This window comes from Prunus avium, chromosome 2 (assembly GCF_965620075.1).
Source record: "Prunus avium chromosome 2, drPruAviu1.hap1.1, whole genome shotgun sequence".
NCBI classification, from domain to species: domain Eukaryota; kingdom Viridiplantae; phylum Streptophyta; class Magnoliopsida; order Rosales; family Rosaceae; genus Prunus; species Prunus avium.
Window position 1 is genome coordinate 24,927,295 of NC_142285.1, and position 126,023 is coordinate 25,053,317.

At 38.6% G+C, this 126,023-nt stretch overlaps 5 protein-coding genes and 2 pseudogenes across 6 annotated transcripts; 1 reads left to right on the forward strand and 6 right to left on the reverse strand.

Annotated features, from left to right (window-relative positions):
- Window positions 1-59,420: 59,420 nt before the first annotated feature.
- On the reverse strand, window positions 59,421-64,555 carry LOC110774218 (beta-glucosidase 12-like; annotated as a pseudogene).
- Window positions 64,556-72,867: 8,312 nt separating this feature from the next.
- LOC110771164 (beta-glucosidase 12-like) lies at window positions 72,868-76,006 on the reverse strand. 2 transcript variants are annotated; one of them, XM_088247994.1, is made up of 13 exons: window positions 75,704-76,006; window positions 75,513-75,582; window positions 75,357-75,415; window positions 75,171-75,246; window positions 74,812-74,889; window positions 74,599-74,686; window positions 74,252-74,507; window positions 74,048-74,163; window positions 73,724-73,941; window positions 73,610-73,641; window positions 73,400-73,502; window positions 73,167-73,275; window positions 72,868-73,039 (listed from the first exon to the last, which is right to left on the reverse strand). In XM_088247994.1, exons 1-13 carry the CDS (start codon window positions 76,004-76,006, stop codon window positions 72,868-72,870), a joined length of 1,680 nt encoding a protein of 559 aa, XP_088104120.1. The 2 variants fall into 2 exon arrangements, with proteins under 2 accessions (XP_088104120.1, XP_088104121.1); XM_088247995.1 differs by lacking the exon at window positions 75,513-75,582 and having other exon boundaries at window positions 75,700-75,905.
- Window positions 76,007-83,300: 7,294 nt separating this feature from the next.
- Window positions 83,301-86,575, reverse strand: LOC148296709 (beta-glucosidase 12-like). Its single transcript, XM_088247979.1, has 13 exons — window positions 86,273-86,575; window positions 86,082-86,151; window positions 85,926-85,984; window positions 85,740-85,815; window positions 85,381-85,458; window positions 85,167-85,254; window positions 84,820-85,075; window positions 84,616-84,731; window positions 84,292-84,509; window positions 84,178-84,209; window positions 83,968-84,070; window positions 83,735-83,843; window positions 83,301-83,607 (listed from the first exon to the last, which is right to left on the reverse strand). Exons 1-13 carry the CDS (start codon window positions 86,573-86,575, stop codon window positions 83,436-83,438), a joined length of 1,680 nt encoding a protein of 559 aa, XP_088104105.1. The 3' UTR covers window positions 83,301-83,435.
- Window positions 86,576-93,869: 7,294 nt separating this feature from the next.
- On the reverse strand, window positions 93,870-95,916 carry LOC110760267 (beta-glucosidase 12-like; annotated as a pseudogene).
- A 9,204-nt stretch (window positions 95,917-105,120) lies between these two features.
- On the forward strand, window positions 105,121-105,834 carry LOC110760274 (uncharacterized). Its single transcript, XM_021962513.1, has one exon. The coding sequence runs from the start codon at window positions 105,121-105,123 to the stop codon at window positions 105,832-105,834; it is 714 nt and encodes a 237-aa protein (XP_021818205.1).
- Window positions 105,835-112,279: 6,445 nt separating this feature from the next.
- Window positions 112,280-113,521, reverse strand: LOC110760273 (protein FAR-RED IMPAIRED RESPONSE 1-like). Its single transcript, XM_021962512.2, has one exon. It carries the CDS (start codon window positions 113,519-113,521, stop codon window positions 112,280-112,282), a length of 1,242 nt encoding a protein of 413 aa, XP_021818204.2.
- A 101-nt stretch (window positions 113,522-113,622) lies between these two features.
- Window positions 113,623-114,402, reverse strand: LOC110760272 (protein FAR1-RELATED SEQUENCE 5-like). Its single transcript, XM_021962511.2, has one exon. It carries the CDS (start codon window positions 114,400-114,402, stop codon window positions 113,623-113,625), a length of 780 nt encoding a protein of 259 aa, XP_021818203.2.
- Window positions 114,403-126,023: the final 11,621 nt, after the last annotated feature.

Below are 126,023 nucleotides of genomic sequence, written 5' to 3' on the forward strand. Positions count from 1 at the left end.
CCTGTGACAGTAACTGACTCAATACTCCTGGACAACGATGTTGCCATTGGAGTGGCTAGAAATCTGGTGACTCCTAAAGATATACGTGTTCTGGGGACAAGGGATGACAACCGGGTCGTGAGCGATGCCCTGGCACTGAGCGTGCAGAGTACGGCAACAGTCGCAAGTTTGGGTCATCGCCTACTTGCGAAGTCCCATGAGGTAGAGGTGCTGAAAGGTCAGTTGGCGGCAGAGCGAAGTATGGTTGAGGAGTGTCAGACTGCTATAAAAAGCTTGAAAAGGGAGAGGTCAAGGATAGTGGAGGTGAATCGACACCAGCTAGAAGTATTGCGGGACGAGAATAAAAACCTATCAAAAATGGTAGAGTTGTACTCTCGCGACATGCGAAAACAGCTGGAAGACCTAGACCGACCGGGTAAACGCAAACAAGCAGATCGCGAGAGTAGTTACGCTCAAGCTAAGATTGCGATCTTTGGGAGCTCAAGTGATGAGCCCCAAGAAGCTGTGCGTGAAGCCCCGGAAGAGGACAGCCAGAGGGCCAAACTCAAAGCTCCAATGGTCGAGACACCAAGCACTGAGAAGAAATGATTTCCTACTGCATTATTGTTGTTTTTATTTTATTTTGTTGTTTTTGTATTTTCGTTATTTTGTTTCGGAAATAAAAGAGTAAGGTTGCAGAAAGAAAAAGAAAAAGAAAAAGAAAACAAAGACGACAAACGGAAAAGAAAACACATTTCCCAAACTAAAATAAGATAAAGATGATAGCCGAAAGGGAAAAGCAAAAACACAAAGCTCTAGAAAATGAAAGTAACGGGCAAAAACATTAAACACCAGAAAACACGGAAAAAAGAAAAGTAAAGTAAAAGTAAAGGTGCTCCCCCTTGAAGCGATTAGGTCGAGCATGCCCGGGAAATCCGAAATAGTGTTGGCTCTCTCTCATCAGCATATGTCTATTTAAACCACACTTCTGCAAGCGGATGATACCCAGCATTTCTTCCTGCAACTCAAGGAAAAACATCAAAAAATCCAGAAACAGAAAAAAAAAAATGGCATCCTCATGCACTCACCTTGATGATCTCAACCTTGAGCTCTCACTTGCACCACCGAAGGCTCCTCCAACTCCTGTCTTCCCAAACTCCACATATCATCACGGCACGGCCTCAAACTTTGCTGAGGCAATACCGAACTTTTCTGAGGCACTGTCGAACAGAGCAGTGCTGCTAGGAGGCATGATTAGCAGCAAGCTCACCCCGACAGATCATCTGCATGTGGCACAGAGGTCTGATAAGGCAGCGGTAGAGGAGTCCCACAATTTAACTGTGCTCCACGCGGTCTCCGCTACCAATTTGGGCATGCGATTACTGGCGAGGACAAGGGAGTGTGCCGCGATGAGCGAGGAAATAGCTTCCTTGAAGGCTATGGTGGCGGACTTGCAGAAGCGGCTCTACTGTGCCAATCAGCACGTGGAAGCACTGCAAAGAAAAAATGAGGACCATGTGGAGCTGCTGCAGATTCTACAAGTGCGAGAAAATAGAGGCAAGCCATGATGATGAAGAAGATGAAGAATATTTCTTTTTTTTGTTTTTTTGTTTTTTTGTTTTTATTGTTTTTGTTTTTATTTTGTTTTTGTTGTTTTGTTGTTTTTTTTTTGTTGTTTTTTTTTAATGCAATGTTTGAAATAAAAATGTGTTTTAACACTCAGAAATAAACTAACCAACCAAACCACGTAAATAAAAACATAAACTAACTTAACGAAACAAAAACAAAAACAAATCAAAAACAAAGACTCAACAGAAAAGAAAACAAAGAAAATAAAAATAAACTTAATTTAAAAACACACGAATATACAAGCAACTCACGGATGACCAGTTAAGGGCCTCAGAAAACACAGCCAGGGGATCCGGGAAGGTTGGAGGGGTCACAATGGTCCCGCTTAAAACCCAAACTTCTTAGACACCGAAGGTGTCGCCTATAGAACTCCTAGACACTGTATTGACGGAAGTGCTCACTGGAGTTACCATAAGTCAGCTCATATGAAAAATCTTTTTAAAATTTTTAAGATAAGAAACAAAAACAAATTAAGATAAAATGGAACAACAAACCATAAACGAAAATGAACTAAGTACTCTAAACAAATTCAAACAAACAACATAAATTGTTGTACTAAAAGAAACAAACCAATAAACCAAATAAAAACACAAACAGCACTTTCTATCACCCGTTTATCACCATTTGGACAGATTCGTTTCTCTGTTTTTCAGCTTCGACCTGTGTTCAGTTTTTAGGCTATAACTTTCCAACCGTAAGTCCAAATTTCACGTTCTTTATATGGTTGGATTCAGCACAGAAAAACAAAGAACTCACCGCGGACCAAAAGGTAAAAACAATGACGTAAATAAACATAATTCAAAGAAGAGAAAGGATTGAAATGCTCCCCCTTGAAGCGATTAGGTCGAATGTGATGCACTTGGAGGTCGCGACTTCTCCCATTGCTCCACACTTCCCATTCTTATGATTGAGGTTGCCATCTCTCTCCATTTTTATTAAGCTATCATAAATTGCTAAAACAAACACACAAACTTGAAATGGAATTAAAAGGATTAGGAAATAAAAACTAAAATGAAAAGGAAAATCAACACACATCCAATTCCATGCTTCAAAGCAACAAGCACCAATGGTTTGTGTAAGCTGGGACTTAAACCCAGTTCTCTTGCTTGTTGGGCAATTGTCCTTTTCTGTTGGACTACAAACACAACTTGTCCATTAACGTCATTAACTTTAAAACTTGAAATTATCTAGAAAAACATGAAAATGAAAAATAAAAATAAAACAAGTAGGGAAAAGAAATAGAACCAAACTATGTTGCCAATCCCCGGCAACGGCGCCAAAAACTTGTTGCGTCGATACAGCTGCACCAAAATGGATTCAGTTGCATCCTCAACTTGTGATACTCGCAAGTGCACGAACCGTTGGTAGTTTAGCGTATGTAAGTGCGAGGTCGATTCCACAGGGATTGGTGATTGAATGATCCAATTTAGTTTCCCTACACAAAATAGAAACAAAAACAAAGAACATGAAAGAAGGAAGAAAATAAGAAAGTAACTCAAGCAAATAAATTCCCAAGTTCAATTAGATTAATGGATTGGTTCTAGCTAAAGTATGATTAAGCCATGGTGTGTGGTCATAACCTTGTGTTCCTAATTCCCTAATTTGATCATTTGTTGTCTAACCTAAAATTAAGCATTAGGAACCCATTAAGCATAGAAGAACAATTTAAACAACCAAGCATGTATCTAATCCCTGTTGTCGAATGTCCATACATACTCTTCCTATTCATAGTTCAATTCGAATTAAAGCATGGTGTCTACTCTTAATTCAAACCAAGATAGCTAACATGCAAGCCTAAATGGTGATCAATCATTCAAACTAGCATATCAACTTATAAGCATAATGAATAAGAACAAAAACCATAATTGAAACTTGGAAACTAATTCAACTTGAAAACTTAAGAAAGAATGTACATTACAAGAAAAATAAATTACAACTAAGAAAACATTAAAGAAAGCTAGAATTGAGAACTAGAAAGGAAAACTAAGAGAATTTGAGGGAGAGAAGGGAAGGGAGCTCTAGAGAAGTGTTTGAGAGCTCCCCCCCTTGGGGTGTGTTTACAAGCTTGGGAAACCTCACTATATATAGGCCTAAGGAAGCTGAAAATCTGAATTAAGTATGGCTAATGCATACAACACTTGTTTTATAAAATCTGAAATGGTTGATGCACTTCACTAATAAATCCCACCAGCAGCCCTAGCTCATCTTCATGTCACCATGACCAAGCTTCCAACCAGAAATAATAGCTCATCCTGAGGTCAGCATGACCAGCAACTTCAAGGGCTTACGAATTGGGCTTCCCTTAAGCAAATTAAGACTTTAAGCACTCAAACTTGAAGTTCAGAATGTCTTCTTTCCAGCCATATATCATTTGGGCCAATCCAAGGTCGGAGGAGGAAGTTAAGGCCAAAACAAATTGCTAACTCATTTTGCGCGCTGATAAAATCCATCCTGAGCATGGCTCTGTGTTTGCTAGGTAACAGACTCCATATTTATCCAATGGGGCTGAATTTTGGATATGTTATATTACACACCCATTGGAACAACTTTCATGAAGAATGTGGCCTCATCTGAGCTATGTAGGTTGCTGAAACAAAGCTTGCAATATGACCTACGAAACTGGGCTGGCAGGGGACTGTAGCCAAAATTGAGTTTGTCTTTAAGCTCTTCATCCATTCATCCAAATTAGGCCCTAACATGCATGGATTGCATCATTTACTATCCAAAGCCCTCATTATTACCTAAAGCTCAATGAACTGAAAGATAAACACAAAAAGGATTAAAAGCACAAGTTTAACTCAAAAACATAACCAAATCATAAGCTAGAAGGGTACAAAATGATATGTAAATATGCACCGATCACTTGCCACCTTCTAATATCTCAGAATTGATCAGAAATATCCTTACAAGTCGATAGAAAGTGATAGCACACAAAGGAAGACTTGAAAACGCGTAGAAAACTGAAACAGCAAAGTCGGGGCGACCGGTCGCCAGGACTAGGCGACCGGTTGCTTTTTCACAGAGTCTCCAGACTTCGATTTTTCTCTGAACCGACCGGTCGCTCATAACCTGCTACCGGTCGCTTTGGTACAGAGTCGAAATTCAATTCAGACTTTGCAATCTGCCTGAAACCGACCGGTCGCTCATAACCTGTGACCGGTCGCTAGTCTTTAATTTTTGTATCTTTTTAATTGAGCCATTTTTTTCTTCAACAATCTCCACCATGGCGAGATTAAAAACTCCTTGTGGACATCATTGGTTTTCCAGGACATCTTTACTTTCTTGAGAATCGTCCGGATAACTCTCAAGAACTCTACCTCAATCTTTAGCATGGAACAAGATTGAGCAAGCCCAAACAATGCTTGAACTTTGATGTTGTGACTGGCTTTGTTAGACAATCTGAAGGGTTCTCTATTGTATGAACCTTCTCTATCATGACGTCTCCATCTTTCACCCAATCCCTTATCCGGTGGTATCGGACATCGATGTGCTTAGATCTTCCATGAAATACTTGATTCTTCACTAGGTAGATTGCACTTTGACTATCACTTTGTATCACCACCAAGTTTTGGGCTATCCCGAATTCCTTAGCCAATCTTTTCAGCCACACCGCTTCCTTCGAAGCTTCCGTGAGCGCCATATACTCCGCCTCTGTAGTAGACAAGGCACTAACCGATTGCAACACCGCTCTCCAACTAATCGGTCCTCCACCACAAATGAAGACATATCCCGTGGTGGATCTCCTCTTGTCTAAATCCCCTGCATAGTCAGAATCTACATACCCTGAAACACATGCATTACCTTGTTGTTTTTCAAACAATATCCCAAGCCTCCTTGAGCCCTTCAAGTACCTGAGAATCCACTTCGTTGCTGTCCAATTAAGTCTACCCAGATTCGCCATGTATCTTGACACCACACTTACGGCTTGAGCTAAGTCGGGGCGGTTGCAAACCATTGCATACATGAGACACCCTACCAAGCTTGCATATGGAACTTTGCTCATTTCTTCCTTCTCATCATCCGTAGAAGGACATTCCTGAGCACTTAATTTGAAATGCTCCGCCAAAGGAGTAGACACAGGCTTGCAATCCATCATATTGAATTTTTCAAGTACTTTGGAAATGTACTTACTTTGTGATAGCCATAGCTTGCCTGCGTTTCTGTCTCTCCTTATCTCCATTCCTAGGATCTTTTGTGCAGAGCCTAGATCCTTCATGTCAAACTCCTTTCCAAGCAATATCTTCAATTCCTGGATTTTTGACATATCTCTACATGCAATTAGCATGTCATCAACATAAAGAAGTAAAAGGATGAAGTTACCATCCTTAAATGCATGACTATATACACAGCAATCTGATTCACATCTTCTATATCCAATCTTCATCATGAAAGAATCGAAGCACTTATTCCACTGCCTTGGAGATTGCTTCAGCCCGTATAAAGACTTCTTCAACCTGCAAACCAGATTTTCCTTGTTTGCTTCAATGAACCCTTGAGGTTGGCTCATGTAGATGTCTTCCTCCAAGTCTCCATGGAGGAAAGCAGTCTTCACATCCATTTGCTCCACCTCTATGTTCTCTTGAGCTACTATGGAGAGTAGCAGCCGTATAGAAGTATGTTTCACCACCGGTGAGAAGATTTCATCATAATCAACTCCCTCCTTTTGCAAGTATCCTTTGGCCACCAATCTAGCTTTGAACATGGTGGCTACCTTCTCATGCTTTTCTTCTTTCTTCCTAAACACCCATTTGCAGCCAATAACCTTGCGATTTTTGGGTTTAGGAACTAACTCCCAAACTGAGTTTCGGTGTAGAGATTCCATCTCTTGCATCATAGCTTCCATCCAACCTTCCCGCTCATCATTCTCAACAGCTTCTTGGAACGTGGTTGGTTCTTCTTCACTTGCATTTAGGGCATAGTGAACTGAGTCCGTGTCCCATCCAAACCTTTGAGGTGGTTTGATGGTTCTCTTGGGCCTGGACCGAGCTATAGATGACGGCTCCACCTGATCTTGAGCCTCTTCTTCTTCTTGAGTTTGTTGTTGATATTGCCCAGCTTCTTCCTCCTCTATGTCAGACTCCTCCTCCTCCTGAACGTCTTCAGTTGGCTGTTTTTGTGAAGTCTTCCTTGACATCTTTTTGAGTGGAACTTCAATGATTGTTTCTCTCCCAACAACATCCTCCTTTGCTTCTGAATTCTTGACTTTGTTCATAGGCATGGTCTTTTCATCAAACACAACATCTCTGCTGAGTATCTTCTTGTGGTTCACCGGATCCCATAGCTTGTAGCCCTTCACACCGCTCTTGAAGCCGATGAAAATACATTCAAGTGACTTAGGCTTCAACTTGGATCTTTCATCACTAGGAATAAGTGCAAATGCACTGCATCCAAACACTTTAAGATTAGTTAAATCTATTGACTTATTTGACCATACCTCCTCTGCACATTTGAACTCAAGATTTCTTGAAGGTGATCGGTTAACCAAATAGGCAGCGTGGTTAACTGACTCCGCCCAAAATGATTCGGGCAATCCTGCATGAATCCTCATACATCTCTCACGCTCCATGAGAGTTCTATTCATCCTTTCCACAGCTTCATTTTGTTGGGGCGTCTTCTTCACGGTAAAGTGCCTCTTTATGCCTTCGTTTCTGCAAAACTCAAGGAATTCATTGCCATTATATTCACCACCATTGTCACTCCTTAGGATCTTGATCTTTCTTCCAGTTAGATTCTCTACTTCCGCCTTCCACACTTTGAATTTGGTGAAGACCTCAGATTTCTCCTTCATGAAGTAGACCCAAACCTTCCTGGAAAAATCATCCAAGAAAGTCACGAAATAGCGAGCTCCACCCTTTGATTTAACAGGTGATGGCCCCCATACATCCGAGTGAATATAATCTAGCACCCCTGTGCTTCCTTCTTCTTTGTCTTGCAGCTTGAAAGCTATCTTTGATTGCTTTCCCATGCTACAAAATTTGTAGAACTCCAGCTTGCAGCTTTGAACACCTTTCAACAACTTTCTGTTGTGTAGTTCCTGCATGCCCCTCTCACTCATGTGCCCTAGCCTCAAATGCCAAAGCTGAGTTTCATCCTCCGAGTCCTTGCTTGTGGACACAGCTGCTCCACCTGTTATTGTTGTACCACACAATCTATATAGACAATTAGGTTGAACTTCTCCCTTCATAATCACAAGTGAACCTTTTGAGATTATGATTTTCCCTCCATTAGCCTTAACAGAATAACCATTCTTATCAAGAGTTCCAAGGGAAATAAGATTTTTACGCAACTTTGGAATATGCCTTACCATTCCAAGCGTCCTAACCGTCCCATCATGCATCTTTATTTTGATTGTACCGGTGCCTATGACTCTACAAACCGAGCCATTCCCCATCACAACTTCGCCACCTTCTTCTTTCTCATATGTGTCAAACCACTCCTTGTTTGAGCACATATGGTATGAGCACCCGGAATCCAAAATCCAATCGGAAGAGAAACACCTTGAAGAATTAGCATATGTATTAGTTTTAACATGGCCATTAACACATAAAAGCTCACCATCACTTTCCGTGACTTCTTCAGCTGTGTTTGCTGCATTCTTCCCTTTGTTCTTCTTCTCCTTCCATATGGGGCAATTCCTTTTCCAGTGCTCCTTTGACCCACACTCGAAACAACCTTCTTTCGCCTTGGATTTTGATCTTCCTTTCTTGCCTTTCTTGCCTTCACGCCTCTTTGAACGACCCCTCTCATCGATCTTAGCAAATAGACCTTCACATTGAGAGTTTTCTCCAGAACGTTGAGCCATCCTATGGTGTGTCATGATGTCTTGCAGCACCGGCTCAAAATCCAGAGTGACCTTCCCGAACAGAAGAGTGGTTCGGAAGTGTTTATAGGACGGAGGTAAGGATGTTAGCAACATAAGAGCCTTATCCTCCGTACTATAAATAACTTCCATTCTTTGCAAATCAGCAACACATCTATTGAAACTACTTAAATGTTCCATTAGATTACCTCTTTCTTCCATCTTCAGATTTAGGAGTTCTTCCTTTAGGAAGAGCTTGTTGGACAGCGACTTCCCTGCAAACATCTCTTCGAGCTTCTCCCATGTTTGCTTCGCTGTATCCTTCAACACGTTGATGAGCACATCATCGGAGAGGTAGTTTTCGATGGCTCCTCTGGCTAACTCGTCAAGTACACTCCACTCCTCATCTTTCATGTCTGCTAGCTTCTTTTCCTTGCCAACTAACACAACATGGAGATGTTGTTGTGTAAGAGCAGACCTCATCCTTCGTTGCCAAAAGGTGAAGTTCTCCTTGCCTGTGAAAGGCTTTAGCTCCACCTTCATGCTTGCTGCCTGTGGATGCTTCACATGCTGTGAACTACTACCACTCTCAGCTTCTTGTTCACTTGTCATCTTCAACACACTAGCACTCCAAAAAGAACTAGCCCAGCTGCCAAAACACAGCTCTGATACCACTTGTTGTGAATTAAGACTAACTCACTTCCCCTTAGGACCTTGTTGTTGATGAACTTTGTGACAAACTCTATGATGGATGAGTCTTACACACACACAGAAATTTAACCAAATAGAAATGACACAAGTGTTTATAGAGGTTCAGCCAAATGCCTACTTCCTCTTTGGTGATCTCCTTGAGAACTTTCACTAATGAAGATAGGTTACAACTTTGGTTTACAAAGAAGGAAACCCCCTTAGAAATCTACCCTCACAATCTGTTTCTCTCTCACCCTTGCTCAACAACTTGATACACTTAGAGAACTCTCTTGCTCTCCCCTTGGTATTTTCTGAACTTACAAGTTTCCAGCTTCTATACAATTTTCTATACTTTGCACAGACTTTTGCACTTAACAACTTAATGTTCTCTTGCTTCCTCTTCCCTCTTATATAGGCCATTGGACTCCAAGATAAGGTATCATTAAGTTCTGCATGTTCTTGCTTTAGTTACACAACTTTAGACACCTGTTCTTGGCAGCTCACAAAGCAAGGGAACAATGAATGATAGATGCCATATATCTCTTGAACCAAGAGAGTATTCACTCATTGAAGCAAGTCATCAATTTGCCAAAGAGTTCTCCCCATCTTTCCAGCTGCTTGCCACCTTCTAATATCTCAGAATTGATCAGAAATATCCTTACAAGTCGATAGAAAGTGATAGCACACAAAGGAAGACTTGAAAACGCGTAGAAAACTGAAACAGCAAAGTCGGGGCGACCGGTCGCCAGGACTAGGCGACCGGTCGCTTTTTCACAGAGTCTCCAGACTTCGATTTTTCTCTGAACCGACCGGTCGCTCATAACCTGCGACCGGTCGCTTTGGTACAGAGTCGAAATTCAATTCAGACTTTGCAATCTGCTTGAAACCGACCGGTCGCTCATAACCTGCGACCGGTCGCTAGTCTTTAATTTTTGTATCTTTTTAATTGAGCCATTTTTTTCTTCAACAAGCTTGGCATGAGAAGCTTGTGGCATGGGAGCATAGTTGCCATGAGTTTAGTACTAAAGAGAAAATTAAGTGTTCCCGGGGAAATAGGGGTATCAAGAAAAGGGATTTTGAAGAGAGGTTTGGTTGGGAATGAGGGAAGGAAAGGAAAAGATGGCTTGGGCGCTATTTCCGACAGCTCGATAGTGACTCTGTCAAATGTCAGAATAGCATGACAAAGGGGAAAGCTGAGGGAGGAGATGAACTCAGCATGAAAATTGTTGGGTTTTGAAGTAAGAGAGGAAGCTTGCTCTCTGGTTGTGGATGATTTTCGTTGGGTAGAAGAGGCCCTATTTATAGCCACTAGAAGCCATTTGTTTCCCAGAAACCCTACTGACTTCCATCCTATTTTTCCAAGTTTTTGCTTCCCTTTCTTTCCTCATCCTTTCAATCATCTTCTTTTGGTAAAGTCCACTCTGCTCCTTTGCATAAAATCAGGGATTTTGGGTGCTCAAGGCCCTTTTCCCGCGGCTGCCTCTGTGAAGCATTCATATTTCCAGATATCCTTCTTCCTCTCTTTCCCTAATTCTTTCAAGGCCAGATCTGAAGAGGGAAAGAGATGGGCATACCTGCTGGTTCAAAGGGTAGCTCCTTGCGCACCAATATCTTTTGGTCCCTTGGATGCTTTGCTTGAAAACTTGTTCCTTCCTCCCTAGCAGCTCTTCACGTGTGGATCCCTTGGCTTCTTTGTGGCTCTCTTCTTCAGCCAAGCGTTGAGAGCTTTGGATCCCCTTTATTCAAATTGTATGGGCTTTTTAATATGGAAAGCCAATCCAATAAGTGGGCTAAGTGCATCAACATTTGGGCTTCGTGGGCTATCCAAGGTAATGGGCTATTTTGGTTAATTTTAGTGGGCCATTTTGGTTGGGATATTTTCTCTCTTGTACTTACCCATGTTTTTGGGCCTAAGAAATGGGCCTGAATTCCGAGGCTCCCAATCGACCCGGAACTTCCATTTCTCGGTCCATCAATGGGCCTCATGACAACTTATTACCATCCATACCACAACCCACTCAAGCAAGCCCCGGGTATTTGAGTGGCTTGGGGCCCACTTAAGCTTGTGGCGTGACTGGGACTGGGTGCGGAATAATAATTCCTTGCTTGGCGTGGCATGTCGCTTGGCGTGCTTCAATTTTATCGTCCTTGAAGAAGGACACGATGCTTGACAGGATAATTAGCATGGGCTCGTAGAGCTAGCGTATTTTATAGGCTTATTTCGATTCTTAGCATGACGGATTACACATTTATTTGGCATGGCACGCGGATCGTGGCTCGTGCAAGCGTGCATGAAGAATTTCGCATGCTCCGAATCGGGTTTCTTCTTAATAAGGTGTCGCACTGGGCCGGGAATTTATTTGGGCTCAACCCTTGATTTTTTGGGCCTCAACATTAGCCCCCTTAATTATTAGGGCCATTGATAGGTGCTGGAATGGGCCGAATAATTAAACTCGACCCAAATATCAGGTCACAGTGGTGATGCAACCCTTCTCTTCCCGCATGCATCATGATGGGCTTCCAGCAATTACTTGCAATGTCCCAGATAATAACTTCCTCCTTCTTCCTTTTCATTTATTATTATGTTCTTCTTTTCCTTCCTCTTTATGTGCATCAGAGTAAATCCCTCTCTCTACCATTTTCTTCTTCTTTTCTTTTCCTTTCTCCAGCGAACTTAGAGCGAGAGGGAGAGTGAGATCGAGGAGAGCCGCCTTCTACAACCATTGGAAGGGAGCTCAAGCCAAACTCGACTCCGTCATTCCCCGCGCGAAGAAACCCACTTGCCGTTGTTGGAAGAGATCGTCTATGTGCAGACTCGTCTTCCAAAATTCCCAATTCCTTCTTTCTTGGTGCATCTGAGGCCGTCATTTGAGGGGGATTCCTTCGTGAAACAAGGTATGCCTTTTTCTCTTGCGATTTCTTGAATCTATTGAGGGGTTTATTGGGTTCTTCATCCTCATGGGGTTTTTCTTTTCTTGTTTTGGCAGCCAAGTGCGAGACCTCTCGATCTATCTATTCTTTGTTGTCGTCGCGACGAAAGTACCAACGGCATAGTTGCTAGCAAGGAAGGGCTCTCATCAGTTTTGGGGGTTCTCTTCTTTTCGATTTCTTCCTTTCGCGAGCTTGCTGGAAGAGTGCCAAAATTTGCGAGAAGAAATCACTGGTATGGATTGGATCTCTTCCTTTTCTCCATTTTCCTTCCCCTTTTTATCATGTGTTGGCTCTCTTTGTGCTGGTGAAAAGGCTAAACTTTGCACGATGTGCTTTTTTCTATGTAGGTGTATACGTCTCTGGCACAGGCAGGGGAAGGTGCCAGAAGCTTGTGTCTCGTTCCTCGCTGCTGGAAACTTTAAGCGCACCGGTTTCGTAACTTGAGCATTTAGACTTTCTTCTTAATCTCTTGGTAAGTAGCTCGGCTCGTTTGCTGGAATCTCAGGTCCTTCTTTGGCTTTGTAGGAATAGACATAGACTGGTGTTTAGCCTAGGCTCATCCTTCTTGTGAACACATGCTTGATTAACCTTGGACCTTCGTTTATGTTGTGGGAAATAGAAATTGACGAACTGCATGTTTTGCAATGCTTGAATTTTTGCATTTTTTAGAGAGAATTTTGCTTGCCATGGGAATTGATTGTCGATCATGGAACGAGAATTTTGCTGGCCATGGGATTGCTTGAGAATTTTGCTTGCCAACGGCTTGAGTAATAAATTGCATGCTGCTTGGACATTTACTTAACCGTTCCCTTTGGCATGAGCTTGGCTCGTCGTGCTTGGCGCATATTTTGCGTGTGCTTCTGTTCTTGGCCCCTTTTTTATTGTTGCATCACAAGTGTATGCTTGTAACCGCATGATTAATACATAAGATCAGAGGCTGTTGAAAGCTTGAGGAAAACACCATTGGTTTCTTTTTTATGAGCTTAGAGCTTGGTCATGGATAACTGTTTATTTTTTTGGCTTTATAGGGATAGACACAAACATGTGTATGATGGGTATGCAAGGATGTTGTGTAACTCATAGGGATTTTGTTTTTGCGAAAAAGGTTACTAGGAGGTAAATAGTGTTCAGTTTGTAACACTTGCTTTGTGAAAAAGGGTCTGCTGGAATGATTGATTGAGCATGGAATGAGAAATTTTCTTGTCATGAGCTCGAGTAATAGATTGCATGATGCTTCGAAAATATATATTTTTTGTTTATGCATTTCGCTTGGCATGAGACAGCTTGCTTTGCTTGGCCTGTAAAGTTCATATGGCTTGCATGCTAGTGTGGGGATTGCTTGGCTTTAACACAGAGAACTAGCTTTATGCTTTGCCCTTTTTCAGCATTTTCTTTGTTGGCAATTCTTACAGGGATTCACGTAATAAGTCATAATGACCTCCGTGATGAGTGATGGCCTATTTCCCCTTGCACGATGGGTTGAAGAAGAGACTTCATCGCTTAGAAACGCTTGCCAAGACTTGATCATAGGCACTGGGTAAGCTTTGGAGGCTACTCTTATTTCCAGGTTCTGTATAGAAGAAATGCATGTTTCCGGCGGCCTCTTGATTTCTTTTTCAATACCCTTGCAGGATCACTAAGGGCTAGCCAGAGTGGTTCGATCGTAAGTGGGCAGACCCAACTACCGAATATGTTTTGCGAATGATTGAAGGTTGCAAAGGAAACATCATTTTCGACCTTACAGTAGTGCGCTGAAGGGGTTTGAGCGTGTGTCTTATTAGGACCTCTCGTGGAGTTCTCGCTTGATACTTAGAAGAAGTTATAGCACACACTGTTTTTAGAGCACAAGTTGCTTGTAGCATGAAGATGTATGCCCAATCCCCTGAAGCAAGAGTTGTTGTTAATGCGTTGAGCCTTAAGGAACATGAATTGGAGAACCAGTGCCGTAAGCTACGAGACCCTCTCCTTGACAAATGAGCTACTGATAATGGTGCTTGGTGCGTGGTGTAAACATCAAAAGGATCATTGTTGTTAATATTATGTTAACTCGCAATTGTACGGGGCAATTAGTAGTATAGCAAGACAAGTACGAGGTCGTACCCACGAAGACTGAGAAGTTAAAACTAGTTATGTACTTAGATTACCAAATTCAAGAAAGTAGGAGGTTATGTCTAAAACAGAATTTAAAACAAGAGTGGTTGTGATTGTTGAACAAAAGAAGCAAAATGAAATTGCAAACAAAAACAAGTAAACAAATGTAACAAAGAGTGGTTTTAAGAGTTGGAAAACAGATTTTGAGACTAGGGCATTCGAATCACCATAACAATTCAATTCTGGGTTATAAAGATTCAAGTAACAAGTCTAATTCAGATTCAAAGATTGATTCTAGCTAAAGTATGATTAGGCCATGGTGTTTGGTCCTAACCTTGTGTTCCTAATTCCCTAATTTGATCATTTGTTGTCTAACCTAAAATTAAGCATTAGGAACCCATTAAGCATAGAAGAACATTTTAAACAACCAAGTTTGTATCTAATCCCTGTTGTCGAATGTCCATACATACTCTTCCTATTCATAGTTCAATTCGAATTAAAGCATGGTGTATACTCTTAATTCAAACCAAGATAGTTAACAAACAAGTTCTAATGGTGATCAATCATTCAAACAAGCATGTTAACTTATAAGCATAATGAATAAGAACATGAATCATGAATCAAACTTGAAACTCCAAACTTATAAACCCAGAATATTCATGTTAGGTTACATCGAAGCCCTAGTTATGGATTTAGCTACTCATAATGGAAAAGAGACTTGAACAGAAATGAGAAAACATAATGAATGCAATAAGAGTAGAAAAACCCTTTTTCTGAAGTTCTTGTGGTGTCCAAGGCTTCTCCAAGTGCTTCTCCACTTCTAATGCTTCTCCAAGAGCTTCCCCACTTCTAGAAAGATGTATGAAGGATATGGAGGTGATTTGGGATGAGTTTGAGTGAGTGGTGATGGCTAAGGAAGATGAAATTCGTAGGGAAATGGAAGAGAGGTTTGCTGGAGTTGTTTTGGTGATTGTTGGAGTGTTTGGGATTTTGAGAGTGTTTGAGGATGGCTGGAGTGAATTGTGGGGTTGTGAATCCCAGGATTTGTTGTGTCTTGAATGTGGAATGGATGTGGTATTTATAGGGAGAGGGGAGTGATAAATCTGAATTCAATATGGCTAATGCATACAACACTTGCATTATAAAAGATGAATTGGTTGATGCACTTCACTAATGCATACAACACTTGCATTATAAAATCTGAATTGGTTGATGCACTTCACCAATAAATCTCACCAGCAGCCCTAGCTCATCTTCATGTCACCATGACCAAGCTTCCAACCAGCTACAATAGCTCATGCCTAGCTCACCATGACCAAGCTTCCAACCAGCTCATCCTCATGTCAGCATGACCAGCAACTTCTTGGGCTTACGAATTGGGCTAGGCTGAATCAAATGATGACTTTAAGATGTCTATTGTGAAGTTCAGAATGTGTTTGATCCAACCACACAAGTATTGGCCCAATCCAAGCTCGGATGAAGAAGTTAAGGCCAAAACAAATTGCTAACTCGTTTTGCTCGCTGACAAAATCCATCCTGAGCATGGTTCTGTGTTTGCTAGGTAGCGGACTCCAGATTTATCCAATGGGGATGAATTTTGGATATGTTATAGTACACACCCATTGGAACAACCTTCATGAAGAATGCTGCCTCATCCGAGCTGTGTAGGTTGCTGAAACAAAGCTTGCAATATGACCTACGGAACTGGACTGGCAGGGGGCTGTAGCCAAAATGAGTTTGTCTTTAAGCTCTTCTTCCATTCATCCAAATCAGGCCTAAACATGCTTGAATTGCATGAATTATGCTCTCTTACTCTATTGGCCTACAAAACACACAAATAGAGGCAAATAACTCAGAATTATAGGAAACTAAGCGAAAGAAGTAAGTAAATTGGGCATGTATATGTATGAAATTATGAGCTTAACAATCATCTCTCCGCGCTTCTTCTATTCTGCTTTAGTAATGCACTGTGATCTAGTTGAGGTACCCAATTCTCTTTCTTTGCACCGTGATATGCATAATTTTTTATTTTTTTTAGCAAGGCTATATCTTCCAGCACCATCCTTCTCTAACACCTGTCTTTATTTCGCCTTGCAGGTCGCATTTCTTTGTTGTGGAGGGGTTGGCTAGCTCGGCGCGTAGTAGCTTTTCCTTTTGAAACTGCATGGTGTATCGATCTTTAGCACAGTTGACTGCACTTGGGCTTGAGTTGTAACCCCCCCCCCCCCCCCCCCCCCCTCCCCCCCTTTTTTTTTTCTTTTTTTTTTGGGGAGCTTCCGGAAGAGAAACGTGAGAGAGAGCTGTGGTAAGCGTCGCTCCCTCTTTCTCTTTCATTTGTAGGGAGCTTCATGGTTCCTTGCATGGTAGCCTTGCTTAAGTGTTCTGACTACAATGATTTGGCATGGGTTTAGGCATATGTCCAAATGGCTTGAAACATTTTATTATGGCTTGATCTTGATAATTCTTGGATTGCTTTCCCAATATATTGTAATTTGCTTGGCATATGGCTTGGATTAGCGAGTATGCTTGGCATGATGCAATAGCTCGTAAGTTTTCCTACTGCACAAGATGGGCTTAAATAAGGAAGGTTGGATAGGAAGTTTGAACAAAAGTGTTTTGTGTTTTTCGGCCGTTGAAGTTTGATTCTTGGCTTAATTTCAAGTTTGCTGGTTTAGCAAAGGACATAGGGAATTTGGTTTTTAGTGGTTTGTACGTTGGAAATAAAGAAGACCCACAACAAGATGATGAAAATATCACGTTGTTAGTGCTTGAAGCATGGTTTGTTTGATTTGTCAAGTCTCTTTTATGCAGGGCATGATACTTGTCTTTTTGTGGCTACATGAAGTACTTGTATTGATGCAGAGAGTTAAGTAGATAGGCTTCATAATGAGCTCGTGGCATGTTAGCTTGTCACTTGTTGCTTGGTTTTCTTTCTTTTCTTAAATTTTGCTTCACTTTGCATGAAGTAACTTGGCTAGCATGTCTATTGTAGCTTGATGCTTGAGGCTTTACGATGCTTGGATGAAGTTAGCATGAAATTTGCAGAGGCCCAAAGTAAACCGAAAAAATCTTCAGCAACCTTCAGCGGCATGGTATGAAGTTGTATCCTCCTTTCATGTCTTGAGAGCTATTGAAATTGCTCCTTACTTTTCCATAACTTGGGCTCAATGTCATGTGGCATGCTATACTGGTATGACACGTTCTTGATATGGCAGTGACAAACATGGGCATCTTTTGGTTGTTAAATGAGTGTCTATGGCGCTGGAAGAAGTTATGCACGCTACTGCTTGCTCAACAACTCTAATTCGTGCAAGGGCTTGGATACTTGTTTTCTTCATAATTGCGTAGTTGGATACCTTCACAATTGAAGCTTCAATTTCCTCTTTATTACGTGAGCCCCAATGGGTGGATATTGCTAGTGTACAGAGTCCCCCCACAAGAACTTTAATGCAGAACCTCCTTAAGCTCTTTTGTAGTGAAAGCATGCCAACTTGGATTGTAATGCTTTGATGATGAGGCTTAGCAAGTGATGGAGGCATTAAAGCCAGATTTAGTAATATATCCTTATAAGATTATTTGCATAACAACTTGGGTGCTATCTATAGTTGTTGGGGTGTAACAGCTACAGCAGCCCGAGGTTGTAACAACTACAGTAGCATGAGTTGTACCATTTACAGCAGCTCGAGTATTGTCTCTGGTTGCTATTATGAGCATGTTTTGGAGACAAAAGCTTGAGTTTGGTTGTGGAAGTATAATGACTCGAAAATTTGACTTCTTTCAAAAATGACTAGGTATGCGGATTATTTTTTGATGGTTTGCTTGGGCAAATGCAAATAAAAGAGAAAATCCATTTTCTTGGCATGGATTTGATGGGTTAAGATGAAGTCCCCTTGTGTCTTGCACTTGGCAGGAACCCCCAAGTCATCATCAAAAAGTTTTATGCTTGCTTGCAAGAAGTAGGAGGCAATTAAAAGAGAAGCCCCCTTGTTCATTGCATCCAAAAGTGTTTCACTAATTGCCTCAGTCTCTCCCCGTGCCTGACCCTCATCAAAGCTTGAGTATGAGTATGAGCATGAGCATGAGCATGAGCATCTACAGAGTCTTCCAGCGACAAGGCATGGCTGAATTGCATATTGGTATCTCTGCATACATTTGGAAAACATAGGTTGTACTGATCTTTGGTGTGTACCAATTTGTTTTGTTGGGATTGTATTTCTTTTGGATAGTCTAAAGCTCATGTTGTTGGAACCTTGAAACGTGGTATGGTTATGCATGAACTGTTGGGACTTGGAATGTATTGAGATAACAACTTTCAGCTTGTTTTGTACACTTTGCTTGGTTGGAAACGATGAAAATGCGTGAACTGTTGTAACTTGGAATGCATTGAGATAATGAGTTTCAGCTTGTTTTGTACACTTCGCTTGGTTGGAAATAATGAAATGCATAAATTGCTTGAGATTTTAATAGGTTGGATTGTGGTAGGTGCAAGATACATGCTGCCAATTTTTTTTTAAAAGATCACAAAAATGTTTGCCCCATTGCCTCTATGTTTTTTTTTTTTAATTTTATAAAAAAAGATCATGTTTTGCAAAACAAGAAAAGGCAAAAGTAAGGAAAGAATTCTATAGGTTTTTTTTTCTTGTTCCAAAATACTCCATTGCAAATATCATCTTGCACCTTGGCATGCCATAATGGTGGTGCATTCTTCAAAAGTTGTGAAAGCATATGGTGAAAACACAAAAGGAGTTCATCTTTGAAATAAATTTGAAAAGCCAAAAACAAAAGGATAGGTGCAAAAGCAACTCAACAGTAGTAAGGCTTTGAGCCACTTTGCATTGATGAATACTCCAATCAAATCAAGCCCCCAAGTATGAAAGGGCCAAGGAGTGTGCATAACTTGCAATAGCATGAAAGCTTGTGGCTTACGTTGGCATGTATTTGGCATGTATTGTACTAGGATGCCATGCTCTGCAGAGATATTTAATAGAGCCACAGTTGCTGCTTTACTTGCATGCAGCTCATAACCCAACTAATCAAAGAGTGATTTGTGGCTCATAACTCATCACACTTTCTTCAACCTCTATGAGGTTATGAGAGGTTACGGCAGCTGTCTCCTGATAATCTTGCTGGCCATATAAAGCCCCCAAGTGGCGTTCTTCCAGCATGTCTGATGTGAATACTTCGCTGTTGCAACCATCTTCCCATCCATCAGCAAGTGGCCATGGGGTGTTATAACTTGAAGTTTTTGAATATTTACACCAGTAAGCTTTCTCCGTGTTTCCACAAGACTCCCGAATAGCCTCTGATGGCTTTGGGTTATTCCTCCACAGGTGGCACAATACGTCATCGTCGAGCAAGTCATCAAAGCATGTAATGACAGCAGCCATCTCCTCTTCCCTTCGTTTCGACAAGGGGTCTTCGTCAATAGCTTGCCTCTTAAAGGGTAACTCAGGAGTTTCGTCATGTATCTCGGCGTGCAAGATCTTCCTCAAAGTTTGACAAGCAGTGGTTGGATGTCCCACAAACTGGTGATAACGATAGTATCTCAGATCGCCCTTTTCCTCTCTGGTAGGGACTTTGTAGGGCCTGAGGGGTTTGATTGCACTATGAACAAACATTGTATCAAGAATGGCATGGAATTCTTCATCTTTGCACGGCAGTGGAGGGTACGTCTCTCTGTCTTTTCTTTTGCATGAATTGTAGTAACTAGATGATTTGTCATCCTCATATAATGTTTGGTGTGCTTGTGGCAGCGGCTCTTCCAGCGATGGTGTTTGGATTTCTACAACAAGCTTGGCTCTGTTCTTCTTCCAGCCTCTCTTCCAGCGGTGGTGTTTGGGTTTCTACGACAAGCTTGGCCTTGTTCTTCCTCCAGCCACTCTTCTAGCGATGGTGTTTGAATTTCTATGACATGGATGCATGAGTTGACACATAGACTATATGAGCTTGGCATGGGGAATCAGAGCTTGGCTTGTGGTGTGGGAGCTAAGTGCCCACAAGTTTAGCATTAGAGAGAGATTTGTCTGATGGTATAAGTCCCATGCTCCTTGAGGCTTGAGGTGTAGAGGAATGTACTCATTGTCTTGGAAGAACAAAGTGCTTGACAGATATATAATTTCTGCACGACCAAAGCAGATGGTGGTTAAAATAACATATTTGTCGATTTTAAATGGATGTCATCCAACGAATGAATCACACATCAATATTAAGACCAACATAGGTAGCTTTCAGTAATACGCAAGCATGGGATGCTTTGGCAATAATTAAAGAATGATGGGATGCTTTGGCAAAAACTAAAGCGCATGTGGTGATGCTCGTGCTTTTGGTAGTGTGTAAATGCCCAGCGTCTGTATTCCTATCAAAGTGAAAGACAAGAAATAAAGGAAGCTGAATAGTCCAACTTCACTATGTTGGTATTGGCCTAAAGCATGATATATCTATATATATATATATATCAGGAAGGAAATTTATCAGTACATGTTTACATTTGAATAGATGACATGCTCGTGTTGTTTTTGCAAGTATAAATGTAATGGCATATGACATGATAATTTATATTTTGTTGTGAAATCTAAAAAGCTAGGAAAAAATGAATTTTCTTATCTTTTTTGTTGGCCCCAAAAGAGAGCATGTGGATTGTGGAACCGATATTGACATAGAGAGTTGGAGCATCCTGCGGGCAGTGCAAAAGACGGAGACGATGGAAGCAGTGTTCTCGAAGAGGACTTGTTCAATTTTGAGTTGAAGAGCATGCGTAGTTTTGTGCAAGATATGGCTATATTGTTCTAGAGTTAGCCAAGTCTCCTCTGTTGGCCAAAGAAGATGGCTTTTCTTTATCAGATGCTTGGCTTGTGTTTGGCTCTTTCTTTTTTTGAAAAAAAAACATTTGCTTGGCGCGAAGCCCCCAAGTATTTTGGGGTTTGCATGTGTAGCTTGCTCAATGGCATGAATAATGGATTTGCTAAAGCCCTCAGCTCTCTTACAAGATCTTATTTTTCTTGAGAATGGAGATCTAAGACACAAATAAAGGGAGCATGTGAGTAATCTGTATTATGTTTGCTCTGCAAAGAAGATAGCCAACAAAAGGAGAAAAAGAAAAAAAAGAAAAAAAAGAAAGAGGGAATGTTCTTATCTCTTTATTTTCTCTGGTTTATTGCTTCTGGTTTTCTTCTTTGGAGGCATCAGTGAAGATAATGGCTTGATCCCCAGCAGAGTCACCAATTTATGTGGGGGTCTTTTTGTTCCAGCAGCCAGACGAATGGGCTTGGGCTGCTGTAAAGGATGAGCAGATGTGTGAAATTGCCCCTTTGTGTCTGAGTTCGAAAATTAAGCCCCAAGGATGCTTCGAAAGAGTAGTAAGGCCTTAGGAGACACCTTGGTTACCTTCACCAATGAGAATAACAACAAATTACATATAATTTCTTGGTGTTTACAGATAGAATCTTAGCTTGGCATGAGAAGCTTGTGGCATGAGAGCATAGTTGCCATGAGTTTAGTACTAAAGAGAAAATTAAGTGTTCCTGGGGAAATAGGGGTATCAAGAAAAGGGATTTTGAAGAGAGGTTTGGTTGGGAATGAGGGAAGGAAAGGAAAATATGGCTTGGGCGCTATTTCCGACAGCTCGACAGTGATTCTGTCAAATGTCAGAATAGCATGACAAAGGCGAAAGCTGAGGGAGGAGATGAACTCAGCACGAAAATTGCTGGGTTTTGAAGTAAGAGAGGAAGCTTGCTCTCTGGTTGTGGATGATTTTCGTTGGGTAGAAGAGGCCCTATTTATAGCCACTAGAAGCCATTTGTTTCCCAGAAACCCTACTGACTTCCATCCTATTTTGCCAAGTTTTTGCTTCCCTTTCTCTCCTCATCCTTTCAATCATCTTCTTTTGGTAAAGTTATACACTTGACACCATGGATTGAAAGGAAATTCCACGACAATGGAATGTCTGCCACCTCCAAAGAAATTATCCATGATCCTTCCTCCTACCTGTTCAGTTCCAAGCAGATGACTGAGCCCTGCACATTTCTAAAGAAGAGAAGCAACTACTGCAAATTCTAGAATGTGCCACAAAAAAGACGGTTGCCTATAAGGAGCGTCCTAAGGGAGGCGCAAGAAGACAACCAAAAGCGTCCTTCGGGAGACGTAGGGTGCACCATGAATTTATTAAGGAAGATATCTAGGTTCCTATCTGTTTCCTAAGGGAGGCAGGATCCAAAAACTTGTTGTGTAAATACAGCTGCACCAAAATGGATTCAGCTGCATCCTCAACTTGTGATACTCACAAGTGCACGAACCGTTGGTAGTTTAGCGTATGTAAGTGCGAGGTCGATTCCACAGGGATTGGTGATTGAATGATCCAATTTAGTTTCCCTACACAAAACAGAAATGAAAACAAAGAACATGAAAGAAGGAAGAAAATAAGAAAGTAACTCAAGCAAATAAGTTCCCAAGTTCAATTTAGATTAATGGATTGATTCTACCTAAAGTATGATTAAGCCATGGTGTGTGGTCATAACCTTGTGTTCCTAATTCCCTAATTTGATCATTTGTTGTCTAACCTAAAATTAAGCATTAGGAACCCATTAAGCATAGAAGAACATTTTAAACAACCAAGCATGTATCTAATCCCTGTTGTCGAATGTCCATACATACTCTTCCTATTCATAGTTCAATTCGAATTAAAGCATGGTGTATACTCTTAATTCAAACCAAGATAGCTAACATGCAAGCCTAAATGGTGATCAATCATTCAAACTAGCATACTAACTTATAAGCATAATGAATAAGAACAAAAACCATAATTGAAACTTGGAAACTAATCAAACTTGAAACTAAAGAAAAGAATTTACATAATGAAAAGTAAATTACAACTAAGAAAACATTAAAGAAAGCTAGAATTGAGAACTAGAAAGCAAAACTAAGAGAATTTGAGGGAGAGAAGGGAAGGGAGCTCTAGAGAAATGTTTGAGAGCTCCCCCCCTTGGGGTGTGTTTACAAGCTTAGAGAACTTCCCTATTTATAGGCCTAGGGGAAGTGAAAATCTGAATTCAATATGGCTAATGCATACAACACTTGTTTTATAAAATCTGAAATGGTTGATGCACTTGTATTAGAAAATCTAAATTGGGTGATGCACTTCACCAATAGATCCCACCAGCAGCCCTAGCTCATCTTCATGTCACCATGACCAAGCTTCCAACCAGAAATGATAGCTCATACCTAGCTCACCATGACCAAGCATCCAACCAGCACATGCTGAGGTCAGCATGACCAGCAATTTCAAGGGCTTACAACTTGGGCTTCTCTTAATCAAATTAGGACTTTAAGCACTCGAAATTGAAGTTCAGAATGTCTTCTTTCCAGCCATATGTTATTTGGGCCAATCCAAGGTCGGAGGAAGAAGTTAAGGCCGAAACAAATTACTAACTCATTTTGCGCGCTGATAAAATCCATCCTGAGCATGGCTCTGTGTTTGCTAGGTAACGGACTCCAGATTTATCCAATGGGGCTGTATTTTGGATATGTTATAGTATACACCCATTGGAACAACTTTCATGAAGAATGTGGCCTCATTCGAGCTATGTAGGTTGCTGAAATAAAGCTTGCAATATGACCTACGAAACTGGACTGGCAGGGGGCTGTAGCCAAAATGAGTTTGTCTTTAAGCTCTTCATCCATTCATCCAAATTAGGCCTTAACATGCTTGAATTGCATGAATTATGCTCTCTAAAGCCATCATTATTACCTAAAGCTCAATGAACTGAAAGATAAACACAAAAAGGATTAAAAGCACAAGTTTAACTCAAAAACATAACCAAATCATAAGCTAGAAGGGTACAAAATGATATACAATTATGAACCGATCAAATACCCCCAAACCTAGATTTTGCTAGTCCTCAAGCAAAACAAAAGGAAAACGAAGAAAAATAAAACAAAATAAGAAGTTAACTAGACCACTTTCGTAGGTAACTCGATTGCATTGAGCGTATGCAACAAGCCTTTAAACCTCTAGGCATCCCTAGTAGGAGGAGTTGTGTCTCCTGAGGGTTTAACAGATACGATACCCACAAACGTTTTACTGACTCTACAAAACAAAGCAGTTAGAAAACTTAATAGATTTGTTAGTCCTTAAGCAAAACAAAACAAAACAAAATACAAAAACGTTAACCTTCCAACCGGACAAAAATGTTAAACTTCATAGACATGGCTCAACAAGGAACAAAACAAGCACTAAGGAAGTTCTAAACATTATTCAAGTGCTACCACAATCTCACAAAAATCATGCTCAAGGTGTGTGTGTGAAGTAGCCATGAAGATACAACTCATGCTTCTCAAACAACGATATGAATTCCTGCAAAAATGAACACAAGTTTGCCAAGCTAAACCAAGATCAATAGGACTTTACTTATGGATGTAATGGGGTTATGATAATGGTTAGACAAAGAATGGTTATGGAAACACAAGGTCTAAAGAACAAAGTAGAGCATGACATGTAAACAAGATTATTGACATTTGACATGTAAGGCATATAAAGTGAAAAGCTCACAACACCAGATTTTGCAATTGAATCACTTCACAATTTGATTTTGACATTTACACACTTTGTATAATATTTGGCCCAATTTTGCGGCTCTTTACCCTAGATCGTTTTTGGGCAGATTCGTTTTCTCTGTTTTTCAGTTTCGACCTCTGTCCAGTGTTTTGCCTATAACTTTCCAACCGTACGTCCAAAATTCACGTTCTTTATACGGTTGGATTCAGCACAGAAAATGCAAGAACACAACGCGGACCAAAAGTCCAAAACAGTTACGAAAATAAACAGAATTCAGTAAACAAGACACACAATGTAACAAACACACAACTCACACACACATTTGGGGGGGGGGGGGGGGTTTGGTTTGGTTCAAGTGACCTAATTCTATTGCATGAAAGTAAATGGACTTTGAATTTAAATGAGAATGGCAGAGATGAATTATCAAAATGTGAAAGTACCAAGTAACAAACACCAGGGTTTCGGAATCCACCCTAAACAATTCTACCTATGTTCATGGATACTCAAGTGATGAACTCTAAACTTGTTGATGAAGATGTTCGCAATCAAGACCATGGGTCGTGGCTCAAGACGCATTGATTCTCTCTAATATACGTAAAGTGCATGGTTCGTGCTACAATACTTGTGCCCTCCCCATAACCGAACCTAGGTATGGTTCGTACTTCGATTCAATTACAAGGAGAACCCATTAAGTTCAAAGAGAATATGAACATCACAAGAATCCTAATAGCATGGTGTTTACATTAGGTATTCAAGAATCCACAAATTTGGGCATGCGCCTACTGGCGAGAACACGAGAGTGCGGGGCACTGAGTGAGGAGGTGGCAGCCCTGAAAGCTCTGGTGGCGGACCTGCAGAAACGGCTCTACAGCGCCAACCAGCATGTAGAGATGCTGCAGAAAAGGAACGAAGATCATGTAGAGCTGCTGCAGATTCTACAAGCAAGAACAGACAGAGGCAATTAGCAGAAGCCTCTGGTGGCGCAGAATGCAACAAAGAACATGTGATTAGGAATTTAATGTACGCATTTTCACTAGTGTTTATGTAATCACATGTTATGAAATGAAGAAGTATTCACGCCCAAGTTCTGATTGTGCATTAATGAATTGAAAACACTTCCCAAACTTATATGAAACACTGTTTATAACTGATGGAGATTTAAAATTAAACAATGCCATATAGAAAGATTGGGATGAACAAAAAGAAAATAAACAACCACAAACTACAATAAAGAAGAAAAACAAAGAAAAACAAGTTAGAAACACAAACAAGTAAAAGAAAGCAAAAGTAAGAAAAACAAAGAGAAACAACAAGAAAATCCTAATTACCTTGGTTGGAAAATTGTAACCCTAACTCAAAAGAATAAAAAAATTAATAAAAATAAAATAAAATAAAAGCAAGTTTGGGTCTAGAGAAACTCCACTTTGAAGCGATTAGGACGACAACAAACTTCTTCTATTCACCTTGGGTTGCCTCCCAAGAAGCGCTAAGTTTAAAGTCTTTTGCCGGACTTCCAACATACTGTGGTCACTTGGGAGGTTTTGGCTCAATCGCCTCCTTGTGCTGAACATGAAGTTTCTTCAAATCTCTTTGCCATCTAATCAACCCATTTCGTATTCTTTTCTTTTTATGCGCATGAGTAGATTTCAAAAGCAATTTTAAGCGCTCTTCAATACGTGGATTAGATGGAGGAGGCACATATTCAGGATTAGGTAGCCTTTTCACTTGAGTAGAAAGGATGGCATTGAACATGTGATTGGTGCTTGGAACATGGATGTTCAGCTTGTCTTCCTCTAGTACTTCAAAAACAGAATAAGGCATTAGATTAATTGAAGCACCTAAATCAATTAAAGATTTCTCAAACAATTTATCACCAATTACACATGGAATTGTGAAACTTCCTGGATCTTCCAACTTGGGAGGAAGCTTCCTTTGCAAAACAATAGAAACCTCTTCCGTTAGTGCAACTGTTTCATCATCTTTGAAGTTCCTCTTGTTGGTACAAAGATCCTCCAAGAGAGGAATGTTGACTTGCACCTTCCTACAAGTTTCCAATATGTCCTTGGCATGTTGAATTTTTTTGGAACTCATAAGCCTGTGAGGAAAAGGAGCACGTAAGATTTCTTCATCAGTAGGTTCACGACTTACCTTCTCCTTTCTTTCCCTTCTTGCAAGTTCATGCTTTGGGATCCATTCGGATGAAGAAGCTGCTTGTTTATCTTTCTCTTTGTTGCTTTCATCCTTTTCTTTAGGCTCAGTCACTTGTTCAACCTGCATGTCATCAACATTGTGAATCAAATTTTTAGAACCATCAATTTCACCAATTACCTTACCAGTTCTCAAGGTAACTGCTTGAACATGCTCATGCCCGGTTGGTATCACTGTTTGGTTAGGCATCATCCCAACTTCCCTTTGACTCAAAGCTATAGCAATTTGCCCCACTTGATTTTCTAGATTGGCAATGGCCTTATTCATTTTCTGCATGTGGGTATCATTCCTCTGCATGTGGGTGTCATTCCTCTGCATGATGAAATTATCTGTGTTTCTAACCATTGAAGCAACAATTTCTTCCAAAGTTGGTCCTTGAGGTGGTTGGTGAGATTGACTAAGTGGTGGTGGATTATAATATTGGGGTTGACCATAAGGTGGACAAGTATTATGTTGGCCTTGATATGGTTGATATGACCCTTGTTGAAAATTTGGATTGTCGGTCCACCAGAAGTTTGAATGATTTCTCCACTCCGGATTGTATGTTTGTTGGAAATATTCATTCATAGTCAACTCATTCTGAAATGAGCCAAAAGCATTTGCTTCCTCCATCACAAATTTATTGGAGTAATCTTGCATAGTAAGTTCCACAATTTCAGTTGCGGCTGCCATTGGTGATGGTGGAGGTGACTCGTCGGATGTTCCTATAAGAAAAAGAAACAAAAACAAATCAAGATAAAATGAAACAACAATAAATAAACAAAAATAAAACTAAGTACCCTAAACATACTCAAACAAAACATATAAGCAACTGTGCCAGTTCCCCGGCAACGGCGCCAAAAATTGTTGCATTCCTAAAAGGACACAAATTAATGTGCAAACAACCAATTAAAAATACCCGCAAGTGCACGAATCTATTGAAGTATAGATTATGTAAGTACGGGGTCGATCCCACGAAGAACTTGTCGGCTTCCTATAAGTTCTAATTTGAGTACAAAGAGAACACTTAATTAACACACCACAAATGCACAAATGAAAGAGGGAAACTAGAAATGAGTAAAGAAGTGTAAAAGAAATAAAACAACACAAGAAAACTAAAGAAAAACACAAACAGCACTTTTTATCACCCTTTTATCACCTATGAACAGTGCTAAAGCGACCGGTCGTGAGGCAAAAGCGACCGGTCGTTTTTGGGCAGAGTCGAAACTCAAATTTTGACGTGAAAAGCGACCGGTCGTCAGGTAAAAGCGACCGGTCGTGTTTGGGCAGATTCGTTTTCTCTGTTTTTCAGTTTCGACCTCTGTCCAGTGTTTTGCCTATAACTTTCCAACCGTACGTCCAAAATTCACGTTCTGTATACGGTTGGATTCAGCACAGAAAATGCAAGAACACAACGCGGACCAAAAGTCCAAAACAGTTACGAAAATAAACATAATTCAGTAAACAAGACACACAATGTAACAAACACACAACTATCACACATTGGGGGGGGGGGGGGGGTTTGGTTTGGTTCAAGTGACCTAATTCTATTGCATCAAAGTAAATGGACTTTGAATTTAAATGAGAATGGCAGAGATGAATTATCAAAATGTGAAAGTACCAAGTAACAAACACTAGGGTTTCGGAATCCACCCTAAACAATTCTACCTATGTTCATGGATACTCAAGTGATGAACTCTAAACTTGTTGATGAAGATGTTCGCAATCAAGACCATGGGTCGTGGCTCAAGACGCATTGATTCTCTCTAATATACGTAAAGTGCATGGTTCGTGCTACAATACTTGTGCCCTCCCCATAACCGAACCTAGGTATGGTTCGTACTTCGATTCAATTACAAGGAAAACCCATTAAGTTCAAAGAGAATATGAACATCACAAGAATCCTAATAGCATGGTGTTTACATTAGGTATTCAAGAAACCAAATCACATGGATGATTCTTACTTCATCCATTTATTGCTTAGGATAACATGAAGATACACATAATCCCAACAATCTCAAGAAGCATGCTTTCAAAGATGGCCAACCAAGGAAAAACACACATCAAGGATAGATTAATTTGGTGAATTGGAATTCATCAACAATATCTAGAAATTCATACACTCAAGCATCAAAACAATAAGGTAATCATGTTTAGGGCTTCAACCTAAGCCCTAGCTATGGAGTTTAGTTCCTCATAATCATTTCAAACACAAATTCGAAATATAACTAGAAAGAGTTTACAGATTTGGAAATGATGAAAGCTTGAAGTCTTCAATGGTGGAAGTCTTCTCTCTTCTTCCTTGCTGCACCTCGTTCTCCTTCCTTAGCTTTTTGCTCCCAATCTGCTCCTCAATTCTGGAATGATGATGGTACTCTCTCCCGTTGCAAAGCTCCCCCAAATCTGATTGCAATCCCTTTTGACTTCTGCCCCTTCTTTCCAGCTCACTTTTAATATAAAACTTATTCTTTCTCTAAAGCTTTTGCCCATTGTCCCCTTGCAAATGATGAAGCCTTGTTTTAAGGTATAATCCAAGGCTCCAATTGACTCAAGAAATGCCACTCAAATGCAATCCATTGTTACCAAAAGGTGTGGTAACAAGTAGAAATAAAATGCTATTAAGTGGGGGTGAAAACTGGGCCAAAACAAACATCCAGAGCCAGCATCAATTGTCCGATCAGTTGGATAGGCTACACTTGCCCAATGGAGCTCAAATTTGGATATGTTGTAGTTAACATCCATTGGAACAAGTCTTATGAAGATCATCACCTCATCCAAGGACCGGAACATGCTGATCCAAGGCCACGAAGTTGACCTACGAAAATGAACAAAAACAGAATTTATATCAAATAATGCACTTTTAGCTCATTTTCATACAAACCAAGGTAAAACCTATTAAAACACAAAAAAGAAGTAAAAAGCTATAAAATGTCAAGAACTAACTCAAAATAGTGGGAGAATAACATGAAAAATCATGTGTAAAAATGAACCGAACAATGGTCACACAGCATCCTTTGGGGCACGCAACCCAAATGAAGCGTCATTCGGGAGACGCAGGGTGCACTAGGAATTTCCTAAGGGAGGTATACAAGTTCCTATTTGTTTCCTAAGGGGGGGCAGGATTGTCATACAGTTGCCCATAAGCAGCGTCATTCAGGAGAAGCAGGGCGACGACCAAAAGCGTCCTCCAAGAGACACAAGTTGCGCTAGGAATTTCATAAGGGAGGTATCCAGGTTCCTATCCATTTCCTAAGGGAGGCAAGATGGTCACATAGAGTCTTTCGCGGCACGCAGCCCACAAGAAGTGTCCTTTGGGAGATGCAGGCACACTAGAAATTTCCTAATATAGGTATCCAGGTTCCTATTCGTTTCCTAAATGGGGCAGGATAATCATACAGTTGCCCATAAGTAGCGTCCTTCAGGAGACGTAGGGGGACGACCATAAGCGTCCTTCAAGAGACGCAGCCAGCAAGAAGCGTCCTCCAGGAGACGTAGGTTTCCTAAGGGATGTATTCAGGTTCCTATCTATTTCCTAAGGGAGGTAGGATAGTCACACAGCGTCCTTTAGGGAGCTCTGCCCATACGAAGCATCATTCGAGGGACGCAGGGTGAGCCATGAATTTCTTATGGGAGGTATCCAAGTTCCTATCTGTTTCCTAAGGGGAGCAGGATAGTCATACAGTTTCACATAAGTAGCGTCCTTCGGGAGACACAGGACGACGACCAAAGTGTCATTTGGGAGACGCAGAAGACCCCCGGAGTCTCTCAAGGTGGACCCTGGTTTTTGTCAATATCCTAAAGGAAAGGCACAACCAAGATGCTAGTTGGTTACTCAAGCAGTTCATAAGACAATATGCAAATTGAAGTTGAAAAAATAACTGAAATTTCCATACCAAAGTGACCAACCGGCCGAGTTCAACAAAAAAGAAGACGGTCAAACAAGACCAATTATTCTAAACAAGAAAGCAGACTAGAAAAGCTGAAAAGAAATAAAGGAGTCTTCATCTTCTCCGAGACACCAGCAGGAGATCCCTAATCAACAGCCTTTTCGGCGTCCGCCTGATCAGCCACACTCTCAGCAGCTCCACCTACCTGATCCACGACGTCTGCCACCGCCTCATCAGTTGCGTCCTCCTTTGCTTCATCCCCTTCAGCTACCGCCTCTTCAGCCACCTGCTTTTCAACTCCTTCCATGTTCATAGCATTAACTTGCTCACTTTGCACAGAGAGCAAGTAAGGACAGAGCGTCTCGATGTCTTCATCTTCAATGGCATAGAAGGGATCATTTCCATTTGTGCAGTCTAAATAGCCCAGCTTGTACGCATCCATGGTAGCTTCGAACTTAGATTTCTCAGCAGACTTGTGACAGGCGCGAAATCTAGCCAGGAGATTGTCATAGCTAAGAGAGATGTCAGCATTCTTGCACTCAAGACAGAAGTAAGCATTTTTTCGACTAGCCAAGTCAGCATCAGAAGAGCTAAGCTCAGAATCCTTCTCGGCAAGGGAACTCTTTAGCTTAGATATCGTCGCCCTTAAATCAGACATCTTCTTCTCATAACGAGTTTGCTCGGCAGAAAGCTTGCTAATCAGTTCCACATTCTTCTTCTCCAACTTGCTGAGCTAAGCAAAAAAGGGGGCAATAGCATACGAGTTCCGGATAGTCTCAGCAGCAAAAACTACTCCTTTTTGAAGTAGATGAAATGTTGCTTCCCTTTGTTTTTCCAAGAAAAGACTTGAGAAAGTACCAAGATCACCAGCCTGACGGATTTGATCAACCAGCTTAGCGCAAGTGGATGGACTTGACAGAAAGTTCATCTTGAGCAGATCAGACGCACCTGTATCCCCTGCAAGGTTGGACTTGTCCACCTTCGGATTAGCTGCTGGCGTTGCAGAAGAACCCTTAGCTCGGGTATATGACCCTCTTGTTTTCTTAGCCGCCGCCAACCTCACCTCCAAAGGAGCTGACGGCGTTGTCTACAAAAGGTGAAATTGTTTGCAGGAGGGTTGACTGGCACATCCCGAATTTTGCGCATACCGCTAATCTTCTTGCTATCTACACCAACGAGATGTTTAAACCTAACTGATGACAAGGGAACAGCTCCTACTTGTGTCTTCTCAGCAGAAGGGATTCTTGGCTTCTTCCTCAACAGTGACACATCCTTCGCCCGCGAAGTCGCAGCTTCATTTCTTGAAGACTTGACATCAGCCTTCCTTTTTGAGGGGGGGTTCGGTAGAACACTCCTACCTAGCTTGCAGATCATCAAAGTTTGGACCATTCTGTTTCCATCTCTCAACATCCTGGGAAAGAGGTAGACCACCAACTTCCTCCAAATACTCGCTCAGCAGCCACCGCCGCTCCAACCGTCTTTGGCCGCCAGTCAGGACGACAACCAGCCTAGTGCCACCCAATTGGTCCTCGCTGCTAAAAAGAGAAGACAAAGAAAAAATATTTACGTGTTCGACTTACCCTGGGATGCACGGCAACTCCTTTCTTTGACAAGCAGTACAAATTCTCCAAGATCTCTCTCAAGCTAGAAATTAGAGAAGTTAAGTTTGTGATGTGAAGAAGAGTGAAGAGAAGCCCTGCATTTATACAGGTTAGGCATCCTAGGTCAAAAAGAAATCGCAAGCTCATTCTTAGTAGGAACCCAACTCCAAGAACAGTCAAAAGCCCACTCCAATTGGGAATCCAATCTGCAAAAGGAGTCCAACTCACAAAAGAAAGCCCAGACACAGTTGGAGAAACCAAAAAATAAGTTCATCTCCTACATGCCACACAAGCGCTATGCAGAAGCTGGGGGTATTTGTGGAAGCAAATATTTTCTTCTCCAATTAGGGCACGCCACGTGGAAAAGAAGAATATCCCTTAAATTAATTAATTGAACCAATTTATTTGGCCAATTAATTAATAAGGGATAATATCTTAATTATGTGATATTATCTTTATTTAATAAGATAATACCATTCATTTAGATATTATCCTAGTAAGGAGATATAATCATCATCAAATTAGGACATTTGGATCCCAATCAAATCCCTAATGGACTCAATCTTTACAATTTGGGGAAAGAATAAACTCCTTCCTAATAAGAGTTTTATTCTCTACGAAACCCTAGCCTCCGAGGCTCCTATAAATAGATGGCTTCATTCATCATTCGAGGTAACTCTAAACTTCTAAACCTAGCTCCGAAACCCTGCAAAAATACCCAAGATCTCTCTCCCCACTTTCTCCTAGCCAGCGGCAACCCCATTGTCGCAGTCCACATTGCTCTCCTATCTCCATATTTTCTCCACACGGCTCCGGCCACCCAGTTCTCACCCTAGAGAAATCTATGTACCCTTTTTTAGCTATTGTTTCACCTAGATTCAATCGAACTAACTTAGGCATCAGACGGCCTTTGGCCAACACCCCCTTGGTGTGGTCTATTTACTTCGGTCTTTTTTAAAGGAATTGAGGAAGAGAGAGAAAGAAGGTCAACGGGTGAAGGATCTAGAAGCGAATATTCTCCCGCGAGATTATTTGCGCAAACAATCATCCTTTTTTTTTTTTTTTTAAACTTTTCGTAATTGTGTTCGTTTATTTATTTGATCATAACTAAATAATTAGATAATTTCCAATTCGATTGATTATTTTTTGGTTAGGATGATGTTTATTGAGATTCTAACAAGTAGACAATTAGGGTCATTGAAGTTGAGCCTCAAGTTCGATTAGAGATTCATTTGCGCATACGCGCTCGTGACTCAAGCCGTAGCATAGCCTCTAAACAATGGGCCACTTGTTCACCTATTTTACTTTTGTTCCTGTAATGGTAGGGTAAAGTTGCCCATTGCCTTGAGAACCATTGACTGGTCAACAAGTCAACTTTCTTTAATGTGCGAGCGTGCCACTGCAAGCAATAAAACTCCTAGCGGACTTCCTAAAAATAGATAACTTGCGCCCCAAGTTACTGACTTCTAAACAAGTGATTGTGAATTTGGGTGAGGAATATTTCTCAAGTAAGTTCTTTTCTTGCCTCAGACTAGTGAAGACTGCATAAATTTTCAAGTGATCATTTTGAGTTTTTGTCTTCGGTTGATTTTTTGGTTGTCTGATTGATTGTGTTTGCTCTGTTCACCTTCTCCTATAATGGGCGGCAAAAATTCTCAAAAGATCTTTTATTTTTAAATTCAAAGAAAAGGGGGTTTTATCAATTCTGGCAAATAAGCACTCAATAGCCATTTCCTGAGACAATCACTTCCCTGCATTTTGATGGGGAACCCAACCCTTCTTTTAATTTAAATGCTCCTGTAAGAGTTTCAAACTACGATGGTAAGTTTGATTTTCCAGTTTTGAACAACTCCCTGTTTCCTGCTTATCTCTTTTCAGAAAGTAAAGTCTGCGTATCCCTTGAAAATGGCGCCTTCTTTGGAGTAGAAAAAATATCTCTGAATATACAAAAGGGATTTGACCTTTTTGGCGGCAGAGTTCTTTCAGAGATGTTCTTCTTTTATACATGCCCCTATTAATTCCTTATCAGTCTCAGTTGAAATTGTTGACTTTTCCAAGTCAGAGGGTCACGTGGGTCTGTTTCTTCCTTGAGCTTCTCTTTCTTAATTTTAACACATGCCAAGCCCAATTTTGGGTTTCTTCGAGGCCCAAGTTACTTTCGCGGGTTGATAGCTTCTGGGCCTCCAATGTTGGGTCGAGTGTATAGTCTCGGTCCGTTTATTTGTTGATGGCTGTCCAAAATTGATATGGGCTGAGTGTGTCAAATTAGGCCCAAACAATGCCCCCTAAGTCTGAATCATTTTTTGAACTGTTCCAGACTTAATGATTTTGGCCATTAATTTGTGCACGCCAGTTTCTGCCGTTAGCCCACAACTGCCACGTCAGCCTACCACGGACTAGACTTCGTGGGAAAATGGTCAGTTACTAGCTAGTCATTATCGGGTGACGTCTTGTCTTCTCCTTCCCATGGTTTCAAGTTTTTTTAAAGAATTTCGAAAATTCCAGCTCCTGTTCACTTCAAAACCTAGCTTCCTTAGACCTCGATTCTTCAAATTTCTCAGAATCCTTCCCTTCTTCTTTGATCAGTCCTTTAGTCCTTCCTTTGTTCCAGCTTGAGACTTTTGAAAAAAAAAATGTCTTCTCCAAAAACTCGTGCCCAGGGTTCCTCTTCTTCAGTTTCTCCTGATTACATCACTGGGACTGGGGTTGATAACCATGCAATAGAGGTTAGAAGCAAACTCCATCCTTTTACCAAGAAAAAGCTAGATGAGAATGTCCTCCATTTATTCGAGAATACTCTAGTCCTGGGACCTCGCTGGTTTGGTTCTGTTCCGACTGAAATGGCAGAGCTAATCAAAAAGGATGCTGAAGCCCCTCTGTGTTTCCAAGGTACTTCTGCCCTGGCTTCTCATTCTTGGGTCAGCAAGAATTTGAGTCGTTCGTTCCCATCCAGTGAGGTGAGGAACAGTCCTGTGAAGTGGGCAGACTGGATTGACAGGCTTCTTCCAAAGTATGGAGCTCACGGGAGGAGGGCAGGGATTTACGACGCAATCCTGCTATCCAAATAGTCCATCAACATGGATGAGAATATGCTTGCTGCCGCTTTGTGTTTCTGGAATTCTACCAGCAACACTTTTGATTTTCGCGTGAGCCCAATGACACCAACCTTGCTAGATATGGCTCAGATCTTTGGGTTCCGGCCCCATGGAAGGCCTGTTGACGCCGTTGGTCATTATCATCGAATGAAGAATCAGGAGAAATTGGCCAAACCCTTCACTATCTCTCCTGCCAGCATTAACCAAAACTGTTCGTTCTCCAATTATTTGAGAAAGTTCAATGCGGAGAAAGACAAGGATCAGCAGCACATGCTATTCCTGCTGTACTGGCTGAACAGATTTGTGTTTCCGAATCGTTCTTCTGCCATTCTGCTGGAATATAGGCACCTGGCAGAAGCACTGCACAATTATACTGATGTCGGGCTCGGGCCTACAGTTCTGGCCCATCTCTTCAAGAACCTGCATACTGCCACCCTGGAGAATCCCCTGAACCTGTCTGCTCCCGGCACATTCTGGATGATCCAAATCTGGCTGTAGGTGTATTTTCCTGAGTTACGGTTTCCAGACATAATTCTGCCTAAAAACCAAGTTCTGGCTCTTCCCTTGATGTCAGCGCCCAAGCGTTCCATTGAAGAGTACCTAATGTTCTTCAGGCATTGCACTAAAAGATCCGCAGCTCAGTGGCAGGTGGTGATTAGAAGAACATATCCTTGGTTCCAGCCTGGATACCGGCTTTTTGAGAAGGAGCCAGAAGAAGAAGCTGCCAAAATAGAATTCAGGAAGATATTCCTGAGTGTAACCCTGCTGAGAGATCTGCCCCATGGGGGTGGAACGCCTCCAAATTATCATCTGGGAGCAGAAGTCTATCATCCCAACTTCTGTGCAAGTCAGCTTGGCTGTTCTCAGGTCATTCGGTTCAAGTCCTACAGAAGCTGCAATCGGATGATCTGGAAGTGCACAAGGATGCTAGATGTGCAGTAAACAAGATAAATAATAGTGCAGACGCCCTTTATCCATCCTGGGAGCTGAATTCCTACAGTTCTGTCGATTTTGACGCTTGGTGGAAGGCCAGATTTCATGGACTGCCTGCCTCAGTTACTGCACTTAGGGTACTTTTTGAGGGCTGGGTTTCTAGAACCATTTATGCAGCGGCAGAGGCCAAGAGTTTTATGGTGCAGACCATCCAAGACATCAATGCTCAAATCATAGAAGGTAGATTCTGGATTCTGTCTATATTTTATCTATTCTGCCTTTATTATAATGCCTAAATATTTGTTCTACCCGCATCAGGCCCTTCTCTGAAAAAGAACATAGGTGGAGAATTGATCCAGGCTGCAGAAGTGTTTGGTAAGCTTTCCTCTATTCTGTTCCTTCCATTATTCTTCTGCTGGATTGACTTCTGACTTTGTTTATTTCCTATGCAGTCACTTCTGTCATTGCTGCTGGAGATTTGGAGCCTCCCTCTGGTGGTGAAGAGGATGAAGACCTGGCAGAACAAACACCTGTCGAGGGCAGTCCCTCTGCTAGAAGAAAAAGGAAAGAAAGCGCTCTTGCTCAGGGCAGTGCTACTCAGCCTGAAATTTCTGGTAAGATTCTGACATTTAGGACTATTTTCTTGAATCTGCTCTATTCTGCCTGTTCTTCTAACCTTCTTTTGTTATGTGCAGCTGAAAGTCCTCCTCCCCCTCTTACTAGATCAAAAAGACTTAGAAAGAGGAGTGGAGTTGAATCTGACGAGATGGAAGAATTTGCGGTTAATCCAACTGAGACTTCTGGAACTGATGATGAGCTGCGAGAAGCTTTTGAAGCTGTTGAGCAAGAGAAAGAGCGAGAAGGAGAAAAAGAAAAAGAAGTTCCTTCAAAAGAAAAAGGAAAAGAGTTTGAAGAAGAGGTGAGACTTTATTCTGGCCGCATGATCATTTTGCTTCTGCTTTTCCTCTTTTAGCTTTTGACTTCTGTTCATCTGTTAGGAGGAGATTCCTACTGAGGTAATAGCAGAAAGCATTGCCTTGGCGCAGAAGCAACGGGACATTTCAAGGGCAGAACTGACCAGCTCGGAGTTGGCCCTTTTTGAGGATGCAGAGGTAGAACACTCTACTGCAGTTCAAGTTTCTGAGGAGCAGGCAGAGCAATCTGCATCAGAGCCTGTGGAACAGGCAGAACTTCCTGTTGTAACCCCAGAATATGAAGTAGAGGTGGCTATTGCTGTTTCTGACCTTGTGGTAATTCCTCGTTTGTATTTTTTTATTTTCTGCAATTTGTTCTATCCTTGTTTCTCCAACTCTTAGTATTTTCAGGTAGAAGTGACTAGAACTGTTGGAACATTGGCAGTGATGATCAGTCCCTCGAAGCCTCTTATTGCAGTTGTAAGTATTACTGTGTCATGGCTCTCTCTTTCTCCTTCTTTTGCAGATGCCCATCCATTCCCTTCCTGGTTCTTCCACCACGACTTCTTTTGCTGATCCAGAATTGGCAGAGTTTGAAGCTATGGACCTAGATGGCCAGCTGGATAAGCTTGAGAAACTCAGTTCTTCTTTTGGTAAGGTCAGGTCCAAGGCGGCGGATGAGGCAATGGAGAGGGTGAAAATCTGGCAATCCACTGAGCTAGCACTGGATGAAAATGGGGAAACTGTCAATCAGCTGATGAAGGATCTGGACCTACTGTATAGACAGAACATGGCTCCTAGGCCTATACTTGAGATAGGGCTTGGTTTGGCCAGAGATGTGCTCAACCTCCATGATCGTTATGAGGATCTTAAGCCCACTTTCAAAACCTCTGAGCTCTGCAAGGCCACTCATGAAGCTAACTTGGCTGATTAACCAAATCAGAAGGCAGGATATAAGGAGGCCAAAGCCACTGTAGACAAACTGGAGAAGCAGATTGAAGACACTACTACAAAAAGGGCAAAAGACGACCAGAAAAAGACGACGGAAGAACAAAAAACCGTCGTTGTTTTTAAAAAGACGACGGTAACAAAAAACCGTCGTGGATAAGTGACTTAAACAACTAAAAAATGGAGATACTGTTGAGAATTTTTTTATAACGACGCACACAAATAAAAAAGCGTCGTCTTATTAAAAAGCTTTTCTTCATAGTTAAAATCTAACCAAAAAACAACGACAGCAGGTATGACAAGCGTCGTCTTTTAAAAATCAAGTGTCCTTTTTTTGGTAAAGACATGGTTGTTTTGAAAGAACTGCCGTCTATTATATGTAAAGACGACGGTTTTTTTATAAAAGGGTCGTCTATTATATGTAAAGACGACCCTTTTTATGAAAAGGGTCGTCTATTATATGTAAAGACGACGGTTTTTTTATGAAAGGGTCGTCTATTATAAGTAAAGACGACGGTTTTTTTTATAAAAAGGGTCGTCTATTATTAAGTAAAGACGACGGTTTTTTATAAAAAGGGTCGTCTATTATATGTAAAGACGGCGGTTTTTTTTATAAAAAGGGTCGTCTATTATTAAGTAAAGACGACGGTTTTTTTATAAAAAGGGTCGTCTATTATATGTAAAGACGACGGTTTTTTTATAAATGGGTCGTCTATTATATGTAAAGACGACGGTTTTTTTTATAAAAAGGGTCGTCTATTATTAAGTAAAGACGACCCTTGTTATATGAAAATGGTCGTCTATTATGAATTAAAGACGACCCTTTTCATATAAAAAGGGTTGTCTATTATGTAAAGACGACGGTTTTTTTATAAAAAGGGTCGTCTATTATTAAGTAAAGACGACACTTTTTATATGAAAAGGGTCGTCTATTATGAAGTAAAGACGACACTTTTCATATAAAAGGGTCGTCTATTATATGTAAAGACGACGGTTTTTTATAAAAAGGGTCGTCTATTATTAAGTAAAGACGACCCTTTTTATATGAAAAGGGTCGTCTATTATGAAGTAAAGATGACGGTTTTTTAAAAAAGGGTCGTCTATTATTAAGTAAAGACGACCCTTTTTATATGAAAAGGGTCGTCTATTATGATGTAAAGATGACGGTTTTTTAAAAAAGGGTCGTCTATTATATGTAAAGATGACGGTTTGTTTTTAAAAAGGGTCATCTATTGTGAAGTAAAGATAACGGTTTTTTAAAACAAGATTTAACGGTTATTTCAACTCTGATTTTGATGATTTTTTACAGCTACACTCCTTGACCCTATATGAATACAATGACTGCATTCGATCGTCAATTTAAAATATTTACACTAGTGGATACCACAAAATCTTATGTTATGTTTAATGAAAGTATAAATAAACTCTTAATTGTTAGTGAATATATTGTTTTGATGGCATACGCATTCTACGAAACTAGTTTCAATGATCCAACAACTCTTAATTGTTAGTGAATATATTGTTTTGATGGCATACGCATTCTACGAAACTAGTTTCAATGATCCAACCGTCAAACTTGTTTGTTTACACATCGTGATCGTATACGCTAAAAATCGGGAAAAATAAATAAATCAAAGATCAAGTAACGGGACAAAACATTTCGACGGTTATAAACGAAAAATCAAGATTTAACGGTTATTTCAATTCTGATTTTGATACTTTTTTACAGCTACACTCCTTGACCCTATATGAATACAATGACTGCATTCGATCATCAATTTAAAATATTTACACTAGTGGATACCACAAAATCTTATGTTATATTTAATGAAAGTATAAATAAACTCTTAATTGTTAGTGAATATATTGTTTTGATGGCATACGCATTCTACGAAACTAGTTTCAACGATCCAACCGTCAAACTTGTTTGTTTACACATCGTGATCATATACGCCAAAAATCGGGAAAAAAAATAAATCAGAGATCAAGTAATGGGACAAAACATTTCGACGGTTATAAACGAAAAATCAAGATTTAACGGTTATTTTAACTCCGATTTTGATGATTTTTTACAGCTACACTCCTTGACCCTATATGAATACAATGACTGCATTCGATCATCAATTTAAAATATTTACACTAGTGGATACCACAAAATCTTATGTTATATTTAGTGAAAGTATAAATAAACTCTTCTTTTGATGGCATACGCATTCTACGAAACTAGTTTCAACGATCCAACCGTCAAACTTGTTTGTTTACACATCGTGATCATATACGCCAAAAATCGGGAAAAAAAATAAATCAGAGAACAAGTAACGGGACAAAACATTTCGACGGTTATAAACGAAAAATCAAGATTTAACGGTTATTTTAACTCCGATTTTGATGATTTTTTACAGCGACACTCCTTGACCCTATATGAATACAATGACTCAATTTGATCTTCAATTTAAAATATTTACACTAGTGGATACCACAAAATCTTATGTTGTATTTAATGAAAGTATAAATAAAAAGGGTCGTCTATTATATGTAAAGACGACGGTTTTTTATAAAAAGGGTCGTCTATTATATGTAAAGACGACGGTTTTTTTATAAAAGGGTCGTCTATTATATGTAAAGACGACGGTTTTTTTATAAAAGGGTCGTCTATTATATGTAAAGACGACGGTTTTTTTATGAAAGGGTCGTCTATTATATGTAAAGACGACGGTTTTTTTATGAAAGGGTCGTCTATTATATGTAAAGACGACGGTTTTTTTATGAAAGGGTCGTCTATTATATGTAAAGACGACGGTTTTTTATAAAAGGGTCGTCTATTATATATAAAGACGACGGTTTTTTTTTAATAAAAAGGGTCGTCTATTATTAAGTAAAGGCGACGGTTTTTGATAAAAAGGGTCGTCTTTTAAAACACGCGAAAAAATGGCCGCTTAAGTGAATTCGCGCTCGACAAATTTTCAAATTTTCACCCGTCTTTGAAAACCTTATCTCTCATTAACAAGCGTCGTCTTTTAAAACACGCTAAAAAAAGGCTACTTAAGTGAATTCGCGCTCAATAAATTTTCAGATTTTCCCCCGTCTCTGAAAACCTTATCTCTCCCTCCTTGAAACCCTCCTGCACTCTCTAAAACACCCTCATGAAACTCTCTACAAAATCATCAAAAAATCGATATCAATGAAGGAGTTGAGAGATTGAGGTCTTCGCAGATCCATAAGATGTAGAGGGAGGTTCTGTATTTGAGAATCAAAGCTGGTTGAAAGGTTTGATTTGAAAGATCTCGACCTTCACTTTCTTCAAAGAAGATCTCGCTCTCAGGCACTCAACTCGCTCATCAAACTCAGCGACTAGATCTAGAAAGACTTATGGAAATCGGTCTATATATATATGTTTGTTCATGTATTGTGCTAATTTCGTGGGATTTAAGTGAGTTTCTCATTTGGGTTTTTTATAAATATGCACAGCCGTCCCACAAGGCCTTCGTAATCAAGAAGAAGCTGACGAAGAAGATGAGGCAAAACATACCCATCCCTCACTAGATCCGTTTGTTTTTGGACCGACAACATCATCAGGTCCAAAATACTTTTTTTTTTGTTGTTTACTTTAATTATTTTGGAATTTCATTGTTAATTTTCTGAATCTCTGATTTTTCATTTGTTATGGTGCCACCACAAGAACAGGTACTTTGCCAATTATGCCAATTGTGTTCTGCTGTCATTCTAGAGCTGCATAGATATTTTTGCTAAGGTTAGGTTACTACTAAACAAGTTTATGTTTAAGAGTATTGGGGTCTCTTTCGTGCAGGTCTTTCCTTTTCCGACACCAACAACTTGGAAAATGTGCAAGAAGGCAGAGCAAGTCAACCCAAGAACAAATTGATGAAGTTAAAATCAAATTAGTAGAATTTGTGAGCTTCGTTATTTCTAATTATAGGTAGGAAGTATGTATGTAATAGAATAAAGATTGGTTGACTATGTAATAACTATTGACTCTTCAAAAAACTAAAGATAATAAAACGATGGTTTTATTGGAAAAACCGTCATCTGTATATATTATCAATGGCCTCTTTTAACACCATAACGTCTTTTTATATACAATCAACGACGGTTTTACTAAAAAATCGTTGTTTTAGAGTTAATAGACGACAATATTTCAAGAAATCGTCGTCTTCACATTTAATAGATGATGGCTTTTTAACAAAACCGACGTCTTTGGATATAATAAAACATAGTTCTTTACTTAATAATAGACGACCCTTTTTATAAAAAACCGTCGTCTTTACATATAATAGACGACCCTTTTTATATGAAAAGGGTCGTCTTTAATTCATAATATACGACCATTTTCATATAAAAAGGGTCGTCTTTACATATAATAGACGACCCTTTTTATAAAAAAACCGTCGTCTTTACATATAATAGACGACCCCTTTTTATAAAAAAACCGTCATCTTTACATATAATAGACGACCCTTTTTATAAAAAAACCGTCGTCTTTACATATAATAGACGACCCTTTCATAAAAAAACCGTCGTCTTTACATATAATAGACGACCCCTTTTATGAAAAAACCGTCGTCTTTACATATAATAGACGACCCTTTTTATAAAAAAAAACCGTCGTCTTTACATATAATAGACGACCCCTTTTATAAAAAAACCGTCGTCTTTATATATTATAGACGACCCTTTTTATAAAAAACCGTCGTCTTTACTTAATAATAGATTACCCTTTTTATTAAAAAACCGTCGTCTTTAAAAATAATAGACGACGGGGATTTACCGTCGTGGTTTTATGCATGAAAAGACGTCGCTCGATTTTACGACGGTTGAAAAACCGAATACACGACGGTGGATTACCGTCGTCTATTTCGATTTTTGTAGTAGTGAGAGCTTCAAAAACAGTTGGCAGAATGCAGGGAAGTGCAGAGCAAGCTTGGGGCTAGACTGAGTTCCAAGACCAAGGCTACCTTTCTTGTGCAAAGCAGGGTTTCAGCTTCCAAGCCAGCTTTGGAAATTGCAGAGGCCTCAATTCATCAAGGAGTGCTACTTCAAAAGGAAATCTCAATCAAGAAAGTTAGCTTGCAGGAAACCCTTAAGAAATTAGGGTTTTAATTTTCAAATTTAGACTTGTAATAAACAGCTTGGTCACTAAAGTGACTATATTTAAATGAAAGTTTATTTATTTTTGTGGACTTTTCATTTCTCTTGACAAACTAAAAAAAACTTAACAAGCTACAACAAAAACAAATTCTGAACAGAATTTTAAACAACAGTTTCATTTTGTTGATTTTCTATTCCAGGATCTGTCTACACAGCTTGCGAATCCCACATAGTTGGGTAGAATTTTTTTAGCCACTTGCCATTGATTGGTGCAGCATGAACATCCCCATCTTGATCCTGCAATCTATATGCCCCCAATTCGAGGATTTGGTTAATTATGAAAGGCCCTTCCCACGTTGGTGACCACTTTCCATAACAAGCTACGTGTGTTCCAAGGGGCAAAACTGCTTTCCAGACTATCTCTCCTTCTTCAAAACTCTTGTTTTTAACTCTTTTATTGTAGGCCCTTGATACAACCTGTTTTCCTGCTAAGAGTTTGTTGAGGGTATCACTCCTACTTGCATCTAATCCTTCCAGTTCTAGCAGCATGGCTTGAGAATAATCCTCTCCAATCAGACTATGTTGGTGGGCCATTCTGAGAGATTGGACCGCTATCTCCATAGGCAGAATTGCATCATGACCATAAGTTAAAGCATATGGGGTCATGCCAGTTGCCTCTCTTTTTGAAGTTCTATATGCCCATAAAGTTTCTAATAACTTCTCATGCCACTGCTTTGGATTCTTCTCAAGCGTTTTCTTGATAATGTTGATGATCACCTTGTTACTTGATTCTGCCTGCCCATTAGCTTGTGCATAATAAGGAGTGGATTGAAGTAGCCTGAATTTGAATGTTTCTGCCATGTCTAGCATCTCTCCAGATATGAAAGAAGATCCCCTGTCTGTTGTGATTGATTCTGGAATGCCAAACCTCTGTATAATCTGTTCCTCTATGAAGGTGATGATCTCTTGAGATGTAGTGGATTTAACAAGCTTGGCTTCCACCCATTTGGTGAAATAGTCCATAGCTACAATGATAAAACAATGCTGCTTGGTACTGGCGGGATAGATCTTGCCAATGAGATCCATTGCCCATCCTCTGGATGGCCACGGCTTGACTACTGGATTCATAGGAACTAAAGGAGCCTGCTGGATTGGGCCATGCCTTTGACAAGCCTCACATCCCTTGGAATAATCAATGCAATCTTTCATCATGGTTGGCCAGAAAAAGCCATACCTTCTAATTAACCAACACATTTTTCTTCCACCTTGATGTGCCCCACAGATTCCTTCGTGGGTTCTCCCATGACCTTCATGTATTCTTTCTTTCCCAGGCATCTTAGCAGTATCTCATCCTTGCTTTTTCGGACCAAATCTCCATCCCACATAAGATAGTTTAAAGCCATGATTCTGATTCTCTTCTCAGAAGGCAAGGTTAGGTACTGTAAGTAATTTATTGTGGGAATTCTCCAGTCATCTTTAGTGATTATGGCAGAATTGACATCTATCTCCATTCCTCTGGTCAGAACAGATGGTAAACTTTTCTTTCCTACCTTGATAATCCTTTGGACACAGTCTCCAAGCATTTGTATCCCTGTTGCTACTTGAGCCAATTCATTGGCTGCAAAGTTTTCCTCTCTTGGGATATGTTCCCAAGTAGCTTCCCTGAATTCTGTCAGAAGATTCCTGGCTGCCACTAAATAGACAGCTAGAGAAGGATTTAGACACTTGTATTCTCCAGCAATCTGTTTTAACACAAGCATAGAATCTCCTAGGACTTCTACAGATTGGATCCCTAATTCCACTAGCATTTCGAGGCCAATGATTAGAGCTTCATATTCAGCCCTGTTGTTGGTGCATTGGAAATCTAACTGGAAAGAATAACAGTGTCTGATCCCCAATGGCTCCTCTAGAACAATCCCTTCCCCATAAGCTACGTCAGTTTTTGATCCATCAAAGTACAGCTTCCAAGGTGTGAGATGAATCGAATAGATGGGATTATTAAGGCAAGTATGAGCTCTAGTAAATAGATCTGCATTTGCTATATCCAAAGAATCCATATTTTCAATCTCTTCTCCTGGATGATCGGCCAGGAAATCTGCTACAGCTTGTCCTATGACAGCTTTCTGAGGAACATATCTGAAAGCAAATTCTATCAGAGCCAGAGTCCATTTTCCAATTCTGCCTCTCAACATTGGCCTTGTTAGCATGTATTTGATTAGATTTGTCTTTGCAATGATGTAGATGGTGAATGGCAGCATGTAGTGTCTAAGTTTCACAGCAGTGAAGTATAAGGCTAGACAAAGCCTTTCAATTGCAGAATATTTCCTTTCTACTTCTGTCAGAGTTCTGCTCAAATAGTAGACTGCCTGTTCCTTTCCTTCCTTGTTATCTTGAGCTAACAGGCTCCCAATGGACACTTCTGATGCAGACACATAGAGTTTGAGTGGTCTGTCTCTCTTTGGTGGGGATAGGACTGGCGGATTTGAGAGGTAGTGCTTGATTTCCTCAAAAGCCTGTTGGTGATGTTCCTCCCACTTAAAGTCTATTCCTGCTTCAACCTTAGCAAGGATGAGAAGGGCTGGATTTTTCCTGCAGAATTGGATATGAATCTCTTTAGAAAGTTAATTTTTCCTAGGAGACTTTGCAGCTCTTTCTTGTTCCGAGGTGGATTTTGCTTTATTTTTGTCAATCTCTATGCCCCTTTGGTGGACTAAAAGACCTAAGAAGTTCCCTGCTTGAACTCCAAAAACACATTTTTTGGGATTCATTTTTAATTTATGTTGTCTCATTCTTAGGAATGCCCTTCTCAGATTTGATACATGATTTCCCTCCTCTAGGGATTTAATTACCACATCATCTATATACACCTCTAAAGAATGCCCTATCATATCATGGAAAACAAAATTCATTGCTCTTTGATAAGTGGCTCCTGCATTTCTTAAACCAAAAGGCATTACAGTGTATTCAAAAGCACCTATATGTCCTGGGCACATGAAAGCCGTCTTATGGATGTCTTCTTCTACTACCATGATCTGATTATATCCTGCGTTGCCATCCATGAAAGATAGCATTTGGTTATGAGCAGCTCCATCTACTAGCATATCTGCCATTGGCATAGGGTATTCATCCTTAGGGGATGCTTCATTTAAATTCCTGTAATCCACACAGATCCTAACTGCCCCTGTTTTTCTCTTCAGAATTGGCACAATATTGGCTAGCCAATCAGCATAAATGGTTGGCCTGATGAATCATGCTTTGAGCAATCTCTCTATTTCTTCCTTGACTTTTAGTTCTGTTTCCATAGACATCCTTCTTCTGGCCTACTTGACTGGAAGGTAGCCTTCTTTGATTGGCAGCTTGTGTTCTACCAACTTTCTGTCTAATCCAGGCATCTCATGATAATGCCAAGCAAAACAGTCTCTAAAATCATGCAAGAGTGCAATGATTTCACTTTTGAGTGGTTCCTTTAACAGTGCACTAATGAAAGTGGGTCTTGGATCATCTTCTGTCCCTAAGTTTATCTCATGCAAAGGATCTTCCACTTCTGGTAAAGAGTCATCCACTTCTGTAATGGATCGGATTGTTGCAGCTCGATCCTTTTCATATTGATTGAGACTAAACATCAGAGTTTTGGAGGTTCAGAACAAAGGGCTTATTCCAGTCTTCTAGAGAATTGGACAGACCATCTTCAATGAGTCTCTAGGCCGTGACACCATGAGGGCGGCCGTTCTGGTTGACTCCAAAGAACGTGAAAGGACCAAGGTCATCATGATAATACCTTGCTTCAAAACACATGGCAAAGGGCAGAAATGGCCTTGGATCGGCCTCTACTATTTCCATGTGTCCCTCTTCATTCCAAAGGGATAGTTGCTGATGGAGAGTGGAAGGAACACATAAGCTTTGGTGAATCCAATCCCTGCCAAGCAATGCATTGTAAGTGGTAGAAGTGGTGTCTACCACAAAGAATGCAATCTTCAATTCTTTGGTTCCAACTATGACATCCACATCCAGGTTTCCATAAGTTTTAGCGATGCCCCCAGCAAAGTTGGTGACAGTCAAACGTGTTGGAATTAGATCCTTCTCTATTCTGCCCATCTTACTCAGCAACCTGTGTGGTAAAAGATTAATGGCTACACCTCCATCTACCATTACTTTGGAAATAGGAATGCCCCCAAAGTTTGTTGTTATGAACAAAGGTCTGAGGTGATTAGCCATTTCCTTGGTTGGTTTGGAGAAGCAAAACCGTTCTGCAGCCGTTTTTATGGCAGTTCCACCTGTTTTGGCAGTAGGCGTTTGCTGTTCTGTCGCCTCCTCTACTTCTGTCAATCTGCATTCAAAACTTTCCTGGGAAAAAACGTCTCCCTCCAAAGTGTTTTCTTGTCCTTCTGCCGCCCTGAATTTTTCTGACAAGACGAATACCATGTTAATGCCCAGATCACCTTGCCACAGGCTCTCCAATTCTACGCCAAAAGCCTTTGTTTTCTCATTTAGTCCTCCATCGTACTCCATCTGCCTCTTCCCCATACTTTTCTGTCCAGTCCTCTTGTTCTCCTGTTTCAAGGAGCCCAATCTAGTCCTCTGTAGATGGTTCATAGTCCAACTGTTCCTCCTCATTTTCTTCAGTCCAGTCTTCTTGTCCTTCTACCGAAATAGGTTCGGATCTGCCTCGTATTTGTGAAGGTTCAAGCTGGTCAATTGAGGATGAGGCCGGATGGATGGAAGGTTTGTTTGGAGATTCTGTCTTTATCGGCCCTTGTGGTTGATATGTTGTTTGTTCTGCCTGAGGAATTGCTTCTGGATTCTTCCTTCTTCTGGCGAAACTTGTCTTTGGAAGTACCTGTACGTCATTCCTGTTCTTGAGGAAGGTGCAGTATTGCCTTTGAACTCTCTTCTTCTGGGTTCTGGTTAACTCCAAAGTTGGTCTACCGCTTTTTTCGATGGAATACCATCTGCCTTCTATGATAGTTGCCAAGGGTTTGTCATTCTCGGGCATCTTAATTGGTATTTCCTTCTTGGGCTGCTCTGTCATTCTTCTGCTGTGCTGAGCAGGCCTCATATAGTCCTTCTGTCTGGCTCTATCTTTTGATGGAGCCGGAACTGGGCCTTGTTGGTATGACGTTCCAATCCGGTCAAAAACACTAGGTGTGGGCTGACTCTGTCTGTCCAGAGTCACTTCTAACTCACTTTCACACTTGCAGTTGTTGCACAGCACTACTCCAGCCGAGATGGTTGCCTTTGGCCTTTGAATGGCCTCCCTTATGACTCTTCTGCCTCTACTGGTGCTAGCTTCTGTTGCTGGTTTGTTTCTCTTCTGTTCTGGCCAATTTAAGTTGACCATGTTGACTTGAGGCTGGGGAAAAGGGTCTGTTGTAATTGAGGGAGGTTTTTCCGCTAGTTTTAATCTTCCTGCTATTATTCCTTCCTGTATGACATCTCTGAAAACAACACAACTGTTGGTGGAATGGTTCCAAGAGTTGTGCCACCTGCAATACTGTCTTCCTTTGAGTTCTTCTGGCTTGGGCAACCTGTGGGGTGTCTCTATTGCCTTCTGTAGCAGCATCTCATCAAACAAAGCGTCATCTTGGGTCAAGTCGAAGGAATAGATCTTGTTCTGTGTTGGTTTGTTTGGAACAAACCCTCCTGTGAATGGTGGCGGCTTCTGGACCTTTGGTGGCTTTGTAAGAGCCTTGCAGCTGATGGGGTGTTTCAATTTTACCATTTCTGCCACTGCAATTTCTCTTTCCTTCAAGCCTTCTGTGTCTTCTTCTGATTCCATCTCAACCAAATGGACTGAAAAGGAAGGGGTCTTGTAGTATGTACCTTTGGAAGAGTTTCTCTTCTGTTGTTCTTCCCTAAGCAACTCCTCATATTTAGATGCTTTGTCTGCCAGTTCTGCCAGATCCCCAAATAGCATCCCATCAAATCTTTTCCTCAGAGAGATTTTAAGGGCGATTTGAGCTATCTGAATGAAGTGTCTTTCTTCCATAGGGATTCGGCATTTCATTTTGAGCTTTCTGAATTTGGTTATGAAGTCTTGAGCAGGTTTATCTTCACTCTGTTTGAGGGCAGCAAGATCACTGATGGTGACTTCTGGCTGGATCCTAAAATAGTAGTCGTAGAAGACATTTTCCATTTGCTCCTAGGTTTGAACAGAGTTAGCTGGTAGGCTGGTGTACCAGGTAAAAGCTTGTCCAGAGAGAGAATTTCCAAAAAGCCTCAGTTTCAAAAGAGGTTTGTTTCTATGGCTATGCAGTGGACAGAGAACCTGCCTATGTGCTCAACCGATGAAGCATGAGGATCTTCTCCGTTAAACAAAGTGAAATTTGGTACTTTGAAACCTGGGGATAGAGGTATCTGATCTATGTAAGCCGGATATGGCTTTCTGTAGGTGGGCCTTTCTCCTCTTCTGGCTTTAGGTTCCATCATCTCCCTGATCATTCTATGTAGTGCCCCCATGTCATTCAAAGCATTGACATGATGCGGATTTCGCCCCTGTTCTGGCTGGACGTGGTCAAACCTGTGCTCGATTCTGTATGGTCTGGGCAGAGCTTCCTCCCTGTGTTCTTCCTCCTCCTCATAGTCTGGGTGATTCCTCCAGTTTGCCCCCGGTCTATTCCTATCATTGTTGGCAAAGGGGTTGATTCCCCCTCTGCCTCTTCTACCCCCTGCTAGTGGAGGGAATGGATTGAGGTCCAACCTTCTAGGTCTGTAGGGCAACACAGCCGGTGCCTCAGGCAGAAGTGGCAAGGGTTGATCACGTGGGGCCACAGGTTGTGGAATAGGTGGAGGTTTTGGCTGATTCTGGGGAACCTGAACTGGCGCAGGGCCTCCTGGCCTAACTGGAACCTCATGCTCCTGGACGGGAAGGGCTCCTCCCCTCTATCCAACCTGGATTTCTCCCGATCTCGGTATTCTAGCTATCTGTGCGATGAGAGGGTTCTCCTGATATGGCCATGCCAGTCCTGGTGGGGGTCCATAAGGGAGGTCAAGCTGCTGTATCATGGCATTAGGGTTTGGAATTCTGGCTATGGCGGCCTCACGGTCCTTCCTGAACTGCCTGTTAACTTGCCATTGCATCATGGCTGTCATGTTATTTAAAGTGTCCTGGCTCCTTTGTGTTGTAGCCTCTTGTCGGAACACAGCTTCCTGTATCTGATTCAACCTCCTGGAGCCAACCCTAGAACGTCTACTCCCGGTACTGCCATGGGCTGATTGCCTGGCATCACTTTCTTCTAATTCTAGTCCTTCCCGGAGAGCTGCTTGGTCTCTATCAATTGCGTGACGTGGGTTCTGGCTAGAACTTCCAATATTCATATACTTTAGAAAACTTCTCTAGGAGTATATATACTGAGAAGTCCCACTGGGCATGCCAAATTGTTCACCCGTTTTACTTTTGTTCCTGTGATGGTAGGGTAAAGTTCCCCATTGCCTTGAGAACCATTGACTGGTCAACAAGTCAACTTTCTTTAATGTGTGAGCATGCCACTGCTAGCAATAAAACTCCTAGCAGACTTCCTAAAAACAGATAACTTGCGCCCCAAGTTACTAACTTCTAAACAAGTGACTGTGAATTTGGGTGAGGAATATTTCCCAAGTAAGTTCTTTTCTTGCCTCAGACTGGTGAGGACTTCATAATTTTTCACAGTACAAAACTGGTAGTTCTGGCCAGAATAGATGATAAGAAAGTAAACTATTTTCAGACAGAATTCTCTTTTACAAAGCTCAAAAGGGAAAACTGACTCTCAAAAGACAAAAAGAAGACTGGACTTCCATTTCTGCCTGGGCAGATGCCTCTGATCCGAGCTGGATTGGGTATGCCTGTGCTGGATTGAACTATCAACAACTTCAACTAGTCTGTTTCAGCTACAAATCGATGCCAACATTCAAGTTTGGCAAAGCTTTAATCTACTTCAAACCCTGGGGGGCTTTTAATTGGGCAGAATTGGGACTTCTTCGATCTGGAAGGGCAGAAGTGGCTGGAGCTGACTACCGGGCTGGAGCTGCACTGTGGTATCTATTGTTAAGCTCATAATTTCATACATATACATGCCCTATTTACTTACTTCTTTTGCTTAGTTTCTTCGATTTCTAAGTTATTTGCCTCCCTTTGTGTGTTTTGTAGGCAAATAGAGCAAGAGAGCATAATTCATGCAATTCAAGCATGTTAAGGCCTAATTTGGATGAATGGATGAAGAGCTTAAAAGACAAACTCATTTTGGCTACAGCCCCCTGCCAGTCCAGTTCCGTAGGTCATATTACAAGCTTTGTTTCAGCAACCTAAACAGCTCGGATGAGGCAGCATTCTTCATGAACGTTGTTCCAATGGGTGTGTACTATAACATATCCAAAATGCAGCCCCATTGGATAAATCTGGAGTCCGTTACCTAGCAAACACAGAACCATGCTCAGGATGGATCTTATCAGCGCGGAAAATGAGTTAGCAATTTGTTTCGGCCTTAACTTCTTCCTCCGACCTTGGATTGGCCCAAATAACATATGGCTGGAAAGAAGACATTCTGACCTTCAATTTCGAGTGCTTAAAGTCCTAATTTGATTAAGAGAAGCCCAAGTTGTAAGCCCTTGAAGTTGCTGGTCATGCTGACCTCAGCATGTGCTGGTTGGATGCTTGGTCATGGTGAGCTAGGTATGAGCTATCATTTCTGGTTGGAAGCTTGGTCATGGTGACATGAAGATGAGCTAGGGCTGCTGGTGGGATCTATTGGTGAAGTGCATCACCCAATTTAGATTTTCTAATACAAGTGCATCAACCATTTCAGATTTTATAAAACAAGTGTTGTATGCATTAGCCATATTGAATTCAGATTTTCACTTCCCCTAGGCCTATAAATAGGGAAGTTCTCTAAGCTTGTAAACACACCCCAAGGGGGGAGCTCTCAAACACTTCTCTAGAGCTCCCTTCCCTTCTCTCCCTCAAATTCTCTTAGTTTCTCTTTCTAGTTTTCAATTGTTGTAATGAAATCTTTTGTGTTGAAATTTTCCTTAAGTTTTTCTTAGTTCCACTTTACTTTTCATTATGTAAATTCTTTTCTTTAGTCTCAAGTTTGATTAGTTTCCAAGTTTCAATTATGGTTCATGTTCTTATTCATTATGCTTATAAGTTAATATGCTAGTTTGAATGATTGATCACCATTAAGGCTTGCATGTTAGCTATCTTGGTTTGAATTAAGAGTATACACCATGCTTTAATTCGAATTGAACTATGAATAGGAAGAGTATGTATGGACATTCGACAACAGGGATTAGATACATGCTTGGTTGTTTAAAATGTTCTTCTATGCTTAATGGGTTCCTAATGCTTAATTTTAGGTTAGACAACAAATGATCAAATTAGGGAATTAGGAACACAAGGTTATGACCACACACCATGGCTTAATCATACTTTAGCTAGAATCAATCCATTAATCTAATTGAACTTGGGAACTTATTTGCTTTAGTTATTTCCTTTTTTCTTGTTGTATTTATTTCCTTTCTTTTTCATTTCTGTTTTGTGTAGGGAAAATGAATTGAATCATTCAATCACCAATCCTCGTGGGATCGACCTCGCACTTACATACGCTATACTACCGAACGGCTCGTGCACTTGCGAGTATCACAAGTTGAGGATGCAGCTGAATCCATTTTGGTGCAGCTGAAATCTACACAACAAGTTTTTGGCGCCGTTGCCGGGGATCGGTAACATTGTTTGATTCTATCTGGCTTTCCTACTTTATTTTTTTTTCTTAACTGGACAATTTATTGTTTTAAAGTTAATGACGTTAATGGACAAGTTGTGTTTGTAGTCCAACAGAAAAGGACAATTGCCCAACAAGCAAGAGAACTGGGTTTAAGTCCCAGCTTACACAACCCTTTGGTGCTTGTTGCTTTGAAGCATGGAATTGGACTTGTGTTGATTTTTCCTTTTCATTTTTAGTTTTTTTTTTATATTTCCTAATCCTTTAATTCCGTTTCAAGTTTTTGTGTGTGTTTGTTTTAGCAATGTAAATAGCTCAATAAAAATGGAGAGAGATGGCAACTTCAAAGATAGGAAGTGTGGAGTAGTGGGAGAAGTCGCGACCTCCAAATGCATCACGCTCGACCTAATCGCTTCAAGGGGGAGCATTTCAATCCTTTCTCTTTACTTGTTATTATTTTAAATTTCTTTTTCTTTTTTTTTTAAAAAATTTAAAAATTTAAAAATTTAAAAAGATTTTTCATATAAGCTGACTTATGGTAACTCCAGTGAGCACTTCCGTCAATACAGTGTCTAGGAGTTCTTTAGGCGACACCTTCGGTGTCTAAGAAGTTTGGGTTTTAAGCGGGACCATTGTGACCCCTCCAAGCTTCCCGGATCCCCTGGCTGTGTTTTCTGAGGCCCTTAACTGGTCATCCGTGAGTTGCTTATATATTCATTTTTATTTTTTTTTTCTTTCTAAACCTTCTTCTTAATTTTTCCCCTTATCATTTACATGTTCTCAATCATCTTTACTTTGCTTTAACATTGAGGACAATGCTTCATTTAAGTTTGGGGGTGCTGGAAAGTTTTTAGCTTTTGTGTTTGTGTCTGAAAACGTAGGCTTCTTCATTGCTACAAATTTTTTTTTACTGTTTTGAAAGTTTGGTCCACGTTGTGTTCTTCATTTTTTCATGCTGAATCCAACGACATAAAGAACGTTAAATTTGACCAAGTGGTTTGAAAGTTACATGTCAAAACAGATTATATGTTGAAATTGAGCAAAATAGCAATTTGAAACCTCACGTTTTTCTTTTATGTTTCTTTTCTTTGAGTCATTTTCCGTTTTCCTTCCCACACCAATGATAAATCTTGAGTCTAACTTCTAATATGGCTCTTAGGAATTTGATAAGCATTGTGTTAGGTCTGAATCTTATTCTTTTGCTAGCTAAGTCTCACATAATTATGCTTGAGCTTTCTATGCACTTTAGCCATGATTATACAACTCTTGCATGTCTTACCCAATTGTATGCATTTTTGCTTGTGTGATTCACTGGAATGTCAAGTTTATAACTAAGATATGATTTAGGCCATCTTTGTTAAGCCTCTTTCTTTTTCCTCCATCAACCCATACAATACATATTCCATTGTAAACCCTTTTGTGCCCAAACACTTAGCCATTTCTTTCTATCACCTTATCATCCATTAAACATCCTACCATCTAGGGGACATGTAGAGTATGATTGTATTTCAGATTGTATTCAAGGCAATAAATGAGCTAAAGAAAAAAAAATCAAAAGAAAAAGAGAAAAGAAGTGTGGCCAATGTAGTCACGACCCTAGGGTGATATAAGGAGAAATAAAGGTGATCTAGGGTAAAGAGCCGCAAAATTGGGCCAAATATTATACAAAGTGTGTAAATGTCAAAATCAAATTGTGAAGTGATTCAATTGCAAAATCTGGTGTTGCGAGCTTTTCAATTTATGTGCCTTACATTTCAAATGTCAATGATCTTGTTTATATGACATGCTCTACTTTGTTCCTTAGACTTTGTATTTCAATATCCATTCCTTTTCTAACCATTACATTACATCCATGAGTAAAGTCCTATTGATTTTGGTTTAGCTTGGCAAACTTGTGTTCATTCTTGCAAGAATTCATATCGTTGTTTGAGAAGCATGAGTTGTATCTTCATGGCTATTTCACACACACACCTTGAGCACGATTTTTTGTGAGATTGTGGTAGCACTTGAATAATGTTTAGAACTTCCTTAGTGCTTGTTTTGTTCCTTGTTGAGCCATGTCTACGAAGTTAAAATTTCTGTCTGGTTGGAAGGTTAACGTTTTTGTATTTTGTTTTGTTTTGTTTTGCTTAAGGACTAACAAATCTATTAAGTTTTCTAACCATTTTGTTTTGTAGAGTTAGAAAAACGTTTGTGGGTATCGTATCTGTTAAACCCTCAGGAGACACAACTCCTCCTACTAGGGATGCCTAGAGGTTTAAAGGCTTGTTGCATACGCTCAATGCAATCGAGTTACCTACGAAAGTGGTCTAGTTAACTTCTTGTTTTGTTTTTATTTTTTTGTTTTTATTTTTATTTTTATTTTTTTCTTTTGTTTTGCTCGAGGACTAGCAAAATCTAAGTTTGGGGGTGTGTTAAGCTCATAATTTCATACATATACATGCCCTATTTACTTACTTCTTTTGCTTAGTTTCTTAGATTTCTACGTTATTTGCCTCCCTTTGTGTGTTTTGTAGGCAAATAGAGCAAGAGAGCATAATTCATGCAATTCAAGCATGTTAAGGCCTAATTTGGATGAATGGATGAAGAGCTTAAAAGACAAACTCATTTTGGCTACAGCCCCCTACCAGTCCAGTTCCGTAGGTCATATTACAAGCTTTGTTTCAGCAACCTAAACAGCTCGGATGAGGCAGCATTCTTCATGAACGTTGTTCCAATGGGTGTGTACTATAACATATCCAAAATGCAGCCCCATTGGATAAATCTGGAGTCCGTTACCTAGCAAACACAGAACCATGCTCAGGATGGATCTTATCAGCGCGGAAAATGAGTTAGCAATTTGTTTCGGCCTTAACTTCTTCCTCCGACCTTGGATTGGCCCAAATAACATATGGCTGGAAAGAAGACATTCTGAACTTCAATTTCGAGTGCTTAAAGTCCTAATTTGATTAAGAGAAGCCCAAGTTGTAAGCCCTTGAAGTTGCTGGTCATGCTGACCTCAGCATGTGCTGGTTGGATGCTTGGTCATGGTGAGCTAGGTATGAGCTATCATTTCTGGTTGGAAGCTTGGTCATGGTGACATGAAGATGAGCTAGGGCTGCTGGTGGGATCTATTGGTGAAGTGCATCACCCAATTTAGATTTTCTAATACAAGTGCATCAACCATTTCAGATTTTATAAAACAAGTGTTGTATGCATTAGCCATATTGAATTCAGATTTTCACTTCCCCTAGGCCTATAAATAGGGAAGTTCTCTAAGCTTGTAAACACACCCCAAGGGGGGAGCTCTCAAACACTTCTCTAGAGCTCCCTTCCCTTCTCTCCCTCAAATTCTCTTAGTTTCTCTTTCTAGTTTTCAATTGTTGTAATGAAATCTTTTGTGTTGAAATTTTCCTTAAGTTTTTCTTAGTTCCACTTTACTTTTCATTATGTAAATTCTTTTCTTTAGTCTCAAGTTTGATTAGTTTCCAAGTTTCAATTATGGTTCATGTTCTTATTCATTATGCTTATAAGTTAATATGCTAGTTTGAATGATTGATCACCATTAAGGCTTGCATGTTAGCTATCTTGGTTTGAATTAAGAGTATACACCATGCTTTAATTCGAATTGAACTATGAATAGGAAGAGTATGTATGGACATTCGACAACAGGGATTAGATACATGCTTGGTTGTTTAAAATGTTCTTCTATGCTTAATGGGTTCCTAATGCTTAATTTTAGGTTAGACAACAAATGATCAAATTAGGGAATTAGGAACACAAGGTTATGACCACACACCATGGCTTAATCATACTTTAGCTAGAATCAATCCATTAATCTAATTGAACTTGGGAACTTATTTGCTTTAGTTATTTCCTTTTTTCTTGTTGTATTTATTTCCTTTCTTTTTCATTTCTGTTTTGTGTAGGGAAAATGAATTGAATCATTCAATTACCAATCCTCGTGGGATCGACCTCGCACTTACATACGCTATACTACCGAACGGCTCGTGCACTTGCGAGTATCACAAGTTGAGGATGCAACTGAATCCATTTTGGTGCAGCTGTATCTACGCAACATCTATCCTGCTTGATCAGGGCTCTTCATAAATTTGTTGAGGTTTTCATATTTGTAGAAACCTGAACTCTGCTTGCTTTGGCTTATGCTGAACCAAATTTGTAACGAGAGAAATCTGGTTTTGAATGATTTATTTTTCTAAGTCTGAACTGAAATTGGGTGTCTTGATTGGTAGCTGTTTGAAGGCTTTTGAGATCAAGTGATCATTTTGAGTTTTTGTCTTCGGTTGATTTTTTGGTTGTCTGATTGATTGTGTTTGCTCTATTCACCTTCTCCTATATTTATAAGAAATGCTTTTGGAGTGGGGGTTCTGATTTTTTAATAATGGGCGGCAAAAATTCTCAAAAGATCTTTTATTTTTAAATGCAAAGAAAAGGGGGTTTTATCAATTCTGGCAAATAAGCACTCAATAGTCAGTTCCTGAGACAATCACTTCCCTGCATTTTGATGGGGAACCCAACCCTTCTTTTAATTTAAATGCTCATGTAAGAGTTTCAAATTGCGATGGTAAGTTTGATTTTCCAGTTTTGAACAACTCCCTGTTTCCTGCTTATCTCTTTTCAGAAAGCAAAGTCTGCGTATCCCTTGAAAATGGCGCCTTCTTTGGAGTAGAAAAAATATCTCTGAATATACAAAAGGGATTTGACCTTTCTGGCGGTAGAGTTTTTTCAGAGATGTTCTTCTTTTATACCTGCACCTATTATTTCCTTATCAGTCTCAGTTGAAATTGCTGACTTTTCCAAGTCAGAGGGTCACGTGGGTCTGTTTCTTCCTTGGGCTTCTCTTTCTTAATTTTAACACATGCCAAGCCCAATTTTGGGTTTCTTCGAGGCCCAAGTTACTTTCGCGGATTGATAGCTTCTGGGCCTCCAATGTTGGGTCGAGTGTATAGTATCGGTCCGTTTATTTGTTGATGGCTGTCCAAAATTGATATGGGCTGAGAGTGTCAAAATAGGCCCAAACACCACTAAATTTCAAAAAATTTGTCATTGTGGTATAATGGTCAAAGTACAATAGAATTTAAACAAATAGGTGAAAATTTAGGGAGTTATTTATCCTAACACCCCTCTAAGGTTTTTCGTGTTTTAACAAAACTCCTTGAGGTCCTAGAAATTACACAAACACCCCCTCATATTTCAAATTGGTTTCACATAACTCCAAAAATACAAAAAAACCTAAAACCAAATATAACAATACTTGTGCATAGACAAAAATACCCTTCATGGTATTAGAATACTATTTGGATAGAATTCTACCGTAATCTCTACCCATTATTATACTACAAATAAAATAGTAAAAAGAAGAAAACCAACCCATCAGACACACATTGTCCGCTTGCCCCAAAGAAAAAATAGATGCTTTCCTTCAACCTCTCCATCTCTTCGATGCCTTCTCCATATGCCAGATCCGAAATTAATATGTTTCCAATCACAACAACAACAAAAAAAAAAAACAAGAAGGTCAATCCTAACTCGAAACCAAAAAATCAAACTAGAGCAACTTCTTCGCAATGGATGAGTACTAGCTTCTTCGTTTGCTACATGGGTTTTGCTCCCAACGTCTTGACTTGGTGCAGGGGCTTGACGTCCTATTTCTTGGCTTGTTGGATTAACTCCTCCCAACTTAAATCCTAACTCTACAAAGCAGAAAGATCAAGGTGCAATGAGATAGCATGATCTGAGAATTCTCTTTGCAAAGCAACAAAGGATTTTCGACGATGGATCAGAGATGGAAGAGATGTAGAGATGGAAGAGAGGAAATGTCTTCTTTTTTTCTCATGGAATAGTACAATGCGTCTTATGATTTTTTTTTTTAATTATTATTATTTTTGTTAGGGTTTAGAGATTAGGGTGTGACTGTATCCAAACAGTTCTGATATCATGACGGGTATTTTAGTCTATGCAAAAGCCTTATTACATCCAATTTAAGGTTTTTTTTTGGATTTTTGGAGTTATGTGAAACCATTTTGAAACTTGAGGGGTGTTTGTGTAATTTCTAAGATCTCAATGGGTTTTGTGAAAACACGAAAAACCTTAAGTGGTGTTACTATAAATAACTCAAATTCGAGACAATCAGTCAAAGGACTACAAACAAATGAGTTTCATAATTATGCATATGTTGACACTCATCAAATGACTAAAAATCAATGTTTAATTTTACAAGGGGGTTGAATGGAATTTTTATCTTATACAAGGAATAAAATTGAAATGATTGAATGTACACAAATTTGGAATTCAAATTTTGTATGTATACAAATTTGGAATCCCTAGTATTATTGTACATACATAAAATTCACATTATTGAATTAAAAGACGAATATGATCTGAAGTTTTCAATACTGCTTAAGGAAACTTTTGAACCAATGCGCCGAGAGTTTTGGGTGCCTTTTAAGCATATCGTTGTAATCTACATGGGTGATACCAAATCGAACAGTGAATCCTGAACTCCATTCAAAGTCATCTAGCAACGTCCATGGAAAGAATCCCTTCACTTTGACGCCATTGCTAAAAAGAAATTAAAGGAAATTAAATATTTAATGTCAATAATATGAATCAATAACTCAAAATCTAAGGCTACACCATATACATATATATTTAAATATTATAAATGAATTTTGTTAATACACTTACTCAATAGAACTTTGAACATAATAAAGGTGGCGATTGTAGTAGTCAACTCTATTGGTATCATTAAGGGCTTTGACAAGTCATAATTTCGGATCATTCAACTCATCCACACCCACAATATATAATACATTATTATGTAGTTTCAAATTTAGACTTTGTACCACTTGTGCGTGTTTTACACCAAACATATGTGAAACATTGATCATGCAATTACTTAAGGCTAGAAAAAATTACCATTTTCGGTAATGTAAATAATTGGATTGTGATACTTTTTCTTTGTGTAGAGTAAAAGATCTTGAATTCCTCGTGGATAAACATTTAACCATTCCGAAGCACCCTGCACCAAAATTTGAATATCTTTAGATTTTTAGGAGTCACATTTGTAAATGCAAAATGATTAATGGTCGAAATCATAAAGGGTTAATCTAGTAATTTGATGTGTGCCTTTGGACTGATGGAGACCCCATTACTCTCAGCTGCCACAACACATATGAATATCGAAATCTAATTAGTCTATGAACTTAAATTGCTTGAATTAAATTCTGAATTTGTACTCGCATGAAAGTTTAACGCCAGCATCTGTTGTGTAGCTTGCGTATACCGAGTTATTTTGAGGTGCATCACTTGCATAGTAACCCGTATAGTAATTTAGTCCAAGAAAATCAAATGAACCAATTAGCAACTTGGATTGTTCTTTCGTGAATTTTGGTAATCGGTTTCCGACAAGAGATCGCATGCTTTGCGGATAGTCACTACTAGTCAATGTCTTATTAAACCTATAAGAATGTAAAAATTTCAAGGATTAACTTGACATTATATTATATATATATGTATTGCTCGCTAATAAGTAGTAAATATTATATTCATAAGAAAATTCGAAATACACTTGCCATCCGAACATAAAATCCAAAGCTCGTAATGCAGCATTTTAATTTTCTTTTTCTTTCGATAAGGGCTCAAACCAATATGACACCAGTATTATCCCTATCACTCCATTTTGAGACGCCTGCATAAAAACATTTAGTTTGTTTGTTTTAGAGTCACAACAAGGTAAAGTAGTCGCTCTCTTATTGCAACAAATTAATTAATTGTACCTAGTATCTATTTTTGTACAATTTTACGGCAGCTGCATGAGCAAGGAGCTGGTGGTGTGTTACCAAATATGGTTCAGTAGCTGAATCTCCGCCGGTGCAGTTTAGTTGCTGCCAAGTTGAGCATCATCCTAGCGCATAGGACCCCGTTGCATAACCATTGTAATTGAAGGTATATGGCTCATTCAGTGTGCTCCAATGCTTTACTCAATCACCAAATTCCTTATAACAAAGCTCTGCGTAATCTTGAAAATGATTGCTGTATATACACATTTCAAAATGTAAATGTCATAATTGTATTTATTAATTAAATTATCAATACGATTCAAAGGACTAATTTCTTCACTTACACAATATGAGGGCTTAAGAAACCACCATATTCATCTTCTAAAGTTTGGGGAAGATTCCAATGGAAGAGTGTCACAAATGGCGTTAAACCTATAAATAGCATCATCAATAAAAGCGTGTTATAAGTTTGACAAAATGACTTCTTTTTATGAGTGCATGTAACTCTTATTGTATAAATTATTGATCTTGTAAGGTGGGATGACTCACCATTGCGTAAGAGCTCATTGATGAGATTGTTGTAATATTTGATTCCTTCCTTGTTCACTCCTCCACTTAACTTTCCATCTAATAATTAAAACGAAACCAAAAAACAAAGAAATAAGTGCACCGATACCATTTGAACTGAACTTTAAAAAAGTTGGACTATATGTTATCGAACTTGACCTTCGACTTCTATTTAATTTATGTTTGAAAAAAAAAATTATTTTTGCTTAAGTTATTTAAATTAAGTATTTTAATTGAAACAAAAAAAGTTTGTTATATTATTCGGTAGACAACTTGGACACATTACTTAAGCGAAAACCATGAAGGCATAAATATTGACGATTGGTCACAAATGAACTTACTTGGTAACAATCTTGACCATGAGATAGAGAATCGATAAGCATCCCACCCCATATTCTTCATAATCCCCACATCTTCCTACAGTGCATAACAAAAAAGAAATTAGATAAAAATTATCGACAGCTTATCTTTAATGTGATGAGTTTTCTTCATGTTTCAAAATTTAATATGTGCACAATGGGTCATGAACCTTATAGCGGTTATATTGATCAACAGTGGTATCTTCATTGCTGCCATCATGAATCTTTTCTGCAATTAATGATAGAAAATTTATTTATTTAGAGCATAAGAGTAGAAGTAGCACCAATACACAACAACAACAAAAAAAAAAAAAGGAGCAATAGTCAACCTTTTGCCACTAACTAATTGGTATTGGTGACAATGGCATGGTTGGTCAATACTTTTGTTTACTTATAGGTTATCACTATTATTTGTGACTAATCTCTCACATTCTAATATTTTGGTGACAGTTGATTTAAATATAATAAATATAAAACTAATTATTGTGATTTTTCATGACTAATATTTTATTAGAGCCTTGCTAATAATTGTAATCCAATAAAATATTCGGTGGATTAGCCACCTCTCGTTCTCTCTCCTCAACCTCTCGTCTCCCACTCATCAAACAAATCGAAACTTACCCCTTTTCTTTTGTAAGGTCTTCTCTCCCAAAACAACCCAGCAACCCCTTTCTCGTCTGATTTTCTTTTTAGATCCGGTGGTTTTCACCTCCATTTTTTTTGGCTATCTCCTTGCATTTGATAGAGTTTGTTATCTCCCAGTTTTTCTAGGGCGTTTCTTTGGCTCTGGGCGGTCCTTTTAGATCAAATCTCAAATCTGAGATCTTATATCTCAGATCCGAGAGCTGGAGTAGGACTTGCTTCAGTCATGGCTTTCCTTGTATTTTGTTTTCTGTATAAGCTTTTTTTTCTACTTTTTTATATATTAATATATTCTTTGATATTCTGTGACGCAGGAAGATCAAGTTCTGCAGGGGCGGTGGAATTGCTAGAGGCGCCTCTATTCCCAGGTCCTTTTAAATTTTTTTATTTTATTAATATACTCTTTGTAATTCGCCTTTTCTATTTCTGAGTTGTAAAGATGTTGTTTTATCTGGGTTGGGGTTATTCATTTTGTTGAGTACAAGATTTCCATTTTCTTAGATTTTATTTTATTTTGATCTCCCCTTTTCTCTTTCTTTCCTTATTTGAACTATGCCCGTGTTCTACCTCTAACTTCTTCTTGAACTATGACCTGTGAACTACTATTAGTTCACTACAAAAAAAAAAAGGCAATAGTCACCTTTTTAAAGTAACAATAATTGTTTTGGTGACATAGGGAAGAGCTGCTGGCAGAAAGCTGCCCATCTATTTTTACTTGGCTTTGCTGCTCCATTTCGCAAGTTTGTTTTGTTTGTTTTCATTTTGTTTTCCTTCTCTTTAGTGTTTATGGCCTTGAATGAAGTTCTGTTTAATGTTTTTGTACATCTCCAATTGCAGGCTTGAATTACTTTTTGGGTGGGACATCAAGAAATAACAGGTAGAACTTCTTTGATGTATTGCCTTTTCTTCCTTTTGTCTTGCAGGATTGCTTCTTTTTTTTGTTTTTTTTTTCTATCTTAATAACTTGTGCTGGGCTCCAAGAGTAGATATCCCATCATCTCTTCGCTGATTTACTGAGTTTGGCTGCTTAAACCTTGTGTATTTCTTTTATCCCACAGGTCCTTGTGCGTTTGAATTATTCTTCAGGTTTTTTTAATGTCAGTGATGGTCTTTCACTTGAGAGCAAACTCTTTTTTTTTGTTTATTTCCCTCCTAATTATTTTATATATCTAGTTAGTGATGTTTGTGAGGTATCACAATGTTTGTCCAATTTGCATTTCATCGTTCTTTCTCCAGCCAGCCATCGAGCGAGAACACCAACAATGATCAGATTCCTTCACCATAGACAGATGAATGGTTGATGCTACCAACTACAAAAGAAGAGGGTGAGGTTGTAATTCCTTAAGCTTGGATATCTACTAACTTAGCTAATTGGAATTTGGATATATATAATATATATATATATGAGTAATGCTATTTAGACACACAACATTGACCACCTTAGCTGACCACCTTATGTGGCAATTGATGTGTCATGCCATGTCAATTAACGAATGTTGCCATGAGGCCACTTACTAGGAACGCTAGGGTTTTTTTAATCTTTTCTGCAATTAATCAAAGAAAATTTATTTATTTAGAACATAAGAGTAAAAGTAGCACGATTTTGTTATTTTAACTAATTGATTATTTGATTGGACAAACCTGGATATTTGTGGGTGAACGTATCCCAAATGCTTGGACCTCTACCACCTTCTTTTGCAGCACCTTCATACTGAAATACACAAGACTCAATGAAGAAGATGTCAATATTCTTGCATGGATCGATGCTTGGTTTGAATTTGAAAGAAAACCCTAATCAAAACTCAAATTAAAGCCTAGAAAAGGACTTGGTAAGATCCAGAAGCTACACCAAATATGAACCCTTTTGGAAAACTGCTCCTATTGAGAGAAGCAGTGTCAAAATGTGTGGGTGGAGCTCTAATATTAGCTTCACTATTTGTGAAAGCAAAGCCAATTAGTAGCAGTATGCCAAAGAGAAAAGAACGTAATTGCATTGCCATAACTTGAGGTTTTTTTCTTGTTGTTGGTAATAATCTTGAGAAGTATAAGTTGGCTCTGGCTGGCATGCTGCATGGCCTTTATATAGAGGAGGAAGTACGTGCTGCGCATGAGAATAGTAAACACACATGGGCATTGAATGGGTTTGAAGGGGCAACTACGTAGAATGTCATGGTACAAAGGGAAATGGCAAGTTTCATATTTGGATGAGTTTGTCTCCTCCCAAAACTCAACTGCTATATATATATTCAAACACGCAATATTATAATATTTGGTGCATATGGGTGAGTAGCTGCTAAGTCTGATTGAGTCTCCTAATAGCCATTTGGGTCAAACTGTGAAAAGAAATTTGACACAGAATTGTTTTCTTCACAATGTAAATTTGTAGATTGTTTAAATTCTTGGGCATAATATGTGATTGATGTGGTTGTTGTAATATTAGATTCCTACCTTCCATATTTATGGTCAAAGTAATGACATTATAACCGTTGAAAGAAAAATAACGTAATTAACAAAGTAATTGTTATAAAACTAAGGGAAAATTGTAGAGAGAATTGGGAAGTAGAGAAAGACAATAGAAATTGTTCAATCAACTTGTCTTTCTCATCTTGATAAAACCTCTTATTTATAGGCTTACAATGGTAAGAAGACATTAACAACTCATAAGTTACAAGCCCATAAATATGGTATTTAGTGTATAGGTTACATAGAATTAGAAAGGGTGAATGCTAAGAGGTATGATGGTCATCCACCAACTCATGCATTTACAACACTCCCCCTTGGATGTCCACCATACAATTGACATAGTTGCCTCATTAAAAACCTTGCTAGGAAAACCCAGTGGGACAAAACCTAAGCAAAGGGAAAAAGAGTGCAACATTCTTCTGGATCATTAATATGGTGTTGGACGTGCTTATACTGCCTCGTTAAAACCTTGATAGGAAAAACCCAGTGGGACAAAATCTAGTCCAAGGAAAAAGAGTACAACGCACATATGTCCTATATGTAGAAATTGTTGAATCTTCCCCCTGATGAATTACTCCCCCTGATGAGGACAAACTTGAATTACTTGAAGATACAACACAAATGATATTGATATCTCATTTTCCTCCGACAAAGCAAGCTTTGATAATGCTTTGTATAAAAACTTCTTCAATATCATCACTGGAGGATGTATGTGTGTCATTCCTTTGAATCCATGTTGAGGTTAGAGTAATACCAAAAATATCTAGACTATTTTCACAAATCCTTTCATATTAACAATTCTTAAAATAACATCATATTCTATAATATCATAATAATATAAGCAAACTCATACATTACCGTTACGAGGACAAAAGTATAAAATTACATGATGTAATAAGCTATTCATATAAATTTTTGTATACTATGCTAGCATGTCATAGGCTCTTCAAGAAACCTAAATATTCTAATAACTTCTTTAAAAATCTGAATACGTTGCAACGATATTGAACTTGATCTTGAACTCATAATTCAATCAAAGTACTCACTGAGGCAATTAGATCACTTTCATTTCATGAAAATTGAGTATAGACATTGAGCTTCAAGCTCCTTAACTTCTTAGAGATTTTCTTTCAATAATTTATATAATGTATGATATTTTACATCTCTCAGAATTTATTCCTATGTATTCTTCAAAAGATCGCTTTTGGCGATATGCTTAACTTCATAATCTTTTTAGATTTTTTCATCTCAAATTCCTTTATCAAATCAGGAGAAGCCTTTGTAAACTCTTCAAGAGTTCTAACAAAATTCTTCATATATATACTGCAATAATGGTAAACTCATTTCCAAATTATTTATATATCCTTTTTGTAATAGATATTCATTGAGACGATTATACCATATTCTTCCACAATACTTTAATCCACACAATGATCATTACAAGCCGTCATATTTTAAATCATTTGCTTCAGGCATTCTGAATCCTTGAGGAATTTTTATACACATGAATTTTCCATAAATATGCATAACATAGCTGCATATGTTTACCATCATAATCCCATATCTTTACTGGGAAACGTTGTGCCATATCATCAAGTGATTTATTTCACTTCATCTCAAACACCAATTTGGAACATATACATTTTTATATCCTTTTGGTGTTTTAACTATAGGTTCAATCATTGCACTTTTTCCGGAAATATTCAACTTTACTGGACTGCCACTTCCAGTTGGCCAATCTTTATTTACATTTGTCGACAATTATAACAAGTGGTGCAATATCATCATGTATAGCCCTTGATAACTTTAGTACGTACTATAAACCAATATATCATCAATTCATGATCCCACAATTCTCATGTGCATGCGCATGCATAATTTATAAGCATCTCATTGCTTTCATTATTTCTGGTACCAGTGCCACTTCAGAGGCTTTCATTGTCACTTCATGGACAAATATCTCTTTTAAGACATATAATTTATAGAATGTGGATCATAACCTCTTCTAGAGTGTTATTTTGAGTAGGGCTTAAACTTTGCAATTAATCTCCTCTTATGAGGAATTAAGTCTTTGGAACCTATAGATCTGTCATGCTTCAGGCATCCAACAGCTTTCATGGGGAGTTCAATTTTTGCAATTTATAAATCTGTCATGCTTCAGGCATGCAGCAAATTGGTTATTAGTAGTTACTAACTTTGTGTCTGTATTTGCTTATGGTCATTTGACTTACAATCCTTTTTGTGTTTGAATATGCTTCTGGCATTTATCTTTTATACCAATTTGTTTGATGAGATAGTAATAAATGTATTCCATAATCATCCACGTCGTTCTTTTATTCTTTCAGGAACAACCAATTCTCCCCCTAACGACGGGAATTTTGGTCTCATCAAAATAATACCAAGAATGTCATAAGTATTGTCCTTCGGGGACCTTAATTCATGTCATAAGTATTGTCCTTCAAGAGCGTTAATGCATTCGGCGTGCATAATATTAATATTGACATGTTAATGGGTTGTCCTTCTGGGATTTTAATCTATCCAGTGTATTATCAATGTATTCAACTTGCAATCTTCAGAATTTGCATTGTATTTAATCATTTAGAAATAGATACATATCAGGATGATTCAAGTCTTTCCTCTAGAATGGTCTTTTGTATATAATCCAAGTCATTCTTCTAGAATGATATTTTGTACATAATGCAAGTCGTTCTTCTAGAACACTCTTTTGTACATAAAACATGTGGTTCTTATGGAACGATTTCTTGCATGCCATTCTTCCGGAATGGTCTTATATTCTCATTTTGTGCTTTGAACTACAGGTTCAAATTAAATATAAAAATAATTAAAATTAAGAACCAAGGAACTTGAAAGTTCCAATTAGAATTTGGTTACAATATTTTGATTTCATTGTGGAAAACATGATAAAGATAAAAGAAACAACGTTTGATTCTGAACTTCAAGTTCAATTTACATCTTATATATGTTATACCAGAACTGCAGGTTCTTGACAGGATATGAACTACAGGTTCATATTAATATTAATCTCAATAAAAATGATGAACTTTGGATATATATTAACATATATCTGGAACTGCAGGTTCGAGTACACATATCAAATTTAAAAAGAATATTTGGTTTTGAACTTCAGGTCCAAATTTGTATTAATATGATATTTTTCAAGGTAATAAAATAAAAAGATAATAATATATATATATATATATATATATAGAAAATATGAAATCCAAACAATGTTGAAACTTCAAGTTCTTAACATGATTTATATTTTTCAACCCATATTCATAATACATATGCACTTGTTGAAATATCAATTTGGAGGTTGACACAATTAGAACTTCAGGTTCTAGAATTTACCTATTTTAATGCACATGTGGCCGAAACTTATAGTTTGGATTAGACTTAATAAGAACTTCGGGTCCTAAGATATTTGAACTTCGGGTCATATGAAGAACTTCACATCCTTAAATATAAATTATTGAAATGAAAACAAATAACTGAATATAACAATAAAATAAAATAAATTGTTGGAACTTCTGGTTCCAAGTTAGGGAAAAATCAAAGAATTCCAAGTCTTGATTTACTTTCTGAGAATTGCAGAACTCCAAGTCCTTATATAGATATTATATGGATTGAGAACTAAGAGACTTCGGGTCTTTATAAGAATAATTTAGGGACTTCAGGTCCTTGCATAAAATAAAAATGAAACCAAAGAAAAGAACCAAGTAAAAGTAAAATACAACAACAACAAAAATATTACAATAAAATAAATTGTTGAAACTTCTAGTTCCAATGAAAAAAGAATCAAAGAGCTTCAGGTCGTCATTTGTCTTTTACGAATTGGGGGACTTCAAGTCCACAAATATTTATATTATAAGGATTGCCTTTTAAGAACTGGTCCTTACATTGCCGTAAAATAAATAGTTGAAACTTCTGGTTTCAATAAAAGTGATTGAAGAACTTCTGGTCTTTTATGCCTCTTGAGAAAAATGAGGAACTTCAAGTCCACAAATAGTTATTTTACAAGTATTGATATGGGATATCTTCTTGTCCCAATTAATTGAAAATGAATTTAGGAATATGTAAACCTTAATTGACTGTAAATATAATATAGTATGCACCAATAATTTCCTCATATCACTTAAAACTTTTGGTTCTATAATTATCACATTTGTTCAATATTTAAACTTCAGGTTTAAATTATTATGATATGGACTTCAGGTTCCAATATCTGAATTAACAAAATCCCTTTTTCATTCAGGTACATGGTGCTAAAGTTGTTCACAATAAATTGAACGTATAGTGGGATTACAGCTCAAACGAGACTACACAGCTTATGAGTGTCTTCAAATTTATAAACCATAACGGTGAGAGAACCAACTAATATTTGGTATTGATCAACGTGGTTCATGTTAACATTTAATCACCTTTTCACTTTGTGAACCATAAAATTATATATGTACATACACATATATAAAAGGATTTTCTTGCCTTTTTAGATGTATAGAAATTGTAGCTTCTGGCTCATTCCTGTACATGTATAGAATTTAGGATCTTCAAGTCCTTCATTAAATATATTGAGGATCAAGATCTTCGGGTCTTAATTCCCCCCTTTTTTTTTTCCAGCTCCATCATAATACACATAGAGTGTAACCTATATTATCTTTTCGTTTCGTATAAATGGGCATTGATTGCTTCTGGCAATTATGATTTCAGTTATATATATAAAATAACCGTAAGTATCAATATTATATTACTATTGTAAAACGAAATTACCAAGAGCAATGTCGTGCTGATAACGTGTTATAAAACTAAGGGAAAATTGTAGAGAGAATTGGGAAGTAGAGGAAGACAATAGAAATTGTTCAATCAACTTGTCTTTCTCATCTTGATAAAACCTCTTATTTATAGGCTTACAATGGTAAGAAGACATTAACAACTCATAAGTTACAAGCCCATAACTATGGTATTTAGTGTATAGGTTACATAGAATTAGAAAGGGTGAATGCTAAGAGGTATGGTGGTCATCCACCAACTCATGCATTTACAACAGTAATGACATTGTCATTTCTTATTGGACTCTAAATATGCAAAGGATGAGTTTTCCACCTATGCTAGCTAGAGACTTGTTCCAGCACATCTGAAAATTATTATCAGTTCTTCACGTTCTTCTTTCCTCTAAAATTGAAACTTACCTTTCAAAATATTTTTTTAAATATTTTTTGAAATCTCCTAGAATTTTATATGGAATCAGTGTTATTATTAATTTTGACATGCATCCACATGTAGAATGAATTTATTTTGTTAAGGCAAAAAGTCATTTTAGTCTTTGTAGTACTTTTCCTACTAAGGCCCCTGTAGTTTCAATTCTAAGCAACACAAGGACAATCCTCAATTTGTTGTCAAATTACTCTAATATGAAAGGGCATTTCGTTCTCTCTCTCTCTCTCTCTCTCTCTCTCTCTCTCTCTCTCTCTCCCTCTCTCCCTCCGTGGCTAGGGAATGGTTGTAGAGGGGATGCAAGATTGGACCGAAATGCCCCTCTATATTAGAGTAATTTGACAAAAAAATTGGGCCTTGTCCTTGAATTGCTCAGAATTCAAACTATAAGGACAAAATTTATCAAATTAAAACTACAGTGGCCTTAGTGGTAAAAGTGGTAAATTAAAAGGCCCAAAAATGACTTTTTAAATGCTAAAGCACCGCAAAGGACCCACTAGTGTAGTGGTTTGGAGTATTTACTCCCTCAGGCAAGGTCTTGGGTTCGAGTCCTAACATCAGTGTAGTGTGTGTGAGTTTAGTATGTTATCGCCCCTCTCAAAAAAAAAAAAAAAAAAACTAAAGCACCAGTAGAAGATGGATAGTGCACCTCCGTAGTAATCCATGTGTTCGGCTTCTTTGTTTCTCTTTGTTTAAAGCTCAAATTCTCTATTGTCTACAATTCTTCTTCTCATATTGTTGTCTCTTTTTCTCTTTCATATTCCATCTCAATTTCACATCTTACCATTATGTACTAAAACATTTGAAATTCTCTTTCTTATTTTTTGGATGCCTAGATTTCTGCGTAATTCAAAATAAAATCAAACATCATGACTCGAATCACTTAAGATATTTTTGTCTTCGTTAAGATCAATACTCTAAAACACTGTGGCATGCTACTTCCTTTCGCATCGTCACTCTAAGCTTTTGGTTTTTTTATTGCTCCTTTGTCTTTTAGACTTGTGCTTTTGTAACTAGTATCCGTTCCTCGCCCTGGTTTAATGATGATATTACTAGATTGACAACAACACAAAAAAAGAAAGAAAAAGGGGGAACCTCTATGATGATCTCTAACCCATCTAAGCATTGTTACCCCCTAAAGAAAAATACAAAGAGAATAAAAACTTCTCTATCTAAAGCTTACAACAATATCCTCCTTTCTCTCGTCATAGACTCAGTTCTTGATTATCATCCTTTTTTTTTTCTTTTCAACTTTTCATAATTGTGTTCGTTTATTTATTTGATCACAACTAAATAATTAGATAATTTCCAATTTGATTGATTATTTTTTGGTTAGGATGATGTTTTATGAGATTCTAACAAGTAGACAATTAGGGTCATTGAAGTTGAGTCTCAAGTTCGATTAGAGATTAGTTTGCGCATACACGCTCGTGATTCGAGCCGTACTATAGCCTCTGAACTTTGGGCCACTAAATTTCAAAAAAATTGTCACTGTGGTATAATGGTCAAATTACAATAGAACTTAAACGAATAGGTGAAAATTCAGGGAGTTATTTATCCTAACACCCCTCCGAGGTTTCTCATGTTTTCACAAAACTCCTTGACGTCCTAGAAATTACACAAACACCCCATCATGTTTCAAATTGGTTTCATATAACTTCAAAAATCCAAAACAACCTAAATCCTGATATAACAATACTTCTGCATAGACTAGAATACCCCTCATGGTATTAGAATGCTGTTTGGTTAGAATTGTACCGTAATCTCTACCCAATATTATACTAGTAAAAAGAAAAAAACCGACCCATCAGACACGCATTGTACGCTTGCCCCAAGGAAAAAAAAGACGCTTTACTTCATCCTCTCCAATATGTTTCCAATCACAACCAAAAAAAAAAAGAAAAAAAAAGAAAAAGGTCAATCCTAATTCAAACCAAAAAATCAAACTAGAGCAACTTCTTCACAATGGCTGGGTACCAGCTTCTTTGTTTGCTACAAGGGTTTTGCTCACAACGTCTTGACTTGGAGCAGGGCCTTGACATCCTATTTCTTGCCTTGTTGGATTAACTCTTCCCAACTTAAATCATAACGCAACAAAGCAGAAAGATCAAGGTGCAATGAGATAGCAATATCTGAGAATTCTCTTTTCAAAGCAACAAAGGATTTTGATGATGGAGCAGAGATGGAAGAGATGAAGATATGGAAGAGAGGAAGCGTCTTCAATTTTTCTCATGGAATAGTACGATGCGTCTTATGATTTATTTATTATTATTTTATTTTTGTTAGGGTTTAGGGATTAGGGTACGACTGTATCGAAACAGCTCTGATATCATGAAGGGTATTTTAGTCTATGCAAAAGTCCAATTACATCCAATTTTAGGTTTTTTATTTTATTTTTGGAGTTATGTGAAACAATTTTGAAACCTGAGGGGGTGTTTGTGTAATTTCCAAGACCTTAGAGGGTTTTGCGAAAACACGAAAAACCTCAAGAGGTATTCGTATAAATAACTCAAATTCGAGACAATCAGTCAAAGGAATACAAACAAATGAGTTTCATAATTATGCATATGTTGACCCTCATTGAAGGACTAAACATCAATGTTTAATTTTACAAGGGGGTTGAATGGAATTTTAATTTATACAAGGACTAAAATTGAAATTATTGAATGTACACAAATTTGGAATTCCAATTTTGTATGTACAGAAATATTGAATTAAATTGTACATACATAAAATTCACATTATTGAATTAAATACAAATATTGAATGAAGAATATGATCTAAAGTTTTCAATACTTCTTAAGGAAACTTTTGAACCAGTGTGCCGAGAGTTTTGGGTGCCTTTTAAGCCTATCGTTGTAATCTACATAGGTGATACCAAATCGAATACTGAATCCCGAACTCCATTCAAAGTCGTCTAGCAACGTCCACGGAAAGAATCCCTTCACTTTGACACCATTGCTAAAAAGCAATAAAAGGAAATTAAATATATTAATGTCAATAATTTGAATCAATACCTCAAAATCTAAAGCTATACCATATACATATATATTTAAATATTATAAATGAATTTTTTTAATACACTTACTCAATAGAACTTTGAACATAATGAAGGTGGCGATTGTAGTAGTCAATTCTATGGGTATCATTAAGGGCTTCAGCAAGTGATAATTTCGGATCATTCAACTCATCCACACCTACAATATATAATACATTATATGTAGTTACAAATTTAGACTTTGTACCACTTGTGTGTGTTTTACACCAAAAATATGTGAAACATTATTGATCATGCAATTACTTAAGGCTAGAAAAAATTACCATTTTCGGTGATGTAAATAACTGGATTGTGATACTTTTTCTTTGTGTAGAGTAAAAGATGTTGAATTCCTTGTGGATAAATATTTAACCATTCCGAAGCACCCTGCACCAAAATTTGAAGATTTTTAGATTTTTAGGAGTCACATTTGTAAGTGCAAAACGATTAATGGTCGAAATCATAAAGGCTTAATGAAGTAATTTGATGCGTACCTTTGGACCGATGGGGACCCCATTACGCTCAGCTGCCACAACACATATGAATCTCAGAATCTAATTAGTCTATAAACTTAAATTGCTTGAATTAAATTCTGAATTTGTACTCACATGAAAGATTAACACCATCATCTGTTGTGTAGCTTGCGTATACCGAGTTATTTTGAGGTGCGTCACTTGCATAGTAACCCGTATAGTAATTTAGTCCAAGAAAATCAAATGAACCAATTAGCAACTTGGATTGTTCTTTCGTGAATTTTGGTAATCGGCTTCCGACAAGAGATCGCATGCTTTGCGGATAGTCACCACTTGTCAATGGCTCAGCAAACCTATAACAATGTAAAAATTTCAAGGGTTAACTTGACATTATATTATGTATTGCTCGCTAGGAAGTAGTAAATATTATATTCATAAACAAATTCGAAATTCACTTGCCATCCGAACATAAAATCCAAAGCTCGTAATGCAGCATTTTTATTTTCTTTATTTTCTGATAGGGGCTCAAACCAATTTGACACCAGTGTTATCCCTATCACTCCATTTTGAGACGCCTGAACAAGAACATTAAGTTTGTTTGTTTTAGAGTCACAAAAAGGTAAAGTAGTCGCTCTCTTGTTGCAACAAACTAATTAATTGTACCTGGTATCTATTTTTGTACAATTTTACGGCAGATGCATGAGAAAGGAGCTGGTGGTGTGTTACCAAATATGGTTCAATAGATGAATCTCCGCCTGTGCAGTTTAGCTGCTGCCAAGTGGAGCATCGTCCCGGTGCTTGGGATCCGGTTGAATAACCATAGTTACTGAAGGTATACGGCTCATTCAGTGTGATCCAATGCTTTACTCGATCACCAAATTCCTTATAACAAAGTTCTGCGTAATCTTGAAAATGATTGCTGTATATACACATTTCAAAATGTAAATGTCATAATTGTATTTATTAATTAAATTATCAGTACGATTCAAAGGACAAATTTCTTCACTTACACAATATGAGGGCTTAAGAAACCACCATATTCATCTTCTAAAGTTTGGGGAAGATCCCAATGGAAGAGTGTCACAAATGGCGTTAAACCTATAAATAGCATCGTCAATAAAAGCGAGTTATAAGTTTGAAAAAATGACTTTTTTTTTTTTATGAGGGCATGTAACTCTTATTGTATAAATTATTAATCATGTAATTAAGGTGGGATGACTCACCATTGCGTAAGAGCTCATTGATGAGATTGTTGTAATATTTGATTCCTTCCTTGTTCACTCCTCCACTTAACTTTCCATCTAATAATTAAAACAAAAACAGAAAATAAAGAAATAACTGCACCGATAACATTTAAACTGAACTTTAAAAAAGTTGGACTATATGTTATCGAACTTGAACTTCGACTTCTATTTAATTTATGTTTGAAAAAAAAATTATTTTTGCTTAAGTTATTTCAATTAAGTATTTTAATTGACACAAAAAAAAATTTGTTATATTATTCGGTAGACAACTTGGACACATTACTTAAGCGAAATCCATGAAGGCAGAAATATTGAAGATTGGTCACAAATGAACTTACTTGGTAACAATCTTGACCATGAGATAGAGAATCGATAAGCATCCCACCCCATATTCTTCATAATCCCCACATCTTCCTACAGTGCATAACAAAAAAGAAATCAGATAAAAATTATCGGGAGCATCTTCAATGTGATGAGTTTTCTTCATGCTTCAAAATTTAATTTGTGCATATTGGGTCATGAACCTTATAGCGGTGATATTGATCGACAGTGATATCTCCATTGCTGCTATCGTTAATCTTTTCTGCAATTAATCATAGAAAATTTATTTATTTAGAGCATAAGAGTTAAAGTAGCACGATTTTGTTATTTTAACTAATTGATGATTTGATTGGACAAACCTGGATATTTGTGAGTGAAGGTATCCCAAATGCTTGGTCCTCTACCACCTTCTTTTGCAGCACCTTCATACTGAAATACACAAGAGACACAATGAAGAAGATGTCAATATTCTTGCTTGGATCGATGCCTGGTCTGAATTTGAAAGAAAACCCTAATCAAAACTCAAATTAAAGCCCAGAAAAGGACTTACTTGGTAAGATCCAGAACCTACACCAAATATGAACCCTTCTGGAAAACTGCTCCTATTGAGAGAAGCAGTGTCAAAATGTGTGGGTGGAGCTCTAATATCAGCTTCGCTATTCGTCAAAGCAAAGCCAATTAGTAGCAGTATGCCTAAGAGAAAAGAACGTAATTGCATTGCCATAACTTGAGGTTTTTTTTGTTGTTGTTGGTAATAATTTTGAGAAGCATAAGTTGGCTCTGGCTGGCATGCTGCATGGCCTTTATATAGAGGAGGAAGTACGTGCTGCGCATGAGAATAGTAAACACACATGGGCATTGAATGGGTTTGAAGGGGCAACTACGTAGAATGTGATGGTACAAAGGGAAATCGCAAGTTTCATATTTGAACGAGTTTGTCTCCTTCCAAAACTCAACTGCTATATTCAAACACGCAATATAATGGTGCATATGTGTGAGTAGCCGCATAGTGGAGTCTCCTAATAGCCGTTTGGGTCAAACTGTGAAAATTAATTTGACACAGAATTGTTTTCTTCACAATGTAAATATGTGATTATCTTTTCTTCACAATATAATATTTGGTGCGTATGTGTGAGTTGCCGCTAAGTCTGATTGAGTCTCCTAATAGCCATTTGGGTCAAACTGTGAAAAGAAATTTGACACAGAATTGTTTTCTTCACAATGTAAATTTGTAGATTGTTTAAATTCTTGAGCATAATATGTAATTATCTTTTTTGCGTTTGGCGAACTAGGAAGGGTATAATAGAATTTTACTTTTATTTCTTTTAAACATCAGAAAAACATGTCCAATTGGTGGGGTATTCACAAACGATGTTGAGGTTAGTTGAAACTCGAGCAATGGTTGGGGGACCATTTCGGTCAAAAATCCTAAAAAATATATATAAATAAAGAAAATCCATTTATGGGTAGATGATAGATACTTTGTAGGGCCCACTCCGCAATTTATTTGAAGAATGGTGGTGAGAAAAAATGCTTCCCTTATATTATTTAAAAGAAAAATAAAAATGTCAATGGGGTCTAACCTAGTGGAAAATGACTTGCAAACCAGAGGTCTCAGGTTCGAATCCCCATAGCATCATAGATGTGTGTGTAGTGAAATTCCCCTTCCTTATAGTTTAAATTAAACTATCGCATGTAGTATAAAATAAATAAATAAATAAATAAAAAGCCTTAATTGGCATACTCATCCTTACATATTTGTGGTCAAAGTAATGACATTGCCTTCCACTGTTCCACATACAATTCTCATAGCAATTTTGTTTCTGTTTACCCTAAAGATAAACATGCAGAAATGACTTTTTGTTTACCCTTCTTTCCTTTGGTTCTCATAACAATCAACAAAATAATGGTCCGTCAAATTCTTTTCAAAATTTGACCCATGTGGTTAATTAGGAGACTAAATCAGAATTTGCAGCTACTCACACTATTCGTGTTTGACTATCATCCAAATAATGAAACTTTCCCATTTGTACCGTGACATTCTACAGAGTTGCGCCCTCAACACCCTTCTAATGGCATGCACACGTGTTTTGCAAAGAAATTTACTTCAAGTCAACTTATACTTATCAAGATTACCAACAGAAAAACATCTCAAGTTATGGCAATGCAATTAGGGTCTTTTCTCTAATTTCTATTTATCAATTCACTTATTTTCTCATTTTCTGATGTTGGATTCGTAATTAGATCTAATTATAACAATGAAGGAATTAAATATCAATGAGCTCATTCTCAATAGTGACTCATCCCGCCTTACATGATTAATCATCTATACAATAACATTTACATGCAATCATAAATAATCACTTAAACAAAACTTTAATATGCTTTTATTGATCATGTTATTTATAGGTTTAACATCATTTGCGACACTCTTCCACTGGGATCTTCCCCAAACGTTAGAAGGCAAGAGTGAAACTACAGTCACGGCTGTGGTGGGCTGTAGCCCAGGAAAGCTATGAAGAAAAAAAATATTACCTATATCTATATGGCCCACCAAGTTTGCTGCCTTTTTACTTTGATCCAATCCTTTAATCAAATTGACCGAATCATGCAATTGCTTAGCAGCCTTGGTTTTGTTTTTTTCCCCTTGAAGCATGCAGCCTTTTGCTTCTCTTTTTTTTTTTGTTGGCAAAGTCAAAAATCTTTTTTTCCCCCAAAATCAAAAGGGAAAGCTTCTTAATATTGTACTCAATAGAAACCCACACATGTCTTTCAACCCATAATTATAGACAGTAGAAGGTAATTAGAACTCACAGGTGGGAAGATGCTTTCAAAAACGGAACAGTAACCTAATTATATTCTTCTTGTGTTTATAACTAATATATATGTGAAACTTAATTATTTATATTTTTTCACTTTGCATTTGTCTTATTCGGTTGATGCCAAGAAACAAGAAAATTGAATAGGTACACTTTCAATTATATTGTTGAACAAATTAATTTTGATAGTGTGTTTTTTTGGTTACATTTAATATGTATTTGTCTTATAAAGTTTATTGAAAATTAGTCAATGGAAAAAAAAAAAAAAAAAAAATTTTAGCTAGCCCACCCATCAAAAAATTCCTGATTCCACCCTTGTTAGAAGGTAAATTTGGCGGACATGTATAGCAAACGATATTCAGCTCCTTATATATCACATGATTTAAGGAAAACATCTTTATCACATATCGAATAATAATTCATGTTCAAGCACATCTGAAAATTAGTATCTCTTCTTCATGTTCTTCTTTCCTCTAAAATTGAAATTTACCTTTCGAAATCATTTTTTAAATATTTTTTGCAATCTCCTAGAATTTTATATAGAATCAGTGCTATTATTAATTTTGACATGCATCTACATGTAGAATGGATTTATTTTGTTAAGGCTAAAAGTCATTTTGGTCCTTGTCGTATATCGTTTTTACTACTAAGGTCCCTGTAGTTTTAATTCTAAGCAATGCAAGGACAATCCTCAATTTTTTGTCAAATTACTCTAATATGAAAGGGCATCTCTCTCTCTCTCTCTCTCTCTCTCTCTGTGGCTGGGGAATGGTTGTGGAGGGGATGCAAGATTAGACCGAAATGCCCCTCTATATTAGAGTTATTTGACAAAAAAATTGGGCCTTGTCCTTGAATTGCTCAGAATTCAAACTACAAGGACAAAATTGATCAAATTGAAACTACAGTGGCCTTAGTGGTAAAAGTGGTAAACTAAAAGGCCCAAAAATGACTTTTTCCCTTTTGTTAATGTGAAAATTTTAAATGCTAAAGCACCTGTAGAAGATGGATTTTGCGCCTCTGCAGTAATCCATGTGTTCGGCTTCTTTTTTTTTAAAGCACAAATTCTCTATTATCTGCAATTCTTCTTCTCGTATTGTTGTCTCTTTTTCTCTTTTCATATTCCATCTCAATTTCACATCTTACCATTATGTACTAAAACTTTGAAATTCTCTTTCTTATTTTTTGGACGCCAAGATTTCTGCGTAATTCAATATAAAAACAAACATCATGACTTGAATCACTTAAGATATTTTATCTTCGTTAAGATCAATACTCTGAAACATTGTGGCTTGTTGCTTGCTTTCGCCTCGTCACTCTAGGCTTCTGGTTTTTTTATTTCTCCTTTGTCTTTTAGACTTTTAGTTTTGTAACTGGTATTCATTCCTTGCCCTGGTTTAATGATGATATTACCAAATTGACCCCCCCCCCCCCCCCCCCCCCACACAAAAAAGGGGCAACCTTTATGATGATCTCTAACCCATCTAAGCACTGTTAAAAATACAAAAAGAGAATAAAAACTTCTCTATCTAAAGCATACAACAATATCCTCCTCTCTCGTGACTGACTCAGTTCTAAATAATTAGATAATTTCCAATTTGATTGATTATTTTTTGGTTAGGATGATGATTTGAGATTTCCCTTCATGTCCTAATTCAAGGTACATCATCTTTTGAAAACGTCAAAAGTGCAGCAAAAGGAAAAAACGGTTTGAATTTTATTATTATTATTATTTTTCAAAAAAGTCATCACTGCATGTTTATCTTATTGGACTCTAAATATGCAAGGGTGAGTTTTCCACGTACATGTTTAAGCACATCTGAAAATTATTATCACTTCTTCATAAGTCCTCCCAAAATGAAACTTACCTTTTGAAATCATTTTTTAATATGTTTTTTAATCTCCTAGAATTTTATATGGAATCAGTGCTATTACTAATTTTGACATGCATCTACACGTAGAATAAATTTATTTTGTTAAGACAAAAAGTCATTTTGGTCCCTGTAGCTTACCACTTTTACCACTAAGATCCATGTAGTTTTAATTCCAAGCAATGCAAGGAAAATCCCCATTTTTTTTGGTCAAATTACTCTAACATGCTACAAGGAAAAATCCTTTTGGTGACCACCACGTTTGTTCGCTAAAAGGTGATAATTTGTTGCCAAAACTGTTTCGCGACCAAATACGTTCGTCGCTAAGGTGGTCGCCGTAGCCTCGTCATTGAAAGTACCAGCGACCAACAACAATTTTCGTTGCCAAACACTTTCAGCGACCAAGTATTCCGTCGCATATGAGATTATAGTTGGTCGCCTATAACTAAAGGGTTCCAACCAAATATCAAATTTTGCCGTGTACAAAGGAAGGATTGGGCGACCAAATAGATTGGTTCGTCGCCAAAATGTTTCAATGACTAAAGGATTTGGTCGTTAAAGCTTTACTTAGTTGGTTGCTAAAACATGCATAATTTAAGTATAGATGCATATATGTACTGTTTTGTGATAATATTAACCTTTTGTTCATTAACATATTGAAATTTTGAAGAAAAAAAAAACAATAAATTTAGTTAAATAGACTAATAGAAAATGACATAAATAAAAGTTTTTCCTACTCAAGGGTACACAAGTCATTCAAGTACACATAAAGGTGTCATCATAGTCTGAAATATCGATAATATCGACGAAATATCGACGATATTTCAGTTTTTTCGAATCACGGATATTTCGGAACGTATCCATGTACATATCGTATAAATATCGACGATAATATCGGAAAATACCGATGTCGATTACACTTCAGCAATATTTTGTCAAAATATCGGTGTAATATCGCTAAAATATCGAAAATATTGATGTAAAGGTGGAAAAAAAAGAAAAAAAAAAGGGAAAAAAGGGAGACAAAAAACACAAAGGGGATTGAACCCCTCCCATTTTACTCCTCCAACACCTTAACCACCATATCACTTATATTTTTGTGATAATATGCTAAAATATTTATATTCATATGGATGGCATGTTAGCAATTACATGCAAAACTATTTTGGGGATTTATCATTTGATGACTACTCTTCACAATACACTTACTCTACACATAGAGATGATGAAGATAGTGAAAATTTTGAACCTCATAGGAACTCTATGTGGTACTAAGTCACTCATGTATCGTAACATGCAATGTATAAAGCGTAAAATATTGTAGTAAATCATTATATATAAATGATTATGGTGTGTTTAATATTTTTTCATTAATTACTACATATTTTCTACACTCACAATATTTTCCAGCTCGCTGTATAATCAACTTAAATAAGTTAAATCCATCATGCAATGCATTTCCTTCTAATTTTTTGTGATAAACTAATAGATAATTGACTAAATAAACATTCTCCAAATTTTCAATAAAAATTTCCAAGTTTTTCTTACAATTTTCGTGGTTTTTATTCAATTTTTATCGATATCGATAATATCCCGATATTTCCATCGAAATTTTTGTGTTTTTGGACTACCGATATTTCCGATATCATCGATATTTTAGACCTTGGGTGCCATATATCCAAAAATAGCAAACATGAACGAGTGGAGGCCCAACTCCATATATTCTTGCTCTTTGTAAACCCAGTTTTGCAGTCACTATGTCCCTATACACTAAGACTAGAGACCAATCATGTATCCTATGCCCTTGTAACCCCAAGTTTTGTTGTGCAATATCAATCTATGAAAGAAAAATAAAGCAAAAGTGAAAAAAGAAAGAACTTAACTGAGATTCAGTAGTTGTTTAGGCGTGTTGAAAATCCATCCAATCCGAGCACTTGATGAGACAAGCGCCTTGGGGTATTGAAACTTGGCAGTCGGGTTTGGAGCTTGAAGGAGTGCTGCGGCCGGTACCTAAGGATGTGGCAGCTGGGTTACATGGCTAGGAGAATGGGTCGGGCTGCGTTCGAGCTTGGTTTAAGAAGTCCGGTTGGATTATGCCCGGCCGGGTTATCAAATGCGGCCGGAACCTAAGGATGTGGCAGCTGCCCACTTTATATATATATATATATATTAATAAATGAAAATGGAGATTAAATGATGGTTTCCTCGGCGGACTAATTCTAGAGCTCCAAGAATTCAAAAGGCCATGGGCACCCTCATGTCATTCCAAAAGACCAAAGGTGTAGGCCCAAGACACCAATTCGAGCCCAGGATTTTTGGACTATATGCACGTGATACAGGCCTCACAAGAAAAGAAATCAAGGAGATCGATAATAAAGCAGAATGTTCTCTCTTCCCTCTCTCGCTCTCTCTTCCCTCTGCGCGCGACCCCCTCCCCGGTACAGTTCACCGACGGACATTTTCGGCCAGCGCCACCGCTACAGCCCACCACTGGGCACGGCACCGGTCCCAACAGGACCGCCAGCTCATCCTCCTTCCGTTTCGCTCCATCTGCGATGCCGGCAGCGGCGAGGATCACCGAAAACTGGAGCAAAACCGCCGGTTTTTGACAGAAACTTCACGGCCGTCGATCTCCGCTGTCCGGCCACCAAATCCGACGAGTGAGGTATGGTTTCTCACCTATTTTTCCTGATCTAGCTTCTGGTTGGGTAGGATTTGAACAATTTCTAGATTTAGTAACTCGATTTCGAACCCTATGTTTGGCCGGTTTTCAAATTGAAATTCCAGCCACTTCCATCGACTTTTTGGGGTTTGTCCAAGAACAAAAGTGGCTCCAAATTAGGTGTGTTACCTAGGGTAGGAGTCTTGGCCCGTGATTTTGAGATTTGTCGACGAGTGGTAATCGCTTTGGACACCCACGCGCTGCCAGCGCGTGTGGCGGCGCGTGGTAGCTGTAGCAGAGGGGCATTGTGTCCCAATGCAATCCCCTTGATGTCACGAGCGCATAGGTACTTTCGGATTCCAATTCGGATAACGTTTGAACCCCGAACGGATTTTACATATTGTGTGATTTCCGGGTTCGATAGGTTAGAACCGTTGGATTGCTTCCAAATTTATATATGTTGATCTAGGCATTCGTAAAATCATGTAGGATTTCACGGATCGTGAATCGGAGCCCCGGATGTTCCAATTAAACAACTTAAAGTTTGTATTTTTCAATAATCGTCCGATCGTGAGATCGCGAGCTGAGGGGGTGTTTGTGTAATTTCCAAGACCTTAGAGGGTTTTGCAAAAACACGAAAAACCTCAAGAGGTATTCGTATAAATAACTCAAATTCAAGACAATCAGTCAAAGGACTACAAACAAATGAGTTTCATAATTATGCGTATGTTGACCCTCATCAAAGGACTAAAAATCAATGTTTAATTTTACAAGGGGGTTGAATGGAATTTTAATCTTATACAAGGACTAAAATTGAAATTATTGAATGTACACAAATTTGGAATTCCAATTTTGTATGTACAGAAATATTGAATTAAATTCACATTATTGAATTAAATACGAATATTGAATGACGAATATGATCTGAAGTTTTCAATACTTCTTAAGGAAACTTTTGAACCAGTGTGCCGAGAGTTTTGGGTGCCTTTTAAGCCTATCGTTGTAATCTACATAGGTGATACCAAATCGAATACTGAATCCCGAACTCCATTCAAAGTCGTCTAGCAACGTCCACGGAAAGAATCCCTTCACTTTGACACCATTGCTAAAAAGCAATAAAAGGAAATTAAATATATTAATGTCAATAATTTGAATCAATACCTCAAAATCTAAAGCTATACCATATACATATATATTTAAATATTATAAATGAATTTTTTTAATACACTTACTCAATAGAACTTTGAACATAATGAAGGTGGCGATTGTAGTAGTCAATTCTATGGGTATCATTAAGGGCTTCAGCAAGTGATAATTTCGGATCATTCAACTCATCCACACCTACAATATATAATACATTATATGTAGTTACAAATTTAGACTTTGTACCACTTGTGTGTGTTTTACACCAAAAATATGTGAAACATTATTGATCATGCAATTACTTAAGGCTAGAAAAAATTACCATTTTCGGTGATGTAAATAACTGGATTGTGATACTTTTTCTTTGTGTAGAGTAAAAGATGTTGAATTCCTTGTGGATAAATATTTAACCATTCCGAAGCACCCTGCACCAAAATTTGAAGATTTTTAGATTTTTAGGAGTCACATTTGTAAGTGCAAAACGATTAATGGTCGAAATCATAAAGGCTTAATGAAGTAATTTGATGCGTACCTTTGGACCGATGGGGACCCCATTACGCTCAGCTGCCACAACACATATGAATCTCAGAATCTAATTAGTCTATAAACTTAAATTGCTTGAATTAAATTCTGAATTTGTACTCACATGAAAGATTAACACCATCATCTGTTGTGTAGCTTGCGTATACCGAGTTATTTTGAGGTGCGTCACTTGCATAGTAACCCGTATAGTAATTTAGTCCAAGAAAATCAAATGAACCAATTAGCAACTTGGATTGTTCTTTCGTGAATTTTGGTAATCGGCTTCCGACAAGAGATCGCATGCTTTGCGGATAGTCACCACTTGTCAATGGCTCAGCAAACCTATAACAATGTAAAAATTTCAAGGGTTAACTTGACATTATATTATGTATTGCTCGCTAGGAAGTAGTAAATATTATATTCATAAACAAATTCGAAATTCACTTGCCATCCGAACATAAAATCCAAAGCTCGTAATGCAGCATTTTTATTTTCTTTATTTTCTGATAGGGGCTCAAACCAATTTGACACCAGTGTTATCCCTATCACTCCATTTTGAGACGCCTGAACAAGAACATTAAGTTTGTTTGTTTTAGAGTCACAAAAAGGTAAAGTAGTCGCTCTCTTGTTGCAACAAACTAATTAATTGTACCTGGTATCTATTTTTGTACAATTTTACGGCAGATGCATGAGAAAGGAGCTGGTGGTGTGTTACCAAATATGGTTCAATAGATGAATCTCCGCCTGTGCAGTTTAGCTGCTGCCAAGTGGAGCATCGTCCCGGTGCTTGGGATCCGGTTGAATAACCATAGTTACTGAAGGTATACGGCTCATTCAGTGTGATCCAATGCTTTACTCGATCACCAAATTCCTTATAACAAAGTTCTGCGTAATCTTGAAAATGATTGCTGTATATACACATTTCAAAATGTAAATGTCATAATTGTATTTATTAATTAAATTATCAGTACGATTCAAAGGACAAATTTCTTCACTTACACAATATGAGGGCTTAAGAAACCACCATATTCATCTTCTAAAGTTTGGGGAAGATCCCAATGGAAGAGTGTCACAAATGGCGTTAAACCTATAAATAGCATCGTCAATAAAAGCGAGTTATAAGTTTGAAAAAATGACTTTTTTTTTTTTTATGAGGGCATGTAACTCTTATTGTATAAATTATTAATCATGTAATTAAGGTGGGATGACTCACCATTGCGTAAGAGCTCATTGATGAGATTGTTGTAATATTTGATTCCTTCCTTGTTCACTCCTCCACTTAACTTTCCATCTAATAATTAAAACAAAAACAGAAAATAAAGAAATAAGTGCACCGATAACATTTAAACTGAACTTTAAAAAAGTTGGACTATATGTTATCGAACTTGAACTTCGACTTCTATTTAATTTATGTTTGAAAAAAAAATTATTTTTGCTTAAGTTATTTCAATTAAGTATTTTAATTGACACAAAAAAAAATTTGTTATATTATTCGGTAGACAACTTGGACACATTACTTAAGCGAAATCCATGAAGGCAGAAATATTGAAGATTGGTCACAAATGAACTTACTTGGTAACAATCTTGACCATGAGATAGAGAATCGATAAGCATCCCACCCCATATTCTTCATAATCCCCACATCTTCCTACAGTGCATAACAAAAAAGAAATCAGATAAAAATTATCGGGAGCATCTTCAATGTGATGAGTTTTCTTCATGCTTCAAAATTTAATTTGTGCATATTGGGTCATGAACCTTATAGCGGTGATATTGATCGACAGTGATATCTCCATTGCTGCTATCGTTAATCTTTTCTGCAATTAATCATAGAAAATTTATTTATTTAGAGCATAAGAGTTAAAGTAGCACGATTTTGTTATTTTAACTAATTGATGATTTGATTGGACAAACCTGGATATTTGTGAGTGAAGGTATCCCAAATGCTTGGTCCTCTACCACCTTCTTTTGCAGCACCTTCATACTGAAATACACAAGAGACACAATGAAGAAGATGTCAATATTCTTGCTTGGATCGATGCCTGGTCTGAATTTGAAAGAAAACCCTAATCAAAACTCAAATTAAAGCCCAGAAAAGGACTTACTTGGTAAGATCCAGAACCTACACCAAATATGAACCCTTCTGGAAAACTGCTCCTATTGAGAGAAGCAGTGTCAAAATGTGTGGGTGGAGCTCTAATATCAGCTTCGCTATTCGTCAAAGCAAAGCCAATTAGTAGCAGTATGCCTAAGAGAAAAGAACGTAATTGCATTGCCATAACTTGAGGTTTTTTTTGTTGTTGTTGGTAATAATTTTGAGAAGCATAAGTTGGCTCTGGCTGGCATGCTGCATGGCCTTTATATAGAGGAGGAAGTACGTGCTGCGCATGAGAATAGTAAACACACATGGGCATTGAATGGGTTTGAAGGGGCAACTACGTAGAATGTGATGGTACAAAGGGAAATCGCAAGTTTCATATTTGAACGAGTTTGTCTCCTTCCAAAACTCAACTGCTATATTCAAACACGCAATATAATGGTGCATATGTGTGAGTAGCCGCATAGTGGAGTCTCCTAATAGCCGTTTGGGTCAAACTGTGAAAATTAATTTGACACAGAATTGTTTTCTTCACAATGTAAATATGTGATTATCTTTTCTTCACAATATAATATTTGGTGCGTATGTGTGAGTTGCCGCTAAGTCTGATTGAGTCTCCTAATAGCCATTTGGGTCAAACTGTGAAAAGAAATTTGACACAGAATTGTTTTCTTCACAATGTAAATTTGTAGATTGTTTAAATTCTTGAGCATAATATGTAATTATCTTTTTTGCGTTTGGCGAACTAGGAAGGGTATAATAGAATTTTACTTTTATTTCTTTTAAACATCAGAAAAACATGTCCAATTGGTGGGGTATTCACAAACGATGTTGAGGTTAGTTGAAACTCGAGCAATGGTTGGGGGACCATTTCGGTCAAAAATCCTAAAAAATATATATAAATAAAGAAAATCCATTTATGGGTAGATGATAGATACTTTGTAGGGCCCACTCCGCAATTTATTTGAAGAATGGTGGTGAGAAAAAATGCTTCCCTTATATTATTTAAAAGAAAAATAAAAATGTCAATGGGGTCTAACCTAGTGGAAAATGACTTGCAAACCAGAGGTCTCAGGTTCGAATCCCCATAGCATCATAGATGTGTGTGTAGTGAAATTCCCCTTCCTTATAGTTTAAATTAAACTATCGCATGTAGTATAAAATAAATAAATAAATAAATAAAAAGCCTTAATTGGCATACTCATCCTTACATATTTGTGGTCAAAGTAATGACATTGCCTTCCACTGTTCCACATACAATTCTCATAGCAATTTTGTTTCTGTTTACCCTAAAGATAAACATGCAGAAATGACTTTTTGTTTACCCTTCTTTCCTTTGGTTCTCATAACAATCAACAAAATAATGGTCCGTCAAATTCTTTTCAAAATTTGACCCATGTGGTTAATTAGGAGACTAAATCAGAATTTGCAGCTACTCACACTATTCGTGTTTGACTATCATCCAAATAATGAAACTTTCCCATTTGTACCGTGACATTCTACAGAGTTGCGCCCTCAACACCCTTCTAATGGCATGCACACGTGTTTTGCAAAGAAATTTACTTCAAGTCAACTTATACTTATCAAGATTACCAACAGAAAAACATCTCAAGTTATGGCAATGCAATTAGGGTCTTTTCTCTAATTTCTATTTATCAATTCACTTATTTTCTCATTTTCTGATGTTGGATTCGTAATTAGATCTAATTATAACAATGAAGGAATTAAATATCAATGAGCTCATTCTCAATAGTGACTCATCCCGCCTTACATGATTAATCATCTATACAATAACATTTACATGCAATCATAAATAATCACTTAAACAAAACTTTAATATGCTTTTATTGATCATGTTATTTATAGGTTTAACATCATTTGCGACACTCTTCCACTGGGATCTTCCCCAAACGTTAGAAGGCAAGAGTGAAACTACAGTCACGGCTGTGGTGGGCTGTAGCCCAGGAAAGCTATGAAGAAAAAAAATATTACCTATATCTATATGGCCCACCAAGTTTGCTGCCTTTTTACTTTGATCCAATCCTTTAATCAAATTGACCGAATCATGCAATTGCTTAGCAGCCTTGGTTTTGTTTTTTTCCCCTTGAAGCATGCAGCCTTTTGCTTCTCTTTTTTTTTTTTGTTGGCAAAGTCAAAAATCTTTTTTTCCCCCAAAATCAAAAGGGAAAGCTTCTTAATATTGTACTCAATAGAAACCCACACATGTCTTTCAACCCATAATTATAGACAGTAGAAGGTAATTAGAACTCACAGGTGGGAAGATGCTTTCAAAAACGGAACAGTAACCTAATTATATTCTTCTTGTGTTTATAACTAATATATATGTGAAACTTAATTATTTATATTTTTTCACTTTGCATTTGTCTTATTCGGTTGATGCCAAGAAACAAGAAAATTGAATAGGTACACTTTCAATTATATTGTTGAACAAATTAATTTTGATAGTGTGTTTTTTTGGTTACATTTAATATGTATTTGTCTTATAAAGTTTATTGAAAATTAGTCAATGGAAAAAAAAAAAAAAAAAAAAGTTTTAGCTAGCCCACCCATCAAAAAATTCCTGATTCCACCCTTGTTAGAAGGTAAATTTGGCGGACATGTATAGCAAACGATATTCAGCTCCTTATATATCACATGATTTAAGGAAAACATCTTTATCACATATCGAATAATAATTCATGTTCAAGCACATCTGAAAATTAGTATCTCTTCTTCATGTTCTTCTTTCCTCTAAAATTGAAATTTACCTTTCGAAATCATTTTTTAAATATTTTTTGCAATCTCCTAGAATTTTATATAGAATCAGTGCTATTATTAATTTTGACATGCATCTACATGTAGAATGGATTTATTTTGTTAAGGCTAAAAGTCATTTTGGTCCTTGTCGTATATCGTTTTTACTACTAAGGTCCCTGTAGTTTTAATTCTAAGCAATGCAAGGACAATCCTCAATTTTTTGTCAAATTACTCTAATATGAAAGGGCATCTCTCTCTCTCTCTCTCTCTCTCTGTGTGTGGCTGGGGAATGGTTGTGGAGGGGATGCAAGATTAGACCGAAATGCCCCTCTATATTAGAGTTATTTGACAAAAAAATTGGGCTTTGTCCTTGAATTGCTCAGAATTCAAACTACAAGGACAAAATTGATCAAATTGAAACTACAGTGGCCTTAGTGGTAAAAGTGGTAAACTAAAAGGCCCAAAAATGACTTTTTCCCTTTTGTTAATGTGAAAATTTTAAATGCTAAAGCACCTGTAGAAGATGGATTTTGCGCCTCTGCAGTAATCCATGTGTTCGGCTTCTTTTTTTTTAAAGCACAAATTCTCTATTATCTGCAATTCTTCTTCTCGTATTGTTGTCTCTTTTTCTCTTTTCATATTCCATCTCAATTTCACATCTTACCATTATGTACTAAAACTTTGAAATTCTCTTTCTTATTTTTTGGACGCCAAGATTTCTGCGTAATTCAATATAAAAACAAACATCATGACTTGAATCACTTAAGATATTTTATCTTCGTTAAGATCAATACTCTGAAACATTGTGGCTTGTTGCTTGCTTTCGCCTCGTCACTCTAGGCTTCTGGTTTTTTTATTTCTCCTTTGTCTTTTAGACTTTTAGTTTTGTAACTGGTATTCATTCCTTGCCCTGGTTTAATGATGATATTACCAAATTGAACCCCCCCCCCCCCCCCCCCCCACAAAAAAGGGGCAACCTTTATGATGATCTCTAACCCATCTAAGCACTGTTAAAAATACAAAAAGAGAATAAAAACTTCTCTATCTAAAGCATACAACAATATCCTCCTCTCTCGTCACTGACTCAGTTCTAAATAATTAGATAATTTCCAATTTGATTGATTATTTTTTGGTTAGGATGATGATTTGAGATTTCCCTTCATGTCCTAATTCAAGGTACATCATCTTTTGAAAACGTCAAAAGTGCAGCAAAAGGAAAAAACGGTTTGAATTTTATTATTATTATTATTTTTCAAAAAAGTCATCACTGCATGTTTATCTTATTGGACTCTAAATATGCAAGGGTGAGTTTTCCACGTACATGTTTAAGCACATCTGAAAATTATTATCACTTCTTCATAAGTCCTCCCAAAATGAAACTTACCTTTTGAAATCATTTTTTAATATGTTTTTTAATCTCCTAGAATTTTATATGGAATCAGTGCTATTACTAATTTTGACATGCATCTACACGTAGAATAAATTTATTTTGTTAAGACAAAAAGTCATTTTGGTCCCTGTAGCTTACCACTTTTACCACTAAGATCCATGTAGTTTTAATTCCAAGCAATGCAAGGAAAATCCCCATTTTTTTGGTCAAATTACTCTAACATGCTACAAGGAAAAATCCTTTTGGTGACCACCACGTTTGTTCGCTAAAAGGTGATAATTTGTTGCCAAAACTGTTTCGCGACCAAATACGTTCGTCGCTAAGGTGGTCGCCGTAGCCTCGTCATTGAAAGTACCAGCGACCAACAACAATTTTCGTTGCCAAACACTTTCAGCGACCAAGTATTCCGTTGCATATGAGATTATAGTTGGTCGCCTATAACTAAAGGGTTCCAACCAAATATCAAATTTTGCCGTGTACAAAGGAAGGATTGGGCGACCAAATAGATTGGTGCGTCGCCAAAATGTTTCAATGACTAAAGGATTTGGTCGTTAAAGCTTTACTTAGTTGGTTGCTAAAACATGCATAATTTAAGTATAGATGCATATATGTACTGTTTTGTGATAATATTAACCTTTTGTTCATTAACATATTGAAATTTTGAAGAAAAAAAAAACAATAAATTTAGTTAAATAGACTAATAGAAAATGACATAAATAAAAGTTTTTCCTACTCAAGGGTACACAAGTCATTCAAGTACACATAAAGGTGTCATCATAGTCTGAAATATCGATAATATCGACGAAATATCGACGATATTTCAGTTTTTTCGAGTCACGGATATTTCGGAACGTATCCATGTACATATCGTATAAATATCGACGATAATATCGGAAAATACCGATGTCGATTACACTTCAGCAATATTTTGTCAAAATATCGGTGTAATATCGCTAAAATATCGAAAATATTGATGTAAAGGTGGAAAAAAAAAGAAAAAAAAAAGGGAAAAAAGGGAGACAAAAAACACAAAGGGGATTGAACCCCTCCCATTTTACTCCTCCAACACCTTAACCACCATATCACTTATATTTTTGTGATAATATGCTAAAATATTTATATTCATATGGATGGCATGTTAGCAATTACATGCAAAACTATTTTGGGGATTTATCATTTGATGACTACTCTTCACAATACACTTACTCTACACATAGAGATGATGAAGATAGTGAAAATTTTGAACCTCATAGGAACTCTATGTGGTACTAAGTCACTCATGTATCGTAACATGCAATGTATAAAGCGTAAAATATTGTAGTAAATTATTATATATAAATGATTATGGTGTGTTTAATATTTTTTCATTAATTACTACATATTTTCTACACTCACAATATTTTCCAGCTCGCTGTATAATCAACTTAAATAAGTTAAATCCATCATGCAATGCATTTCCTTCTAATTTTTTGTGATAAACTAATAGATAATTGACTAAATAAACATTCTCCAAATTTTCAATAAAAATTTCCAAGTTTTTCTTACAATTTTCGTGGTTTTTATTCAATTTTTATCGATATCGATAATATCCCGATATTTCCATCGAAATTTTTGTGTTTTTGGACTACCGATATTTCCGATATCATCGATATTTTAGACCTTGGGTGCCATATATCCAAAAATAGCAAACATGAACGAGTGGAGGCCCAACTCCATATATTCTTGCTCTTTGTAAACCCAGTTTTGCAGTCACTATGTCCCTATACACTAAGACTAGAGACCAATCATGTATCCTATGCCCTTGTAACCCCAAGTTTTGTTGTGCAATATCAATCTATGAAAGAAAAATAAAGCAAAAGTGAAAAAAGAAAGAACTTAACTGAGATTCGGTAGTTGTTTAGGCGTGTTGAAAATCCATCCAATCCGAGCACTTGATGAGACAAGCGCCTTGGGGTATTGAAACTTGGCAGTCGGGTTTGGAGCTTGAAGGAGTGCTGCGGCCGGTACCTAAGGATGTGGCAGCTGGGTTACATGGCTAGGAGAATGGGTCGGGCTGCGTTTGAGCTTGGTTTAAGAAGTCCGGTTGGATTATGCCCGGCCGGGTTTTCAAATGCGGCCGGAACCGAAGGATGTGGCAGCTGCCCACTTTATATATATATATATATATTAATAAATGAAAATGGAGATTAAATGATGGTTTCCTCGGCGGACTAATTCTAGAGCTCCAAGAATTCAAAAGGCCATGGGCACCCTCATGTCATTCCAAAAGACCAAAGGTGTAGGCCCAAGACACCAATTCGAGCCCAGGATTTTTGGACTATATGCACGTGATACAGGCCTCACAAGAAAAGAAATCAAGGAGATCGATAATAAAGCAGAATGTTCTCTCTTCCCTCTCTCGCTCTCTCTTCCCTCTGCGCGCGACCCCCTCCCCGGTACAGTTCACCGACGGACATTTTCGGCCAGCGCCACCGCTACAGCCCACCACTGGGCACGGCACCGGTCCCAACAGGACCGCCAGCTCATCCTCCTTCCGTTTCGCTCCATCTGCGATGCCGGCAGCGGCGAGGATCACCGAAAACTGGAGCAAAACCGCCGGTTTTTGACAGAAACTTCACGGCCGTCGATCTCCGCTGTCCGGCCACCAAATCCGACGAGTGAGGTATGGTTTCTCACCTATTTTTCCTGATCTAGCTTCTGGTTGGGTAGGATTTGAACAAGTTCTAGATTTAGTAACTCGATTTCGAACCCTATGTTTGGCCGGTTTTCAAATTGAAATTCCAGCCACTTCCATCGACTTTTTGGGGTTTGTCCAAGAACAAAAGTGGCTCCAAATTAGGTGTGTTACCTAGGGTAGGAGTCTTGGCCCGTGATTTTGAGATTTGTCGACGAGTGGTAATCGCTTTGGACACCCACGCGCTGCCAGCGCGTGTGGCGGCGCGTGGTAGCTGTAGCAGAGGGGCATTGTGTCCCAATGCAATCCCCTTGATGTCACGAGCGCATAGGTACTTTCGGATTCCAATTCGGATAACGTTTGAACCCCGAACGGATTTTACATATTGTGTGATTTCCGGGTTCGATAGGTTAGAACCGTTGGATTGCTTCCAAATTTATATATGTTGATCTAGGCATTCGTAAAATCATGTAGGATTTCACGGATCGTGAATCGGAGCCCCGGATGTTCCGATTAAACAACTTAAAGTTTGTATTTTTCAATAATCGTCCGATCGTGAGATCGCGAGCTGAGGGGGTGTTTGTGTAATTTCCAAGACCTTAGAGGGTTTTGCAAAAACACGAAAAACCTCAAGAGGTATTCGTATAAATAACTCAAATTCAAGACAATCAGTCAAAGGACTACAAACAAATGAGTTTCATAATTATGCGTATGTTGACCCTCATCAAAGGACTAAAAATCAATGTTTAATTTTACAAGGGGGTTGAATGGAATTTTAATCTTATACAAGGACTAAAATTGAAATTATTGAATGTACACAAATTTGGAATTCCAATTTTGTATGTACAGAAATATTGAATTAAATTCACATTATTGAATTAAATACGAATATTGAATGACGAATATGATCTGAAGTTTTCAATACTTCTTAAGGAAACTTTTGAACCAGTGTGCCGAGAGTTTTGGGTGCCTTTTAAGCCTATCGTTGTAATCTACATAGGTGATACCAAATCGAATACTGAATCCCGAACTCCATTCAAAGTCGTCTAGCAACGTCCACGGAAAGAATCCCTTCACTTTGACACCATTGCTAAAAAGCAATAAAAGGAAATTAAATATATTAATGTCAATAATTTGAATCAATACCTCAAAATCTAAAGCTATACCATATACATATATATTTAAATATTATAAATGAATTTTTTTAATACACTTACTCAATAGAACTTTGAACATAATGAAGGTGGCGATTGTAGTAGTCAATTCTATGGGTATCATTAAGGGCTTCAGCAAGTGATAATTTCGGATCATTCAACTCATCCACACCTACAATATATAATACATTATATGTAGTTACAAATTTAGACTTTGTACCTCTTGTGTGTGTTTTACACCAAAAATATGTGAAACATTATTGATCATGCAATTACTTAAGGCTAGAAAAAATTACCATTTTCGGTGATGTAAATAACTGGATTGTGATACTTTTTCTTTGTGTAGAGTAAAAGATGTTGAATTCCTTGTGGATAAATATTTAACCATTCCGAAGCACCCTGCACCAAAATTTGAAGATTTTTAGATTTTTAGGGGTCACATTTGTAAGTGCAAAACGATTAATGGTCGAAATCATAAAGGCTTAATGAAGTAATTTGATGCGTACCTTTGGACCGATGGGGACCCCATTACGCTCAGTTGCCACAACACATATGAATATCAGAATCTAATTAATCTATAAACTTAAATTGCTTGAATTAAATTCTGAATTTGTACTCACATGAAAGATTAACACCAGCATCTGTTGTGTAGCTTGCGTATACCGAGTTATTTTGAGGTGCATCACTTGCATAGTAACCCGTATAGTAATTTAGTCCAAGAAAATCAAATGAACGAATTAGCAACTTGGATTGTTCTTTCGTGAATTTTGGTAATCGGCTTCCGACAAGAGATCGCATGCTTTGCGGATAGTCACCACTTGTCAATGGCTCAGCAAACCTATAACAATGTAAAAATTTCAAGGGTTAACTTGACATTATATTATGTATTGCTCGCTAGGAAGTAGTAAATATTATATTCATAAACAAATTCGAAATTCACTTGCCATCCGAACATAAAATCCAAAGCTCGTAATGCAGCATTTTTATTTTCTTTATTTTCTGATAGGGGCTCAAACCAATTTGACACCAGTGTTATCCCTATCACTCCATTTTGAGACGCCTGAACAAGAACATTAAGTTTGTTTGTTTTAGAGTCACAAAAAGGTAAAGTAGTTGCTCTCTTGTTGCAACAAACTAATTAATTGTACCTGGTATCTATTTTTGTACAATTTTGCGGCAGCTGCATGAGAAAGGAGCTGGTGGTGTGTTACCAAATATGGTTCAATAGATGAATCTCCGCCTGTGCAGTTTAGCTGCTGCCAAGTGGAGCATCGTCCCGGCTTTTGGGATCTGGTTGAATAACCATAGTTACTGAAGGTATACGGCTCATTCAGTGTGATCTAGTGCTTTACTCGATCACCAAATTCCTTATAACAAAGTTCTGCGTAATCTTGAAAATGATTGCTGTATATACACATTTCAAAATGTAAATGTCATAATTGTATTTATTAATTAAATTATCAGTACGATTCAAAGGACTAATTTCTTCACTTACACAATATGAGGGCTTAAGAAACCACCATATTCATCTTCTAAAGTTTGGGGAAGATCCCAATGGAAGAGTGTCACAAATGGCGTTAAACCTATAACGTCTGCCGGGGAAGATCATAAGCGATTTATGAAAGCGCATTTTACCAACAGGAGTCACATTACTGGCCAGGACTTAGAAAATGCATTCCTAAAGTCCGAAAGAGGAAGCGAGGACTCGTTCAAATTGGGACTGCTATATTTTGTGGAGTCTGTGATAATGGGTAGACCCCAAAATGTAAAGATAAATGAGGACTACTTGCATTTGGTTCATACAATGGATGAATTCAACAAATATCCGTGGGGATCTATATCGTTTGAGTGTCTGCAAGATTCTCTGTTGTTTGTTCCCGGGAAGAAAGAGAGAGATGAAGACAAGGATGGGCAGGGGAAAGGGGAGAAAAAGCGAAAAAAGGCGGTGCGGAGTTCAGTGAGAAAAGGGAAGAAAAACGTGGAGGATGAGAAGCCTAAAAGAATTAACAGACCTGCATGGAATATAAAGGGATTGAGCTATGCTTTCCAGGTATGATTTAGTTCAAAATTAGTGTTTGTAAAATTTAAGTTCGTAACTAAGTACTGACTTTGATAATCTATTTGTTGTAGATTTGGGCGTATGAATTAATTGCTGAATTGGGAATTCTCCCCCTTAGATATTGTAGGCGGATCGAGGAAACTGCATTAGTCCCTCGAATTTGCAGGTGGGAATCCACAGAGAAAGTGTCTGAGTTTAGAAAGCTGAACGCTTATATATTTCAAAGCAAACAGGTGTGTAGTTAATAATTGATTTCAATAGTATGTTGGTTTCATGAGGAAAGGTGTTTACTATTGTATATGACCTGTTAACTGTATATGTTTGACAGCCTGTTATACTGCGGGTCTTACGACCAAGTGAATTGGAGATGAGGCAACCATATTGGAGTTGGGGATCAGTTGTTCCTGAATGTGATGCACCTAGTGCAGGCCCGCGGGTATGTAAGGACCTTGATGAATTAAACTCTGTTGTACAGCAGTTGAGGAATGAGGTTGCACTATTGCACCGTGAGAAGGGTGAGCTGGAGGATAGAGTGTTACGCTTGGAAAAGTGTACCAGTCATGCAGACGCCAGGAAGAGTGAGGATGATGGAGAGGAGAGACTTAAGACTGAGGATGCTGGAGAGGAGAGACATAAGACTGAGGATGCTGGAGAGGAGAGACATGAGACTGAGGATGCTGGAGAGGAGAGTGATAAAACCGAGGAAGGTGGAGTACCCGAATCGAGAGAGGAGAGTGATAAAATCGAGGAAGGTGGAGTAGCCGAATCGAGAGAGGAGTGTGTACAAAATGCGAAAGAAGAGGTGCAATATACAACCCCGGATATAAATTGGGATGATCCAGATGCGGTGTGTGTCACCCTTGTTAAATTCCTTACGAATCCTCCTCGAAAGATTGACATGTCCACTGCGGAGGGTGAATGTGGCGAAGATGTTATAGTTGGGGTGGGGCGAAAGAGGGGTCGGGGAAGGAGTTGGACGGTTGGTCCTATGACGAAGAGGCCAAGGGCAATGGTAAGGGAAACTCCATGGCAAGGTCGGGAGATTCCCAATATTTCGAAGGACCCAATTGCTGACCCCCTAAGGCCTGTTCCTCGTGATTCCCTTCTGGAGGTGGCAAAATTCTGCTGGGAATGGGGACAAGAAGTAAAGTAAGTTCCCTTTGCCCGTCCTTAGTGAAATATAAATGGTTTATTATGATTACCTATTGAGTCACTGGTGAAACGGAATTGCTAATAACAATGATTGACAAATATAGTTCACATGTGCGGTTATGTGGAGACGAAGCTATGGAAGGTTCGCATAACTTCTTTGTTCGGTTGCTGACCAAGGACGGTTGGTTGGATGACTCGGTAAGCATTGATTGATTTGGGATTTTGTCGATAAGCCCTTACTATGTAGTAATTGATTGATTTAATAATGGAAACAACCCTTTTATGTAGAACATTGACACGGCCTTGCATTTGCTACATGACGGCACAACAGGTCTGGCAAGTGGGCGGGTTCTGACTGGACGATACTGGACACCACTTTTCAAGTCTGTATTATTTCATAAGCATTGTTTGTTTTGAAATTCCGTATCCGTTATGATGCATAACTCGTGAGCCACTATGCAGAAATGTGCTGCCTTAGATTACACGCAAATGAAGTCGTATATTGGAAAGGAGGAGAGGAAGCACAGCAACGGTCTAGTGGGATTGGTGAAGGGCGAAGGGCATAAGTTGGCTAAATCATGGGGGTCTGTGAATCAAGTTTTTTTGCCCTTCAACCTAGAAAGGCAGAAGCACTGGATCTTACTTGTTATCGATTTAAAAGAGTTTGAGATAAGGGTATATGATTCAAAAGTAGATCTGTGCAGAACTCAAGCCATCCAACGGGCTGTGCAGCCGGTGTCCAAAATACTGCCCCGATTGTTACACGAAGCTAGATATATAGGCGGGTGAGTCATATTCGACCTAAACACATTGTGTTATGAAAGTGCGCTTTTGTTGTACAATGAATAACAGCTGCTTCGCTATGTTTCAGGGGCGACTGTGGGATGTACATTTTCAAATACTGCGAGTTTCTGACCTCCAATGTTGAACTAGCGAATATTTCCCATCATGCCATGCCCTTGTATCGGTTGAAGCTCGCAGTGCAGTTGTTGCAGGGATATTAACGCATGTGCTTAATTAGGAGAGGCAATATGACATAACTGGGTGGGTGTAGTATACGAACTTGCAAACTTCATTTCACTGGGTGGGCGGTTTGTAATTATGTAGGTAACAGTATTTGAACTGAAGAAATTCATATAGCTTGGTATTGGCTCAATTCGTGAGATAGAGAACTAACCTTTCTATCATATAAGGGAAGCTCGAAGAGCTTTCTTCGCATGCTTGAGGGCATCCTTCCCGTTTGTACGAAGGTTTTGAAAAGGTAGTTTTGAATCTTACTTGTTAATGAACAAACTCTTCTTTATTATCCAACTACCCCTTTTGACTTAAAATTAAACAATAAGTTAATTTTATTGGGTTCAAATACAACCTGTACGAAACCGTCAACACATGTTGTTGATACTATGCTGAACCATAAACCGTAGGACCTGCCACACTGTGTTTTCAAATGTGGAATAAATAGGAATGTTTCTTGTTAACGGCAAACAAGATTGTGAAGGTCAAGATGCAGGCATATCAAACATTCAAAAATTCATTTCCTAATTATGCTCAATGATTAATTCATAATAATAGATTTGCAAACACTTCTTCATATTTCATAACTGTCCGGATTAGAAAATTACAAAATATATACTTGAAAAGCCAAAACAGAACACAATTTATAAATATATACTTGAAATTGCTTGAACATTTCCAGACGCAAAAAGTTTCTTACTTCTTCATCACTTGAACTGCCAAATTCAGAAATGATAGAACTAACAACATTAGGAGGATCTTTTTAATGCCCTTCACTATACGGATGACTTCAGCATATGCATTAAGTTCCTTCACATCCAGCTGGTTTTCAATTTGAGATTCAGTTGGCATGTTGCCTCCAGTCACCCATTCATAGCCACTACACGTTGTAGCTCCCTAAAAAAACATAAGAAAGTTACATTTTTCATTTTCGGATTACAATGTCAGACCCAATTCTTCTACTCTGTAGCAGTTTTCATTGGCTTAGGCAATGACCGATCTGAGTTAGTGTTATTGGCTTAGGGAAGATAATACTTACATATGTTGTGAAGCACTTCCAATACGGTCTGCCCATATTCCTTTCAGATTTGGAAATTAGCATAACCATCTCAGCATTGCAGTGCCGACAACCCTTCCAAAAATTTGCTCAAAACCCCCAATTAATTTTCCTTAAAATCTGAAAAGGAATGGTATTTTATTTTTTGGGGAGAACTAATATGGAGTTTCAAGTTTGAATTGTCCTGTTTTGGTCGTAACAATCAGTGATTGTGAGATGCAAATTCAAAATTTACAGGAATGTTTTTTTTTTGTTAACCCTAACCCATGAGCGGGAAAGAAAAGCATTGGTTTAATATTTTTTAACCCTAAGCATTCGACAGTAAACCCTAAACCGTAGGCGGCAAGCCCCTACACCCTTGAAGTCGTTTAAAAATTGAATATTTAAGTGGAAACGATTAGAAAATAGAAAAACTGGCGAGTGGCGGCATAGGAATGCGCCGCGTGGCAGTCAGGCTTGCAGCTCCCCACTCCAGCGCCTCCACTTGGCATTTCTTGTATATTTTATTCAGTTTATTTCCGAAAAATTGTTAAAAATGCAGGAAAATTAAGGAAAAAATTGGGGAATTTCCTAACTGTGTGCGGGGATGAATACTTCATACAGAAAGTACAAACCCTAGTTTAGGAGCGAGTGAAAAATAAAATTTGGGAACCAACCCTACATTCGGATGATGCAAATGAAAACCCTAATACACTTAGTAAACCCCACACTCTCATATGTTCGATCACATTAATCCCGTATCCAAATTTATTTGTCCTGCCCTTTTTCTGGATATGTCATCGAAGGAAATCTCGTCTCGATCGCTGAGGAATTTTTCAGGATTTTTTCACTGTCAATTTCGATTTTTAATTGAATATTTAAGTGGAAACGATTAAAAAATATATTAACTGGCATGTGGGGGCGCGCCACGTGGCGGTCAGGCTTGCAGCTCTCCACTCCAGCGCCTCCACTTGGCATTTCTTGTATATTTTATTCAGTTTTTTTTCCCAAAAATCGTTAAAAATGCATGAAAATTACGGAAAACATTGGGAAATTTCCTAACTCTGTGTGGAGATGAATACTTCATGAGGAGTTTTGGGTTAATAGTTGGCAAAATGTTTTTTGTGGAAATTGATATGTAATTCTTTATGTTAGTGAAAAGGGATTTCCGTACTATGGGATTCAATTTTTTTTTTTTTGGTGCAGAAATCCTAAAAACTACTGGATAAATCCGAAAATAATGGGGAAATGTCGTAGATGGTTATAATCAAATTGGGAAAAACCCTCCACTTAATTCGTAGATCCACATTGAAAGATATTTAAATAATTATGTTAGTGAAAAGGGATTACCGAATGACTTAATTACACTTCTGTTTTGTTGCAAATATAGTTTCAAATGCAGGACAAATCAGGAAATTAGGGGGATTTTTTTGGGGTATTTATGGGATCATCAGAGTATCTTAGAAGATCAAGGATGTGTCAGACATCCACTTGTCAATGAAGTCACTGAAAGGATAATCCCTTTTCGGGTTGACAACACGCAACCTCCCTGCCATATGCCTGTCTGTCACCTTTAACGAATGACTGTTTGGGGGATATGAACCAGCAATTCCACATGTGAGACCACTTACTGAAACGATATAGGACCCAAAACCATAAACAGACTTCAAATAAAAACAATACAAAGTTCACACAGTTTCATGTTTACATCAAAACACTAAAAACCAAAACAACAATTTATTAATAAATCACCTATCATACCATGTATATAGACCTTAAACCCACCCAGTCATCAACTGGAGTTCGTGCTGGATGCAGAACAGCTCCGTCTTCCATTTGCAGGGTTCACAGCAGTTCCAAGCATCTACGTTGTGCCAGTCATCGCCCCAGCGGACCCATAACTGATACCACTCCCGATTACCCTCACAGTGAATGCAGTCTTGTAAAAATCCTTTGTCTGCAGTAAACTTTTGAAGCATAGGAGGAGTCACGGTGCCACTCATTGTATACCGACGCAGTCGATTGCTTATTGAATCCCTACAAGCTTGCCTGTTCAGTTTCTTCGTTTTGCTGAGATGGCACAAAAACTCCATCGCATTCTCCTTGCCCTCGCTAGGGTTCAACAGCCCTAGCAAGCCAACAAGGTAGGAGGCTTCCTTATGCCTTGCCATAGACGCCACCCGCAGGTTCTTCAGCGCCTCATCATCATTCTTCAGGAAGAAGTCCTGAATAGCTTCTCTGTAAATGATTTCTGGATTGTTATGTTCTTTGCACTTTTGCAAGAACTCAACAATTTTGCCTTCCTCACTTGGGTACCAGTCCTGATGCCACTGGTACTTATCCACTGACACCGTTGTCCAAACCTCAGGATCGTTGAGCATTTCTTTAAATAACTTGCAGGTTGCCGCCATGTTGTACAGATCTTCAGAGGACTGCTTTGCAACCACGAGCAGCACCTTAAACCATGCCAAATGTGGAATGTCCATCTTGGTTGTTGGAAAAGAGGGACTGAAAAGGGTCTGTGGAGAAGAGGACTGAAAAGGGTCTATGGAGAAGAGGACTGAAAAGGGTTTGTGGAGAAGAGGGACTGAAAATGGTCTATGGAGGTTTTAATAATCAAGGTGTCGTTTGGGGACGAAGAAGGAAGTGCCGCATATAAACCCAACCGGCGTGACCCACTTGACAATGGACGAAGACAAGGGTTTAGATCAGTTTATATTATATTATTCGTTTCCCAAGCGCTGCGACTGAAACGACAATTGACAGTTATCGCTGAAGCTGGAGGGACTCAATTGGTTTCGCGCGCTCCCATATTGAGAGCATTTACGATACCATTTGTCACCGGTAGCAGTCACAAAATTATAAATGCTTTTCGTCATAATTATTATACCAAAATCACATCACCAAGCAAATGTGATACTTAATTTGTCTGCTTATCACCTGTAAAGAAAATGAAACAACTGTGTCTCATACTAATAATGCAAATATGACATCACCACGGAAATTAGGTATCTCAAGTGGCGGCTCCCCAGTCCAAGTGAACAAATTAATTTTGGCGGGAAAATTAGTAACGGGACTGCTGTATAAATAACAAAGTTATATATTCTACCTCACATTGCACCACCAGTTGGTCCAAACAACCCTCAACTCACCATGGGTTCACCTACAAAAATCCCCCCCATACTTACAACAACTCCACCAAAAAATGCAGATCCTATCTCACACAAGAATAAGAACGCTAAAGATGTTCCTGTAGGACCTGCGAAATCCATCAACTTTTCATCTGAGAACCACGATGATGCAGGCCGTATCGGTCAGATGCGGTACGATGCGTTGAAGACTGAAATAAAACGTCAGAAGATACGTCTAAGATGGTATGAAGAAACATTGGGGAAGGGAAAAAGTCAAGTGAAATTACACCTTCGATCAGTCAAACTAATGAAACTGAGGGTTAGGCTTGCGAAAGGAAAAGGTTGTCAAAGGTTCAGGGGGTCGAATGAGGCAGTGCAGATGAGGGAAGCAGAAGCACGTAAAGGATTTGACCTGTTCCGAGAGTATGCAAAATGTGTTGTCCCAAGCTACAACTGGGACGGAATCACCATGGAGTAAACCGTCGCTGGACAACGTTCATTTTCGTTATTTTCAGTAAGTTTGTTTGGAAAAAATGCGTAAACGTTCATTTTGACTGCTTTTGTTCCAAGTCTGTGTGCACTCCTGAAGGTGTAACCATTTTGCTTTGGAGACTTCAGATGGTATCTTGTATGTATCCAAGCTGTAAGACATGAAGAAAGAGCAAGTGAAAAGTATGGGAAACAGCTTTTGGTTTATTATGCGTACTTTTGTAAAGCTAAATGGGTATGCTTTAATTGAAGTATGTTTACATTATTTTCTGTCAACATATTTAATTTCTCTTTACAAAATGCCTAAAAGGAATGGGATAGTTTTTAGCATTGATTGGATCTCCCTCACAGGAGTTGTTGTTCCTAAAATGGTAATATGAGGTTTGCTTATTCATGTGAAATATATAATTTGACCAAGGAAATAACAGTAATAATATTCTGTGTGTCATTTGAAAGGAGAAAATAAGACTAATTTTTTCCAATATTTAGATACGAAGCATAAGTTATTTTTCCCAATGAACAAACTCTTGTTTATGATGCAACTCCCCCTTTTGACTTAAAATTAAAGAATAAGTTATTTTTAGTGGGTTCAAATACAACCTGTACGCAACCGTCAACACATGTTGTTGATACTATGCTGAACCATAAACCGTAAATGGTGCCACACTGTGTTTTCAAATGTGGTTTAGGTACCATTTAATTAGTTATTTCATGATATATTGTTATTTTCTTATTTAGGTAGTTTTAGGATATCTTTTATTATTTATGTGTGATTTTATAATTAATGAGTTTACTTTTGGACCAAGTCGCGTTGGTACCCAAGTCTTGTAAAGCCTATAAATAAGGCTAATGAAATAGTTGTAGGGTAGTTTATGTTGATGATGAATGAAATAGTTTATTTGTGGCATGGATTTGCTACGATATATGTGAGTTTGCACTAGCCCTAGATTTCGGTGCTCGTGTCGTGTGTGTGGTTGGTGACCTATGTCCGGACCCCGATTCCCATCAGTATGGGGGGGATTTTCGTAGGTGACCCCATGGTGAGTTGAGGGTTGTTTGGACCAATTAGTGGTGCAATGTGAGGTTAAATATATCACTTTGTTATTTATACAGCAATCCCCTTACTAATTTTACCCGCCAAAATTAATTTGTTCACTTTGACTGGGGAGCGGCCACTTTAGATACCTACTTTCCGTGGTGTGTCATATTTGCATTATTAGTATCAGATACACTAGTTTCATTTTCTTTACAGGTGATAATCAGACAAATTAAGTATCATATTTGCGGAGATTTAAGTGTTCGCGCAGCGTGGTTGAAATGTAAGTTACCTTGAGAACGTGTGCTATCATATTTGCATTATCAGTATCATAAAGACAGTTTTCTTTTTCTGTACTGGTGATACGCGTTCATATTTAGTTCCATATTTGGCAAGAAGCAACTGCTTAGTTGTTAATGTTAAAATGCAAGTTACCTTCACTCGTTCTGATGTCATTTTTGCATTATTAGTATCATATACACTGTGATCATTTACTTTACGGTTAATGGTGCGTTGATATGTAGTTTCAAGGTTGGCAAAATGAAACTGATTACTTGGTCATGTTCAAATGTAACTAAGTCATTTGCTTCATAAGTGGTGATGTGATTTTAGCATAATAATTATGACGAAAAGCATTTCTAATTTTGTGACTGCTGCCGGTGACAACTAGTATCATAAATGCTCTCAATATGGGAGAGCGCGAAACCAATTGAGTCCCTCCAGCTTCAGCGATAACTATCAATTGTCGTTTCAGTCACAGCGCTTGGGAAACGAATAATATAATATAAACTGATCTAAACCCTTGTCTTCGTCCATTGTCAAGTGGGTCACGCCGGTTGGGTTTATATGCGGCACTTCCTTCTTCGTCCCCAAATGACACCTTGATTATTAAAACCTCCACAGATCATTTTCAGTCCCTCCTCTCCACAGACCCTTTTCAGTCCCTCTTCTCCAACAACCAAGATGGACATTCCACATTTGGCATGGTTTAAGGTGCTGCTCGTGGTTACAAAGAAGTCCTTTGAAGATCTGTACAACATGGCGGCAAACTGCAAGTTATTTAAAGAAATGCTCCACGATCCTGAGGTTTGGACAACGGTGTTAATGGATAAGTACCAGTTGCATCAGGACTGGTACCCAAGTGAGGAAGGCAAAATTGTTGAGTTCTTGCAAAAGTGCAAAGAACATAACAATCCAGAAATGATTTACAGAGAAGCTATTCATGACTTCTTCCTATTGAAAGATGATGAGAGCATGAAGAACCTGCGGGTGGCGACTATGGCAAGGCATGAGGAAGCCTCCTATCTTGTTGGCTTGCTAGGGCTGTTGAACCCTAGTGAGGGCAAGGAGAATGCGATGGAGTTTTTGTGCCATCTCAGCAAAACGAAGAAACTGAACATGCAAGCTTGCAGGGATTCAATAAGCTTGCGACTGGGTCGGTATACAATGTCTGGCACCAAAACTCCTCCTCTGGTTGAAAAGTTTACTGCATACCAAGATTTTTTTCAAGACTGCATTGACTGTGAGGGTAATCAGGAGTGGTATCAGTTCGGGGACCGCAGAGCCGACGATTGGGGCAACGTACATGCTTGGAACTACTGTGAACCCTGCAAATGGAAGAGGGAGCAGTACTGCATCCAGCGCGAACACTACTTGATGACTGCGTTTGATATATAAGTCTATATACATGGTATGATAGGTGTTTTATTAATAAATTGTTGTTTTGGTTTTTAGTGTTTTTATGTAAAGGTGAAACTGTGTGAACTTTGTATTGTTTTTATTTGAAGTCTGTTTATGGTTTTGGGTCCTATATCGTTTCAGTAAGTAGTCTCAAATGGGGAATTGCTAGTTCATATCCCCCAAACAGTCTTTGTATTGTTTTTATATGAAGTCTGTTTATGGTTTTGGGTCCTATATCGTTTCAGTAAGTAGTCTCAAATGGGGAATTGCTGGTTCATATCCCCCAAACAGTCATTCGTTAAAGATGACAGACAGGCATATGGCAGGGAGGTTACGTGTTGTCAACCCGAAAAGGGATTATCCTTTCAGTCACTTCGTTGACAAGTGGATGTCTGACACATCCTTGATCTTCTAAGATACTCTGATGATCCCATAAATACCCCAAACAAATCCCCCTAATTTCTTGATTTGTCCTGCATTTGAAACTATATTTGCAACAAAACAGAAGTGTAATTAAGTCATCCGGTAATCCTTTTTCACTAACATAATTATTTAAATATCGCAATGTGGATCTACGAATTAAGTGGAGGGTTTTTCCCAATTTGATTATAACCATCTACGACATTTCCCCATTATTTTCGGATTTGTCCAGCAATTTTTAGGATTTATGCACCAAACAAAAAAAAAAAGAATCCCATAGTACGGAAATCCCTTAAGTTTCACATCAAGAATTACATATCAATTTTCACAAAAAATATTTTGCCAAATATTAACCCAAAACTCCTGACGAAGTATTCATCCCCACACAGAGTTAGGAAATTTCCCAATTTTTTCCTTAATTTTCCTGCATTTTTAACGATTTTTGGGAAAAAAAACTGAATAAAATATACAAGAAATGCCAAGTGGAGGCGCTGGAGTGGGGAGCTGCAAGCCTGACCACCACGCGGCGCGCTCCCATGCCGCCACACGCCAGTTTTTATATTTTTTAATCGTTTCCACCTAAATATTCAATGAAAAATCGAAATTGAAGGTGAAAAAATCCCGAAAAATTCCTCAACGATCGGGACGAGATTTCCTTCGAAAACATATCCGGAAAAAGGGCAGGACAAACAAATTTGGATACGGGATTAATGTGATCGAACATATGAGAGTGTGGGGTTTACAAAGTGTATTAGGGTTTTCATTTGCACCATCCGAATGTAGGGTTGGTTCCCAAATTTTATTTTTCACTTGCTCCTAAACAAGGGTTTGTACTTTCCGTATGAAGTATTCATCCCCGCACATAGTTAGGAAATTTCCCAAATTTTTCCTTAATTTTCCTGCATTTTTAACGATTTTTGGGAAAAAAAACTGAATAAAATATACAAGAAATGCCAAGTGGAGGCGCTGGAGTGGGGAGCTGCAAGCCTGACCGCCACGCGGCCCCCTCCCATGCCACCACACGCCAGTTTTTATATTTTTTAATCGTTTCCACTTAAATATTCAATTAAAAATCGAAATTGACGGTGAAAAAATCCCAAAAAATTCATCAGCAATCGGGACGAGATTTCATTCGATGACATATCCAGAAAAAGGGCAGGACAATCAAATTTGGATACGGGATTAATGTGATCGAACATATGAGAGTGTGGGGTTTACAAAGTGTATTAGGGTTTTCATTTGCATCATCCGAATGTAGGGTTGGTTCCCAAATTTTATTTTTCACTCGCTCCTAAACCAGGGTTTGTACTTTCCGTATGAAGTATTCATCCCCACACACAGTTAGGAAATTTCCCAATTTTTTCCTTAATTTTCCTGCATTTTTAACAATTTTTGGGAAAAAAAAACTGAATAAAATATACAAGAAATGCCAAGTGGAGGCGCTGGAGTGGGAAACTGCAAGCATGACCGCCACATGGCGCATTCCCATGCCGCCACTCGCTAGTTTTACTATTTTGTGATCGTTTCCACTGAAATATTCGATTTTTAAACGACTTCAAGGGTGTAGGGGTTTGCCGCCTAGGGTTTAGGGTTTATTGTCGAGTGCTTAGGGTTAAAAAAATATTAAAGCAATGCTTTTCTTTCGCGCTCATGGGTTTGGGTTAACAAAAAAAAAACATTCCTGCAAATTTTGAATTTGCCGCTCACAGACACGGATTGTTACGACCAAAACAGGACAATTCAAACTTGAAACTCCATATTAGTTCTCCCCAAAAAATAAATTACAATTCCTTTTCAGATTTTAAGGAAAATTAATTGGGGGTTTTGAGCAAAGTTTTGGCAGGGTTGTCATCTTCTGTTATCTTCAATTTCCCTTCTGGGCAAAGCCATGTCGAATTCTTCAACAAACACTCAAGGAAAGAGGTGTCGGCACTGCAATGCTGAGATGGTTATGCTAATTTCCAAATCTAAAAGGAATATGGGCAGACCGTATTGGAAGTGCTTCACAACATATGTAAGTATTATCTTCCCTAAGCCAATAACACTAACTCAGATCGGCCATTGCCTAAGCCAACAAAAACTGCTACAGAGTAGAAGAATTGGGTCTGACATTGTAATCCAAAAATGAAAAATGTAACTTTCTTATGTTTTTTTAGGGAGCTACAACGTGTAGTGGCTATGAATGGGTGACTGGAGGCAACATGCCAACTGAATCTCAAATTGAAAACCAGCTGGATGTGAAGGAACTTAATGCATATGCTGAAGTCATCCGTATAGTGAAGGGCATTAAAAAGATCCTCCTACTGTTGTTAGTTCTATCATTTCTGAATTTGGCAGTTCAAGTGATGAAGAAGTAAGAAACTTTTTGCGTCTGGAAATCTTCCAGCTATTTCAAGTATATATTTATAAATTGTGTTCTGTTTTGGCTTTTCAAGTATATATTTTGCAAATCTACTATAACGAATTAATCATTGAGCATAAACCTTGAACCCTAAACCCATAAACCGTAAATGGTGCCACACAAGAATAAGAATGCTGAAGATGTTCCTGTAGGACCTGCGAAATCCATCAACTTTTCATCTGAGGACCACGATGATGCAGGCCGTATCGGCCAGATGCGGTACGATGCGTTGAAGATTGAAATAAAACGTCAGAAGATACGTCTAAGATGGTATGAAGAAACATTGGGGAAGGGAAAAAGTCAAGCGAAATTACACCTTCGATTAGTCAAACTAATGAAACTGAGGGTTAGGCTTGCGAAAGGAAAAGGTTGTCGAAGGTTCAGGGGGTCGAATGAGGCAGTGCAGATGAGGGAAGCAGAAGCACGTAAAGGATTTGACCTGTTCCGAGAGTATGCAAAATGTGTTGTCCCAAGCTACAACTGGGACGGAATCACCATGGAGTAAACCGTCGCTGGACAACGTTCATTTTCGTTATTTTCAGTAAGTTTGTTTGGAACAAATGCGTAAACGTTCATTTTGACTGCTTTTGTTCCAAGTTTGTGTGCGCTCCTGAAGGTGTAACCATTTTGCTTTGGACACTTCATATGGTATCTTGTATGTATCCAAGCTGTAAGACGTGAAGAAAGAGCGAGTGAAAAATATGGGAAATTGCTTTTGGTTTATTATGCGTACTTTTGTAAAGCTAAATGGGTATGCTTTAATTGAAGTATGTTTACATTATTTTCTGTCAACATATTTAATTTCTCTTTACAAAATGCCTAAAAGGACTGGGATAGTTTTTAGCATTGATTGGATCTCCCTCACAGGAGTTGTTGTTCCTAAAATGGTAATATGAGGTTTGCTTATTCGTGTGAAATATATAATATATGACCAATGAAATAACAATAATAATATTCTGTGTGTCATTTGAAAGGAGAAAATAAGACTTATTTTTCCCAATAATTAGATACGAAGCAAATGTAACCGATAGTTGTGTTATTTTAAATTAGATAATGAACATGAAGGAAATAGACGGAAAAGGTTTGCAAAACATAATGTTACGGTTGAAACGAAAGTGAGTTCAAACCATATTCCGAAGATGAAGTGTACACTCTGTATTATCACATCTTATGAAATTGAGTACGAAAGTGAGTTGAAAAAACACTTTCGATGATTTATAGCTTCCCCCAGTTGTGTAATGCCACAAGGAGCTGGTATCAATTTTGGGGCATTTTTCCGATTTTTCTCCTTGTTATTACCATGTCTTCAATAATTTTCCCCTAGTTGTGTAATGAAAATAACGAAATACAACACATGATGGGACCTGACCGCATCAACCTTGGGTAGGTGCATACGTGCACGTCAGTGACCATTCTCTCACCCTTCCTTTGCAAACATCGGGATAATACTTCGACAAATGCTACCACCTCATTGAAAGTTGAAAATTCAAAATTCATGTGTATGCTATCTGTGATTAATACGAGGCTTTAATCCGAATTCAACATAAATCAAATACTCTCATTACTGAACAAAAAAACAAAACTGATGTGAGTGATAGGGAAAATAGATAAAACAAACTGCGGAATACTCCAGGACATCATATATAAACGGTGTCGTATGGCTATGGGATACTCATTGCAGTACATCAACATCTTGTTTTCTTCCTGACTCTTCTTTGGAGTTGTGTTTTGTGCATACAACGAATCCCCCAATATGAAGAAACTAAAGAATTGTCAACATGTCAACCAGTTCAAACGGCAATGCAAATCAGGGGGACTCCGATGGGTCATGGGAATATGCCCCCGATTATCCAAGGTCCCCTCTACCACCGCTGCCACTTCCAACCTCCTCGGCAAGCGAGGGCGACTCCGATGATCCTGCTGTGGAAATAAATGATATGAAGAACAAACTGGAACACGACTCCTCCTTGGTCCATTATTGGACTCAAAAGTATCTCAGAGCTGAGCAGAAGTTGGCGTATTTGACGCGCCAAGTGAACAAAGCGCGTTACAGAAAAGAGAAGCACAGAATTCGTGGCCAAAGAAGAACGCACAAAGCAGAGGATTTGCAAATGACCCTGGACGATGCTACGTACGAATCTTTGAGCATCCACAAAGGAGGCGACAAGCATGGGCAGGCAATGTCTGTGGCTTTCAATGAAGGTTTTGAGCAATTCCGACTATTCTTTGCAGATGTCCACAAACTTATTGACTGGGACGCCATAACTCCGTCTGCTGCACAGCAAATCATCTACGGCGGTGTACACCCACCAGAGCTAGGCCACCAACCAGCAAAAGCCAACGATAATGACGGCTGGTAGCCATATCAATCGCTAGGCAATCGTTATTCACTTGTTTGTTTTTTGTTAATGCCAGATCTGGGTTTGTGTTTACATGTTTATGCCCGATCTGACTTACGTGCAGCTTATTCGGGTTTAAATCTGCTATCACAGCCTTGGGTTCTATGTTCTTACCAGAGTTCAATCTTATTTCTTCCATCACTAACTACTGGATTAGTAGAGTTCAGTTACTAATAGTGCTCAAATTTTGGGTTTCAAAAATTGTCGGTGGGTCGATAAATTTTTTCAAGATTATCTGACACAGATATTCGGTTCTTTGACACATTACTGGCACATAGTGATGGTTTCAAGATTCCCTTCCTGACACACCGTGATGGTTTCAAGATTCCCTTACCTACATATTTCATTTTCCTTGCAACCGTTGCAAAGGTGTATAAAACATTACCCACATTGCATGAATCCCAAACGAATCCTTTCAAACACTGGCTCCACGTTCTGAAAACAGCAAAGCCCCAGGATGGACATCCACCTTCAACCAAAGATGGATCTGAAAGTTCGAGTTGCGCATAATTATTGCAAGCAGGGTGACGTTCACGACCATCCTTGTGGGACGTTCCGGGATCTATTCGAGGTAGGTCCAGACAATGTTCAATACTATCGGTCCTTGACCCCTTCTCCCCCAAAGCCCCCATCTCCCATTGTTTGCATTACCCCCAGAGTGGTGTGAGGATTGTTACAATGACAAACGCATTCTAGATTGGGAGGAACGTGGCCGCTTTGAGTCAAGTGATGACTCTGATGTTGATAACTAAGTGGCTCTTCAAATAACTTATTGTTGACTTTAATGTACTTTTTTTTATTTTATTTTTCCAGGGGATCGAATGTAAGTCATGCGATACGTGTGTGACACTTAATAATTATCGAATACAAAAGTTACTTTGTTTTTGGGCGGTTTCACTGTTACTTTTCACATACCTTAGTTCAATATCAACATGAGGCACTTACATAAGATTCACTAATGGTTCCAGATGGTTTCCAAAAAGACACAAATTGGTATCAACAAATATTCAAACTCCGGGACCATAAAGGAAATCAAACTCTTGCAGAAATGACTCTATCATAGTAGGTTCCCTGTCCTGCGTGCTCTGACTGGGCTGCAAATTCTCATCAACTGCAGTACCAACTTCTGCGTCGGAAGATGAAGAGATGCAACATCGAAATAAAGAAACAAGTCAACAGCATTTCTTGTATAAAATTCAAACCCAGACAATTACATATTCACTTACCCACTCACAAGTTTTTGACAACTCCGTCTATCATGATCAGTCTTCCTACATTCACTGCACTGCCGTTTATGTCCTTCCGCTGCCTTCTCTTTTTGTCCTTTCACTCTTCTCGCATGCCCTTTTGCTTTTACTCGATGGGGATCCTTCATTCTGACTTCAGAAGAACTAGTTCCAACCTCTCCATTGGGTTCTTCTTCGACACGAGCTCTTGATGACAACAACCTTGTAAGCTTCCCACGAATGTCGTCAAATGAATTTTCCAGCAACTCAAAACCTTCATCACACAACAAAGCAGAATCTATCAACTCACCTGCAACTTTGCCAAGTTTCGATCTCTTAAACAAAACCAAACCGTCCACGCAATCTTTAACTTCTTTGTCATTCTTATCATATACTACACCGCACTTTGCACTTTGAAGCCATCGTTTCACTATGTAATTGTCTGGCAAGTGCTCCACCTGCTTCATTCTTAAAAATGCTAGGATGTGTCGGCACGGAATACCCCAAAATTCAAATTCTTTGCAGCTGCAATAAGCTTTATCGGCATCTTTATCATGCACAAGCTCCTTCATTCGTGTCACCCCCGGATTTACCCGCTCACTTACTTTGTACCTGCACTGGGTCTCATCTTGCTCTAAAAGTTCGAACAAGCATAAAAGGCTTCGGAAGTCTTCCCTCTCAAACATTTCAAGAATTTCCCGAGTGTAAATGCGTGCCATTTGATGTTGCATTGGTGTTCGAAATGGCAGTGGAGGTTTTTCATTGGTATCAACATGATCAGCCATTAACTCCTTGTGCCTCTGTGAACCAAGAGCTCTTTCAAAACGTACAATGAATTCCATCAATGTATTTTTCCGGTTAATATATTGTTTGAAAAATGCATGACAGCTTTCAGCCCGTTGACTACTTGACATCCCAGCCGAAAACACATGTTTTACATATGATGGAACCCAATTCTCCAGCAAAGCATGAATCAAGCTCAGCCACGGATGGTCTTTCAGCCCATTGCTTGTGACGATTTCATCCCATTTCGCATCAAATTCTTCTTTCGTGTCCATACCCCATATGCATTTGTACATTTCTGAAAAACATTCCCCAATGCCGGGTTTCTCCATAAACTTATTCAAGATATGCCATATGCAATATCTGTGGAATGTTGTTGGGAGAGTTAAAGCAATTGCCTTTGACATGGCTGCATCTTGATCAGTGATGATCATTTTGGGTGGCTCACCTGGCATGGCTTTCTTGAATTCTTCGAACAACCATACAAATGAATCCGTGGTTTCACTAGTTAGGAATGCACAACCAAACAACACTGTCTGCCTATGGTTATTAACGCCTAACAAAGGCGCAAAGACCATTTCATAGCAGTTCGTGTTGAACGTCGTATCAAATACCACCACACCCCAAAAAACCCATAAGCTCGTCTTGACCTTGCATCTGCCCAGAAAACATTTCCTATCCTTCCTTCGGAATCTACCTCCATATTGAAATAAAATGATTCATTTTTTCCTTGCTCAGCCAAAAAATGCTCCTTCAGCAGCTCTGCATCATGCCCAATCACCTCCCCACGCACGTCCCTTGCATAATTATAGACATCTCTCCTAACAAACCCAACATTTTCCAATCCCCCTACTTGCACCTCAAGAAGGCTTACCTGTTTATGTACAGGGATATTAACTTTGCTCATATGTGTACTATAGGCCTTTGTAGACTCTGTTAAGTTACGGTGAGATCTCAATAGATGGACTTTATCAACTGTGGTCATGTCATGGTTGTGTACCTCATTGAATCCTACAACAGTGTACTTATTCTTCTCGTTTACCTTCAAAATCGCAAGTTTAGCCTTGCACCCAGTTCGAGTACAACCTCGCTGTCTTCTATTACGACTAACAGTGCTTGTCAACGCATACCCTTGTTTACAGCATACATATTTTTTCCTTGTTACCTCTCCTGTGAATGTGCACGTTCTCGTTGTAGAACACCGAATGCCAAATCTGGCTTTCGCAGCATACATATTATAGAAATTGAACACATCCTCACAGCAATCAAATTCAAGTCCCAATTTTGGTTTCAATTCCGAACTAACTTCCGGTGTCACCTGTCCTTCGCACTCCATTTCACATTTCTTGCAATTTAACCCTAAATATCACATCACCACCATCATATATGACATTAAAATCACTATCTGTGAAACATTAAAGACCTACATACACACTAACGTAACTCGTGCTGATGCCCAATATTTAGCACAGGCTTTCAAACAGCTTTAAAATATATATCAACTAACTATTGGCTGCGCAAATCTCACGACCTGGAGCTCCGGGCCGAGGTGATATGCGTTTAACACGTGACGTCCTTCTTTTGGATGCGGTGCGGTTGTGCGCGGGCGTGCCAGCACAGTCTACCATGCGTCGAGATGGTGATGTAGATGAAATGGTTAAGTGGTGCGCCTGTTTGGGTTCGACTCCTAATCAAACGATTGTGGCCAAGAGAGGAACTGATCTCGGCTGTCAGGTTCACGGCCTGAGCTACAAGGCCGTTTAGTGGTGGTATTGATGGTGGATTTTGGGCGGTGCTCCGGCCCGTTGCTCAGGGAGCGACGGTTGTATGATATATGGGGTGAATGAGAGATTAACAAAGATGGTGCTCCGGCGCCTTGAAAATCAAGGGTCGTATGAAATATTGATGAACGGATTTTCCTTACAGTCTAACACTACTCCTAGGAAAGCAAGTAAAAATATTGAAAGTGCATTACAGGAAAATATAATTTGCTCCGTGGGAGGCTTTGGTTTGGTGTTTTAACCCTTTGAATGTAGCTCGAGTTTGATATTTATAGGAAGAGCTCTTGGAGGAGTAATCGGGGCTGAAAATCTGCATAGTGGAACCTGATTAGAACAAGTGGGTAGTCCAATCGACATTTGGGATCGTGAAGCATGGTGGTGTGACCCCATAAATCCTAGTAAATCTCGACAGCCGCCCTGATCGTGGGTTCTGCGCTTCTGGCCGTGGGGACGCATTTAATGCCCTTGTTTGGTGGTTGGTGATCTGACCTCAATTTGTAAGAATATTTGTAAGTATGTTTGCGCCTAACCACTCTGATTTCTATCACCAAACCTTGACTTTAGTCACTTCCCTTCTTCCCTCGTGCATTAAATGCCCTTTTGTGGCTAGTGGGTTTGCTAGTCAGAGGCGTTACTTCATTAAATGAAGTGTGGGACCCTGCTGCCGCGTGGCGATTTGACTCTAATCCCTTCGGTCGTGACTCTTTCGTCCTTCGACCTCGACCCATAATGCCGCGGTCGAGGCCGAGATGATTATACCTTCGCAGCTTTTCCTTTGTTTTTAGGAAGGCCAAATATCTGACGAAACGCCACGTTTTAGTTCATGAATAGGTGCTAAGGCCGAGGAAGGTCCTTTCGGCCAATTTATGGCCTTGATTTATTAGGCACAAACACTAACATATGACATCCAAATGACTCTCTGGTGAAACATTAAAGACATACATACAACCTAATCTGACTCATGCTGATGCCCAATATTTGGCACATACTTTCAAACAGCTTTACAATATATCTTAACTAACATATGACATGCAAATGACTCTCCGCTGAAACATTAAAGTCATACATACAACCTAAAGTGACTCATGCTGATGCCCAATAATGAAATTGACAAGTACAGTATATGGCTTACCTCGTAACTAATTTCCAACTTCAAATTTTCAACAACTATGACAACGTAACGTAGCCCTTTTAGATCTGGACGTCAACCCCAAAAACTTTTCTTCTTCCTCAACCCCTGTTTCGCCCCCGCTCAAGGATTTCAAAACCAACAGAGCAGAACCACAACGGTACGGTCAGCACTTTCCAACTCAACGCCAGTTTCGACGTTGCTCAAGGATTGACGTATGTCCCGACCCCAAAAACCCAACCACAAAGATGAAATTATAAAATCCAAGATTCCTTTGTTTCGCCTGAATGGGAAACCCAGAAAAATGAGGGTGCTCTCTCTTCAATGTTACAGTTCTTCCTCAATCAAAGCTGATAAAAAAATGGCCTCCTCATTGAACTGAGCGAACAGCTGGTTTGGAGGGGACTTCTGTTTTGGAGGGGACGTTTTGGAGGGAGAAGAGAGTATTGGAGGGAGAAGAGAGAAGAAGGCCTCGTTCTAATACAACACTTACACTTACAATTGCTTTTCATACAGCCGTTAGATTGGATCCAACGGTGTTCTCATGTTATGTTCTCACATAAGCGTTCTCACTAGATCCTGACCCTTAAATATATTGGGCATTTAATGGGTATCATAACCCAATAACCTGACGATAGGCCCTTTAACATATTTTTTAATCTGTTGGTCCGTGATTGGTCACCAGCACAAGGCTCATCTGGTTTATCAAAAACCAATCACAGTTGGACTAGGACTACAGAGATTTATACCATAAAGGAATTGTGATTTTGACAGACTTGGGATAAAGTTACACCACTGCCAAGAATTCTCCCTTTATTTAAAATGAAACCCCAGGCCCATTTTCTTTTGTTCCATAGTCAGACCTTCCCAGATAGAGCAGAGCCATCTCTATTTTCACGAAAGGTATGAATGCCTTTCTTAGTCAGACTCAGACCACATAGCCTTTTTTTTACAGTCAAGGCAGACTGAACAACAAGTCCAAGACCCAAAGAGATGTGCCTCCTCTCTTTTTTTCGTCTTTTGCTGACTTCTCTTTTTCTTCGTGGTGGCTATTTTTTTTTGTCTGTTGCTGCGTATAATCTTGTGCTGACTTCCTTCTTGCTTTTTTTTTCATTGCATGCAGATTCAAACAGAGTGGCTACGCCACTTCCTTCTTTTGTTTCTTTTGATTTCCTTGTTGAACCTTTCTTCCTCTCTTGCTTTATGGTGGCTGTCCTTTTTTTAACCTTTGTTTGTTGTTGTTATTTGCCACACCAAGCCCATGCAAACAAAACCAACGCGTTGCCTTCATCTTTTTTTTTGGTTTTGTTTTATATTTAGCTATGTGCCAACAACACCCTCCTCCAAAAGAAAAGCACATTGCTGTTTCATCTTTCTCTTTTCTTTTCTTTTTTCCAGAAACACAAAGTGGCGTACAGCCACTTTTCTTTCTTTCTTTTTTTTTTTTGCTTGTTTTGACTGTATGCCCAACAAGAGGATTATCCAAGAGAGAGAGAGGCTGTGACAGAAAAACATGGCCTCCCTTTCTTGCAGATCTCCATTTTTCTCTGCCTATTCTTTTCTTCATGACTAACATCCTCTTCCTTTTTTTTTTATGTAGTTTGCTCAAAGAGAAAATGTAACATCCCGACCCAAAATTAAGACTATTCACTAATTAATTAAATTAAAATCTGGAATTTCCAATTTTACCCTCAAGATGGGTAAAATGGTCATTTTAGTATGGGAGGATTTTGGAACAGCAAATGGTGTTTTCAGGAAGGTCGTACCAAGACGAGTCCGTAGACACGTAGTGGGCTCAATTTGGAGTTGAAACGAACAAGATACGATCTAAAAATCATCGATGGCACAATTGTAATTATTTCAAAAATTAATTTTTGTAAAATCAGAAAACAACCCCTCATTTTCTCATTTCTCTCTCTCTCTCTCTCTCTCTCTCTCTCTCTCTCTTCGCGACTCAGCCCCCTCCCCCTTCGCGATTTCCTTCCAACCACCTTAACCACCACCAATCGCCACCAGACCGGACCCGAAACAACTGGCCAAGCTCCACCTTCCGGCCACCGTTTTCGACGAGTGAGGTACGGTTTCTCATCTACTCTTCGTGCTCTAGCTGGCTGTTGGATAGGTTTTGGCTGATTTCTAGATTTAACAACTCGATTTCGAACCCTAAGTCCAGCCAGTTTTCAAATTGAATTTCCAGCCACTTCCGTCGATAATTTGGGGTATGTCCAAGAATAAAAGTGACTCCAAATTAGGGGTATTATCTAGGGTAGGAGTCTTGAGCTGTGGTTTGAAGATTTCCGGCCGCCTAAAACTTTGCTAAAGCCACCCACGCGCTGCCAGCGCATGGGCGGCGTGTGGGCAGTCTAGTGGGGTCACATTTTTATCATAAAATGATCCTTATGTTGTCTTGAGCACGTAGGAGTTTACTGATCTCAATTTGGATATCGTTTGGGCCTCAAACGGATTTTCCATATTCTACGATTTGTGGGTTTTAATATGTTAGGACCGTTGGATCAAACCCAAATTCACGTATGTTGTTCCCTATATTCCTAGGACTGTGTAGGAGTTCACAGATCGCGAATCGGAACCCCGGATGTTCCGATTCATCAACTTAAAGTTTGACCGTCCAGTTGACTGAGCGTCTTCCGAGATTATTCCAGCACTTGAAACCCTTAGTTGGACCTTAGGAACGTCTCATTCCTCACGCTTGCTTGAAACTTGAGAAATTAGGATTTTAATTTAAAGTCCTCATTCGAAGCGTTGGATTTTAATAACGTGTTCGTATTCTGAAATAGGTAATCCGACTCCGCGTACACAGCAGGCGGGACCCTCTCAGGGTCAAGCAGCTTGGGACTATTTGTGAGTGGACTTTGTTTTCAAATAAATTGCATGAGTTTTATGATGAATTTATGTGCATAAGAATTTAAGGGTTTATGGAAATTCACTTTATACTTTATAGTCGAAACTATTATTTTTATAAAGTATTGGTGATATATTTGGGTTTTGGACATATTCAAGTATCTTGAATTATATAGGTATACTATTTGGGACAGTACTATATTTGTTGAGTATGTGTGGGGGCACTTGGGATTTGGTTATGAGGCATGGAAAGATGCGAGAGTAGAAAGTCAGTTTGGAGTGCTATAAGCACTACCCTGTGTACCTCCCCTGATTTGGATTGTGGATATGGAAGTATGAGATACTTGCAAATATCGGAAACCGGGGTATACCTTAACAAGGTGTCGCTGTAGACCCTTAATTGGGTAGTATGCGCGCGTAGGACTGATTACAGACGTACGGGTCTTGATTCTTCGTCCGTATGTGCTGGCTGAGAGTTAGTCCCCTAGTTGTACGGCTCGTCCCTAGCCACAGTCCGTTTGAGGGCTGATAATTGTGAGCTAGTCAACAATCCCCTGTTGGATTGTTTCCCCGGTACAATTAGGTGTGTCATATATATTTATAGGATATCTCTTATATTATATATATATATATATATATATATATATATATATATATATATATACAGCTATGCATTTGTTCTTGTTTCTAAGTGAGGATACTTCCCCGCTCATCGTGCCAATGGGCACGGGGTTTAAGAGTTTGATTTGAGTTTTATAAGAAAAGGTTTGGATGTGTTGAATTGTAAGTTTCACTATGGTTTCGGATTTAGCTCTGGTCTTGAGCATACTTTATATGATTATGAATATGTTGATTTTTAATGCATGTTTTATGCATGGTTTTTCTAAACGGTAGGGTTATATTACTTTGATTTAATTGGAACCAAACTTTGTTTTGTCCACTCACAATTTTTCTGTTTTGCACCCCCCAGCCAGTAGTTAACTGGAACGAGCAACAGAGCTGAATCGCATGCTCCTAAATTGTAAACTTCGGTGCTCCGAGCTTACGTAGAGCCTCTGTACTTTGTAAATTCGTAAAACTTCATTTTCCTGTTTCTATTGTTGAATTCTGTTAGATTGCTCTGTTATCGCCCGTGTAGGGTTTATTTTGTGAGGGCGGAGGCCCCTGTATGTAACACTATGTTTTGTGTAAAGCATGCTGGCTGTTGGGTTGTAAATAACTGTGTTTTAACAGGTTGAAATTTTGGTATTTGTTCATTTTACAGGGGAGACTCTGCTAAAATTTTGGTAGAAAGTCTCGGTTCTTAGTGTTGAGGCCCAAAAAAGTCACGGTTCGACCCAAATAAATTCTCGGCTCAATGCAATAGAAACCCGATTTGGGCACTCGAAAGTTCATCATATGCGCTTGCACACATGCCACGCCAAGCAAATAAACAACACGCCACGCTACAAGCTTAAGTGGGCCCAAGCCACGCAAGATGCCTGGGGCTTGCTTGAGTGGGTTGTGGTATGGATGGTAATAAGTTGACATGAGGCCCATTGATGGGCCAAGAAATCGAAGTCCCGGGGTTGCTTGGGAGCCTAAGAACTCAGACCCATTTCTTAGGCCCAAACATGTGGGTGAGCACAAAAGAGAAAATATCTCAACCAAAATATCCTAACCAAAATACCCCAACCAAAATAGTCTATTGACTCAACCAAAAAAGCCCAATGCTTAATAGCCCACTTACTCAATAAACCAACTTGGCCTATACAATTACAATAGAAGAGCTGCAAAGCTCCAGCACCTGGCTGAAGAACAAGGCCACGAAGGGAAGTCTGGAGGTCCACTATGCAGAGCTGCTGGGAAGTTCCAGCACATGGGAGGAACAAGTTTCAAGTAAAAACTTCCAAAGGACCAAGGGATATTGGAGCGCAGATCACCATTTGAACCAACATGCATACCCATTCTCTTTCCCTCATCAGACCTGGCCATAAAAAAAGGAAGAAAGGAAAGGAAGGAGATGGCTGAAAATGGGAGTTCTGAGGCAGCTGCGGGAAAGGTCCTTGAGCTCCCAAAAATCCCTGATTTTGTGCAAATGGGCATAGTGGATTTCACTAAAATAGGATGATTGAAGGGATGAGGGGAGAAAGGAAGGGAAATACTTGTCCAAATTGGATAGAAGCCATTAGGGTTTCTTGAAAAAGGTAGCTTCCAGCGGCTATAAAAGAGGCCTCTTCTACCCAACCAAAGACAACCCACATCTAGAGATCAAGCTTCATCTCTCATCTCTGAAACTCTGCAATTTCGTGCCCTATGCCTCCATTTTCTCCCATTTTCTCTTATGGCAAGCCATTCTAGAGTCTGACATAGCTTTTGTCAGGATGCTGGAAAATTACCCAAAACACCCAATACTTCACCACTAGCCACAACACACATCCAGAGAGCAAGCTTCCTCTCTTGCATGCAAAACCCAGTAATTTCGTGCTCCATTCTCCCTTCTCTCCCATTTTCCCCCTTCTAGCAGACTGTTCTCACATTTGAGAGAACCTCTATCAAGCTGCCGGAAGAACACTTAAGACACCCATTTCTTTCTCCCCCCCCTTTTTTCAGCCAAACCTGCTTGCAAACCTTCCCTTTCTTACCTTAACACTCCCATTTTCCCCCAAGTACGCATAATTTTCTCTTCGGTGCTAAACTCATGTCAATTTTGCTCCCATGCCACAAGCTTCTCATGCCAAGCCAAGAATTTATCTGTAAGCTATTGTTATTTTTGTTGGTGAAGATAACCAAGGTGTTTTCTAAGGCCCTACTGTCCTTTCGAAGCATTCTTGGGGCTTGATCTCTGAACTCATACTCAAGGGGCAATTTCAGCCATTTTGCTCTTTACAGCAGACCAGCCCATTTGTAGCTGCCGGAAGAAAAAAGTCCCCACACTTAATAAGTGGTCCTGGCATCTGTAGGATGTCGGATCATAGACGGGATCCGTCCCGGTTTCCGAGGAAATTTGGGGCGGGTCCTGTCAGAAAAAGAAAGGCTTTCTTAAACAGAGATGGAGAGGATTGGTCAGAGAGTCCAAGAGGTAATTGTTTGTGCCTAATAAATCACGGCCAAGAACTGACCGAAGGAGCCCCTTTTCTCGACCCTAACAATTGCTCGCGAGGCTAAAACGCGGCGTTTCGCCAAGATGTCTGGCCTTCCTGAAAAAGCAAAGGGAAAGTTGTGAAGGCATGATAATCTCGGCCTTGATTATAGGCCGAGGCCGAAGCCGAACAAAATCACGGCCAAAGGCACTAAGGTCAGATCATCAAGTGGCAGCAGGGTCCCACGCTTCATTTAATGAAGCAATGCCTCTGTTTATGATAGCAAACCCACTGACCACGAATAAGCATTTAATGCACGAGGGAATGTGGGAAGTGATTGAAGTCAGGATTTGGTGACAGGAATCAGAGTGATTAGACGCAGACATTCTCACAAGAATTCTTGCAGTTTGAGAGATTGGGTCACCAACTATCAGAAACAATAAATGCGTCTCCACGACCAGAAGCGCAGAACCCACGATCAGGGCGGCGGCCGAGATTCACCGGGATTTATGGGGTCACACCACCATGCTTCACGATCCCAAATGTCGATTGGACAACCCACTTGCTCTAATCAGGCTCCACCATGCAGATTTTTAGCCTCGATTACTCCTCCAAGAACTCTTCCTGTAAATATGAGGCTCAAGCTACATTCACAGGGTTCAAACACCAAACAAAACCCTCCCACGGAGCAAATTATATTTTCCTATAATGCACTTTCAATATCTTTACTTGCTTTCCTAGGAGTAGTGTTAGTTTGTAAGGAAAATCCATTCATCAATATATCATACGACCCTTGATTTTCAAGGCGCCAGAGCACCATCTCTGTTACTCATTCACTCACCCCATATATCATACGACCGCCGCTCACTGAGCAGCGCGCCGGAGCACCACCCAAAACCCACCATCAGCACCACTCCTAAACGGCCTTGTAGCTCAGGCCGTGAACCTTGCAGCCGAGATCAGTTCCTCTCTCGGCTACAATCGTTTGATTAGAAGACGAGTTCAAACAGGCGCACCACTTGACCATTCTATCCACATCAACATCTCGACGCACGGTAGACCGTGCTGGCACACCCGCGCACAACCGCACCGCATCCAAAAGCAGGAAGCCACGTGTTAACGCACATCCCCTCGGCCCGGAACCCTAGGCCGTGAGATTTGCACAGCCGACAGTAATTCCCATTCTTTTTTTTTGTACCTTTTGGAATTAACTCTCGTAACACCATTTTTGTTTCAAAGGATCTCTTTTTGCTCGGCAGAGCTTTGTTGAATAGGAATCCTCTCATGGATTTGTTGTTCATACATATGATTTAAGGGTTGCCACCTATCATGGATTTATCATCCAAGAATTTGATTTGAGGGTTGCCACCTAATATGGATTTATCATCCAAGAAAATGATTTGAGGGTTGCCACCCATGGATTTAGCATCCCATAAAATGATTGAGGGTTGCCACCCATGGATTTATCATCCCATAAAATGATTTGAGGGTTGCCACCCATGAATTTATCATCCAAGAAAATGATTTGAGGGTTGCCACCCAACAAAGATTGATTGAAATGATAGTATACCTGTGAAATTTTTTGTCTTTGTGCTCTTGCAAAAAATTTCCTCCAGCAGCTCCTTTTTTCCTTCTGTCATTGCCTCTCCTTCTTTTTTTCTTTTTTTTTTTTTTCTTTACTGCTGTCCTCTTTATAAGCTAGCTAGAGACCTCTTTAGTGTAGGATGTTTCATTTGAAAACTGAATAATCAGCTCCCAAAAATAGGAGCCACCAACCTCTCTTAAGAGTTTTTATTAGTTTAAACTCCCATCTTTTTTCAAACTCTTTTCCTACTGATGGCTATCAAGTTTTATCTCTGCCCTCAATTTGAGGATTGCTAGTTGTTGCAAAATTGTGGGACTTATCCAATCCCACGTCTCAATTTTTTTTCTGTGATTTTTTTTACTTCAACACCTACTAAACTAACTGGTCAGTAAAGGACTCAACTAAAGCCAGTTCTCACCATCAGCTCAAGAATCAAGGGCATTCGAGTTCACCAGCTCACCCGTAAACGAAGGTTTGTCAGTAAATTCGTCCATCTTATCACCAAACGTGCATATGCAAACGCCAAGAAGGCTATATATACTAGCAATTTGGAAGTGCACGGCACATACAATCTCTCTTACAAAAAGACTTCAAACTTGATCAACACTTTATCTCATTGAAATCAGATTATATTTTCTTTATTTTAAGATTTCTTTTGTTTAATTATTGCTCTGCCAACATCTAGTATGATTCCTAGTTTATAGAATTAGTCTTCTAAATTCTTTTACGTTCATCTAATCCTTGTATCATGAACTGATTAGAGAAATCTTCAGTTCTGAGTTTTATTCTAGCCCGTTTCAATCTCAATATAAATCCATTTACTCTTTGTCATCTCATAAAGCTCAAATCGGGCAACTTCAACAGTATAAAATTCATATCGGGCAGTTGCTTGATCTGGGGTAGTGTAGCCTATTCATTAAGCTACAAGGACTATTCCAAAGTCCATTACTTAGCAGCTTGATCCAAAACATAATGACAATACTGTCAAGAAACGGTACACCTGCCTTTCTGAGGTGAACAATACCTCTACTTCTCTTCCTCCTTTATTTTCTCCTTCTCGTTTCAAACTAAATAATTATAGTGTGGCACTCAAGTATAGTCATGTGTAGTGTACTTGTCCAGGTATTATAAATGAATAGTTATTAACATTGTACCTTAAAAATGAGCATGGTAGCGTCTAGAAAGCCCTTTAATTACAATATTCCATTTTAAAAAGGACTTTTATAAAAATTGGTCCTTGAACTTGTTTAAAGTTCTCATTTTAATTAGTTTTCAAATTTTTAAATCAATCAATGTAATCCTTCATCTTTTAGTCTAGACATCAATTTCGTCACTAATGTCAGATTTAGACAAAACTTTTGTTAAATTTGATCACGTGTCATCACCATGACCAAATTTAAAGAGATATTATCATAAAAATAAAACTCACTTTTTTGCTCAACAATGCCATATCTAATTTTGATTTCACACATTTGGCCTCCAGTAGATACCCTTCTTGAGTAAAATACACGATCTTTACTGTGTTTCATGGGTAGGTTTTATTTTATAAACATACCCTTTAATGTTGGTCATGCGACCAATTTTCACGAAGATTTTGACGAAATGTGATGAGAGGGAACAAACTAATGTCTAGATACCACATTGATTGATTTAAAAGTTTAAGGACTTAAATAAGAACTTTTGAAAATTTCAAGACCAATTGTGATAAAAACCCTTTTACAAATACAAGATAGCGAAGTGGCATTGAATGCTGGCTAAGTGCCAATTTTGCTATCTTAAAACCACTGTATAGCAATTTTTGAATGTTTCAATTCAATTATCAGCAATTTTTCTTTGGTATACTCTTGTATTGTTAATCGTGTTTATAATGTTTTGCACTTGTTCTTTTGAAGAAATGAAGGGCCCAATCCTACCACCCTCTTATATTTGTGCATTAATTTTGGCTGATTAAGTTTGACCTTTTTTGAACTTTTTTACAGTAAGGTAATAGAGGATAATGAAACAGAAGGAGGAGATGAAACCTTCTATAGGATAATTTATCAGAAGACACAATATTACTCAGCATAACTTTATACAAAAATCTGCTTTTACTTTTCTCAGAGTAGCTTTAAGCAATAATAACACTCCTTGACATAATTAAGGACAAAACATGCATTAGGATAAAAGGGTACATGTCCTAAACACTCCTTGACATACAACACGTCAAAATTTGGGCTCATGCTTTTGCTGTAAGCTGCTTTATTGTGGCTGTAGTTTGTCGTTTTGATTGCTGCTTTCAACCTGTTTGGATGTTTGTTGCAAGAGTTTGTCCCAACTACGGCGCCCACTGAAATCTGGAATTTACGTATGCAATTACACCAACAGTCTAAATGAAGCTTCTACGTTTCTCTTCACCAAACTTTTTTGTCATCGCTTGTCTCCATCTCTCTACACCTGTCTGTCGATGGACCAACAAAGGGATCAAAAAATATAGAGAAGCATCGATATATTTCTTGCTTCAATGGCTAGCCCACGGCCACATGTCTCCCCAGCTCGATTAAA

What these genes read in the sequence shown, in the direction of transcription:
- LOC110760272 (XM_021962511.2), bottom strand. Translation starts at nt 114,402, where the DNA reads ATGGAGTGCGAAGGACAGGTGACACCGGAAGTTAGTTCGGAATTGAAA.
- LOC110771164 (XM_088247994.1), bottom strand. Translation starts at nt 76,006, where the DNA reads ATGTGTGTTTACTATTCTCATGCGCAGCACGTACTTCCTCCTCTATAT. An exon ending in TGATGGTGTTAATCTTTCAT is followed by an intron (nt 73,642 to 73,723) that starts GTGAGTACAAAT and finishes GTGTTGTGGCAG; the next exon opens with CTGAGCGTAATGGGGTCCCC. An exon ending in TATGTTCAAAGTTCTATTGA is followed by an intron (nt 73,040 to 73,166) that starts GTAAGTGTATTA and finishes ATTGCTTTTTAG; the next exon opens with CAATGGTGTCAAAGTGAAGG.
- LOC148296709 (XM_088247979.1), bottom strand. Translation starts at nt 86,575, where the DNA reads ATGTGTGTTTACTATTCTCATGCGCAGCACGTACTTCCTCCTCTATAT. An exon ending in TAGGTTCTGGATCTTACCAA is followed by an intron (nt 86,152 to 86,272) that starts GTAAGTCCTTTT and finishes TGTGTATTTCAG; the next exon opens with TATGAAGGTGCTGCAAAAGA. An exon ending in ATCAATATCACCGCTATAAG is followed by an intron (nt 85,816 to 85,925) that starts GTTCATGACCCA and finishes TATGCACTGTAG; the next exon opens with GAAGATGTGGGGATTATGAA.
- LOC110760274 (XM_021962513.1), top strand. Translation starts at nt 105,121, where the DNA reads ATGGACATTCCACATTTGGCATGGTTTAAGGTGCTGCTCGTGGTTACA.
- LOC110760273 (XM_021962512.2), bottom strand. Translation starts at nt 113,521, where the DNA reads ATGCCAGGTGAGCCACCCAAAATGATCATCACTGATCAAGATGCAGCC.